The sequence below is a fragment of the Sus scrofa genome, chromosome X (genome assembly GCF_000003025.6).
Source record: "Sus scrofa isolate TJ Tabasco breed Duroc chromosome X, Sscrofa11.1, whole genome shotgun sequence".
Taxonomy (NCBI): Eukaryota; Metazoa; Chordata; class Mammalia; order Artiodactyla; family Suidae; genus Sus; species Sus scrofa.
The window spans coordinates 89,721,269-89,865,447 of record NC_010461.5 but is presented as its reverse complement, the minus strand read 5'-3'; the positions used below and the strand labels follow the sequence as shown (position 1 = coordinate 89,865,447).

Sequence of the window (144,179 nt, the reverse complement as noted above, 5' to 3'; positions counted from 1 at the left end):
ACAAAGGGAACTCCGGAACTTCCCTTCTTATTGGGAGAAAACCAGAAAAACAAATACAGGATGTCATGTGGATATAAGTGCTATAAAGAATAATAAAACAGAGTTCCCGTTGTGTTAATGAACCTGACTAGGATCCATGAGGACGAGGTTCCATCCCTGGCCTTGCTCATTAGGTTAAGGATCCGGTGTTGCCGTGAGCTGTGGTATATAGGTTGTAGATGCGGCTGGGATCCTGTTTTGCTGTGGCTGTGGTGTAGGCTGGCAGCTACAGCTCTGATTGGACCCCTAGCCTGGGAACCTCCATATACTGTGGGTGCAGCCCTAAAAAAATAATAACAGTAAAGCAAGGTAAGAGGAGGGAATGACAGACATGGATGATCAGTGTTAGGGATATGTGCTACTTTAGAGAGGGCAGTTAGGAACCCACTGAGACCTGAATGAAAGGAGGGGTGTCAGAGGGAACTCAAGAGTAGCAGCAAAGCGGAGGTCATGGGGCAAGACAGTGCTTGGATTATTCAAACAACAAGGACAGCATAGCTACAGGGCAAAGAGTGAGGGAAGGGGGATATAGCACGTGGGGAGGGTTGGAAACTAGATAACGGAAGGTCTAGTGGGCTCAGCTCATGCTCTGATAAAGACTAATCTTGGTTTTACTTTTTTTGGTTTGTTTTAGAGTTTCCATTGCAGACTGGACACTTGATTAATATAAATGGTTTATTTCGATCTTTTGATATTTAGTTGCAGTGGTAAAAGCAGCTAGCATGTATCTCAATCACTCAGAAATCTTTATTTTCAAAGGAAACATGATTTGGAAATAAGACCGACCAGAAATTGATACATGCGACGTGGAACGAAGTTGTGTCTTCTTTAAGACAGACTGGCTCCCATGGCTTACTTTTTGGCATGATAATGTCTGATAGTTTCAAAATGATTCCAGGGCTGTGATCTCATCAGACTCTCATGACAACCCCAAGAGATGGGGGGACAGGTGGTGGTGCTGATATGGAGACGGAGGGAGTTGATGTGGTTTACCCCAAGATCGTGCAGCGTATGAGTCAGTATCAGAGCGGGAGACTCCTGACTCTGAATACACCACCCCCCCATCGCCTGCTAAAAGGATTATTGAGTAACTTTTTGACTCAGAGGTCAGGATGTTGAATCAACCAGATTATTAGCTTGTTCCTCCCTTCTAGCTCCCAAGGGCATAAAAAAATATGCACTACAGAATTGAGTAAGAAGGCGAGGGATCGCTGTCTGTCTCTCCGTTTCTGTTTGTCTCTATCTTTCTGTTTCTCTCTTTCTCCCAGAGCAAAGTCATTGACCAGAAGCCTCTATACTTTAAAAGCATCGCCCTACTCCTAGAGAATGGTTGGGGATGCATCTTGAAGATCACAGTAATATAGGGGCTATCTTCTCCCCACCCTGCCAGAAACCACTCCGGAGAAGAGCACAGCAGCTCTCTCTGAGTCCCACGTGTCTACAAACAAGGCTCGGTACCTTAACAAGTTAAACTGAGGGCCATCATATTCTCAATTGAACAATATCCACATTTTTCTAGTTTTATTTAAAAGTATGAACAGTTATGTTTGCTAACATCTTCCTAAGGATACGTGGTTAAAAAGTAAAAGTACCCCCTCATCAAAAGAGCACAATCTCCTCCAACAAGTGGAATACTGATTTAAAGAGGGGAGAGTTATTTTTTGGACATCATCAAGAACCTGGAGTAGCAAAACAAAAGCAAGAATTCAGGATTTCCAGAGTGGAGAGAGAATGCACATATTGCCAGAGCTACCTTTTTATTACAAATGTTGCCTTTTCCTGAGGCTCAATCCTCAGGTGTCTCCCATCTCTATGCTCCCTCCCTTGGCTCACACGCTCACCCACATCTGCAGCTCAACTACCATGTGCACACAGATGAGCTCCCCAATGCCTTGTGCCAGCTCTGACCTCTCATCTGACCTTCAGGCTGATATATCCAAATGGCTACTGGACCACTCCTCTAGGATGTCCCAAAGCCCCCTCAAATTCAACTTGCTCCCTCAAACCTGTCCCCTTCCAGCCTTTCCCACCTCTGTGGATTGCCCTACCGTTCCATCCAGCTGTACTTAGGAAATCTCTTGATTTCTCCCCTTGTTCCTCCTCCACTTTGGAACATGCCTTGTTTGGGTCACATTTTTCTTATTTTACTTCCTAACATCTCCACAGTCCATCCAGTCCTTTCCATCTCCATTACCGCCATCCTACCATCACCTCTTTCTTAGACTACTGCAGTAGCTCCTTATCTACCCACAGTCACTCTGGCTCCCCTCTAATCTGTTCTCTTGATTAGAACCAGGATGGTCTTAGCATAAGGAACGCCATCTCATCCTCATGCTTAAAAGCCTAATGGCTTCCCATCCCTCTGACAATAAACACAAACCATACTCTTTCATGTAGCTTACAAGGCCCTGCATGACATGGCACATACTTCTTCAAGCTCATTGCAACCCCCTTCGCTCTCCTCACTCACGGCCACATTTATGTTCTTCATGTCACCATGCTCCCTCCTGCTGTGGGACCTTTGCATATTCAGATTTCTTGCTCCTTTCTCACCTCTTATTCATCCTTTAGATCCCATTTTGAGCGACTCCCCCAGGGTAGCCTCCCTTGATTCCCCTGACTAGGTCAACTCCAGCTGTTATCAAGTGTCTTTGCCTTGTGTGTGAGCTTTTGTAGGACTTCTTATAGTTCATGTTTGACATTTGTTATTATAGTTCCTTTTTGACAGTGTGATTACTTAATTATTGTCTGTTTCCCCATTAGATTGTTAGTTCCCTGAGAGCAAGAATTTAGCACAATAATCCTAGTGCCTAGCACACACTATATGCCTGGCGCATAGTAGGCATTTAATAAATAGGTTTTGCATAAATAAATATGTTTAAGTACATCGGGTCAGTACTTTTTTCTTTGGAGAACAAACACTGGGCCTTTTCCATTTTTTACATTCCTTAAAGCTACCGACTGGATTCCATAGCCATGCTCAAGTTTAAATAGTTGCCTAAGTTTTGTAACAGACCATTCAAGAATGGCAAAAAATAGACCTAGTTAGGGCTCCCATAAATTTAACTACCAGTGAAACAAAAGGAATAGAGTTTGCAACTGGAATTCCTGATGTAAACCATTGAAAAGAATGCCACCTTATTAGTGCCCTTAGAATGATTTAATTTTTAACATTTTGTCCATTGGGGTGTTTCTCCTTTTAAATCGACTTTATTTTGTAGAGCAACCTTAGGTTCACAGCAGAACTGAGCTGAAAGTACAGAGAGTTCTCATATACACTCTGTCCCTAGACACACACAGCCTCCCCTGCTATCAACATCCTGAACTGGAGTGGTACATTTGTCACAGTCGATGAACCTACATTGACAGGTTATAATCATCCAAAGTCCAGATTTACCTTAGGGTTTACTCTTGGTGTTGTACATTCTTTGGGTTTTGACAAATGTGTAATGACGTATATCCACCATTACAGTATCACACAGAATATTTCCACTGCCGGAAACATCCTGTGTTCTGCTTCTTCATTCCCCTCTCCCACCTTACCCCTTGGCAGCCACTGACTTTTTTTAGAGTGACCATAGTTTTGCCTTTTCCAAAATGTCATACAGCTGGAATCATACAGCATGTAGCCTTTTAAGATTAGCTCCTTTCACTTAGTCACATGCATTTAAGGTTCTTCCATATCTTTTCATGCCTTGATTTCTTTTTAGCATTGGGTAATATTGTGTTGTCTGGATGTGCCACAACTTATTTATCCATTCACCTATTAAAAGACGTCTTGGTTCCTGCCAGGCTTTAAGAATTCTGAATAAAGCTGCGATAAACATTCATCTGCAGGTTTTTGTATAGCTGAACGTTTTCAGCTCATTTGGATAAATACCAAAGAGTGCATCTACCAACCGCAAATTAGAATGGATAAGCAATGAGGTCCTACTGTATAGCACCGGGAACTATACCCAGTCTCTTGAGACAGACTATGATGGAAGATAATAAGAGAAAATGAATGTGTATATATACATACACTTATATATGACTGGGTCACTCTTTGTACAGCAGAAATTGACATTACACTGTAAATCAACTATTCTCTAATAAAAATAAAATTTAAAAGAATTTAAACATGTCAATATTTGCAAACAAATACAGAAAATATTCAGAAAAAAAAAAAGAGTGCAAATGCTCTATCGTATATTAAGAGCATGGTTAATTTTGTAAGAAACTGCCAAACTAGCTTCCAAAGTGGCTGTCATTTTGCATTCCCACCAATTACAAATGAAAGTTCCTGTTGCTCCACATCCTCACCAGCATTTGCTATTGTCAGTGTTCTGAATTTCGGCTATTCTAACAGGTGTATAGTAGTATCTTGTTGTTTTAATTTGCATTTCCCTAATAATATATGATGTGGAGAATCTTTTCATATACCATCTGTATATCTTCTTTGGTGAGGTTCAGTTCTTTTGTCCATTTTAAAAATTGAATTATTCATTTTCATATTGTGAAATTGTAAGAGTTCTTTGTATATTTTGAACAGTGGTCCATTATCAGATATGTTTTTTGCAAATTTTTTTTCCCAATCTATGGCTTGTCTTCTCATTTTCTCTCTCTTTTTTTCGTTTGCTTTTTAGGACTGCACCCATGGCATGCAGAAGTTCTCAGGCTAGGGGCTGAATCAGAGCTGCAGCTGCTGGCCTACACCACAGCCACAGCAACAGGGGATCAAAGGCACATCTGCAACCTACACCACAGCTGATGGCAACTCTGGATCCTTAACCCACTGAGTGAGGCCAGGGATTGAATGCACATCCTCATGGATACTAGTCAGGTTCATTACTACTGAGCCACATCAAGAACTCCTTTTTGTGTGTGTGTGTGTGTACTTGCAGGATGCTTAAGTTCTTGGGTCTGAGATAAAACACATGCCTCTGCAGTAACCAGAGCCACTGCAGTTTAGATAATGCTGGGCCCTTAACCTGATGAGCCACAAGGGAACTCCACATTGTCTTAACATTGTGTTTCACAGAACTGAAGCTTTTAATTTTAATGAAGTCTAGCTTATTATTATTATTTCTTTCAGGGATTTTGGTTTTGGTGTTGTACTTAAGAAATTGTCACCTTACCCGAGGTAATCTAAGTGTTCTTTTATGTTATCTTCTAGGGATTTTAGAATTTTGCATTTTACATTTAAGTCTATGATCCATTTTCAGTTAAATTTTATAAGAAATATAACTAGAAATTTCTCTTTTTTGTATATGGATGTCCAGTTGTCCAAGTACCATTTGTTTACAGGATTATCTTTGCTCCATTTTATTGCTTCTTCTCCTTTGTCAAGGATCCATTAACTATATTTTTGTGGATCTATTTCCAGGCTCTCTATTCTGTTCCATTGTTTTATTTGTTTATTCTTTCATTAATCCCACTTGGTCATGGTATATAATAATTTTTATACAATGTTGGATTTGATTTGCTATTATTTTGTTGATGCTTTCTGCTTATATATTCCTGAGAGATATTGATCTATGGTTTCCTTTTTTTGCCATGTCTTTCTCTAGTTTTGGTATTAGGGTAATGCTGGCCACATAGAATGAGCTTGGAAATATACCCTCTCTTTCTATCTTCTGAAGAGATTGCAGAGACTTGGCATAATGTCTTCTTTAAGCGCTTCATAGAATCCACCAATGAATCTATCTGGCCCTGGTGCTTTCTATTTTAGAAGGATATAAGTTATTAACTCAATTTCTTTAATAGATATTGGCCTATTCAGATTGTCTATTTCCTTTTGTGTGAGTTTTGGCAGATTGTGTCTTTTGAGGAATTCGTTAATTTCATCCATGTTAAGAAATATGTAGCCATGGCATTGTTTGTAATATTCCTTTATTATCCTTTAATGTCCATAGGATTTTAATAGTGCTCCTTATTTCATTTCTTTAAAAATTTTTTTATTAAAGGATTGCTGATTTACTATGTTATATCAATTTCTGCTGTACAGTGAAGTGATTCAGTTATATACATTTAAATATATATTATTTTTATATTATTTTCCATTATGGTTTATCTTGGGATATTGAATATAGTTCTCTGTACTATATAGTAGGATCTGGTTGTTTTCATTTATAATATTAGTAATTTGTATCATCTCTTTTCTTAGTTAGTCTGGCAAGAATATTGATTTTTTTTTTGATCTTTTCAAAGGACCAACTTTTGGTTTTGTTGATTTTCTCCAGTGATTTCCTGTTTTCAATTTCATTGATTTCCTCTCTAACTTTTATTGTTTTCTTCTCTGTGCTTGCTTTGGGTTTATTTTGCTTTTGACCTTTGGAAGTGTCTATTGACACATCCTCAAACTCAGAGATTCTTTCTTTGGCCATATGCAGTCTACTAATGAGCCCATCGAAGGCATTTCTCATTTCTGTTACAGTGTTTTTGATGTATAGTGTTTCTTTTGTATTCTTTTTTAGAATTTCCATCTCTGCTTATATTATGCAGATATGCATTAATGTTTTTTCTTTACAGCCCTTAGCATGTTAATCATAGTCTTAAAAACCTCCTGTTCATAACTCCAGTATCTCTGCCATACTGAGTCTGGTTCTGATGCTTATTTTGTCTCTTCAAACTATTTTTTTTGCCATTTAGTATGCCTCATAATTTGTTGTTGAAAGTAAGACGTGGTGCACTGAATGAGAAGATTCTTTAGTGATATGCTGCTAAGATTTAGAGAGGAGGGACAGTTTCCTATTAGTCATATGACTAGGTCTCAGTCTTTTAATAAGCCTATAAAATTTACCAGCATTTGTCAGTCCTCCCCCCATCATCGGAGGTGGGATAGGATGGCTGAAGGGAATTGGAGTTGGGTATTTCCCTTCTTCCCAAATCAGGCATTTCTCTTTCCCCATGTGGAAGGCTAGAGTAAGCTGAAATTGAGTATCTCATTTCCCCCATGTCAGTTAGGCTCCAATAAAACTCCAGTAGGTTAGGCTCTGGTAAAATAGATTCTCTTGAAGGTAAGTCTGGTTAAGAAGAACAGGATGCTCTGGACCATTTGAAAATGGCTACTTTCCTTCTCTTCCCACCAGAAGCCTAAGGGAATTTTCCTTTTTCCCTCACTATAAGAAGGTGGTAGAGCTCCAGGAGATAAAACTCATGAAAGTGTGGGGTCTCCCCTGGAGTTTCTGACTCACAGAATTGTCCACACTAGGCCTCCGGTAATTCATCAATTACAATTCAGGTTTTCCTGCCCCCGTACTGATTCCTGTGGAGGTTTCCGCTTATGTAAGCTGTGATTCTCTGTATCTGTCTGTCTTTCTCTCCAATTTTGAGGGCAGTATTTTACTGTGCGACCTAACTTCATTTGTGGATCTAAGAAGAGCTGTTGACTTTTCAGTTTATTTAGCTTTTTACTTTTTATCAGGATGGAGTGTGAACTTCGGAGCTCTTTACGTGCTGGACAGGAAACCAGCAGTTCCTGTTGCGTATTTAATGCCACCTTTCAATGTAGATGTTATCTCTGCAATGTTTAGATTAAAAACTTTAAAAACGGAAAAAGGAATCTGACCTGTGGTAAAGAGTGAATGCTTACTGAAACATTGGGGGGGCTAGAAAGATAATTGTCTGTTAACTCTACAATTGATCGACTAGTTATCATTCTCCCCTAGGCAAGGGTTACATTTTGGTAATCAAAGGACTTTGACCTCAATGGGTAGAACAATAATGGCTCACTTTCAGAAGACAGGGACTACACCTCAAGCCATTCTTATTTATTTCCACTTGCCTCCATTTCTGCATCCTCATCACCTTCTCTTATACTATTAAAAGATGCCACTGTTGGCAGAGTCCTCTGTGCGTGGAAGAGTGATTGGAGTCTCAAAAGTGAGAGTTTTCTCTACGCTCATGTGTGTAAGGAGATCTAGCTGCCATTTCTGTGGCCTTTCACAATTTACAGCTTTAAAGCTCTATTCCCATTTGCAGGCTGTCTCTCTCCAACTTCCTTCCAACTCTTCCCCAACACAAATCATCTGCTTCAACCAGGCCAGTCTTCAAACTCTCCTTGGCATGCCATGTTCATTCCCAGCTTCTGCCATTGTTCATATCGTCTGTTCTTCCAAGAAGCCCTCTGTTACCCTCTCCTGCCCTCCTTCAGTATCTGTCTGGCTTAAATCCAGACTTCTCTGTGAAACTCTCCAGTACCTTGGCCTTTTTGGACTTATTCTGACACTTCTAGTCAGCATCACAGCATTTAGCCTATTCGTTTTATTTTATAGCTTCCTCTGGTTTATGTATTGAAGTCTTGTCTTCACAATAAGAGATTATATCTTATGACTCTTTCACATGCCCCATGGCACCTAGTACAGTGGAAGGCACATCATTGTAACTTCTGCTTGTTGATGATTTGCTTGACTGTTATCTGGAGGATGTCTAAAGTTCCACTGTAATGGGAAAATTCTCAGAGCTCTGCTTTACTTTGACTTGATGGCATTTTCCAAGGGTCAAGGGGACTACGTGTTTATAGTTACCCAACTTGCACTTGCTATGTGGAAACTGTTAGAATGTGCATCAGATCTAGTATAATTCCACCTACCTTCATTCTAAGACCTCTTTTTTTGATGATCCTGGTTTTTCATTTGATTTTAAAGACAATGATGATAGAGTTTTTAAAGAAACCCTAGGAGTTCCCATCGCAGCTCAGCGGTAACAAACCCGACAAGCATCCATGAGGATGCGGGTTCAATCTGTGGACTCACTCAGTGGGTTAAATGATCTGGCGTTGCTGTGAGCTGTGGTATAGGTTGCAGACACGGCTCAGATCGTACGCTGCTGTGGCAGTGGTATAGGCTGGCAGCTACAGCTCCCATTCAACTCCTAGCCTAGGAACTTCCATATGCTGTGGGTGCAGCCCTAAAAAGGCAAAAATAAACAGAGAGAGAAAGAAAGAAAGAAAGAAACCCTAGACCCAATGCTGAAGTTCTTTGGACTGATCTAAAGACTTATGTTGCTTTAACACTATTCCTGCTTATTTAATCTCCTGAGACACTGATTTTTTTAAAAAAATATTTTATTTTATTTATTTTTATTTTTATTTTTTTTGTCTTTTGTCTTTTTGTTGTTGTTGTTGCTATTTCTTGGGCCGCTCCCGCGGCATATGGAGGTTCCCAGGCTAGGGGTTGAATCGGAGCTGTAGCCACCGGCCTACACCAGAGCCACAGCAACGTGGGATCCGAGCCGCATCTGCAACCTACACCACAGCTCACGGCAACGCCGGATCGTTAACCCACTGAGCAAGGGCAGGGACCGAACCCGCAACCTCATGGTTCCTAGTCGGATTCGTTAACCACTGCGCCACGACAGGAACTCCTAAAAAAATATTTTAAATCATTATTTTTAATTATAGTTGGTTTACAATGTTGTGCCAATTTCTACTGTACAGTAGGTGACCCAGTCACACATGATGTTATAATTTTGGTTTTCTGCTTTGTCTAGATAGCAGAATTTGTCACTCATTTTTGCTAGTTTGTCTCCATGATTATCCTAGGATGCTATGTAATGTTTCCATTGATATAGCTAGTATATGACTTCAGTAGTATTTGATTTATTTTCTTGATCATTTGCATGTTATTTTGTTAATGTTTTCCATGGCACATATTCAGACTACAGGAGCGCTTGGATCTTGTATGAATTGCATGTTAATTGAGATGCAGATTGGAAGCTTACTCCAAAGACAAGTTTCCAAATTTCTTGTTGGGTTATTAGTCTTGGCTGCCAAAGATAAAGATGAACTTACTGCACATTCTTTTTTTTTTACATCCTTAATGATAGAGGGGAATGGCCAGAATACCAATATCTACAATATAACTAATTGTATTACTATGGGATCTTAAATGGATCTCATCTGAATCCTAGCGATGAGACATGTGACTAAAGTATAGGAAATTTGTTCTAAATCTTTTGTCAGTTGATAATATGGTCTAGAAAGAAATCTTGGTGTTCACTGAAATTTTTCTGTATCTGTCACAATGCAAAAAGCAAGAAAGCCTGTTATTTCACATTAGCTAAACAGTTCAAAGCAAAAGAGACGAGGAGCAAAATAATGTTATATTTATCCAAGAATTGAAAAAGTCTGGAATTTCAGCAAAGCAATGATTTGAAGTGATCTACTTTCATAAAAAGAAACATTGGTCAATGAAAGAAGCAAGTGACTTGCTGTGAGAAGTGTTTATAAAGGATATTTAGGGCTTATCACGGGGGATAAAGCTAGATAACCCTTTCGAAGGAGGAGTGTCCTTATTGACTTAAGAGACTATCTGAGGAAGACTAACTCTTGGGAATTTACAGAGGATGAGAACTATAGCCAGTTAATATGACATTAGATAAGATAACTCGAAGGACTCTCAGTGGAAATTGCAGTAGAATTCCTTTAGATCTGGGGAATGATGGCTTAGGCCTGGAGCAGCAGCAGTATTCTACAATGGAGGTAGGCTTAAGAAGTGTCAGGTTTTTATCAGAAGTGAGACCTAGAAGACAGGAATTATGTAACACAAATAAGTCAGACTTTTCCAGCTGGTGAGATGAGATCACATGGACTCTACAATCCAAATTTCATCAGCTGCAAAGCCCCACCTGTTCACAGAGGAATTTAACCCCCTTCCTAAGACTCTCCAGGTATTTCTAGCCATCCTTAGCAGGAGGGTTTACCAAATGTGTTGAGACAATATCACTCATATTCATTTTTTTTTGTCTTTTATAGGGCCACACCCACAGCATATGGATGTTCCCAGGCTAGGGTCTAATTGGAGCTGCTGCCGCCAGCCTATGCCAGAGCCACAGCCACGCCAGATCCAAGCCTCATCTACGACCTACACCACAGCTCACGACAACGCCGGATCCTTAACCCACTGAGCGAGGCCAGGGATCGAACCCTCAGCCTCATGGTTCCTAGTTGGATTCCTTTCCGCCGCGCCACAATGGGAACTCCAATCACTCCTATTCTTATAGTCCACCAGACAAGTCACCTCATCACTGCCTCTGTTGCCCATACCTTTCATGCAAATAGCTCTGTGCTTCCAGTCCCGAGGTATTGCGATCTGGGGCCCTTACCTGACTTTATATTAATTTGATCGATTTGGCCCTAAATAGCAATATTTGAGCCCAGAACTAGTGAAGGTCCTTCAAGAAAATGGTTTATTCAGGTTTTGGCTCTATCTTCTCTATTGAGCTGGAATCCAAAGGACTAGCCTGAGCAACAATCCGACCTCTTTCTCTGTTCTTTCAAGCTCTCTCTCTGTCTTCTGTGTGCCCCAGGCAAAAAAATCACAAGCAAACCCCCAGCTTATCACTCCTTCTTCAGCCAAAACCCCAAAGTCTCCATGCATGGAGACTTATGCTAATAGGTAAAGGAAGGCATAGGGGAAAGTGTCAGCTGATTTCTTTCAAAGGTCTAGCACTAGCTTCAGCTTAGTCAAGATAGTCTGTTACACGTATACTAAAAACATAGGCTATGTTTCTTTTAGGGTAGAAATGGGAAGAGCGTATCTGAGGAAGGAAACAGTGGTATAAAAGGAACCACTACTTCAGAAAGAAAATTAAACCTTTAAAGAGTTAGTGACTCTTGGCCATTCTTTCGTACTGCTCTCTTTCATTTCTCTCAGGTTTAATTTCAATACTGAATTTAACTCTTTTGTTCCTTCATCTTTAGATCCAGAGAGGGATAGAAATTAATTAGTATTCATGACTGAACAACCATGAGTTAAGATGGGTTTTCATTGCAAAATGCTATCTATGGTGGCATTCCTATTGTGGCACAAGCGGAAATGAGCCCGACTAGTATCCATGAGGATGCAGGTTCGATCCCTGGCCTCGCTCAGTGGGTCGAGGATCTGGCATTGCCGTGAGCTGTGGTGTAGCTAGCAGACATGGCTTGGATCCCATGTTGCTGTGGCTCTGGTATAGGCCAGAAGCTGTAGCTGCAACTGGACCCCTAGCCTGGAAACTTCTATATGCCTCAGGTGTGGCCCTAAAAAAGCAAGCAAGCAAATGAACAAGCAAAAACTACAAAATGCTGGAGTTCCCGTTGTGGCACAGTGGTTAACGAATCTGACTAGGAACCATGAAGTTGCAGGTTCGACCCCTGGCCTCGCTCAGTGGGTTAAGGATCCGGTGTTGCCCTGAGCTGTGGTGTAGATTGCAGATGCGGCTCGGATCCTGCATTGCTACAGCTCCGATGGCTACAGCTCCGATTCGACCCCTAGCCTGGGAACCTCCATATGCAGCGAGAGCGGCCCAAGAAATGGCAAAAAGACAAAAAACAAAAACAAAAACCAAAAAACTACAAAATGCTATGGAAAGTGATTGATGACATTGAGTTTGGTAGACATCTTTGCCTTAAATTAATTGGATTTCATGTCTAAATCAGAAGACTTCTGTTCCAGAATTCAGTGGAATATCCTTTTAGGCAAAGCAGCCTTATTATGAAGATAATATCACTCTCAAACTACAGTTATTACAACAGTGAAGACATGCAAGTAATTGCCCCCTCCCCCACCATTCCTGAAGCAGAGAAAGGATTATTGCAGGGCCAAGCAGAGAGAACTGGTAGATCATGTTCAAAAGACCTGAACTCCACAAGTAACCCCTTTAAGTTAGTCACCTCACTATGAAGATTCTAAAATCGTAAACAAGAAACAAATAGCTGGACAATTACCCCATATATTGAAGTAGAAGAATTCACAGACTTGATTTGTTAGATATTGTTACCCCCGAAGGAATTGACAATGAACCCCACTTCAGTTAGTATGTTGCGAATTGCCAGGCAAAGTGGAGAGGAGGAATGTTCTGGAAGCTGTGGATGAGGACTCAGGAGATTTTACAATTATAAGAAAAATTCTTGAGCATCAAGAGTTGCTGACAATATACCAAAGAATCTGGATTTTAATTTAATATTTGGAAAAATATTAAAAAGAACGGAAAGTGCTATAACAGCAACAACAAAAATGGTTAGATTGATCTAGAACTGTGCTTCTCATTGGGGGAGATTTTGCCACCTAGGGGAATTTGACAATGTTTGCAGACATTTAAAAAATAACCTTTTAAACTTTGGTGAGGCTTTAGAGTTTAAAAAAATGTTGCAAACACAGTACAGAGACTTCCTGAACATCTCTTGTTAGTTTTCCCAATTGTTAACATCTCACATTAGTATAATATATTGTTACAACTAAAGAAACAATATTAGCAAATACAGTTTTTGTCCTATTCAGATTTCCTTAGTTGTTATCTAATGTCTTTTTTTTTGTTGTTGTTTCTGTTTCAATATTCTATGAAGGAAACCACATGGTGTTAATTGTCATGATCCTTAGCCTTCTCTAAGTGACAGTTTCTCAGACTTTCCTTGCTTTTGATGATCTTGGCAATTTTGATGCGTACAGCTCAGGTGTTTTGTAGAATGGCCCTACAGTTGTGCTTTGCCTGATGTTATTCTCATGATTAGACTGGATTTGGGGGGTTTTAAGGTATGCAGTGCCATTCTCTTCACATCGTATCTAAGGCTATCAACATGACTTATCACTAATGGTGTTTATCTTGACCACCTGTGTAAGATCGTATTTGTGAAGTTTCTTCACTATAAAGTTATTTTCCCCCTGCAACCCATAATCTATTCTTTGAAAGCAAGTTGCTTGCTTGTGTAACCCTCACTTGCAGGGTGAGTAGTTTTGCTTCATCTCATCGAAGAAAGAGTGTCTATGTAAATTACATGGAATTCTGTTTGGGAGGTTTGTGTCTTCTCCCACATTTATTAATTCACCATTCATTTACATTATTATGGACTCCTAGATATTTATTACAGACATTTAGAATTTTTTTTTTCCTTTTTAGGGCCATGGCATATGGAGGTTCCCAGGCTAGGGGTCGAATCGAAGCTACAGCTGCATTCCTTCACCAGAGCCACAGCAAAGCCAGATCTGAGCCGCATCTGAGACCCTACACCACAGCTCACGGCAACACCAGATCCTTAACCCACTGAGCGAGGCCAGGGATCAAACCCGCCACCTCATGGTTCCTAGTCGGATTCGTTTCCGCTGCACCAAGATGGGAACTCCAACATTTAGATTTTTATAATGGACTGGTTAAGGGTGCTTATGGCATCCAGTGGGAAGAAACCAACTGGTCCTATAATGAACAGGACAGATCTGAAAATCTTGGATGTTCTATGTTAGATATTGCCTATGGAAATGCAGGTCTAATTTTATAATTGAAGTCAGTGAATAAAAGTTCTGTTTGCAGTGAACTCTGTTGGAATGCATAAGGGGAATCATTCTTTTGGTGTTATATAGACATAAAGTAGGAGATTTAGTCTCTCTAAGGCTGTGTATAAACAAAATGAACTGGGAAGTTGAGGCAGCTACCCAGACTGTTCAAATCCAGTGGCATCCTCCACCTCCTGCCCTGCTATTGAAAATTTCTGACTCAGAGTCGTGGCGTGGTGGTTAACGAATCCCACTAGGAACCATGAGGTTTCGGGTTCAGTTCCTACCCTTGCTCAGTGGGTTAAGAATTGGGCGTTGCTGTGAGCTGTGGTGTAAGTCGTAGAACACGGCTTGGATCCTGCATTGCTGTGGCTGTGGTGTAGGCTGGCGGCTACAGCTCCAATTCGAACCCTAGGCTGGGAACCTCCATATGCCACTGGAGCGGCCCCAGAAAAGCCAAAAAGACAAAAATAATAATAATAATAATAATAATTAAAATTTTATTCCTGAGTATTTTTCCCATTTAAAAGAAATGGGAAAACCTTGAGGACAGATGAAAACATCAAGGCTTAAAATATTAGGGTTTTTTTTTTTTTTTTTGTCTTTTCTAAGGCCACACCCGTGGCATATAGAGGTTCCTAGGCTAGGGGTCTAATTGGAGCTGTAGCCACAGGCCTACACCACAGCCACAGCAACGTGGGATCCGAACCGCATCTTCGACTTACACCACCGCTTCATGGCAACGCCCGATCCTTAACCCACTGAGTGAGGCCAGGGATCCAACCCACAACCTCATGGTTCCTAGTCGGATTTGTTAACCACTGAGCCACGACGGGAACTCCAAATTAGTAGGTTTTAAGACTTAAGGTCTCTAGCAGAGATTGAAAACATTCACTCTTAGAAAACAAGCCAAAAGAAGTGAACAAGAAAAACACCTCACAACTCACTGAACATAGACTTTAACCCTGGGGGACACTGTCTATTCAGTTTTATTTTCTCAAATATTACTATCAGCATTGAAATACTACTGAGATATTATTGTTTTCTTTGATGCTTCATTTCATGGAAAACAAAGGTGTGTTTTAATTTTTAAATTTTATTGAAGTCGAGTTGATTTACACTGTTGTGATCATTTCTGCTGTACAACAAAGGGATTCAGTTATACATATACATACATTCATTCTTTTTCAGATTCTTTTCCCATATAGGTTATCACAGAATATTGGGTAAAGTTCCCTGTGCTATACCCTACTTTAATTTATTTTTTTCATTTATTGTTTTGGAAAACAGAAAATTTATAATCTTTTGCTTTGTTCTTTCAGTGCATATATTTTTTTTTTTGACAATGCTGGATCCTTAACCCACTGAGCAAGGCCAAGGATCAAACCTGCATCCTCATGGATACTAGTCAGATTCGTTTCCACTGAGCCACAACGGGAACTCATCAATGCAGATTTTTTATAATAGTTTAGTGAGGTAAAATTCACATTGTATAAAATCAACTATTTTAAAGTATGCGATTCAGTGGCATTTAGCCCATTCACAATGTTGTGCAACTGTCCCCTCTGCCTAGTTCCAAAACATTTCCAGAACTCCAAAGTAAAACCCTGTACCCATTAAGAAGTGTCCCCTCTTCCTTTGGCTCCTGATATCCAATTTTCCTCATTCTATCTCTGTGGATTTCTCTATTCTGGACATTCCATATAAGTGGAGTTAGACATTATGTAACGTCTTGTGTCTGGCCTTTTCACTTGACATTGTTAAGGTTCATCCATGTTGTCACACATATCAGTGTGTTGTCCATTTTTATGGCCAAATAATATTCCATTGTATGGTTATCCCACATTTTGTTTATCCATTCGTAAAATAATACACCTTTGGAATGTTTCCACTTTTTTGGCTATTGTGGATAATATTACTGTGAACATGGGTTGTACATGTATTTGTTCAATTACCTATTTTCAGTTATTTTGGGTATATGCCTAGGAGTGGAATTGTTGGAGAATATGGAAATTCTACATTTCCCTTTTTGAGGAACTGCTGAACTATTTTGCACAGCTGTACCATTTGGTACTCCCACTAATAATGTAGGAGGGTTCCAATTTCTCCATCTCCTTGTCAACGCTTGTTATTTTCCTTTTTTGTAATAGCCTCCCTAGTGGGAGAGCAGTGATACCTCATTGTGGTTTGGAGTTACAATTCTTAATGACAAATGATGTAGAGCATCTTTTCCTGTGTTTATTGTACGTTTTCCATGTAGATTATTTCTGACTTTAGAATATTTCTGAACTTTGACAGTTCCTTTTACATAATACAGAAGCTAGAAAGATCAGAGGTGAACAGGAATGAGAGATCTAGTGTTATAAAATGATATTTGGCAGATGCCCCAAATATCTTCTTGGCCTCAACTCCTGAGAATGTCACCTTTTCCATAACACTGGCAAGTTCCCTTCTGATATCAGGTCTTACTGGCCTTGAATATTTGCTGAGACAGTTAAATGGACTAGCAGGAATGTCATAGAGTGGCAGATAGGAAATACAGGAGGCGTGTAGATGGGGGCAAGCTGACCATCAACTCCATGGATCCATTGGGTAAGGAGGAGGTTGCAACCTGGATTAGACCTTTGTAGAGAAGATTGACCACATGTATTGGATTGACCAAGATCAACAAATGTGTTGGAAAAGTTTGCTATTTTTCCCTTAACAAATGAGATAATGGAGAAGAAATCATCTTTCCCTTCAAAATTTCCACTTGTTTTCTCAGACATATTCCACGTAAATTGAACAGGCCATATTGTCCTGTTTTTTTCCTAGATATCCCTGACTTTAAAAAAAAAAATTGAAGCAGGTCAGGGCACTTTAATAACTGTGGTTAGGGTAATTTTGCTTTATAGTTTGATTACCAAACCTTTGGGAAGTTGATATGAGGTAGGCAACGTAGCAAAATAGGATGAGCTTTGCGCCCAGTCAGGAGATCCGTGTCCTAGTCACCAGTTCTAAAATAACTAGCTTTGCAACCTTGGATAAGTGATTTAACCTCTCGAAGCCCCGATTTCCTCATTTGTAAATAGATGAATGTTTGGACTCTAGATAGTCTTTAAGAAGTTCACGTGTTGTGCTAGATTTCAAAGGCAACGAAGAGCTTTCTTTGTTTGCCTATATAAAAATTAAAGCTGTTGCTTCAGTTCAAACCTGTGTCAACAGGGTAAGCTAAAAAAGAAAAAAAAAAAAAAAAAAAGGCCCAGAGGCACAGACTTTCAAGTTCTGAAGCTTCACTGCTCCTCTTTGTGTACTGGCTAAGTGCCTCGGTACTTTCTACATGTGATGATCTGTTCTCTGCCCTGAGGTTTCTTAATCAACGTTTTGCAATGTGTGTTGTAGATGTTTGTTTATTAAACATAGTTAACTGGCTCAGACTCATAGCACTATTTCCTAGTCAGTGGCTAAAACATTTCTCATCTCCTGAACTTTCCGAGTCTTAAATTCCATAACTTCTGTGACCTCAAATGATGATACTATGACTTTCACTTAATCTGATGATGCATTTTATTTTCTGAAGGAAGATACTGGGTTTCGAAATGCCCTCCCCACCCCCCTTAACTTGTAGGAAAAGATTATACTAAATGGTAAGGGGATTCTGCCTTGTCACTGTGGAGTCTCTTTCCAGGCTTTCTAAACACAGGACCCAGGGAGCTCTGGGTCTTTTCATTGCCAGGAGAGTACAATTGGCAACTTTAGTCCCTGATGAAGTGTCAAGAGCTTACGATCTATCTGGGAAGTGTTATGTTACATTTAGATAAGGCATAGCCTAAGCTTGTTGGTAATCTTGGGATTAAAATACAAAGCCAATGGATGAGTCTAGTCATCTCAGATGAGAGGAGCTGACGTGGCATCTGCATTAGTATTTATTTCCAATTTTAGAGTTTTCTCACATGAAAAACTGTAGTAGATAAGATAAAGGCTCCATCAAAATTTATGGTCACAGGACTTTACCGGAAAACTGATCTCTTCTGCATTAGCTTAAGACCTGTTTTTGATATATTTATCACCCCTTGACTGTATCTTTTTTGTTCATTTACAAGTATAACTTTGCATCGTATTTTTCTTGGGTTTCTGAATTTCGTCTTTTTCGAAGTCCTAGGTCAGCTTGTTTATTTCCCCAAAAGCAGCAGCTTCTGCAGAATGCTGGGAAACAGGGTAGAGTATGGGGTGTGGGGGAGGGAGGTGTGATTAAAGCTGGGGGGACTTTTAAGATTAGTGTGTCCTGTTCATTTAAACTGCCTCTCTCAACGTTTGTTTTGTTTTTTTTTTTTTCCTACGACAGAATATTAAAATCTTGTACTCCTGCCAAAAAAATTCCCAAACTCAAATCCTAACAAAAGAAACAACCTCTCTACCCGGAGTCAAACACTATTTAGTTTGTTGGTGATTTCTTTCAAGAATCATTTAAAATCACCTTTGTGATTTTACAGCATAAGTACATGCATTTGTTTACTTATTGGCATCTATTTATAAATAAGACTCTTACTACAAAGTAGTATTTTCAATTTCTTTTGGAAATCAGAGGCAAAGTGTTTCGGTGATATGAGTCAATTCTGTTGAAATGTGTCATTTGATTCAGTAAGTCTAGAACTAGGAGTTTTTCTAAGAAAATAATTAGGGAGATACAAATCTATGTTCAAGAATGTGCACAGCAGCATCATTTATAGTACCAGAAAAATTTATGAACTGACCTAAATGTCTGGCAAGCAATAGGTGACTAGTTAAATAAATTATGTGACTTCCATATGCTGGAGTATTACGAGGCCCTAAACATTGGTTTTAAATAATTTTCAGTAACATGGGGAGACTCATGTTAAATGTCAAGTGATAAAAAGGACATGATATCTAATTTTGTTGTTCTTTGTATTTTATTTTATTTCATTTTTTGGTCTTTTTGTCTTTTCCAGGGCTGTACCCGTGACATACGGAGATTCCCAGGTTAGGGGTCCAATCGGTGCTGTAGCCGCCGGCCTACTCCACAGCCATGGCAATGCCAGATCTGAGCCGAGTCTGCAACCTACACCACAGCTCATGGCAACGCCAGATCCTCAACCTACTGATCGAGGCCGGGAATCAAACCCACAACCTCATGGTTCCTAGTCGGATTAACCACTGAGCCACGACAGGAACTCCCACAATATCTAATTTTGGAAGAAATATGCATAAGAAGAAACTGATAAAAATATATCAAAATATTAAGAGTGGTTCTCCCAATGCAGCAGAATTGCAGATTTGAAAACCATTCTTTAGGAAGTTCCCTGGTGGCCTGGTGGTTAAGGATCCAGCACTGTCACTGCTGTGGCTTGGGTTGCTGCTTTGGCATGGGTTCAGTCCCTGGCCAGGGAACTTCCACATGATGTGGTAGTATGCCCCCCCAAAAAAGCATTCTTTACACATTTTTGGTGTTTTCCATATTTTCTATAATGAGTAGTTATTACTTTTTTTAGAAAAATACAAACCAATGTCAAACATTTTAACAAAAGCAAGTTAACGAGATGGCATTGTTTGCCTATCAGATTGGCAAGATTTTTGAAGACTGATAATATTCAATGTTTTCAAGAATATAAGGAAGGTGGTGTTCATATACTCTAAGTAGGAGTGTTAATTTGGCCCTTTTAAAAGACAATTGGACAGTATCTTTTAAAATTTAAAACAGACAGGAGTTCCCGTCGTGGCTCAGTGGTTAACGAATCCAACTAGGAACCTTGAGATTGCGGGTTCGATCCCTGGCCTTGCTCAGTGGGTTAAGGATCCGGCGTTGCTGTGAGCTGTGGTGTAGGTTGCAGACGCAGCTCGGATCTCGAGATGCTGTGACTCTGGCGTAGGCCAGTGGCTACAGCTCTGATTCAACCCCTAGCCTGGGAACCTCCATAAGCCATGGGAGCGGCCCTAGAAATGTCAAAAAGACAAAAAGACCAAAAAAAAAAAATTTAAAACGGACATACTCTTTGACCCAGCATCATTTCCACTTATAGGGCTCCACTATAGAGATGCTTGAACAAATACACAAAGAGATATGCATAGGGATATCAACTGGAGTATGGTGAAAAATTAGGGAAAAACCCTGAATGTACATCAATAGGGATCTGATTAGTACATTGTGGTATATCCATACTGTAGAATACTGTGTAACAGGGAAAAAGGATGAGGTATAATTCTTTATTATCTATCTACATACAAACATAATGACATGGAATGATGTTTATGATATACTATTAAGTGAATAAAAGAAATTTGTAGAGCAATATGCATAATCTCATTTTGGAAAAATAAATGTATATATGTGCACAGCAAACATTTGGAAAGATAGATACCAGATTCTTCACAGTTACACCTGTGGAGAGAGATCAGAGATTCTTTACTTAATATACTTCTTTTTTTTTTTTTTTTTGGTCTTTTGTTTGTTGAGGTCCACGCCCATGGCATATGGAGGTTTGAAGACTAGGGGTCCAATCAGAGCTACAGCTGCCGGCCTACACCACAGCCACAGCAACGAGGGATCCAAGCCGCCTCTGTGACCTACACCACAGCTCACGGCAATGCCCGATCCTTAACTGCGAGGCCAGGGATCGAACCTGTGTCCTCATGGATACGCTTCGGGTTCCTTAACCACTGAGCCACGACGTGAACTCCCACATACTTCTACTGGGACAAAAGATGTGAACATGTACTTTGTTTGCAATAAAATGATAATAAAGAGACAATCAGTGGAATGTGGGGCTTACTGTGTGAAAGTCTCCTGTGTAAACAGCCCTTCAGGAATATATTAGTCCATGTACAGTGTTGTAGAGCTTCAGAGAGTTTGGCCACCTCCACATAGAATTTAATCTGTGCCGTGGCTCAATAAAGAAAAAGACTCACAGGCAGGAACTGATTCATAAACCGATCTAGACAGCCATACCAAAATTTTGCCCAGTGGCAACAAAATCAGATTTGTTCAACTCTTTCATAAATTCCATTTAAATGAGCTTGCAGAAACTTGAGGTTAGCCACCGATTCTGAAAGCTGCCTGTATAGATGGATTAGACATATATCATAGCTAAAAGTGACTCTCAAAATCTATGAGTTCACCTTCAAGGTATTTGCTTTAAACGTCCTTTTGTAGGAGAGATTTTCCCTAGGTCTAATATAGAGGTGGAATGTTCCAAAATGAGATTTTGCTTGTCTCTTAGATGGGTTTATGTGATAATGAGATGGATATGAAACACATTGCTTATTAAGCCATATGTATATTTCCTCTGGAATAATAACAGTATCTACCTCATAGGCTCATTGGGAGGGTAAAATGAAAATACCTGCAAAGAGTTTGGGGACGCACCTGGCACATACTAAGGACTCAAAATAATTGGTGGCCATCATTATCCAATCAGTGGGTAAATATTTTCCATTTAAATAACAATAACTTGACCTGTACCAGGTCCCATATATGGTTCAAGTGAAGAAGACAGTTTTCTTACAGTATTTAGTGAATTTGGTAAAGTCACAGGATACAAAATTAATACACAGAAATTGACTGCATTTCTATACACTAACAATGAAAGATCAGAAAGAGAAATTAGGGAAGCAATCCCATTTACCATTGCATCCAAAAGAATAAAATACTTAGGAGTTCCCAGTTGTGGTGCAGTGGTTAACGAATCCAACTAGGAACCATGAGGTTGCGGGTTTGGTCCCTGGCCTTGCTCAGTGGGTTAAGGATCCGGCGTTGCTGTGAGCTGTGGTGTAGGTCACAGATGCGGCTCGGATCTGGCGTTGCTGTGGCTCTGGTGTTGGCCGGTGGCTACAGCTCTGATTTGACCCCTAGTCTGGGAACCTCCATATACTTAGAAATGGGAGCAGCCCTAGAAATGGCAAAAAGACAAAAAAAAAAAAAGAATAAAATACTTAGGAATAAACCTACCTAAAGAGACAAAAGACCTGTACTCTGAAAACTATAAGACACTGATGAAAGAAATCAAAGATGACACAAAGAGATGGAAAGACATACCATGCTCTTGGATTGGAAGAGTCAATATTATCAAAATGACTATACTACCCAAGGCAATCTACAGATTCAATACAATCCCTATCAAATTACCAAGGACATTTTTCACAGAACTTGAACAAAATACTTAAGTTTGTTTGGAAGCACGAAAAACCCAGGATAGCCAAAGACATCCTGAAAAAGAAAAATGGAGCTGGAGGAATCAGGCGCCCTGACTTCAGACTACAGTACAAAGCAACAGTCATCAAAACCACATGGTACTGGCACAAAGACAGAAATATAGATCAGTGGAACAGGATAGAAAGCCCAGAATTAAACCCATGCACCTACAGCCAACTCATCTAGGACAAAGGAGGCAAGGATATACAATGGAGAAAGGACAGTTTGTTCAATAAGGTGCTGGGAAAACTGGACAGCCACATGGAAAAGAATGAAATTAGAACACTCCCTAACACCATACACAAACAGAAACTCAAAATGGATTAAAGATCTAGATATAAGACCAGATACTATAAAACTCTTAGGGGAAAACATAGGCCATACATTCTCCTACATAAACGACAGCAACATCTTCTCAGATCCACCTGTTTAGAGTAATGACAACAATAATAATTCCACTGCTGGGCATCTACCCAGAGAAAACCACGACTCACAAAGACGCATGTTCATTGCAGCACTATTTACAATAGCCAAGACATGGAAACAACCTAAATGCCCATCAACAGAGGAGTGGATCAAGAAGAGGTGGTACATATACACAATGGAATATGACTCAGCCATTAAAAAGAACGAAATACTGGCATTTTTTGCAACATGGATGGACCTAGAAACTATCAATGCTAAGTGAGGTCAGCCATACAATGAGACACCAACATCGAATGCTTTCACTGACATGTGGAATCTGAAAAAAGGACAGACTGAACTTCTTTGCAGAACATATGCTGACTCACAGGCACTGAAAAACTTATGATCTCCAGAGGAGACAGTTTGGGGGGTGGGGGGATGTGTCTGAGCTGTGTTATGGAAATCCTGTGAAATCAGATTGTGATAATCATTATACAACTACAGATGTGATAAATTCATTTGAGTAATAAAAAAAATTAAAATTAAAAAAAATAAACAAATGGGACTTAATTAAACTTAAAAGTTTCTGCACAGTAAAGGAAACCTTAAAAAAAATAAAAAGAAAACCCACAGAATGGGAGAAAATATTTGCAAATGAATCAACTGAAAAGGGATTAATCTCCAAAATTTATAAACACCACCTACAGCTCAATACCAAATCTTCTTATATGTAAAAAAGAAAGTAAAAAAAGAGAGATTTAAGGTGACTTATGATAGTCGATGACCTTTCCCCCTAACATTACTGTGCCTGAATCACTACAGAAAATGGGCAAAAATATACAAAGGTAACATTTTTGCAGATTTGATGACTACCACTGCCCATTTCACTTGCTTCAGGCCTTATGGATAATAGGAATATTTTTAGGAAGGTTGCTAAATTAATTTGCAAGGATACCGTGGAGGATTTTAATTAATTAATTAATTAACTAATTTTTGGCTGTGCTCTGTGGCAGGTGGCAGTTCCATGGGACAGAGGTTGAACCCATGCCACAGCAGTAACCTGAGCTACAGTAGTGGCAACACTGGATCCTTAACCCACTGAACCACCAGGGAACTCCAAGATTTTATTTAGAGGGGATAAGAATTTTTTTTTTTGTCTTTTTAGGGCCACACCCATGGCATATAGAAGTTCCTAGGTTAGGGGTCAAATCCAGCTACAGCTGCTGGCCTACGAAACAGCCACAGCAACCCGAGATCAGAGCTGCCTCTGCAAGCTACATCACAGCTCATGGCAACGCTGGATCCTTAACCCACTGAGCGGGGCCAGGGATCGAACCTGCAAACTCATGGTTACTAGTTGGATTTGTTTCCGTTGCGCCAAGACGGGAACTCCAGGAATTTGTTTTTTAAAAGATAAAGAATGAGTTAATGAGAGACAAGGAAGTCAAGTTTCATTAAAACCCTGTTGGGATTTTGATTTAGACCACACTGATTTTATGGATGAACTTGGGAAGAATCCAGTGTTTACTGTGTCTTCCCATTCAGACTCTTTAGATGTCATTTCATTTCTTTCAGTTTTTCAACTAATTTAAAGGACAGAGAAATATACTGGAATGAAAAGAAATAGTTATCTGAAAAAAGTCATTTCTCCAAGAATGATATTAAATCTAGCTACTATGGCTTTGACCATTTTTGAAAGGAGTAGCTTAGGTTATTATTTATGTTCACAGTGAGATCATCTTTTGTCTAGGTTTCTGATTTCACCAGTTGTTTCAGACACGCCATTGAAGACAATATTTGGCTTGGTTATTGGGTCTGAAAAAAAAATAAGGTCTTATGAATGACAAAGCATAACATCACTTGCCTATGCAAATATTATTATAAAGTCTTGCTGCTTGCAGTTGGACCAAGGGGGAAATTATTATTTTACAAACATGTGAAGTATGTTTAACATGCAAAGGCTTGTTACACAGTCAATGAAGAACAGTTGTTTTCTGCCCTTCCATAAATAACTAATGCCAAGAGCAGCCTGGCTATCTGTTTCGGCTTCTTGTTACAGGAGAGTAAAATGGGCAAGGCCTAAATATCAGTACCTGCTAATAGAGCTGCCCTGAAAAATTCTGTTTGCTTTCAGTTTAATTTCCATGCTTCCAGTGCTCTTTATGTTGTATTTTGAATTGGGCAGTTGCCCTGTACATTTTCCTAACTCTTCTGCATCTTCATATGTTTCTCTCTTCTATTTTGGATCAGACTTGTAGTTCTGGGAAGGCTTTATTACCTAGGAAGCCTGATGTAGTGGCAGGCACCCTGGTCTAGGAGTCAGGAGGACTGTGGTAGGAAATCCAGGCTCTGCTACTAGTTAGTCGTATGCCTAGACAAGTTGTTTTACCTGCATCTGTTTCTCTATCTGTGAAATAGTGATAATAATCCCCTGCCTTCCTGACTAGTAAACAATGGTGCAAATGTTCTTTCTGAAATGTCAGACAGCTGGCTGGGGAAATGTTTGGCTCCTGGGTAGTCGTTCTGGAGGGTTTCTGGCAACAAGAGATTAAGCAAGGTTTGTTTTGACCCTGAAAAAGTGAAAAAAGAGCAGCTAGAAATAGTGTGGAGACACTTGGTTTCCTTTTCGGAGATGGGCTCTTCTAGCCTCTTCACCCTGGGTGTAGTTAACTGGAGAGGAAAAGGTGAGTTATGGTGGGTGCGAGAGGTAGCCAGAATAACAGCATCCTAAGTGATAAAAATGGTGAAAATTCAACTAGTTTCTTGGTCTGATAAATATCTCTTTATATTTATACACATGCTTATACATAGGTATGTATGTAGACCTATTCATACATACAAACAAAAACTGAGAGCCTTAGGCTCTTTCCTTTATACCTTGTAAAGCTGGAGGAACTTTAATAATCCAGCACTGACTCAGTGTTCAGAGGAAACTACCTAATTGAGAAGGTCTGGGCTAAATGACTGCTAGTAAAGAAAAATGGACCAAAGTACTCTTTTATTACATGTTCTTTCTCATCTTAGTCTGATTTATGTGCTACACTGGGTCTGTTCTGTGTCTGTGTTTTATTTATTTATTTATTTATTTATTTATTTATTTATTTCTGTCATTTTTTTTTTTTAGGGCCACACCCATGGCATAGGGAGGTTCCCAGGCTAGGGGTCAAATTGGAAGCTGCAGCTGCCAGCCTATACCACAGCCACGGAAAGGCAGGATCCTAGCCGAATCTGCAACCTACACCACAGCTCAAGGCAATGCCCGGATCCTTAACCCACTGAGCGAGGCCAGTTGATCAAACCTGCGTCCTCTGATGCTAGTCAGATTCGTTTCTGCTGAGCCATGACGGCCCCGCCTGTGTCTGTGTTTTAATTCCACCGCTAGACACCAAGTCTGTTGAGAGCGGGGATGATCATTTTCTTGATTTCATTTGTATTAACCCTGCTGTACATGACAGGGCTCTGTGCACTGTAGGTACTCCGTGAATTACAGAGCTGACAAATGATTACTTATTTCTGGTACTACCACACGATCTCATAAAATAAACATGACAATTAAACTTGTTTGAAGTCCTGAACTTTCTAGGTCACTCTCGATAAAGGAAGTTATATGTCTGCCACAGCAATGTTCATAGGCATATTATATATAAATGGGTGGGCCTGTTGGAAATGGGATGAGTAATCCCACTCAAAGAAGTAACATATAAAGGCTGTAGATTTATGCTCTCCAGTTGTGGGCCTCCAACCACCTATAGTGTCACCTGAGATGCTTAGTGAAGATTCAGACTTCACAGCCCCACTCAGATCCAGGTATCAAAGAATAAGTCTAGCCTGTAATCTGAGGTGGTCTATCCACCCCCCACACATGCAAACACACGTATGTTGTTACCTCCAGTAATTCTATGGGAAAATGGAAAATAGCAAATGAAATGACATGTCCATTCCCAGCAAGAAGAGGAAGCTAGTCCTCCATTATGTATCAAGGAACTGGAAGAATACTGGCGTTTTCTTTCTTGCGGTGATACATTCTTGGCAGTTGGTCGTGGCTCCTTTGCAATTATGGTCTGCCCCTTTTGAAGTCCCAAGACAGTTCGCCAGCATTTTATTTTTAACAACAATTTCTTGAAGGTCTTGGGAACTGTATTTGCAGGACTGGCTCAGAAGCAACGATCAGGGCCAGTAAGATGCCACAGTGCTGCGGTGACTTGTCCTTATCAGTTGTGAGCTCTTTGGCCATTACACCACCGTGGAAATGCAAGGCATAAAGTGAAAAGCCTGCATTCTTGTGATATTTCATAAACGGGGGTGACGGCAGGGGTCTCAACGCAGTGAGAGGCGAGATAAAGCGAAGACAGGCGTGAGCGCGGGCTCGGAGGAGCAGGGTGTCTTAGGCAAAGAAGGTTAAGATCTCTCGCCGAAGGGAGAACAGTCAAGTCCGAAGATGCTTATCTTGAGAGGGCAGGCTGGAAGATGACCCGAGGGCAACTTTCATTACAGGGTGGAGCCCTAAGAAGCGAGCGCAGGTGCGGGCGTGGGCCCGTTCCGCACCTCGCTGAAATCAGATAGGCGCCCGAACCTCCCGAAAACACGCTCCATCACGTTGCCTCGGGACAGGAGCTGGACCCCGCGGCAGAGCCGTTAGCCGGCTCGGCTCCCCCGCCGCACCCCCCTCCATCGCCCCCCTCCATCTCCCCCCGGCAGCCGCTAGCGACCAGCTCGGGGCTCCTCCTTTTCGGCTGACGTCGGGGCGAGCGGAGGCGGGAGCGTGGGTGGGCCGAGCGGGCCGTCGCCCGCGATTCGGCCGGCTGTGCCACACCACCGCGCGCCCCCGCTCCGCCCGCCCCTCCGGGCGCGTCTTTTCCGGGCCCGCGCCTCGCCGCGCCTCGCCCCGCCTCCGCCGGCCCTCCGGGTGCGCGCGCGCCGCTGCGGCTTTTTCTCCGGCCTCCGCGGCGCGCCCCTCCTCGAACCAGCGCTAGCGGGCACGCGGCTCCTTTCCGCCAGCTTCCCGAGTGCCCAGCGCCTGCCGGCTGCGAAGACGCCGTGGGCAGCGCCTCTGGTGAGTAACTGCAGCCCGCGAGGCTCCGGCCCCGGCACCTCTGTCCTCTGGCTGTGGCGGGGCCCCCGCTCTGGCCGTGCCACCGTCCCACACCTGAGCCCAGAAGAGGTTGAGGGGACGTTCCTGTTCCCGGAATCCGCTGGCTTGCTTCTTGAGCCCGCCCCCCTCGTCCGGGAAGATCCCTAAGTCCCGGTATCATCTCCTTTGCTGAGGTCTGGGGTCCTCGAGACCCTGGCTTGCCTCTACCTGCCGATCGCTGCCCTTCGAGGGGCAAAAGCATCTTCCTGATCGGGGTGCTAGGCTTTGCCGTGACCCTTTCCGAAGGAGCACATCAGCGACTCGCCAGACCTCCAAACGACCTTTAGGGCGCCCCTGGACCTCAGCTCCATTTTGTCCCCTTCCAGTCGCTGTCTGTCTGGGAGCTAGGGGGTCTCTCTGGCCCTGGAAGCATCCGCCCTTTGAATTTGAGGGATGCCCTAGGTTCCGATATCCTCTCAGCTTCCGGATCTTTAGGTGTGTTAGAAAACGGCTGGTTTCTAGCAGAAGCGGGCTCTTATTTTTTCCTGTTCTACCTATCTACATCCCTGTCCTCCGTGGGTGCTGTATATTTAACATTAGCTTTATTCACTTCCTCTTCCTCTCATTCGAGGGCCCTACAGAAAGAACTGTGGGTGATGTCTATCGCACAGAGGAAAATCGAGGAGAATATGATTCATTGCCTAACCCCCATTAAGGGGTTACATATTTTAAATAAGACGTCATTTCTCCTCTTGACTCCAGCATCTCCTCCTTCAAAAGGCATTTTTTTTTCACCCTCTTGAAATGACTTTGCCCTAAATCGCTCTTCACCTTAAAAAAAAAAAAAATCAATCATCGCTCTGAGAAACAACGGGGAGATGGAGAATAAGGACGAAATGGCATTTAAATGAATCTCTTTGAAAAAGCAAGCCATCTGCTTCATTGGTTAATGGTTTAATCAGCGCCTCAGTTTCCTCATTTACAAAAATGAGGATGTTGGAATGAGGGTTCCTTCTTGGGTTCTGATTTTAGGACCTCTAAATTCGCTCTTAGTAACATGTTGCTGCATAACAGAGATTGAACCTGATGAAATCCTCGTGTCTTGGTAGTTGCTTGTCACTTTAGTTTTTCTTTTGTATTGCCTCTGACTAATAGTTTTAACTGTTATTGGTACAGAAGGCTGTAAGGGGAGATTCAATGTCTGTACTGTCAATGAGCATATCAAAGATTTTAATAGTCTAAGGCCTCTTCCTTGAATTGTAAAATAGCGATGAAACCCGCTAAAAGGTGAGACCTGTAAGACTCCTCTAAGAATTAACACTCTCTCTGCCATTCAGGTGGAGGATGAAACATTAAACTGTTGGTCTACTGGCAACATAGAATGAAGTACCTTATTGTTCTGGTAGGAGAAGTGATTTGACCCTTACAAATCCACGGAAGGTTTACGCAACAATGGAAATCTTGATTACATTGGTTCCCCCCCCCCAAAAAAAAAAACCCCTACTTTAAAAAGAAGTGATTCAGATTAAGATTTTTGTTGAAGTGTTTTTTGGGGGGTTGGGGTGGGATGGGTGGAGAAAGGAGAGGCTTGCCCAGTTGAGTGGAGAAGAGAAATGAATTGGGACCCTGGAGGGGCTCTGGTTCCAGTTCCAGCACTAATTCATTATATCACCTTGGACAAGTCACTTTTCCTCTCTTCAATTTAGCTTCTGTAAAAGAGTCTTGATGTTGGTAGAACGACCCATAAAAGTCCACCAATTTGAAATATATATAAAATGCAATTTGCATTTTAAGACTGTGCCATAAATCCTTAGTTGAAGTTAAGGCAAATCCTTAGTTGTTTAGGACGTTTTTCTCTAGCATAGATCTGCATGTACTAGTTCCAGTCTACATATGCAGAATTCTTAACTCATCCTTATCAAGTGAATTACTGTAGGTGGAAATCTAGAAATTGGGGAGCATTTTATAGAAGCCAGGTATTGTTAACCTAGGCTTGCAAGTGAATTGTGTACAATACCACGCTTTATTTATTTTTAAATGTTCAAGGCTTTTAAGAAATTTGTACAGAAATGTATACATACTATCTTGTGACTGTAATTGGCTAGGCATTTGAATATGCAGGCATCTCATTCACTCATTCATTTGTTCGTTCATTCAACTTAACTCCTTCCTCCATCTGTTGCTGATTTCGTGCCAGGCCACTCGGATATGATGGTTAAGAAGACAATCCTTACCCTACAGAGTTTAATTTCATAGTCCAGGATGGTGGTGATGGTGGTGGGGGTTGTGGAGAGACAGTTTGTATGTCAGTTTATTATTTTTTTTATTAGCAATGACAATCAAATCAGGGAAATAAAATCCTGGGGAAGTTAAATCTCCACAGGGGAGGAGGAGATGATTTTATTAATTATAGCCTGTAGACTGTCTTCTTGGCATTACCCCCCTTTTTTTTCTTTCCTTGACTTTCGGTTACTGAAGCTTTAGCAAAAAGAAAAGCTTTTATTTTTCACTCTTGCCACTGGCTGGTTTTATATCCTCTTTCTTTCTAACTGTTTAAGATAGTTTTAGATTCTCATAAAATTGTTATACACACACACACACACACACACACACACACCCTTTCCTTTTCTCTACTGGTAACATCTGGCATAATTGTAGCAGAATATCATGAGGAAATTGAAATACATTCCCTCCACCTGAATCAGACTTCCCCAGTTTTACATGCACTCATCTGTGTGTGTGTATGTAGTTCTAGGCAGTGTTATCACATGTGTAAATTCCTATAACCAGCACCATAGTCAACATACCGAACAGTTTCATGATGCCAAAGATCTCTAATGTTGCCCTTTTAGAGCCAAGACATCTCCCTCCCTCTCTGACCCCTGGCAGCCACTGACCTGTTTTCCATGCCTATAATTTTACCATTTCATGAACACTGTATACATGAAATCCTACCACATGCAATCATTCAAGATTGGCCTTTTTTTTTTTTTTCTTCACTCAGTGTAATTCCCTGGAGATTCATGCAGCGAATGTGTCTTGTATCAACAGTTAGTTCCTTTTCATTCCTGAGTAGTATTCCATGGTATGGATGTATCCCTGGAGATTCATGCAGCGAATGTGTCTTGTATCAACAGTTAGTTCCTTTTCATTCCTGAGTAGTATTCCATGGTATGGATGTATTATAGGCATCTGGCTATTTCCTGTAGTTTTTTTAACCTATTATGAATAAAGCCCCTATGAATAATTGTGTACTGGTTTTTATATGGACATAAATTTTCATTTCTCTGGGATAAATACCCAAGAGTGCAATTGCTGGTTGTATGGTAACTGCGTGTTTAGATTTATAAGGAACTGCTGAACTGTTTTCCAGAGTGGCTGTGCCTTTTGACATGCCCCCCAGCAGTGCATGAGTGGTCATCATCCTTGCCAACACTTAGTGTTATCACTGTTTTTTATTTTAGTCATCCTGATAGATGAGTGTGTAGTGTTAACTTGCCATAGTTTTAATTTGCATCTGCCTGATGGCTAGTGATGCTGAACACCTTTTCATGTGCTTATCTGCCTTCTCTGTATCCTTATCTGTGAAATGTGTTTGTTCACGTCTTTTGTCCATTTTATAGTTGGACTTTTTTTTTTTTTTTTTTTTTTTAACTGTCGAGTCCTGAGAAGTCTTTATTCTCAGTACTTGCACTTGGTTGGCCACGTGGTTTGTAGATATCTTCTCCTAGCCGGTAGCTTGTCTTTTTGTCCTCTTCTTACGTTTTGTTTCACAGAACAGAAGTCTTTAATTTTGATGTGGTCCAGTTTGTCAGTTTTTCCTTTCATGGGTCATGGCTTTCGTGTCAGGGGGTCTTATGGACCATTGTCATGTAATGTTACACCTTGCTGTTCTGTATAAGATCCAGTATTTCTGTAAGCAGGGTGAACATTTTTTTTTTTCCTTGAGCAGCTTTGGAGCTCAGGTGTAGTCTGGGAATAAGTGGCCTTGATGGCTTAGAGTGGGGATACATGCTCATATGTCCTCTCACCATGTGAAAATGGCTGCCATCCTTTTGTGCCTTAAAAAGTACCATTTCTGCCTTACCAGGCAGTCAAATGTAACATTAAAGTGAATATTTTAAAATTAAGAAGACACGTCATATGCCAAGGAGATTTTTGGTTTCACTTTCTAAATTTAAAATATGTTGGCAAAACTGTATAGTTTTAAATCAACATTTCTGGTAAGCAATCCAAAGGAAAAAAATTTGTGTTCTCATTTAAATGTTCTTTGAATTAGACTTACGCATTTGACGTAGTGAAGTTGCAAATATCATGATAGATTTTGTAGTTTTTTTCTGCTAAGAATAATGAGCACAAGACTTGAATCTGTCTGTCTAGACTGCATATTTTCCTTTTGTAATAGCTACTTAAATGTTCATTTTAATTATCTTTTAAAGTAAATGTTAGTTGTAAGGTGACTTACACTGTTATATTTTGAAAAATGTATGTGCCCAAATTATGAGAAGAACTTACAGGAAAAACTTAGTGATTGATTTTGAGAGTATTCATTTCTGTAAGGTGTTACTTAAATTATTACTCATTCCTTCAGTGTTAACCATATTTGCTCAAATAAGTGTAGAGCCAGGGTAGTGGTTTTTTATTTGAAAAAGATTAATCATTGGCATAAGACAAAGGCCAGTAAAATACTGCCGGTGGCCAAATCCTGCCCACCACCTGTTTTTGTAAATAAATTTCTATTGGAATACAGCCACATCCATTCATTTGTGTGTTGTCTGGTTGCATTCGAAATACAGTGTCAGAGGTGAAACAGAGAACTTATGGCCCTAGAAGTCAGTCTACTCTCTGGTCCTTTACACAAAAAGTTTGCCCAGAGATAAAGCAACCTTATAAATTATTGAGTCTCTAGGTTATAAAGGAAACTTAACAAACGTTACCTTGACTTTTCGTAACTCTTGGGTATATTTCCCTGGGAAACTGTAGTTTGGAAGAGTGTATTCATTTTCTATACAAAGTCTAAAGGCACTGTGGTCTAGGAGCAACATCAAGGAATGGATGGAGAGGTGGGAAGGTTGATTTTGTTGGGGCTGTTGTTAAATGAGGGCTATTTCAATGCGAATGTCAATTTACAAGTATGGCAGCTTAGTGAGATTCAGAAAGATGCCTATCCAGTCGTGATGTCCTTTGGAGACCCTGTTGTGAGCCAGACTGGTAAGGACCGAGCCAAGTATGACAGCATTGTGGCTCCTGCTCCCAAAACGACTGTGATCTGTGATCTGTAAACACATAGTAGTAGTTTGAGCCTGTCAGTTTGAGCCTCACAGCTTCCTTTGGTAAGTCAGAAGTTGTTACTTTAGTTCTTTTAAATTACCTGCCTACCAGTGATGTTGAAAATGGAAATTGAGTTAGGACTGTTGGGTGTATATTTGGAAAGAAATGGGTCCCTGCCTCACATCATACACAAAAATAAATTAAGGATGTATTTAAAAAATCTAAATATATATTTAAAAAATGTCTGGAAGGCATAAGACACCATAACAAAGTATAAAAGGCATATGTGACTGGGGAAAAATAGCTTCTACATACATGGCAGAAGCTTTAGTTGACTTCCATTTACCTGACTCACTATGTTAAATGATATTCCTCATTTCTTTTGTAAAATACACTGTGCACTGAACACTTGCTATTAGCAGGTTGGTCACCAGTTGGTGACAGTAGGCTTGTGGCCCCACCTGTAGAACAGATGCCCTTATTACTGAACCTATACATGCTCATTCTTGTTTTTGTAGATATGTAATGTCTCTTCTTTTCTTTTGTCTTTCTGGGCATACCCACGGCATATGGAAGGCCGGGGTCGAACTGGAGCTGCTGCTGCCAGCTTACGCCATAGCCACAGCAACGTCAGATCTGAGCCACGTCTGTGACCTACACCACAGTTCATGGCAGCACCAGATCCTTAACCCACTGAGCAAGGCCAGGGATTGAACCTGCATCCGTATGGATACTAGTCTGGTTCATTACTGCTGAGCCACGATAGGAACTCTAATTTATTTTCATATTTTATAACTTGATATGGTCTGAGTAGTGGGGAATAGAAGTTCTTACTGAATATTTACAGGTGAAACAATGTGATGTCTGAGATTTGCTTCAAATTAAATGAGGGTAGAGGTGCAGAGTGCCTAGAGATGTGAAAGAAATAAAATTTAGCACATACAGATAGTTGTTGAAGCTGGGGGATAGGTTCATTATACCAAAACAAATGGGATGTTTTGGAAAGAGTAACGAAAGCAAGTTATTACTGTCCATCTAGGTGTAGGTAAGACAATGCTAAGATTTGTATAAAATAAATATAGAAATCTGAAGTGTTCTTCACTCATAGTTCCTTGCAAGTGTCTTTTAAGTTCTTTGAAATCCTACATTTTCTAAGAATTCAGTTGAGATTTCCTTAGAGTCAGTAGGCCTGGAGTTAAAGAAATGTTTTGGCCTCTTGGCCCTTTATCAAAAGTTTGATGAATGAGTGTACATTTACCACTGATAAAATAAAATGAAGATAAAATGAAATGTTTGTCATGTGCCTATTTTTTTATGATTGTTCACCTTAATTGACATTTTCAATTTGCTAATCAACTGTTCCAAATAACATTAGATAAAAAGGTTTCTATTATGTAATATCTATGATATATAAAGAGCTCCTACGGATCAACAAGAAAAAGGAACCCATTAGAAAAAGTGGCAGAGGGTTTTGAATTGGCCTTTCTCAGACAAAGAAATTAAAATTACGATTAAAAAAGAAAAGATGCTCAAACTCACTCTGCTAATTAGGGAAATGAAAACCATTTTTCACCAAATACATTGGCAAAAACTTTAGTATCCACTTTTAGAAAGCAATGGGCACTGTCATACACTGTTAATGAGAGTGTGCATTGTGTAGCTTTTTGATAAAGAACATCAAAATCCTCTCATTTTAAAATGTACATGTATTTTGGGCCAGCCGTTCTGCAGAGCACTGTTCTGGGGAAATAGCTGCCCATTTGTATAAAGATAGGTACAAGATTTCACTGCAGTGAAACTGGTCATACCAGTGAGAACTTGGCAGCAACCTGAATGTCCAGCAGAAGGGGAATGATTTAAATAATAACATGTTTTATGGAATAACATGGGGTTATTAAAGGAAAGAAACCCCTCAGACCTATATAAACTGCCATAGGAGTTTCAAAGTAGGTTGTTACAAGGGGGACGCACAGGGGAGGAAGTTATAGAACAGTCCATAAACCATAATTCCGCTTACCCGGAAAAAACCCCCAAACCTTACCATGTGTGTGGATAACACAAGAAGGTGTGATTAACATACACCATGAATACTTCTCTCTAGGTGTTAGAGGAAGGCAGTATAGCGTTACTTTTACTTTTTACCCCATACAATTTCACGATGCATGTTAACTTATGATGACTATTTTATTTATTGTTTTCAGGTTTTTATTTTATTAATAAACTCTATTATACCTTTATTTTCTCTTCTGTACAAACTTTTAAAAGGCATCCTAATGGTGTTAATAGACTATTTTTTAGAGGCGTGCTCCTTTTTATTTATTTTTTTAAATGATTTTTACTTTTTCCATTATAGCTGGTTTACAGTGTTCTGTCACTTTTCTACTGTACAGCAAAGTGACCCAGTTATACATATATATACATTCTTTTTCTCACATTATCCTCCATCACGCTCCATCACAAGTGACTAGATATAATTCCCAGTGCTAGCCAGCAGGATCTCATTGTTTATCCACTCCAAAGGCAATAGTTTGCATCTATTAACCCCAGACTCCCAGTCCATCCCACTTCCTCCCCCTCGCCCTTTGATTACTGTTTTAATAGTAATTATACAGATTCCTCATGGGCAGCATTTACACACTGGAGGATACTTGCAGTGTAATTCCTTCATTGTGCCTTATAGAGTGACACTGTGCTAGAAATGGAGCGAGTGAGTGCCTGCTTAGTGAGTACTCAGGTAGTTTTCAAAACAATTTTCCTCCCTTTGTTAAAGTACTGTTTATATTTTCTAAATTTTCTGCACTGAAAATATTAAGTGTGAAGAAGAATAAAAAAAACATAATCTCATACCCAGAGAGATCTGTTGTCAACTTTGGGGTACATATGCACCCTTATGTTTGTGTACACACATGCATGGATGCTCACATGCACACGTGTGCACACACACGCACATGTGCAAACATACATGTGCAAATACATGTATCTCTTTTATACAAGAACGGGTTCTTGCTGTACATACCGATTTGTAACTTGCTTCTTTTAATTTGACTCTCTATTGTGAGCATCTTCCATGATCAGTAACTCTGAATAAGTGAAAAAGACACCTTAGTGGGAAAAAGAACAACACTGTGTCATGTAGATGCAGTGTTCTAGTTAAAGTAACTGATTTCCAGAACAAACTATAATCTTAAAATTATGGTCACCAAAAGTAAATAACCAAGGAATTTGAAAATGCTCAGGGTTAAACCAGTTCAGTTCTGTTTTGAATTTAACTATTATAATGATGTAAATGCAAGATATTAAAATGTTATCAGCATGGCTGTGGCTGTGGCGTAAGCCGGCAGCTACAGCTCCGATTCGACCCCTAGCCTGGGAACCTCCATAGGCGGTGGGTGTGGCCCTGAAAAGACTGAAATAAAATAAAATAAAAGTTTTTTAGGAATATTTTGGGTGGAGTTTGGTTTTAATGACAGTTTGAAAACTGAGCTTGGACAGTTATCTTGGTTCAAAGAAAAACCAACTGCTGTGACTAATTTTCAATAAAAGTGTGGGTGTAGTTGTGTTCTTTCATAACTTATAAAAGTAAAGAAAATCTGGCTCTCTGTAGCAACATGAAACTTGGTCAGTGGTATCTCAGTCCAGAGTGTGTCAAATGGAACATTAGGAGAAACGTGTTGCAGGACCCGGTTTGATTTGGGCAAGTATGTATGTATTCTGCTCGCACGTCCTCTAGAAGCGTTCATTTAGCACATCCACTGAAGGCTTATTATAATCATTTCTCGGTTTATGCTGTGGCACTTAGAGGTGAAAATACCTTACTTTACCATGAACTCCACAGAGTATTTCACAAAAGAAGAGTTGGCCTCGTAGCCAATGGTGTTAATGTGAGAGCCCAGCGTAGCTGCTCAGATTTTTGTCGTGGCCATTGGAACAGTGTCCCTGTTCTCCAAGGCCATGCATCCTGTGCATTTTGGCCTTTTTAGATTCGATTTTGCAGCCAGAGGATTTTTTTTTTCCTTTCATAAGTGCTGTGAAGCTAGCAGATTGTATGAGGGAGTCAGAAGAGAGGTTTGCCATTTCTCCCTTGATTCATGGCAGGGGCATGTGACATTAGACTATGACAGAGGTGTTGAAAACATTCCTGGTAGAGTCTAGTGATTGTTAGGAAGTTAAGGCATGGCGAAATACCTGTTTTCTCTTAGGTATTCTGTTTATTACCTTGAATGTATACCTAAAGCATTTTAATACTATAAACGAGTAATTACAGGATATTGAAGGACCACTCCCCTGGGGGTACCCAAGTAATGAGTCATCACAGAAAGCCTGGAGAAGTGGGCAGAGCTGCTCTCCCTGAGATGGCGGTCATTCATTTTTCTCAGAATATGTTAGTCATTTCTGCTTTTCAAATGAACTGAAAGCTGAAAACTTCCCGCAGACAGGAAACAGGAACTTGGTTGAATGAGCTTAAAGTTCAGTTATGGCTTTGGAAATAGAAGAGAAGACAGAGCTAGCACTGGTATCTCATGGGGCCAAATCCAAGGAAAAGATGCTGTGTTCCACATGACTACCAAAGATGCTAAGTTGAGAAGAAGCTGAAAAAAAGGGCACTGAGAACTCTACTCAGCATTCTGTGTTAGTCTACATGGCAAGAGAATCTGAACAAGAATGGATGTGTATATATATATATAACGGAAACACTTTGCTGTACACCTGAAACGAATACAACGTTATAAGTCAACTATACTTCGGTCAACTGTAAAGCTGTATTTTTAAAAAGTAGTTAAGAAGTCATAACTTGACTGAGGGGTGGAACCAGGGAGAAGTAGCTATAAACAACTGTCGAATGAATATGTTTCAGACAAACAGAGCAGCAGATGAGAAAAGCAGGCCAGGGATGGTGGTATTCTTGTACTTGGAAAAAACAGAAACCTTCAGGATTTGGTCAATTGCAAATAAGCCTTTGGTAAAATATTTGGGATTCCCTCTGCCCAGGCATTTCCTTGCAGGAGTAGGTTAGAATTTCTGTGAAGCAAGTGGTTTCCATACCCTGGAAACTAGAAAAGGCAGGGGGCAGGCTCACTGTTTGGTGAATTATAGCAACCTGCAGTTGGGAAGCTTTATCGTGTTTATTTCTCCACATAGAAAGAAATGTCAGCATTAGCATATTTCCTTAAATATAGTTACATGTTACACATTTCTAAACAAAATGACTGCACTTGTAAGGATGTTATACAACTCAAATTTTCCACCAGAAATTTTTGGATTCGTCTGCTTAGGGTTTTTTTCTGTCAAGTATAAAGGCCAGGGTTTTTATGAGGAAGCAGGTTTTTAATTTACGCCCATATTTACATTAATTTTAATATTCCCTTGATCACCAAGAGATGGTTGAGTATTAAAATGTTGGTAGGGGAATAGCTTTCTTTAGGAAGTATCCCCCAAAGAAATTTACTTCTTTACGAGTAATTTGTAAAAGACAACTGCAAAATGGAAACCTCGCTGGTGAATCTCTCGCCTTTTTTAAAGTATAGTTGATTCACAGCGTTGTGTTGATTTCTGCTGCACAGCAGAGTGACTCAGTTTTATATATATATACACACACATATATATACATATGTACATATATATAAACATTCTTTTTAAAAAAATATTCTTTTCCATTATGATTTAGCATAGGCAGTTGAATATAGTTCCCTGTGCTATCCAGTAGAACTTTGCTGTTTCTCACCTCCTTTTTTATGCCTGTTTTCCAAATGGAGTCCCCTAACCTCACTTATACAGCCTTTCTTCTGGGACAGAGTGGGTAGAACTGAATGAGGGATGATTCTTGACCTCAGATGTACAAAGTATTCAGTGGGGTTAAAAAGACACCTGCCCCAGCCATGCTGGCCGAATTGAATCCTAGCTCAGTAGGGTCACTCTACCAAAGTGGTGCCTCTGGCTCTTGGGAGAAGAATATTTCAGAGCTTAGATATAGCTTGCCAACCCCTGTCTTATCTCGGTGGTACCCCGCGTTTGAGCCATCTTTCTTGGGTTACATGAAATGTTTGCATGGCGTAATTGGCCTATGATGGCAATGATAGACGTGGTGCAATGGGAGAGTTCTTCCTAACTCAACTTTCAGACAACTGATCTTTTTCTCAAAAAGTCCCTAAGCCTAGAGATTGTAGTTTTTTTTTTTTAACCTCTTAGGGGGTAAACTGCTTGCTTACAATCTTGTTTCTAGTTGTCTGCAACTGAGGAGGACTCTTGACTACCTTCCTTCCTGCCTTTGATCAAAGGGTCATGTTGCTTAGGGCGCTGGCCACAGGAAAGAAGTGTTGGATGCTACACCAGGGCATGACCAAAGGAGTAGGAGGTGGCCATGAACATGTGGTCTGTAGCCAGAATGTACTTTGAGTTTTGAAAACTAGGACTCTCAACTCTAGTTTGTACTTTGGAGACATAGTTTAAAAACAAGTTGTAGCCTATCGAATCCCTAAGCTAAGAGTATATTGAGAGGCCCTGTGGTTGTTTAATTTGACGATGTCACAGTATGCAGTGGAAATCTGCTAAATCGAGTCAAAACTCTATTCATCTTTTTCAAAGACGGGATTGTTATAAAACACATATATGTTACTTTAATGACGTTGATGAGATGCAAGCAACTCATTCTGAAACAGTTAATCTTGTTTAAGATTTCTAGAATTACTTTTCAACCTAGAGTTAATTTCTTTAATTTTGCATCGTCCTTAGCTAATGTGACACTAAGGCCATTTTATTTGTCTGGTTTCTTACAGATGTCATAACATTTTGGCATGAGATCATGAGAAAATGTTTCTTCTGCTTTGAGAGGAGTGATTAGGGAATTTGTTTAGGAAGGAAAATCAGTTCTTAGATTTGTTGCTTCTGCTGCTGACCTCTATCTCCTCTGTGAAAGGAAATCAATGATGTTTCAAAGTCACACAGATACATATTCGAATTGCATAAAATTGTTCTGTGGAATGAGCTAAACCTTTAGAATGTGTGTTGAGTTTGGTACTTGGCCAGGTCTGGGGCCATGTCCTGCTATTGCCAGAGCCCTCCTTTAAAAAATTTTTTTTTCTTGCTTTTACTGCCCCATTGTTGATGAAAGATTAGGATGTTGCCTGGGCTTGGTACCAGGTGCTGAACCTCCATGTCTTTCTCTTCTGCTTTCAGACATAGCAGCCCTGGAAACCATAAGATGGAGGTGCCGGGAGCAGTTAGAGCATACTTTTTCTTATTCTTTAAAAATATGGCCTGTGGCTGTCACACAGCCATCAGACCTCAAGATGCATGGTCAACAGAGAACGTTTGTTTTCAAAACCCCTTCTGTGACCTTAGTTTTGCTTTCAAAGAAGAGTAAGCAACAGATTGTACATAGGAAAGCAGGCTACGTTCTTATCATGTGCAGATGCTTCAAGGAGGATGGAATTATAACCTAATTGAAAGATGATATATTTTCACTTAAATATTCACAGAAATAACTGAAAAGGGATGTTTTTTGCTTTTTAGGGCTGCTCCCGCGGCACATGGAGGTTCCCAGGCTAGGGGTCTCATCGGAGCTACAGCTGCCAGTCTACACCACAGCCGAGCTGCGTCTGCAAACTACACCAGAGCTCATGGGAACGCCAGATCCTTAACCCACTGAGCGAGGCCAGGGATTGAACAGGCAACCTCATAGTTACTAGTTGGATTTGTTTCCACTGTGCCACAACAGGAACTCCACAAAGGGATGTCTGAAAGGCAGATAACATTGAAGATGCAGCAGAAGTTCAGTGCTTTAGGGATTCATGGGTAATATCTGCTAGTAGGAAATATCAACACTGTTGAAACTGTAGCAAGCTTCTTGGCTGACCTCTGTGTGGGGATACATAATTCCCCTTCCTTAAACAGTGTTTCATTGAGATGAGAAAAAGACTCCTGCTCTGCTTGGGAGTTTTTAGTACACTGGTGCTTCTCTTTAAATCTGTTTTTGAAATTCTTGTTTTGGATCTCATCTTATGCAAAAGTGCCTTTTATTGACACATCTTCAATATTCAAGCAATGAAACTGTAAGTTTACCTCTGTTGAGTGTGTTCCAATAATGGAAGTAACCTATTCCAAGTTTCACACTTGCCAGAGTAGTTCTGTAACCAGAAGGTTATAACCTGTTTGCAATAGCTGGATAGTAGTCTGAAGATGAAAATGATCGAGGCCTTTTAGTTTTTGGTTGGTGTTTTTTATCACTGCATTTTTCCTTTCCATTATTCCTTTTCAGAACTTCACGTTCATCCTTTGGCTTTGTATAGCTTTCCTTGTCCCAATTTCTTCTTCTTCTTCTTTTTTTTTTTTTTTTTTTTTGCTTTTTAGGGCCCCATCTGTGGAATGTGGAGGTTCCCAGGCTAGGGATCCAATTGGAGCTACAGCTGCCGGCCTACGCCACAGCCACAGCAACATCAGATCTGAGCCACATCTGTGACCTACACCACAGCTCACAGGCAACATCGGATCCTTAACCCACTGAGCGAGGCCAGGCGTCAAACCCACAACCTCATGGTTACTAGTTGGATTTGTTTCCATTGCTCCACAACAGGAACTCCTCCTTGTCCCAATATTTCAAAGAAGTTTTTTTTTTTTTTTTTTTTTTAAAGAAAGAATCCATTTTGGGCAAGCCAGCTGGTACCTAAGGAGTCACAGGTATAACTGGATAATCCCAGAGGGTAGCTTTTATTGTTAGCTTTTTAAAAAGTATATAAGGGAGTTCCCGTCGTGGCGCAGTGGTTAACGAATCCGATTAGGAACCATGAGGTTGCGAGTTCGATCCCTGGCCTTGCTCAGTGGGTTAAGGATCCGGCATTGCCGTGAGCTGTGGTGTAGGTTGCAGATGCGGCTCGGATCGTGCATTGCTGCGATTGTGGTGTAGGCCGGCAGCTACAGCTCTGATTCGACCCCTAGCCTGGGAACCTCCATATGCTGCGAGAGCAGCCCAAGAAATGGCGAAAAGACAAAATAAAATTAAAATAAAAAGTATATAATCATCTGGTTGGGCTATTATTATAGGGTTGAGGTTGGCTCACAGGCGACCCTCCTTCCCTATTCTACATGTATGTCTGTTCTGTGTTAGTCTCATGTCCACTTGCAGTGTTAGCTATTGAATAGTAAGCTCCACAAGGACAGGGCCGAGTGAAGGCTCACTGAATTTTTCCTGAACGAATATATGTGCTCATACCTGTAGCTGCCCAGGACTTAGGAAACTCGATTTTTAAATACTACAAGAGAGTTGTTACTTGCTGTACTTATTTTTGATTCCTTCCCTCAAATGTTCTCGTGGTGGTTACGGTAACATCACTTTCCTCTTACGAAATTCTCTGCATGTGTCATTAAGTCTTTGTAATCCTCAGTTGTCATCCTAGAAGGCATAGTGACTTTCTACCAAAGAAGACTTATTCCACCATATTCTTGTTTAAATGTAGGGATCTCTTAACCAAATGGATTTTTTTTTTCTTCTAGATTTAAAGAAAAATGTGATCTTAGTACATGGCTTTTTAAAAAAAAAATGTTTCGTTTTGGAATAATTTTAGATTTATGGTGAATCTATAAAGATAGTTCAGAGGTCCTGATATCTTTCCCCAGCTCCTCCTAATGTTAGCATTTTTACATAACATTGGTGCAGTATTCTTAACTAAACTATAGAATTTATTTGGATTTCCTGAGTTTTTTTTTTTTTAAACAAAATATTTTTTTCCTGTTCCGGGATCCAAAATTGTTAAACACGTTTATTTTAAGAAACATGTATGGCTAAAAAGACCAAAAAAGGTATGGATAATCCCCCTACCCAGAGACAATTATTGGGATTTTTTTAGGATATATCCATCCATATTTTTTTCTGTAGATCAGTCCATTCCCCCCAAACTTTTTGGATTCTCCTAAAAAACAAAATGTGTGTGTTTAAAAAACATTTTATTTTATGGTTCTGCTTGTGGCATATGGAAGTTCCTGGGCAGCTGTGACCTACTACCATCCTGCGGCTATGCCGGATTCTTAACCCACTGTGCTGGGCTGGGGATCTAACTCTTGTCGCAGCAGAGACAATGCTGGATCCTTAGCATGCTGTGCTCCAGTGGGAACTCCACAAAATATGTTTTATTTACCATTTTGTAATTAGCTTTTTTACATTTAATATAGCATTTACTTTTTGGTGTACATCTTCCCATGTGTGTTATTTTTAATGTAGTTTAATCTAGACCCCATCCTTAGTTATTTTGTTGTTTCCATTTCTTCATGATTTAAGGCCAAACTGCATATTTTCCCAATCTTCCCCCTCAACAAACCTGAAAAATAGGACACTTTTATCAGTAACAATGGCTCATTAAGCCAGTGATTCTAAATATGTGTGTATTGGGTTGAATCATTTGAGATTGCTATTTTTTGTATGTAACAGCTTTTTGACTATCAGCGATTTGATGTGGTTCAACCTAAGAGTTTGTAAAAGCTTTCTTGGTTATTCTAATCCCTTTTCTCCCTTCTTACTTCACTGAGAATCCCTGGTCTCTTTACTAAGAATCACTGCATTTAGAATGGTGCGCTGGGAGTTCCCCTCATGGTGCAGTGGAAATGAATCCGACTAGGAACCATGAGGTTGCAGGGTCAATCCCCGGCCTTGCTCAGTGGGCTAAGGATCCGGCGTTGCCCTGAGCTGTGGTGTAGGTTACAGACGCGGCTCAGATCTGGCGTTGCTGTGGCTGTGATGTAGGCCAGCAGCTGCAGCTCCGATTCTACCCCTAGCCCGGGAACCTTCATCTGCCGCAGATTCGGCCCAAAAAAGCAAAAAAAAAAAAAAAAAAAAAAAAAAATGGTGAGCTGACTCTGAAACATTTCACCAGGCAAAAATGTTGACAAACCACCTTCCAGGTGTCTCTGGTAAACACAACATCCTTAAGACCTATGCCTGAGTTGATGACATATACAGAGAACTTGAACCCTGGTAAATTGCATCTGTCCATCAGTATGTTGAAAATAGACTTCTGAGTATTCAGCCTAAGCCCTGGGAGATACTGGCTGATTGATGGCTCTGTGGCCTGGTTCCTATCTGTATTGGCTAGCTAAGGGCACTGGTGCCACCCAGTGGTACTCTGTAGATGAGCAGCTGATGTTGCTCTACCACTACTTTCGCTTTTTTTCTTTCATATTCTTCCCCTTCATGGTCTCACCTTCCTTTTCATCTCTCCACCTGGGCCGGTTGCACTAACGAGTTTCATTTAGACCAGTTGATAATAATCAGAGAAATACACTAGCCATATCATTTTACTGGGATATCCTTATTTAAGTAAAGACTTTGGAATATGAGACATGAAATAAAAAGCGTAAACATACTGAACAGACTGTTGCTCTGCCTGTGAAATCATGATTCTTACCCCAAATGGGTGTAAAGTTTTGTACTCTGCCAGAATATGGTACATCTCACATTAAATTTCAAGCTTCTCAATATATGAGGAAGCACTCCTATGTATCTCAGACACAAAGAGGCCTACATTTCTGCCTAGAGTGAAAGATTAAACTTGGAAATCATTCTTTGGTTTCCTTTCTCTTTAGTATGACTTGTTGTTTCACTCAAGGACTATTTAGTAAGTACCTACTGTGTCCCTGTACGATGCTAGGTTCTGAGGATTATAGCAGCGATCCAAACAGACATGACCTCCGTTGTTAAGGAGCTTATAGCCCAGCGAGGGGACAGAAACTGGAACAAGTTTAGGTGCTATGCTGAATGGGCGCTTGGAGAGCAAATAGTAGAGTCCCCTGACATAACGTGCGTGCGGGTGGTCAAGGAAGGCTTTTTAGAAGTGTCATTTAAACTAAGCCCTAAAGGAAGCCAGGAAAAGGAAGAAGAGAATGTTCTTGGCAGAGAGAAGAGCATGTGCTAGACACAGAGGTGAGAGATTAAGCTTGGGGCTTTTGAGAACTTAGAAGAAGTTTATGATGGCTAGAGCTGTGAGATCAACTCATTCAAGCTAGTATTCCCCCCATTTTAGAGTTGTGGCGAATGAGGCACAGAGGGGGCATAACTTGCCCGAGGTCACCCAAGTTGCGTAGGTGGCACCTCCTGGAATTGGACCCAGGCCATCTGGCTCCAGCATATTGGCTCACGAGTGCCCTCTCAGTAGGGCAGTGTGTTATACTGCAGGGTCATTGTCAATCCTGTACCTTTCATAAAGTGCGTAGCACCATATGCTGTTAATCTCTGGTCTTTTTTTTTTTTTCCCCTGATGGGCCAAGTTAAATAACATCTTTCTTAATAAACTGAACGTTAGGCTATACTAGGCACAGACTCTTCTAAGAACTGGTGCTTTATAAATATGTGAAGAATTTCTTAAGCTTACAATAAATATCTTGGTTTGCCTGGAAGGTCTCCGGTTTGCTTTAGTCTTTCGTCATCTGCTGGGAGTCAGATACCTCGTTTGATATGCAGCTCTGTGGTTGCTAACCTGTACTTTCCAGAAAATCTTAGATAGGAAGTTATAATTGGTTGCATTTAAAAAAAAGACTATAAGATATTTGTTACCTGCAAGGCTAGAATTTTTGATTGCACGCTAAAGTTGCTTTGGCAATATCCTTTTCTCTGACTTAAACTAGGTTGAATGACTTAAAAGGTAAACACAACTTCTTAAATAGGACTATAGGCTTTAAAAGTCATATAAATTGAAAGCCTATATGTGGAGATATGTTCTTAATAGTGGACCTAATTTGTCATTTGTGTATTTAAAATACAAGTGTGTGCTCTGTGAGATGAAGAATTGCTTTCAGTTTGATGTTATCAATTAAGGTTTAACTCTAGATTCGATTTGATTTAATTTGATTTGGTTTTTTTATAGGGCCACACCTGGCATATGGAGGTTCCCAGGCTAGGGGTTGAATCAGAGCCACAGCTGCTGGCCTACCCCACAGTCACAGCAATGCCAGATCCGAGCCTCGTCTGCGACCTACACCGCAGGTCATGGCAGCACCGGACCCTTAACCCCTTGATTGAGGCTGGGGATTGAACCCGCAACCTCATGCTTCCTAGTCAGATTCGTTTCCACTGCACCACAACAGGAACTCCTAACTCTAGATTTTAGAAGTTGGATTATCAATATTCAGTTGTACAGAAACTATTTAAAATTGTTGTAATTTGATATTGTGGAAACACTTGGAGTAGTCATATATGTGTGTGTTTAATGACACAAAGCTGGCTCGTTCATTTACTTGCCCATTTGTATCTGATTGTGGGTTCGATCAGGAGTTAGTACTTGCAAGTGTCTTTCCAGTAGTGAAGGTTGGCTTCAGCTGATGCAGCCATGCGTTCTTGTCTTGTTCTCAGCGGGCCCAGAGTCAGGGTCATTATTAGGGTCATCACGAGGGATGATTTTGCTCCCCAAACCTGGGCACCTTGATAAAAATTACTCCGCGACAACATGTGTAAACCAGGGGACAATACCTTGGCAAGCTGGGAAAGGCGAACACGCCGGTCTTAACCGATTCACACAGGGATCAAATTTGTGAGCTTAGCTTCAGAGGCACTGGCTCAACCCACTTGAGTTACCAGCAGCCACAGATAGCTTCCCTTTTACTTTGGAGTGAAAACATTAATTTTCAAGTGTACGTATCATTGTGTATCGCAGCGGAGTTGTATGCCCAGCAGCTGGGATCCTTTTATAGTTTTGCGTATTGTGCACCCGGTGCCGCTAGGCCCTGTCGAGGTTATTGCAGGACACAGTCAGAGCTGTGTGGGCCTTACAGGAAGTGAGATTACTTAATGATACTTTACTGTTGCCCGAAACATTTTGAAATGAAAACTTTGAGGGAAAGAAATGATTCAGCCGTTTCTGCCTCCTACTGCTGTCTGAACTCAGCTAGTACCCATTCGTAACATGATATCAGTTGATTGGAACGGCTGAAGCAAGACAGCCTTGGGTAAGATGATATCCTCTCAAAGTCCCGTAGCTGGTCCCAGAGATTGGGCTGTAAACAACCCATGTAGGTACAGATGGAGAACTAACTTCTGAAATCTCCAGGCTTCCTCAGCCCTTGTGGAACAAAGAAGTGATAACCCACTGGGTGCCTTTTTCCTGTGACACCTTTCCTGGGGCTGGGCCCCAGTTCCCGTTAGGGGGCTGATTCTGGTTAGCTGACAAACCTTGTCCTTCCAGGGCAGAGGACTGCGAGCATGGCTCTTCTCAGACCTTTTAAGCCTATGCCACCATCAACCAGCATCTGAGTTCCTGTTGGTTTTAATAAGTGAGTAAAACTCTTGGCTTTAAGGAAATTATATATAGTTCTACCTGGGTGGAACCCCTCATGATTATCTGGCTTTTTGATAGTCTCTATTCGCAATCTCATCGTAGTTTTTTTTTTTTTTTAATCACATTTTGACACAGGGGACATGGGGATGCTTAGCTTTAGGAAACATTTAGCCTGGTAGGTAGAGCAAGAAGAAACTTCATTTTATTTCGCTTCATAGATTATATTACATGAGCAAAAGAAGTTTATTTTATTTCTGAGTCTAGATTTAAAAACCAAAGTCTCTAATCTTCTTTCTGTAGCGCAGTCCAAGTCAACTTTTGGCTCCTTTTGTGGTATCGTTTCACCACGCCTTATGGGCCATATTTATTGTCACTTATCAACACACACGTACTCACACAGCCACCCACTAGAGTTAATTGAAAGACTGGTGCTATATCTTCTACTTATCTATTAAATGATGAAAGTACTATGTCCACTGCAGAAGTTTTAGGAACTAGAGGAAAAAATAGAGGGACAAAACTCAGAGTCACCTAATTCTACAACCCAGCGATTAATATTCCAGCTTGTAGCCGCGTCTATTTGGTTAAGTTTCATCTTAAGCCAATTTCGCTTTGTGTATCTTGAGCGTTTTCTCACATCCTTAAATATCTTTGACAACATTGTGTTATGTCAGTCTTAAGGATACATCATTATTTTACCAATCTCCTTTTGGACATTTGAAGTTATTTGTAGTTTTTCTGTTATCTGTATCACAACAGTGACTGTTGTCTACATTTTGTGTGTGTGTGTGTGCCTCAGACTATTTTTTTTTTTTGTCTTTTTGTCTTTTTAGGGCAGCTTCCTGTGGCATATGGAGGTTCCCAGGCTAGGGGTCGAATCGGAGCTGCAGCTGCCGGCCTATGCCAGAGTCACAGCAACACAGGATCCGAGCTGCGTCTGCAACCTACACCACAGCTCACGGCAATGCCGGATCCTCAACCCACTGAGCGAGGCCAAGGATCGAACCCACAACCTCACGGTTCCTAGTCGGGTTCGTTAACCACTGCGCCACGACAGGAACTCCTGGACTATTTCCTTAAGGTATTCTTAGAAGTAGAGAGTGAAATTACTGGGTCATGAGGTTTGTATGACATAAGGCCTCTTGCTGCCTATTGCTAAATTGCTTTCTTTAAAGTTTGTACCAATGTACCCTTCTGTCAACAGGATATAAAGTACCTTTTAATATACATTTGGCAACACTGAATAATTTCTTTATTCTTAATTGGCACTACTTTCGATGGGACCCCAGTGCATCGCTATCTGTTTTAGCAAATAAAAATTATTCCTGGCAGAAATGAAAGTGAGGATGTAATATTATAAACAGTGGCCCCAGATACCTTGAGAACCAGCAAAACAGGCCATGTTTTCGCTCTAAGAGTGTGTTTCTAAAAATGTATTTTTCCTTTCTCAAGCAGTTTATCGATCTCATCTTTATGCAGAGAAAAGTGCTAATGTTTTTCTCCTAAAATTATCGCTTCATTAAGTACTTATTGTTCATTACGTTAGTGCTTTCTCTTCGTGTATGTATTGCCTCATATCTTTAAAAACACGATGTAACTTCTGGCAAAAATTGCCCAAGTTTTTGGAAAGTTTTGATTGTTACACAGCGGTAGTTTCTGGTCAAGATCTCTTAAAGTAACAAATACTTCTTTCAAATATAGTTCAGATCTTTAGTATTTTAATAAAAGCCTTATAAATTTGGAATCATTCATGTATTAACCCACTGCTTGAGTAAACTTGGGAGGAAGACATTTCGCAAATCCAGTGTTTGATATTATGCAATCTATTTGTCCAAGATTAAAAAAAAAATCAGTCTTGTAAGATTGTTGGTCCTGAGTCAAGAATTACCAGAGTGACAGAAATTTTCATCTATTAAAAGTTTTTTCCTCCAGTGTTTGTTTACTAATAGTCAAGCTATGTGTTAGGTGGATCTTACAAATAGGATTTTTGATGTTTGTGACTTTTAAAAAATTCTTATTTAGGAGTTCCCGTCATGGCTCAGTGGTTAACCAATCTGACTAGGAACCATGAGGTGGCTGGGTTCGATCCCTGGTCTCGCTCAGTGTGTTAAGGATCCGGTGTTGCCGTGAGCTGTGGTGTAGGTCGCAGACGCGGCTCGGATCCTGCATTGTTGTGGATGTGGCGTAGGCCAGCGGCTACAGCTCTGATTAGACCCCTAGTCTGGGAACCTCCATGTGCCATGGGTGTAGCCCAGGAGAAGACAAAAAAACCCAAAATTCTTTTTTTTTTTTTTTTTGCCTTTTTCTAGGGCCGCTTCCGAGGCACATGGAGGTTCCCAGGCTAGGGGTCCAATCGGAGCTGTAGCCGCCAGCCTACGCCAGAGCAATGTCAGGTCCGAGCCGCGTCTGCAACCTACACCACAGCTCAGGGCAACGCCGGATCCTTAACCCACTGAGCAAGGCCAGGGATCGAACCCGCAACCTCATGGTTCCTAGTTGGATTTGTTAACCACTGCGCCACGACGGGAACTCCCCAAAATTCTTTTTTTGTTTGTTTGTTTGTTTGTTTGTTTGTTTTTTGTCTTTTTGCCATTTTCTTGGGCCGCTCTCGCAGCATATGGAGGTTCCCAGGCTAGGGGTTGAATTGGAGCTGTAGCCACCAGCCTACGCCAGAGCCACAGCAACTCTGGATCCGAGCCGCGTCTGCAACCTACACCACAGCTCACGGCAACGCCGGATCGTTAACCCACTGAGCAAGGCCAGGGATCGAACCCGCAACCTCATGGTTCCTAGTCGGGTTCGTTAACCACTGTGCCACGATGGAAGCTCCCCAAAATTCTTATTTATATGCAGTTGACCTATTGAGAGCTTTTAGAAAAAAATGTGCTTTTCCCTCTTGATACTGTTGTTAATTTCATCTTAGGTAACCAAAAGGATAGGAGTAGTCCACTTTTTTGTTGTTTTCTAGTATTCTTGCATTCATCTTAAGAGTGAAACTAATGAATACTGATTAAAAAGAGATTCTTTTTTTTTTTTTTTTTGGTCTTTTGTCTCTTTTTAGGGCCACACCTGGGGCATATGGAGGTTCCCAGGCTAGGGGTCTAATCAGAGCTGTTGCTGCTGGCCCACACCACAGCCATAGCAACGCCAGATCCAAGCTGCATCTGCGACCTACACCACAGCTCACAGCAATGCTGGATCCTTAACCCACTGAGAAAGGCCAGGGATCGAACCCGCTGCCTCATGGTTCTTAGGTGGATTCATTTCTGCTGTGCCAAGACTCCTAGAAAGAGATTCTTTTTTTTTTTTTTTTTTTTTTTTTTTGTCTTTTTGCCATTTTCTTGGGTCACTCTCGCGGCATATGGAGGTTCCCAGGCCAGGGCTTGAATCAGAGCTGTAGCCACTGGTCTACACCAGAGCCACAGCGACGCGGGATCCGAGCCGCATCTGCAACCTACACTACATGGCAACGCCGGATCCTTAACCCACTGAGCGAGGGCAGGGATTGAACCTGCAACCTCATGGTTCCTAGTCGGATTCATTAACCACTGAGTCACGATGGGAACTCCGAGATTCTTAATTTTTGTGTATAGAGAAGCACATAAGATGCTTTCCTAATGTTCTAGAAAATAGATGCTATTTTAGCTCCTGTGGTCATTTGGAGGGGAGAGGGAGTAGAGTTTCTTTTTAGAGACTAGTTCATCACTCTCATTTTAAAGCCTGTTTCAGCTCTGAAAGTCTATAGCTTTGTAAGTAAGGAGTGGAATTTATATGCGTGTAGTTTATCTTCCTATCCCTGGTGAAGTCTCTGGTATTTGTAGGTTAGGTACTTGTTATTTTTACACACACACACAATTTGTATATGTGTGATATATAAATTGTGTGTATGTACATGTGAGTGTGTAATACATATATATATGTACACACACATGCATTTTATAACTATAAAAGTGGTAAAACTACGTGTGTGTGTATTTATATACATAATTTACCATATTGGTTATAGGAGGGAGAAATTATGTAACAGAATGGAGGATAACAGAATGGAAAAATCTTAGAGTTGAAGTATTTCCTTTAGCATTCAAACTAGACTCTGTCTCTGAGCTTGGGTAATGACAATGGGTGTAGGATAACAAACATTGCTTCAAAATTGAGAAAGTGAAACAAAGAACTTATCCCAGAATACCAAAGATTTAACTATTCAAAGAAATGCTCATTGTCGTCATGGATGTACAATGTATATGTTCTTCCTGCACTGGAACAAATTTTTGAGTTAGGAGTAAAGTGAAGGATTTTGTGTTTAGCTAAAATCGATGATCATCATTCTAAAATATAATGGTAGTTTTCCTTATAAGTACTTTCACTAAATATCTGCTGAAGATGATAAAGTAAAAAAAAAAACACCTAGTTTAAAAATAGTTACAAATGAAGTGAAAGTTGATATTAATTGTGAAGAAAAATTCACTTAGCGCCCCTTAATGTAAACATCCTACCTGGTGTATATAATATGTTGGTACAATACTATTAACTAAACTACACACTTTATTCAAATTTCATATGTTTCTACTAACATTTTTTTTTCCAGTCCAAGGTCTAATCCAGGAGCTCACGTTATATTTATTTATTTATTTATTACTTTTTAGGGCCACGCCTACACCATAGGGAAGTTCCCAGGCTAGGGGTCCAATTGGAGCTACAGTTGCCAGCGTATACCACAGCCACAGCAATGCAGGATCCAAGCCAGGTCTGTGACCTACACCACAGCTCATGATAAAGCTGGATCCATAACCCACTAAGCGAGGCCAGGGATCGAACCCTGCATCCTCATGGGTACCAGTCAGATATATTTCCACTGCGCCGCAATGGGAACTCCTCACGTTGTATTTAATTGTCATGTCTCCTTCGTCTTCTCCAGCCCACAACAGTTCCTCAGTCTTTTATGACCTTGACAACTTTGAAGGATTACCAGTTAATTTGTATTATGTTCCTAATTTGGGCTTATCTAATGTTTTCTCATGGTTAGGTTGAATTTATGCTATTTGAGCAAGAAGACCACAGAGGCTGTGCTGTGTCTTTGTCAAGTGCATTGTGTCAGGGGGCACATGATGTTGATGAGCCCTGTCACTCACTATGGTAACCTAGAACGCCTGGCTAAACTGTGTTTGTCCATAATAAAGTTATATTTTTTTCTCTGTAATTAATAAATACTAATACTCATACTATATTGTATTAATACACAGAGGCAATACTTTGAGGCTATACACATGCACACATATATATATTCAATTTCACCTTTAAACTTTCACCTACCAGTATTAGCATCCATTGATAGATTTTACCTGCAGCAATTGTTACTGTGGTGTTCTAATGGAGATTTTCTATTTCCTTTATTCCTTCCGCATTTGTTAATTAGAAATCTTCTGTAGGGAAGATTTCTCCCTTCTCTCTCCTTTATTTGTTTATTTGCTCAATCATTCATTTGTATCAATATGGGCTTAAGGATATTTATTTTATTCTTTGGAATATAATCTAATACTATTATGTGTTTTGCTAAAATTGTTCCTGCTTTGATCATTGGGAGCACTTTTGAGCTGGCCCCTATGTCCTTTCAATGTGTCTCTATCTTCTTGTTTTTCAAAGTACTTCCTTAGCTTTTGGCCCCAGAAGATACCAGAGCCAACTTGCAATTTTTTTCTGCCCTGGCTCTAGAACAACTGCTTCTCCAAAGTCTCCTGGTTCCTTTTACTGGAGAAAGGTTATTGGAAACCCAAGATCTGGATGCTGAGTATGATCATTACAGTTGTGGTGTCTCTGTTTTCAGACCTGAAAAACAGTTTTAATAACCTAAAATCTAAAATGGTCATACCCCTCTGGCCTACCAGTTTTGCAAGAAATATATCCGGCAGAAGGACTGGTATAAATATATAGTTAAGGATGTTCGTTGCTGTATTTCTAATGATGAGAAATTAGAAAATCCAAAATATCCATCAAAAGGGAAGGTTGGTGAGACCTAATTTTGATATGGTCATACAATGGAATACCACAGAACTGAGGTATTAAAAAGCATTATGTTAGATCTGTGTGTTCTGGCACAGAAAGACTTACAAGACTCATTTTTTTTACAAAGAAAAAAATAAGTTGTAAACCTGTATGTACAGTATGATTCAATTTTTTTAAAATTGTGTGTGTGTGTATTAGAACATGCTTAGAAAAAAAGTCCTCAAGGGTATCCACACCACCATTAAAAGCTGTGTTTCTAGAGGATTGACTAAACAGGATGACTTTCTCTTTGTATTTGATAATTTGTAATGTTCGCTTTTTCAAGCAGCTTTATTGCAATATCACAAATAGTTTATAAAATACTTTCTGGTTTGGGTTACCTAACTTTTCCATGAAGCAGCATTTTAATCCATGACTAGTCTGTGACTAGTCTAGAGTCTGGAATTATCTCCATACTCTTTACACTGTCCATGATAGATTTTGGGTAGTTTTACATAGGTTATACTGTTTCTTTAATGTTTAATGTTTATTTACGAAGCAAGTGACCCACAATCTTAGGAACATTTAAAGCTCCTGGACCACTTATAATCAAGTATATTCTTAAGGGGGAAAGAAAGTACTCTACTATAGCTTAGATTCTGATCAGTACTCTCCAGTAATTTGACTAGCTTACGACATTCATATAGGCCTGTTTTTGCCCCCCCCACCCCTGCACATGTGGCACGTGGAAGTTCCCAGGGTAGGGATTGAATCAGAACCACAGCTGCAACCTACGCCTAAGGTGTGGCAATGCCAGATCCTTAATCCATTGCAGTAGCAGGAACTTGCAGGTCTGTTTTAAATGAGTCATTTTCTTATTCCTTTAGGATTTTTAAAATTTAAATTTTTTTTTTTTTTTTTTTTTTTTTTGCTTTTTAGGGCAATACTCACGGCATATGGAGGTTCCCAGGCTAGGGATCGAATCAGAGATATAGTTGCCGGCCTACACCACAGCCACAGCAACACAGGATCCGAGCTGCATCTGTGACCTACACCACAGCTCACGGCAACGTCGGATCCCCAACCCACTGAGCGACGCCAGGGGTCGAACCCGCAACCTCATGGTTCCTAGTTGGATTCATTTCCACCATGCCACGACAGAAACTCCTAAAAATTAATTTTTAAGTAAATGGCTTATTTATGGAAACTTTGGAAGATACTAAATCAAAGAATACAAAAACATATAAAATACTAAAGCATGTAAAATTCACTCATAATTGTACCACACAACAATAACGAGCATTATTTGGTGCATATCTTGCTAATTTTTCTATGAATATGTACCCACTCAAATATATGTGTATACAATAGAGGCATACATTACTATTTTATACCCGTGTTATTTTTTGATTTCAACATTTCCAATCTTTGAACTATCATCTGTCTAGCATGGCAGTTTTTCTCCACTAGTTCTTGTCAGTGTATGTGTATATCTAGAGACCTATAAAAGACTATTACTTAGGGGACTGTTTCGTAAGGAACTTTCCAAAATTTGCTTTTAGATTTGGATGTAATGTGCTTAGGACTCTGTTACTATTTCCCTCTCTTAATATAAAAGATGGCACAAATGAATTATCTGTAGAACAGAATCAGACTCACAGACATGGAGAACAGACTTGTGATTGCCGAGGGGGAGGGAGTGGGATGGACTGGTAGCATGGGGTTGGTAGATGCAAACTATTACATTTAGAATGGATAAGCCATGAGGTCCTGCTGTACAGCATAGGGACCTATATCCAGTCTCTTGGGATAGACCGTGATGGAAGATAATATGAGAAAAAGAATGGTATTTATGTATGACTGGGGCACTTTATTGTACAGCGGAAATCGACACAATACTATAAATCAACTATACTTGAATCAAAAAATTAAAAATCTATTTTTCTGTCTAAAACATATTTCCCACTCTTTTCCGAAACATTCTTTTAAACTTATTAAGATTGGTCTTTGAGACATTAAGTATAGGAGGAGGATTCGTCATGCCTGAAACATTTCCAAACGTTGCTGTCACATTTTTAGTATTGATTTGACCTCTAGAAAAATGTTTCTAAAATATTGGTTAGCAGACGAATTCATTTGCAGAGAGGGCAGAAACGAAACACATTGATGGTTTGTTTTGAAGTCTGTCTCAAAACATGAGGTTGAACAACACTGCCTTGTATTTGTATTGCTTCTCCTTTAATCACTCTCTTGTTAGCTGCTCAGATACTGTTTTGCTCCCTGGTTTTTGGTGAGTAAGGCTTTCTCAGTGCTGCCTCATTCCCTAATTGAAAGATGATAAGCTGAAGATGCTGTATTATCCCCTTTTTTTTTTCAGGCCTTCAGGTGATTATTAAGTGGAAACAAACCATGTTATGTGCTTCAGTCTGTTTAAAAATTTGCTATGCTAAGGATTTCCAGCTTCCTTATGTTGCAAAAGCTTGCATATCCATGAAAGTGAAAAATATGATTAGAATTTGCATTATAATTTTAGCCAGATCATCCCTATTCCTGATCATCTGTACATAGAACCTGCATGGTGATAATCTGCTTAGTTTTTTTATATCACATTATTTCTTCAATTTATTTTCATAGAATGACTTTAAGAGGAGGATGCTATTTTATCGAGAGGGGGCCTGGAAAAGAGGCGCGTGCAGGGTCAGTTTTTGCTGTTGCATAGCGAAACTTAATTAGGCTAGGTTAGGAAATGTGATTTGGTTATGTTTTATCTACTGGGCAGCTGTTGCTTGCTTGCTTTTTTATGATGAAAGAAATGGCCTTTAAGGTTATAGGCACTGAGAAAAATTATGTCTGTCTTTTGTATTAAAGAATAACCGAGAGTTGCTTTGTCCTGCCCAATTGATTGAGGGCTCTGAGACTGCAGATGAGCCAAACATTGGTGCTGGGGCTCTCATCTAGTCGAGAGAGCCCTCACACGCTTCGAATTATCCGCTACAACATCTCCCTTCTTAGGACCAATGACCAAGCCTCAAGTCTCCTTTGCAAACATTCACTGGTGAAATTATTTGTCAAATTATGCAAACCACGGGATAGTTTTGTATCCCCTCCCCACCACCTATAGATAGTTACATGATGTCATAGAAGGTTGGTTTTTGTTTGTTAGTTTTCTGAATTAATCTGTGGGGGAAATACATACATTTGCTTAAGAAATAGGAAGTGTTTCTTCCCCAGCAATCTCTTTTTGAGCTCTCAGGACTTTTCTTTTAATATGTACATGCAGGGAGTTCCCGTTGTGGCTCAGTGGTAATGAACCCGACTAGTATCCATGAGGATGCAGGTTTGATTCCTGGCCTCGTTCAGTGAGTTAAGGACCCAGTGTTGCCATGAGCTGTGGTGTAGGTCACAGACGCTGCTCACATCCTGAGTTGCTGTGACTGTGGCGTAGGCTGGAAGCTGCAGCTCCAATTTGACCCCTAGCCTGGGAACTTCCCTATGTTGTGGGTGCGGCCCTAAAAAAAAAAAAATGCACATGCAAAGTTTTCTCCTCTTGGTGTTAATATCAAATGCTAGCCTTCAGAGGAAAAAGGAGAAAATGTTAAATAGCTGCACCTTCTGTTTATAAATAATCTTTTTTTTGTTTATAAATAATCTTAACCACTTGTATTCACATAGGTACTGATACTGTAGCCAACATCCCCCCCCCCCAAAGTAGATTATGGATATTAACTTCATGAAACAAGAGGCATACTGAGTTCATGATAGGTCTGGGTATAAACCATTCTTTCCTTCATCCTTTTAGTGGTAGCAAAGGAGAAAATTAACTGAGTTAATACTGGCTAGTATGTGTGGTGATATGGATGTTTGTTTTATAACTTCCATTGGGGTGTCTAGATTTAAAAATTTTTTGAATGTTATTCTCATAATCAATATGCAAATAGTACTGAGTACTACTGGATGGATATAAAATTGAAGCATAATATCATGCCCAGGGATGTTGAAATGTAAGTAAACAGTATCGAATTACTGAAGGATCTTATTTTAGTGTTTTGAGTATTCAGATGGTAGTTTTTTTCCTGCATCGACCAAAATAGGTACTGAACCTTCCATAGTGTATAGATCTTAAAGAACATCACAAGACTGATGAAAAATACCTCTCATTTCTCCTTAAACCAGTGCTGTATTCAAATTTGGAAAGAGCTTTGCATTGTTTAAAGGAAATTGTTCGTTTTTTGGTTTTCATGCGAAAATGGCTGGGTTCCTGCAGGCACGGAGGGCAGGGATGACTAGTCGGTCTCGTTGGCTCGTCTCCTGTAGTCAGACTTTGTCTCTGAACTTGGCTCCTCTCCTGACTGTGGGAGACTTAAGAAGGACAAATGAAACCATTAAGATCACGACTCCTGCTACTTGTCATTTTTAAAAGTTTTAATTATATATTTTTATTGAGCTATGATCAATATGTAACGTTGTATAAGCTTAAGGCACACAATGGGTTGATTTGGTATATTTTTGTATTTTACAGATTACCACCTTAGCATTAGCTAACACCTCTATCATGTCACCTAACTATCATGTCTGTCTTGTGCCGAGAACATTTAAGACCTAATCTTTTAGTGATTCTCAAGTGTACAACACAGTGTTGTTGACCGTAATTACTACGCTGTGCATTAGATCCCCAGAACTTATTCATCTTCTGGGTGGAACCTTGAACCCTTTAACAACATCTCCCCAATTCCTCTACCACCCCAACCAGTCTCTGGCAAGCAGCATTCTACTCTCTGTTTCTTTAAGTTCAGCTTTTTTGGATTCCACATATAAGTGATATCACACCCTATTTGTCTTTCTTTATCTGGCTTATCTCACTAACTGTAATGCTCTCAGGGTCCATCTATGCTGTTGCAGAGAGCAGAATTTCCTTTTTTCTCGTGGCCAAGTATGCGCCACTGGATATATACATCACATTGTCTCCATCCAGTCGCTCCTTGGCAGACACTTAGGCTGTTTTCATGTCTTGACTATTGCGAATAGTGCTTCAATAAACATACAAGTGCATTGAAGAGATCTTTAATATCCTGTTTCATTACCTTTGCATGTATAAGCAGAAGTGGGAGCGGGATTGCTGGATCCTATGATAGTTCTATTTTTAATTTTTTTGAGGAACCGCCATGCTATGTTTTATAGTGGCCCTACCAACTTATATTCCTACCAACAGTGTGGGAGGGCTCCCTTTTCTCCACATCCTCACCAACACTTGTTATCTCTTGTCTTTTTGATGACAGCCATTCTAACAGGTGTGAGGTGCTGTCTCATTGTCGTTCTGACTTGCATTTCCCTGATGATTAGTGAGATTGGGCACCTTTTCATGTACCTTTTGGCCATCTGTATGTCTCCTTTGGAAAAGTGTCTACTCAGCCTTCTGCTTATTTATTTATTTATTTATTTTGCTTTTTAGGGCCGTACTTGCAGCATATGGAGGTTCCCAGGCTAGGGGTCGAAACGGAGCTGTAGCCACCGGCCTACGCCACAGCCCCAGCAATGCAGGACCTGAGCCACATCTGCGACCTACGCCACAGCTCATGGCAATGCCGAATCCTTAACCCACTGAGCAAGGCTAGGGGTTGAACCTGCAACCTCATGGTTCCTAGTTGGTTTCGTTTCCACTGCACCACGACGGGTACTCCGAAAGTTTCTTTTTAAAGATCTGTTCTCATGTCACTGTACCCATACATGTTGTCTTTTATTGCAGATTGAAAGCACGAACAATAGACAGGTTCTTCTTAAGAGAAAAAGAAGAAATCTGTAAGTATTTGTCCTTTAAAAATTCTAAATTTGTAATCTTGTCCGCTTTTGGAGAAAATTAAGTGACCAAACTCATAGTCATCTTTCCTCTTTATTTTGGAAAAACCCTGCCAATATTTATGTTTGTGTTAAAAAGGCAATATTTGGGAAATTAAAATAGGAAAACCTTTTGCTCTGTGCAGCTTCTAAAATTTAAACCATCTGTCACTCGTTTATGAAAGGGGAAGTGATAATTCAAATCTCAATACAGTCTTTTCCTTTTGAGTATCATCAAAAATGGAGTCACAGGTTGGAGTTTCAGTTCTGACTATGGAGGCATATAGGCTGTGGGTTTTTGACAAGCTACTTAGCTTCCCTTTGCCTCTATTTCCTCATCTGTAAACATGAGCTTAGTAGGAAGTGTCCAGGGAACAGATGGAGTTTAATCTGTAGTAGTGTCTACTTTCTCCAATAAATTGAAGCTTATTCTAGGTACTATTTCTCAAACTGATTTAAAGATATTTCTGATCTTCCAGAATCTAAGCATTATAGTACTGTCCTTCACTGAGGCACCTACTCTAGACCATAATATAGAATGAAAGGATGTAACAGAGCACCTAAAATTAGAATTTTAGTGTTTGAGCCTTAGCTCTTGAAAATTGCCTAGTCCAGGGGTTCCCAAACATTGACTTTGAGACCCGTACCCTGGCCAGTGAAGAGTTTTTACTGGCCTATGATGAAGTGAGGAAAATAAGGACTGTAGGCCATGGTATTTTTTAAAGCTCAACTTTTTTCCATTTAAAGAATTGCTTCTTATTATAAGATATATACTTCTAATTTTGGGGAATTTGACATGTTCTATATTTTATGAAATGATAGTGGTAGTAAATGATAGGTTTGGGGGATTTTTTTTTTCTTTTTATGGCCACACCTCCAGCATATGGAAGTTTCCGGGCTAGGGGTCAAATCAGAGCTGCAGCTGCCAGCCTAACCACAGGCACAGCAACGCATATTCTGAGCTGCATCTGTAACCTACACCACAGCTCACAGCAATGCTGGATCCTGAACTCACTGAGTGAGGCCAGGGGTTGAACCCATATCCTCATGGATACTAGGGTTCTTAACCTGCAGAACTACAATGGGAACTCCTGTTTTTTGTTTTTAATGTCTATACCTGTCATTGCCCTCACTGTCCTTCATTTTTAAAACTTTTACTGCTCCACGATATCTTACAATCTGAATCCAACTTTCTCATTTTACAGATGAGGAAACAACCAAGAGGTTATTTAATTTATTCCAGATCCTACAGCTCAGCAAGCTGCTGAACCAGGACTAAAACCCTGTATAGAATGCTGCCTCTCTTGTATTTCTTGTCTTCCAAGGATTGCTTTCATTATAATAGGTTATGAAATTGAAACAGTCTAGTAGTTCTTATATGCTAATGAATATTTTTGAATTCCAAGTATAAAGAAATTCAAAAAGACTCAATGTTCTTATATGTCCAAGTGCTAAAGTCTACTGATTAGCCTGCATCAGAAAAATCTTAAACATGACCAAAGGCTTTAATCAACAGACCAGAATTAGCGCTCTTTCTCTGTCTCTCTCTCTCTCTCACACACACACACACACACACACACACACATACACCCTACACAGATAGATAAAAATTTACAGTAATTGGCCCTCAGCCCATCTAGATGTGTGAGAGAAAAAAACCACCAAGGTGGAGGATTAGGAGTTGCCAAAAGCATTAGTGAGAGCATCTGGCCAGTTGTGTATAGGAGTTTACAGATGCTTAGGAGATTCCACTTCAGTTAGCATAGCTCTGCCTTGGCCTTGGCTATCCCAGAAATACACTTCAAACCTAATCCCTTTATCTCCCTTGCTTCACTCACATTTGTGAAGCATGCATGGGCCAGGTAAACAGATGAACGTGGAGAGAGAACAGAATGGAAAGTATTCCCCTTGCCTAACACGGAGACATTAACTAAAGAGTCCTTTTCCGTGGCTTCTTGTATTTGGTCACGTGTGGCTTCCTTCTTTAGTTAAAAGTCCTTCAATTTCTCAAATGTCAGGCACACCCAAAAGGAAATGTTAAGAATAAAAACACAATCTGAATTTTCTGCTGTCCTTGGAATATCTGTGCCTTTCTCTTCTTTACTAACGCAAATAATTTAAGAGTTGACGGAATGGCTGTAAGAGTTCAGTCTTCCACAGAGTTATCAGCCTTTGCGTTCTCTTATTTGTCTCAGTTATAAAGTATATTTAATACTAAAGAGCAGAGTGAGGTTGTTTTGTTTTGTTTTGTTTCCTACCACAATGCAATTTCACATTATGGTGGCCAGGTAGCTGAATGCTAGTGACTGATTTGGCCATTTTGTAAAAAATGGTTTAAGACTACATTGTCCTATAATTTTTAACCGTGTGAAGTACAGGGAAATAACGTTAACAAAGAACTAACCTATTAGGCTGGCCCCACCTCCAGCTAATGCGGAGGATAGGTCACATGGCAAAAAAGCTATGTGTTGCAAAATTCTCCCTGGAACACAAAGACATTCCTGTGGGAAGTATCACTGCTGATTTCAGATTTTTTTTTTTTTTTGTCTTTTGTCTTTTTAGGGCCACACCCGAGGCATATGGAGGTTCCCAGGCAAGGGGTTGAATTGGAGCTACAAAGGCAGGCCTGCGCCACAGCCATAGCAATGCCAGATCCAAGCCGAGTCTGCGACCTACACCACAGCTCACAGCAACACTGGGTCCTCAACCCACGGGGAGAGGCCAGGGATCAAACCCGCATCTTCATGGATACTAGTCGGGTTCATTAACCAATGAACCACGACGGGAACTCTGGATTTTTTTTTTTTTTTTGAACCGGTGCTCATGGTTGGTAGCCTGTAGTTGTATTGTTTTATTATAATAAGAAGATTAGATAAGATAAGATGGTAGGAGATAGATGCATAATAAATAGGTTAGATGACAGGAGATGGGGTCTGTGTATTTCTCATTCAGATGAAACACATATAGCTGTGAGCTAATTTGAAAGTTTAGCTCAGAATCACTTGGTTTTGATTAAGTTCTGTTAAGATCATAGAGAAGGAAACTCCCGGTAAATGGAAGACATTACAGACAAAATTTAAGTCTACACCTTGCGTAATGGGCTGTCTAATTTAGCAGCGGGGTTTTGTATACAGGGTCCTGTAGCAGACCCTCTCTGGCAGCAGCTGCAAGATATTGGAATTGTCATTGTCATTGTCATTGTGCTGTCTGCTCCCTTTCTACAGCACTGAACCCTTTATATTCCTCCCCAAATATATGCTCCTAGGACTTAGTTTTTCTCCCCCTTTTCATGACGTCTGATCAAATTGGATTGTAACATGCTGCTTTGTCAGGTGGTGCCACCTCTAACATGATTTATCTTCAAAAATTCCTTACACGTAGGCTTTGGATTAAATGATACCCAACCCACTCCTGACTTTAGAAAGCTACATGTTTTAAAATGAAGTGTGTTGCGATCACTTAAAACGAAGAAGAGATATGTAATTAAGTGCAACATGTGTGAAGTGTGTAGGCGCAACATTGGCTCCTAGATCTCATTTCAACATATATAGATAGGATCCCAATTATACTATGCTATGACCTAGAAAAAAAGCATTATCTGATGCATACTGGGATGTTCTTGGCTTATGGGAGGGAACCTTTGCTAGAGCCTGAAAGGGCATATTCAGCATGGCAGCTTTTTCTTTGCTGGGGAAAGCCGGGAAGAGACTAGCAGGATGGCGACTTCAGGAGTTAATATCTCTCCAGGTGATGAAGGAAACAGTGCAGTGTGTGTGTGGGGGAAATAGTGCACCTATGTGTTCACCCTTGGTGTTTGTTTCTGTTTGTTCTTAGAGTTCAAATGCATTTATTACAATTACTGTATGCTGGCTTTAAAGTTTGACTGTATTTCATATCGATTAGTTACCAGCTTTGAGTCAGATGAGACTTGCAAGGGGCAGATGGATCTATATTTCACATGATTATTCTGTCCTGTTGATGGAGAGCAAACTACTTTTAATGCTTACTTTTAATGCCTTTTATTTTCTTAAAATATTAACATTTTAAAAGTTTTAATATGAAAATATAAAGTTCCTTATATTGTACTATAGATCCAAAGTTTGATTTCATTAAGCAAATGCAGCCACTTTTTTGAACACGTATGTGAGCTTTCTCCTATATATTTTAAAATCATTTGGAGCTTTTTAATAGTGTGTGAAAGAAAATAGGATTTTTTTCTTTTTTAAAAAAAGCACTCCAGCCCTTTACAGAAGGGCTGTAATATCTACGTAGAAATATGATCTTTTAGGAGTTCCTGTCGTAGCTCAGCAGTAACGAACCCAACTAATAGCCATGAGGATGTGGGTTTGAGCCCTGGCTTTGCTCAGGGGGTTAGGGATCCAGCATTGCCATGAGCTGTGGTGTGAGCTGCAGATGATGTGGCTCGGATCCCAGGTTGCTGTGGCTGTGGTGTAGACTGGCAGCTGTAGCTCTGATTCAACCCCCTAGCCCGGGAATCTCCATATGCTGCAAGTGCAGCCCTAAAAAGCAACAACAACAACAACAACAAAACAAAAAAAAAAAAAAGAAAAAAGAAAAGAAAAGATCTTTTAAAGTGCAGAGGTATGCTTCTCTGTTTAATCTCTTAGAATTTTTATAATTGCTTTTTTAGTGGATACAGCTTATCCTTTTCAGAAGGCAAATTACATCTTTATGTGGTATTTAAATTACCCTTAAGTGGTATGTGATTTGAAAGTGTGATTTCTTCAAGTGACATAGTTAATCACTGATTATCAAATTGATATTTTTTACATTTTAATGAGGTGTTATATCAAGGACAGATGATGTTCATTTGTCCCTACCACGTGTTTCAACTTGGTGGATGCATGGATACTTGCTTGGTTTAGTCCATTTTCTAAATCTTTTTAAGAAAAGGTGTTGGCATTAATTAACTTCAGTTTGTTTTTCTCTTTAATCCTTAAATGGGTGTTGTGTCACATGCTTCTGGGAGAGATGATTTCTTCTTTTAAATTCAGACTTTAATCAGTATGTAGTGTTTGTTTACTTTATGTAGTAACTAATGCTTTTTTGCGTTTAACCTAACTATCTCAGAGTGTTTGAAGTAACTGGACTGAAATACTTAACATTCAACCTGCCTTCAAGACAAAAAAAAAAATAAAGTAAAACTGCAGCTGATTTTCACTTAAACTTCTAGGACTTACTAGATTCCTAAAGGGCTTTTTTTTTTTTCCTCTATAAAAATACCTTAGGCTGTAGGACAGATCATTGCTCAAAGTGTCAACAGGATTCTTCATACACAAAGTTTGCCACTCTCACCATTTAGATTATATCACTCTGACCAAGGTTACAGACAGTAGGGCTTAAAGCATGGATTTTTAAATCAGCTAGACCTGGGTCAAAATCCCTACGTAGCTGTGTTACCTTGGGCAAAGAATCTCTCTGAACCTGTTGTATCATCGGTTATGTTATCAGGAGTTTTCTGAAGGGTTAAATGCAATAATGTGCCTAAAGGGCTCAGCGCAGTGACTAGCCCAGAGCACATGCTCAGTAGTGGTTATTAACCTGACTCCCATAAGGAATCTGGGCATCAACAGGAATGATTAGCTATTCCCCGACTGAAGCCGATGCCCTGCCCTTTTCCAGCTGAAATACAAGTGCACCACTTGATTTCAAGGAAGCTCAAACTCAGGGTTTATGTCCTGCTAATGGTGTGACAGCAGCATCCCTCTTCATACGTGGCCGGACAGCACACCTCTGTGGAAGGCATCACGAAGAGGCACTTAGTACAAATTCTCTAACCTTCAGGCTTTTCTAACACCAGTCTTTTCCCTCTGTGCAGCAGGCAGTTTTTCCAGTTTTGTATTTTCTATCAAGCCATTGACAGCATGTTCAAATTGAATCACCAGGGATTTTAAGAATATACCATTTCCCAGAGTGTTGGGGTGGACAAGGGATGTTTTAAAAAGATGACGGGCATTGGTTGTCTTCAGGCTATTGCACTTAACATCCCTTTTTACTTCCTAGTTTCAGAGCAATGGCCATGTCCATTCTCATTTCAGGCAACAAGTTTCTTGAACAACTAACACACGGAGATACTGTTGTAGGACGATTCAGCAGCAAACAGGAAACTCTCTGCCTTATGGAGCTTTTATGTTCTAATGGGGATCTTGATGACCAACACAAAAAATAAAGCCTATGACATAGTAGTGGTAAGGGCCAAGGAGAAAAATAAAGCGAGAAAAGGATGGGAAGCCCTGGAGGGGTCGGGTGGGGGTGTGATTTTTAGAGTGCCTAGAGAAGGTCTCCCTGAGAAGATGACAGTTGAGTAAAGAAAAAAGGAGGTGAGAGAATAAGCTATGCAGATAGATATCTCAGAAGGATGTTCAGGGCAGAGCAGATAGCATGCACAAGGGCCTTGAGGCAGTGTCATGCTTGGTATGTTCCACAAACAGCAAAGAGCAAGAAGAAGTGCAACACAATGAGCCAGGGGAAAGTGTCAGATATAAAGTGGGAAACCTAAGATCCTATGTCATAGGTTGGAGTGAGGAGCAACTTTTCTTCTGAATGGGTCTTATGGGAATTCTTTGAAAGGGTCTGAGCAGAGGCATGGCATGATCTGTCTTCCCCTTCAGCTCGAGCCCTCTGGCTGCTGACTTTAGAGTTTATTGTAAAGGTGGAAACAGGGAGATCAAGGTGGCTGTTGCATTTATCCAGGGGAGAGATGACAGCGGCTTGAACCAGGACGGTGGCAGTGGAAGTGGTGCGCAGTAATGGAATTTGATATCTGTTTTGTAAGTCGAGCTGGTAGGATTGCTGCCAGATGGAATGTGGCATGTGGGCAGAAGAGAGAGGAGCAAAAAGTGCACCTGATCGAAGGTTTTTGGTTCAAGCAACTGGAAGTACAGAGACGGGCAAGACTGGGTGGGATGGGTTTGTGGAAGGATGATCAATATTGACCATACGTATTAAGTTGGAGTACATACCTGATTGTAAATGGATTGGTCGAGGAAATGGTTGGGTCTACAGACCTAGTGTTTAAGAGAGGCCTCCAGACTAAGGGGAGAAGTTTGGGGAGTCAGCACCATTTATGTGCTATTGAAAAGTTGTGAGAGTAAGTGACATTGCCATGGGAGCGAGCGTAGATCAAAGAGAGCTTCAGGGACTGAGCAGTGTAGCATTTAGTGGTCAAAGTGATGTGAGGAAAAAGCAGTGCAGATGGAACTGGAATGGCCAGGCAAGTCATAAGAAAACCTGAAGAATGGGATCACTTGGAAGCCAGGTGAAGTTTCCAGGGAAAAGAGGGGTCACCAGGGATAAAGGCTGGTGGTGGGTCGAGCGGGATGAGCACTGAGCTTTGATTCACCTGGGTATCTGACAACATGGATGTCATCGGTGACCTTGATCAGAGCAATTTTATGGAGTGATGCGGGGAAAGCCCAGGCTGGGCAGGTTCAAGACAAAAGAGAAGAGAACGGGGTGGCAGAGCTGACACAGCTCCTTAAAAGTCCTGCAGAGAAGGAGAAGAAATGGGGCTGTAGCCGGAGAAGATGGTACAAGAGAGGGAATGGTTTTAAGATGAAAGAGGTAATAGCCTGTTAGGAGAAATTAACAAGGCAGGAGAGAGAGGGAAGAATTGGTAGAACAGGGCTGCCAGGTCTTCAAGGGTGTCTCACACGAGTGAAGGGGTCAGCCTTAGCTGGGAGCATCACTGGTCCATCTCTGGTCACGGGAGAGAAGAGAGCACATGGCCACAGATGCCACTAGATGGGGACACACTGGTGGGAGTCTGTGGAGGTTCTCTTCAAACCGTTGCCATTTTCTCAGCCAAATGTTAAGCCAGCCACTCGGCAGCTGAGGGTAAGGACAGCAGAGGAGCCTTGGTGATCTGAAGAGAGAGGACAAAGTATGAAACGCAGGAGAGCAAGCCTGTGAGGGGCCTAGTGCAGCGCATCATGGTTTCTGTGCACATTCGAGGGCGTGGTCCTGGATCTAAAGCACAGTTGTGTTTTTCTCCAGCCAAGTTCAGCTGCATGGGTACGGGGGTTTAACCAGGTTGTGGTTAGCCGAGTAAGTGGACCAGAGTGGGAGGCAGGCAAGGGGGTTGAGAGTATATTCCAGGGACTGATTATTAATGTGCAAAGAATTTTTTTTTGTCTTTCTCTCTTTTTAGGGCCGTACCTACAGCATATGGAAGTTCCCAGGCTAGGGGGTGAATCGGAGCTGTAGCTGCCAGCCTATGCCACAGCCACAGCAATGTCAGATCTGAGCCGCGTCTGTGACCTATACCACAGCTCATGGCAACGCCGGATCCTTAACCCACTGAGCAAGGGCAGGGATCGAACCCGCAACCTCATGGTTCCTAGTCGGATTTGTTAGCCACTGCGCCATGATGGGAACTCCTAATGTGCATAGAAATGAAGCTGGATAAGACAAATAATTCTGCCAGCAATGCCATGACATAGATGACACAAACATTCCTTCTAGATTATAAGCCCATCCAAAGCTGTCTTCTACTTCTGCAGGCCCAAGTCTGACAATTTCTCAGATGAGGGTGAGGTGGTTACTCCCCGCTTAGGGGCATTTTATCAATCTGAAGACTTTTGTCTTCTGGTATTGCCCTGACAATTTACATAGGGAAATACGTCTTATTTTATTTTGGATTGATTGCCTTTTGGTACTTCTTTATATTACCAGGAATAATTTTTTTTTTAAGAGCCGCACATGCAGCATAGAGAGGTTCACCAGGCTAGGGGTCAATCGGAGCTGTAGCTGCCGGCCTACGCCACAGCCACAGCAATGCGGGATCTGAGCGATATCTGCGACCTACACCACCGTTCACGGCAATACCAGATCCTTAACCCACTGAGCAAGGCCAGGGATCGAACCTGTATCTTCATGGATACTAGTCAGGTTCGTTACCACTGAGCCACAACAGGAACTCCAGGAAGGAATTATTTTTAAAAATATTGTGTGTATATAGACTATCATCTGTGACTATCCTTTAAGATTTATAATGGGGCATTATAAAATACTGTTCACAAGAAAGAGATGTTGGGTTTGATGGGGTTGAGAACTATTGGTCTGTGCTCTATACTTAGATGCTGAGATGTTTTAAAATGATGGTATAATCAAGGATCTGAATGATTGGCAGACATTTCAAGTGATGTGGAAAATCAGAAAAAGGAAAGATTATCATGGATTTAGGTGGTCATGGAACATCTGATGGAGAAGAGGGTCGTTAGAGGGGATCTTGCCTATTGAGACTCAGGCAGTATGGGAGACACTTGACGTACCTTATCTTAAAAAAAAAAAATGAATGACCAGACTTGTCAGACTGAGAAAAACAATTTCTAGGTGTAGTAAACCATAAAATGTAAAGTCAAAAGGGCCCCAGGGAATCATCTAGGCCAGAAAATCTTAGTGTAAGGATGGTCTTACCCTTTGGCCTTCATGGATGGATTCGAGGGAACTCGTGAATACCTTGAATTTGTGTCTATCATTTGCATATTTTTCTGAGGACAACTGGGTTCAGAGTTCTCATTGGATTCCCAAAGGGGCCCATCACCTCTAGGAAGTTCACGGCTACCGACTGATCTAGTCAGACCGTAAACTCAGAAGGATGGTTTTGCTCAAGGCTACACAGCCAGCTAGTGAGAGATACGGGGTCTGAAACCCAGATCTTTTCACTGTAACTTATCGCTTATTTCACCACACTCAGTCGAAGGGCATACACAAAAGCAGAGGCAGGACTGAGGAATAAGCTGCCGTTTTACAGCCCCTGGTATAAAAACAAACAGCTGTCTTGGGCTCAATAGCCTATTTCCACAAGAGTTGCAGAAGGATGGGCTTCAATTTGTCTCCTCAACGTAAACCAATATTTTAATATTTTAGAGTGGCAATACACAACTGCCCCTCACCAAAATAGCTTTCTCAGCTGAAGGCAAGCTCCCTGAGAGAGATTATTGTCCCTGAGGCGGTTCCTGCTGTTCCTTTCCAATTGGCACTGTTTTTCTGACCTGCAGTGGCCTCCAGTTTCCTGCCAAATCAAATCAGAACTCTTTTGCCTGATTTGTCAGTCCTGTGCTACTGTAGCCTGTTTAGCCAGCGAGTACTCTGTGCTCCAGTCAGAGTGTCCTTACCCTGGGCACTCTCTCCTCTCCCAAAGTCCTTGCATTCCTACCTCTCTATCTTTCTGCATGTGGTTCCCCAGCTGGGAATGACCTCCATTCCTTCTCCTTTGTTTCCAGATCCCCGACATAAGGGCCAGCTTAAATCTAATCTCCACAAAGCCTTCCTGTAGTTGCTGTTGGCCACGTTGCACTCGCTCTGAGCTCCTATCACGTGTGTTACTTGCACGGCCCACCACAGCACTTAGGGATTTCTGCAGACTTTTCATCAGAAAGGCTTCGGTGGTCACTTTGGGAGTAGGGTTCTAGGAAGTCCAGGGTGGGACTCTGGGCACCCCCCCAATCCCTGCTTCAGCCACTTTAGTGTCGTAAAGCACTTCCGCTTTAGTGTCGCTCTATGGGAAGTCTGCCTGAGCGTTTCTTCGAAGAAATGGTTTAGCCGCCACCCTCTCCAGCAGAAAAGTTTGAAAAAACACTGGATCTGTCTTGTGTGCTGATGGGCTCACAAGTATTAACTTGTAATGAGTAAAGATCAGGATTTACCTGCTCTAGACTTAATACTACCGCCCCCAGGCAACTGATGCAATTTTGTGCACAAAGTGGACCCGTAAGAAATGATTTTAGGAGTTTTCTTGTGACTCGGAGGCTTAAAGATCCGGTGTTGTCTGCAGCAGCTTGGGCTGCTGCTTTGGCATGGGTTCAGTCCCTGGGCCAGAAACTTCCCCGTGCCATGGGTGTGGCCGAAAAAAAAAAAAAAAGACATGATTTTATGATTGTATTGCTCCAATGTGAGGGATAGGAGATAGTTAAGAGCATGACTGAGAAATGTACTTTAATGAAGAACTCAGAACATTTTTGGGTGGATCTTTGAGAACGAGACCTAAATTGGAGGATTTCCCCCTCTTTTGGATATAGAAGCAACTCCTATTTAAAGCTGTCCAGTTTACCCTTACATGTTTAAAAGAACCCTAATTATTGGCATTCTTTATCTCCCAAAGTTTAGCCAAACATACGTACCATATGCATGCACTCCTATAAGCATTACAGTGTTACTCAGCTGACAGAAGGATGTGCAGAGTGTACCAGTATCCCTAAAACCCTACGAATATTCAGTTCCAAAATTTATGGCAATCATGATTAAAAATGAAAAATGCCAGTCTTTCAGACCAGTTATTTCCGCTTTCTTGTATCAGATCAATTATATAAACTAATAAAGACCTGAGTATTTAAATCAATGGTGCTATCAACTTGTTAATACTCTTTTGTTTTTGTTTTTTTGTGTTTTTTTTTTGTTTTTGTTTTTTTCCTGCTTTCTGCCTGGTTCATTGTCTTCACCTACAGGTGTACGTTATTGTCGGCTTCCAAAGATTACTAACTCTTCTCTGTATCATTAAAATTGAATTGCCTTGACTATTCTGCTCCTCTTACTGCTGCTTCCATTACTGCCTTCTTCAGCAAAATCAGGCTTTCCAAAGCCAAAGAATAACAAGAAATAAACACCATTTTAGAAGCCTTGCCACTATGAAACTTAAGCAAAATGTGCTCACCATTATTTTGCTGCCTATCCACTTGTTAATAACAATATACAGTGCCCTTATATTTATTCCATGGTATTTTCTTACCAATGCCAAGAAGAAAAACGCTATGGCAAAGAGAATAAAAGCTAAGCCCACTTCAGACAAACCTGGAAGTCCATATCGCTCTGTCACACACTTCGACTCGCTAGCTGTCATAGACATCCCTGGCGCAGACACCCTGGACAAATTATTTGATCATGCCGTAGCCAAGTTTGGCAAGAAGGACAGCCTTGGGACCAGGGAGGTCCTAAGCGAAGAAAACGAAATGCAGCCAAATGGAAAGGTGTTTAAGAAGGTAAAGCATTTTTGCATTTTCTATTCTTTGTAAAGGGGGAAGGTACACTTAACTTTTTAAAAAATCAAGTGCATTTAAACACACTGGTGGAAGTTCCCTTGTGGCGCGGCGGGTTAAGACTCCAGCGTTGCCGCAGCTGTGGCAGAGGCTGTAATGGCAGCGCGGGTTTGATCCCTGGCCCAGGAACTTCCACATGCCGCAGGCACGGCCAAGCAAACAAACACTGGCATTCGATCACAGTGCTGTGTAGCTAAACTCTCAGACGTTCCTGGCTTCTCCGGATTCACTTAAGAGCATTTTTATTTATTTTATTTTTTTCACAATACAAATATACTTTATTTATTTTTATTACTCAATAAATTTATCACATCTGTAGTTGTATGATGATCATCACAATCCAATCTCACAGGATTTCCATCCCACAGCCCACTAAGAGCATTTTTAAAGGTCTGCATGTTGAATCACGTTGTAATTGCTTGCTCGAGTACCTATGCTAATATTACAGTATGTCTCACTGTAACAGTTAATTCTTGGGAATTATAAATGGATGAACTATCTCGAAGTGAACCTCAGAGTGAATAACTTTGGTAGTGGACTCACTGCCCTGGGGCTAAAACCAAAGAGCACTATTGCCATTTTCTGTGAGACCAGGGCTGAATGGATGATTGCAGCACAGACCTGCTTCAAGTACAACTTTCCTCGTAAGTGCCTCATGTTTTTGGAGGGGAGGGAGTGGGCTTTACTTACACATGAAATCGTCCCGAGAGCCTCTTGTTTTCAAAGCATGTGTTTATTCAGAATCTATTGATCTTAAGAATCTTAAGTGACCAGTTTAAGAATCCTTTTGACCATTTGTGGCACTGTCAGTGTTTATGGGTTTCTGAGAATTTGTAAGAAAAATTTGTGGCTGCCAGGAAGTTTGAGGCAAGTTTGAAGGGTAATAGCAGAGACTATGAAATCAAATTAGATTATAAAATGTCTTTGCATCTGTGAGCGTATCTATCATTAAAAATTGACTTAAGGAGTTCCCATCGTGGCTTTAGTGGTTATCGAACCCGACTAGTATCCATGAGGATGCGAGTTCGATCCCTGGCCTCTCTCAGCAGGTTGAGGATCCTGCGTTGCTGTGGCTGTGGTGGAGGCCAGCAGCTACAGCTCTGATTCAACCCCTAGCCTGGGAACCTCCATGTGCTGTGGGTGCGGCCCTAAAAAGACAAAAAAAAAAGAAGACTTAAATAGTATATCTAATAAATGTTTATCATTTAACTTTTGTGTTTATTTTTTATTATATAGTTGTGACTTTATATGCCACACTTGGCAAAGAAGCTGTAGTTCATGGGTTAAATGAATCTGAGGCTACCTATCTGATTACTAGTGTTGAACTTCTGGAGAGTAAACTTAAGGTAAATATGAAATTTGCTTTGAATTCATGGTGGTATTTGACAGCATAGGAAAATATTCAGTAATTGAGTTCATTGCAGGCACAGGTTTAATAACTAGATTTTCTCTGCTCAACAGACCGCATTGGTAGATATTAACTGTGTGAAACATATCATTTATGTGGACAATAAGACCATCAATAAAACAGAATACCCTGAAGGATTTGAGATTCATAGCATGCAATCAGTAGAAGAGTTGGGATCCAAGCCAGAAAACTGTAAGTAAAGCAGTTAAAACAAACTTATTAATCTATTCAAGCCTTGTTATTCCAGTAGATTAGGAAAAGACATAAGGAAATGAAAATTATAAAGTTCTGTAATTTAAAAAATGTTTTTTATACCTCGATAAAGATAACGTTTAGAGTGTTTAAAAACTATGAAGATCATGTATGATTAAGGTTTTATCTCCCTTCCTCCTCAAAAAGGTAACCACTGTTTGAAAATTTCCTAAATGGTTGAGAAGTGTTCATTGGGACTTATGGCATTTGCTGCCAAACTTTCCTTTTTCTTTTCTTTTCTTTTTTTTCCCCAAAAAACCTAATGTGACCTTCCAATCTGGACCTCATGTAATGAAAAGATCTCAGGCATTCCATTCAGTCAACTTTCTCTTATTTTATTTTTTTGGCTGCGCCCGCAGAATGTGGAAGTAAGTTTACAGGGCAGGGATCAAACCTACACCATAGCAGCAACCAGAGCTGCTGCAGTGACAGCATCAGATCCCTAACCTGTTGTGCCACAGGGAACTCCATCTTTTTTTTTTTATAATGCTTAATGTTACTGATTTTAATCGTGTCTCAGAGGATGCAAAGCTGTTTGCCAAGGCCATACTCGGAATTATTCTACTACTGATATGGTATTTGCTATTTCATTTGAAACAAGTTAAATGTATCTCTTTTTTTAAATCTTTTTTTTGGTCTTTTTAGGGCCAGACCATGGCATATGGAGGTTCCCAGGCTATGGATCTAATCGGAGCTGTAGCTGCCAGCCTATGCCACAGCCACAGCAATGCCAGATCCAAGCCTCATCTGTGACCTACACCACAGCTCATGGCAACGCTGGATCCCCAACCCACTGAGCGAGGCCAGGGATCTTGAACCCACAACTTCATGGTTCCTAGTCGGATTCGTTTCCACTGCGCCATGATGGGAACTCCTGAAAGAAGTTAAATGTATCTTATAGCAAAATGTCAGTTGGTCATCAGGAATGAGAATTGAGAAAATGAAATACCCCATTTAAATAGTTTTCTGTCTCATGTTTAATGAGATCACAATGCTCTACTAGATGAGGAACCCACGTCTTTTATAACCGGCAATAAGTACGCCTGTCCTTTGCCCTGGAGAAAGCTATTTTCTTTATTGTACTGGACAGTGAGCATGCCTGCTCTTGCTCTGGAGGGAGACAATTTGCCTTCCCTGTTCACTGTGCAAACATCCTTGCAAAGGTAGTCCGAAACAAAGTCAGTGTCTCTGCTCACAAGATGTGCAAAAACTCAAGAGCCCCGTGGAGAATTGTCACTCAACACCAGGCTGACCCTGCAGGATTCAGGTATACCTGACTGAGAAGCCCCACTTGGTAGGGACCTATTGCCAGTTCTTTTGATTCACCCAAAGGTGGTGGCATAAAACTATGGGGGACATGGGCCTTATAATTTTGTGTGAACCACAGCGTGGTGGACCATATATTCCACCTAGTTCCACTCATTTCTGCAGTTGACAAGACACATATTTTTTGTGATACTTTACCTGTAGACAATTGTTGTGATGATGACAAAAAGTGAAGTGTTGCATTGTGTACTTAGCCTGAGAAGAGCTTAATATATCTACTGCTGCTGCATCCATTAGTTACCAGAAGAAGGATGCAGTTCCTGTTTGCTTGGTTTATAAACTATGACAGTAGAAGTCTTTACGGAGCATTAACAGAAGTTCCCGTTATAGCTCAGCAGGTTACAAACCCGCTAGCCTCCATGAGGATGTGGCTTCTATCCCTGGCCTGACTCAGTGGGTTAAGGATCCGGCATGGCCGTGAGCTATGGCGTAGGTCGAGGAGGCAGCTCAGATCTGGCGTTGCTGTGGCTGTGGCCTAGGTCGGCAGCTGCAGCTCCCATTCGTCCCCTAGCCTGGGAACTTCCATATGCAGCAGGTGTGGCCCTAAAAAGAGAAAAATAAAGGGGCATTGACTTATTTTTTAAAAGTTTATTTTGTAGAACAGGTAGAGATTCATAGCAAAACTGAGGGGAAGGGATGGGGATTTCCCATGTGTGTTTGTTACAGTTGATGACTCTACATGGTCACATCATTATCACCCCAAATCCATAGTTTACGTTGGGGATCTCTCTTGGTGTTGTACATCCTCTGGGTACATGTATAGTGACATGTATTACCATTCTAGTATTGTGCAGAATATAAACTCATTTTTTTTTCACAATCCAACAATCTTATTCAACTTTTACTTAATTCTGATAATATATCTGTTGATTCTTGGTCATTTTGGTATATTCTGGAAAAGAAAGGCAATTACTAGTTTGGCACATTACACTGCCTTGAAAGTAGAAGTCCTGATGTCCTGCTAATTTTTTTATTTTTTATTTTCATTTTTTGCTTTTTAGGGCCACACCCACGGCCTATGGAGCTTCCCAGGCTAGGGGTCAAATCGGAGCTGTCACTGCCCGCCTACACCACGGCCACAGCAACGCAGGATCCGAGCCACGTGGATCCTAGTCAGGTTTGTTAATCACTGAGCCACGAAGGGAACTCCCTGGTGTCCTTTTTAAAATTTAGCATGTAAGAATTTTAGAGAGTATGTCACCTTAAAGATCAAGTCAAAGACAGCAACAGCAACAACAAAAAGGAACTCAAGAAGCTTAGGGAACTGATAGATATGTCTAGTACCCTGATTGTGGTGGTGGTATCACGGATGTTTGTATCTGTTCAGTCATCAATTTGTACACATTAAAATATTCAGTTTTAGAGTTCCTGCTGTGGCACAGTGGGTTAATGATCTAGCTTGTCTCTGTGGAGGCATGGGTTTGATCCCTAGCCCAGCACAATGGGTTAAGGATCTGGTGTTGCTGCAGCTGTGGTGCAGCTTGCAGCTCTGGCTTGGATTCAGTCCCTGGCCTGGGAACGTCCATATGCTGAGGGTATGGCCAAAAAAAAAAAAAAAAATCATTATGCCAAAAGCTAAACATCTTATCTTTGTTTAGCATTTTCACTTTTTTGTTTTGTTTTGTTTTGTTTTGTTTTTTTAGGGCTGCACCCATGGCATAAGGAGGTTCCCAGGCTAGGGGTTAAATCGGAGCTGTAGCCGCCGGCCTACACCACAGCCACAGACACATAGGATCTGAGCCACATCTGCGACCTACACCACAGTTCAGGGCAACACTGGATCCTTAACCCACTGAGCAAGGCCACGGATCGAACCTGCGTCCTCATGGATGCTAGTCAGATTCGTTTCCGCTGAGCCCCGATGGGAACTCCTCAATGTAACTTTTAAACTAAAGAAAATGTGGTGCTTTTTCATTCATTTAGTGAGTGTTCCTCCAAGTAGACCTAATCCTTCAGACATGGCTATCGTCATGTATACCAGTGGCTCTACTGGCCGACCGAAGGGAGTGATGATGCATCATTGCAATTTGATAGCTGGAATGACTGGACAATGTGAGAGAATTCCTGGACTGGGGTAAGCGAGAAATATTGAACTTTATTCTTAGAAACCGGAGCTCATGTTTGGCATTCTCTATCTAAACTCAATCTGTATTAAAATGATAAGGTTATTGAGTTTTCTCATTTACAGTGTCTTTTTAAGAATGGCTAAAATGTTTCTCTTCCTTTGTTTTAGACCAAAGGACACATATATCGGATACCTGCCTTTGGCTCACGTCCTGGAATTGACAGCAGAGATATCTTGCTTTACCTATGGCTGTAGGATTGGATATTCTTCTCCACTGACACTCTCTGACCAGGTGACAAGCTTTTCAGTATATTGGCATGCTCATGTGAAGTTACAGTGTTTGGCTGAGAACATATTTCTAAAACATGAGATATTCTGATTCCGCTGGAACATTCTTCTTGGCTTCAAAAATAGCTCCCATATGCAATATGTACTGTGGTAAATAACCTTGTGGGTTTGTTAGCATTGCTTTATCTAAAATTTTTTAATTAGATAAATTTAAAAAAAATTATTTTTAGGCTAGCCATTGCTTTTATCTTGTTTTTCTCTATTAGGTTTTTATTTTGGAGAGCTAGGATAGAGACTATAAATACACTGAGCCTTTTTGACCTCTTACCCATGAACAGTGGTGGGCTTGGGGGCAGGAGATGTGGTGATAGGGCCATGGCCCAGTTTGGCTCCGAGTTTTCTTTAGAGCTGTGCTGTCCCACGCAGTAGTTACTAGCCTCATACTGAAATACAGATGAATTAAAATTAGATTAGAAAATTTTAGTTTCTCAGTTGCTCAAGCCACCTTTCAAGTTTCCAATAGCTATGTAGGACTAGTGGCTACCATATTGGAGAGCGCAGATACCAACCATTTTCATCTTTACGGAAATTTCTGTTGGACAGCGCTGCATCATGTCCAGAGGCAGCCTTCAGCTTTCCACCCAGAGTAAGGGTTCTCCCTTCTCCCTGTGGTTCATAGCAGGAAGCCCAAGGAGAGATTGGGCCACCTCATGTATTTAAACTCATTTGAAATCATACATCTAATCCTACTGTCTACAGTTCTGTATAATTTCTTTGGAATAGTTGCTATAGAAAAGCTTCAAGCAGACATTGGGGGGTGGTGTGAAGCTTCTGGGGGAGCTGTGGGGTTCAGGATGCTGAAAAATAAACTGAGTATAGGTGGGAATGACTTGACTCTCTGTGTGGCTTCTGCTGCTCCCATCCCTGGAGCCCAGCTGTTATATTTCACAACTCCAGGCTGTGCTACCTCTTATGTGGGAGCCTCACTGGAGCATGCATTCGGTAAAAAGATATGCCCTTGGTGCTCACAGTTAGAAGTTATAATGCTTTTCTTTCTTTCTTTCTTTCTTTCTTTCTTTCTTTCTTTCTTTCTTTCTTTCTTTCTTTCTTTCTTTCTTTTTTTGGTAGAAAGAATCATTTTAGGGAGAGGTTGGTAGGTTGTGTAACATTATTAAGACAAAAAAGTTAAATAGATTTTTGGAGGATTTATTTGAGATTTTAACCATCTTTTTGGGGGGGGTGTTTTGTTTTTGTTTTTGTTTTTTGGATAACTTAAAATGCACAAATCTTAAGTATAATGCTTGATTGAATGTGACATACATGTACATATATAGAACTCTGTGGCCATCGCCCTCTAGATCAAGAGAAAAAGAACATTTCTAGCACCCCAGAAAGTCCCTGTGACCCTTCCTAGTCATTACATCCCCACCCACAAAGATAATCCAACCACCTTTTTAAGGGGCTTTTCTATGAGAAAAATCTTCTGTGCTCTAAACAACCACCTAGTTGGTACTTAGGGAACACAACCGCTTTGTAAGATGGAGAGCTGCTGTGTTTAACCATCGCACTCAGCGGAAAGTTCACTTTTAAAATCCCCTAGATAGTAATGGAGAGAATAAGGGAACTATCAAGTGAGCTAATAAACTGGACTTCATTTAGCAGAGTCAAAACAGATCTATGAATAAGAGTGGGGCTTACGTTGTAAAGTTTTTAGAAAAATCTGTGATGATGACATTTTGATGCATTATAGTGGGTTTCTCTTAGGTTCAGAGACATTTTCGAAATGTGAAATGTGAACTTACTCTTTCAGTAAGTTTCAAGTAAGAATTTTTTTTTTTTTCCTGCTGGGTAAGGTCAGAAGCTGAAGATTTGTTTTCACTGCCTTTCTGAAAACAATAGCCTCAGTGTGGGGCAGGGTGGCAGTTGGAGTCTGTTGCTGGTCTGACTTCATTCTTGGTGTCTCTTAGGCCAAGCAGTACATTAGAAGCCAGTTACAAAAATGTCGGGGGCATTCATACCTACTTTGTTAATGAACTGTATGATAAAGAGTCTCAATCTAACTAGGAACCTAAAGCCCAGGCGTCTCCCTCACATAGGAAATCAGAAAAAGATGGGAGACCAGGGACACTGACCATATTGGAAGCTGGCAGATAGTAGCGATAGTGTCATAACTAGGGTTCCTGTGATCCTAATAAGATAGGATAACAGCTAACATTACTAAGAATAATAAAGAAACTGAGGGCCAGCTCCTTGTGGCTACTGCTGCCCTGGAACCATTCCCTGTAGCAAAAACTAGTCAGTAGCATGTGGAAGGCAGCTCTGCCTTGAAGGGCATCAGAGCCCATCTTTCTCTGCAGAATAGGTCTCCTGTATGTGGTGTGCATATGAAGGTATGGGTTTCTGCTTGCGGATGGGCACATACTTGTACATACATTTGAGGAGTTCCTGTCGTGGCTCAGTGGTTAAGGAACCTGACTAGGATCCATGAGGATGCGGGTTCGATCCCTGGCCTCACTCAGTAGGTTAAGGATCCAGCGTTGCCGTGAGCTGTGGTGTAGGTCGCAGATGTGACCCAGATTGGCGTTGCTGTGGCTCTGGTGTAGGCTGGCAGCTGTAGCTCTGATTGGACCCCTAGCCTAGGAACCTCCATGTGCTGCAGGTGCAACCCTAAAAAGCAAAAAAAAAAAAAAAAAAAAAAAAAAAAAGGTGTTTGATTTCCTTTATCCATCTTAAAGAAAAGTAGGATAAAAGCAGTTTTCTGGCAACAGAACCTTCTCTATGGCAAAGCTGGTGGTGCTGGTGGCTCACACTGCTTCTTCAGAGCTGGTTTTCTTTTGCCTGCATTAGCCCTGGCTAACATGTGATACATCTAAACTTACAGACTAATGAACTACATTATAGCAGGTTCTTGTTTTTATCTAACTGTTTCAGTGGATTTCTACCTACTAATCTGATATTTGAAATCCCAAATAGTGTTTATGTGTATAAGAAAGAAAGGGAAGGGAAGAAAGAAGAAATATATACTCATTTACACATATATGTGCAGATCCCCACATGGCCACTGGCAGTGTCTTAAGGTATCAAATTAGCAATTCTGGATAAGGTTAGTAGATGTTGGTAGTGGTGTCTTTGAGATGGCTTTGCCTTTCAATTAAAGAAATTAAATCAAAGAAAATTAAATTATCTTTAGTTTTGATTCGGGTGTTTGATATACCTTACCTTAGTTGAGGTTTTTTGCTTTTCGTGTGTGTGTGTGTGTGTGTGTGTGTGTGTGTGTGTGTGTGTTTTGAAAATGGATGGTCTTTGCTATGTGTACTGATATATTATTAATAAGAATACTAAGTTTACCAAAATATCCCATTTTCCTTTATTCTGGACCAGCATTTTCTCCTCCAAGGAAAGGTGAAATGTGCTAGCAGAAAACATCTACAGAATAAAACACTAAAGCACTCATACCTCTCAGACTTGTAGGTTATGACAGTTGGAGCACATAACTCAGCGAGCAGTAGAAGATCAAATTCCGTGTGTAAAAGTCTGTCTTTGCCCTGTAAATATTTGAATTACAACCTTTTTTTTGCCAAGGGCGGTTTCCTTGATCCTATTTCCTTTTTCTTTACTCTAGTCCAGCAAAATTAAAAAGGGAAGCAAAGGAGACTGTACTGTACTGAAGCCTACACTCATGGCAGCTGTCCCGGTGAGTACAGAATGTCAATATCATTCATTGCCTGCACTTGGACTTTTTTTTTTAATTACTCAAATGAATTTATCACATCTGTAGTTGTATAATGATCATCACAATCCAGTTTCACAGGATTTCCATCCCATAACCCAAGCACATCCCCCCACCCCTGAAACTGTCTCCTCCGGAGACCAAAAGTTTTTCAGTGTCTGTGAGTCAGCATCTGTTCTGCAAAGAAGTTCAGTCTGTCCTTTTTTCAGATTCCACGTGTCAGTGAAAGCATGTGATGTTGGTGTCTCATTGTCTGACTGACTTCACTTAGCATGATCATTTCTAGATCCATCCATGTTGCCAAAAATGCCATTATTTCGTTCCTTTTAGTGGCTGAGTAATATTCCTTTGTGTATATGTACCACTTCTTCTTGATCCACTCCTCTGTCGATGGACATTTAGGTTGTTTCCATGTCTTGGACTTTTAAAAAAGTAACCCTCTTAGGTATTCATCTACATTTTAAAATAATTTTACTTTGTGGAACTTGTGGCAAAATGGGTCCCTTAAAATCTTAGGTAAGCGTTACGGAAAGATGGAATGGCAAACTTCTGACGTAGCTGCCATATCGTTTCCCTTAGGGCTTAATTCTTAAAATGGAGATAGAGTTGATGTACAATATTGAGTTGATGTACAATATCAGGTGTACTACATGATTTAACATTTGCATGCCATACTTTTTTTTTTTTTTTTTTTTGGCCACACCTGTGACATGTGGAAGTTTCCAGGCCAGGCATTGAACTTGTCTTGCAGCAGTGACATGCGGCACAGCTGTGGCGATGCTGGATCCTCAACCTTCTGTGCCACAGGGAACTTTCATATACTTTTTAATTTTTATTTTATTTTATTTTTTTGCTTTTTTTTTTTAGGGCCACACCTGTGGCATATGGAGGTTCCCAGGCTAGGAGTCAAATCAGAGCTGTAGCTACGGACCTATGCCACAGCCATAGCAACACGGGATCAGAGCCGTGTCTGCAGCCTCCATCACAGTTCACAGCAATGCTGGATCCTTAACCCACTGAGCGGGGCCAGGGATTGAACCTGCATCCTTATGGGTACTAGTAAGATCCGTTTCCATTGAGCCACAACAGGAGCTCCCCCATACACTTTTTAAAAGACGGATAGTTAGAGATGCTCAAGTCCTTTTAGAGAACTTTTGGGATTTCTCAATCACAAATATGAACAAAGATTTCAGTTGTACAGTAATGATTCCTTTTATGGAAATGGAGAAAACAACATTGTACTATGCTTGAATGCTGTGCCCCCTCCCCACCCCCCGCCCCGGTTTTATTGAGATATAATTGACACGTAGGATTGTGTCAGTTTAAGGTATACAATATGATGACTTGATATGCATATATATTGTGAAATGATTACCACAATAAGGTTAATGTTATTACCACTTATCACCTCACATAGTTACCGTTTGTGTGTTTATGATGAGAACATTTAAGATCTTTTACCAACTTTCAGGCATGCAATACAGCCTTGTTAACTAGTTACCATACTGTACATTGGATATCTAGGTTTTTTTTTTTTTTTTTTTTTTTTTTTTTGTCTTTTTAGGGCCGTACCCGTGCCTTTTGGAGGTTCCCAGGCGAGGGGTCAAATCAGAGCTGTTGCTGCCAGCCACAGCCACAGCCACAGCAACGCCAGATCCAAGCCGTGTCTGTGACCTACACCACAGCTCACGGCAATGCCAGGTCCTTAACCCACTGAGCGAGGCCGGGGATTGAACCCACAACCTCATGGTCCTAGTCGGATTCATTTCTACTGCACCAAGACGGGAACTCCTGGATCTCTAGACTTTTTCAAATGGAAGTTTGTACCCTTTGACCAACATCTCCCCATTTCTTCCACTCCCAGACCCTGGCAACCACCAGTTTACTCTGTTGCTATGGGTTTGGCTTTTTTAGGTTCCACATAGAAATGAGATCATGCAGTATTTGTCTTTTTCGGTCTCACTTTTTTGACTTAACATAATGCAAGGGATGGCTCTGCTGTCCTCATTTGTGAATGGTTCTATTCTAATATTGAAAGGGCATCCATAGAGTTCTTCATTGTAACACAACTGAGTTTACATTAATTGCTATTTTAAATATTTAAAACTAGCTATTTATAAATAGGTATGCTATACTTAACAAATCTTGTTAATTTGTGCTAAGCAATGCCAAGAAAACATTTAGTCATGGTCAGGGCTGTTTTGCTTTGTTTATTTAGTTTTTTTTTCTGTTTTGTATATATTAGCTTGGGAGTCAGTATATCCCAAACCTAGTCCTACATCTAATTTTCCAAGGAGCTGTGAGCAAGAATCCTATTTTTTGTTATCTTAGCTTCTTTTAAAATGGAATAGAAATGACTAAATTATAGGGACAAAAGAATTTTAAGAATCTGTAAAACTCTGCCATGCTGTAAGAGTTACAAGGTAGTAGTAAAAAACCATCAGGATTAGATTAACACAGTTGAATGCTTGGTTCTATTTGAGAATAACTGAAAATATTTGAGAGAAAAGAATTTTTAGGGAGTTCCCATCGTGGCTCAGTGGGTTAAGGATCTGGCGTTGCCATGAGCTGTGGTGTAGGCTGCAGACGCAGCTCGGATCCTGTGTTGCTGTGGCTGTGGTGTAGGCCGGTGGCTACTGCTCTGATTCGACCCCTAGCCTGGGAACCTCCCCGCGGCCCAAGACATGGCAAAAAGACAAAAAAATAAAAATAAATAAAATAAAAAAATAAAAAGTTATCTTTATATGACAGATGAATGAATTTTTTACACTCTAGTTAATGTTTTTAGTGTACAGAACTGAAGAAGCCTCTGTGTTTGTCCTTAGTATTTTTAAGGGAAATTAATGATATAATAAAGTAAATATCTCCATTATACTAAAGACTTTTACCTAAGATATTATAAACAGGGTATTTTCAACTAAAGACCGTCTCAGTGTTGGTGCGGTTCCTTTCTGATTATTTAATATGTTGCTTCTTACCTTTTAGGAAATCATGGATAGAATTTATAAGAATGTTATGAGCAAAGTCCAAGAGATGAATTATATTCAGAAAACTCTGTTCAAGATAGGGTATGATTACAAATTGGAACAGATCAAAAAGGGATATGATGCCCCACTTTGCAATCTGTAAGTATATCTTATAGATTCTATAGTTTGAGCCTTTAGATCTTTTCGTGTTTTTACATTTGGAAGATGAATAAGCACATGGCAAGGTAATTACCACCAGCGTTGAATTTCTCTTTTTTTCACTTCTAAGCCTCATTGCTTGTGTAGCAGGCACAGGACCTTGAACTCTGATCTTGGCAATTTAACACATTTTAATAATTGAGAATGTTTTAAAAATTTAATTAAAAAATTTGGTCTCATGAAGAAAAACTACAACGGACTCTTGTGTCAAGACAATTGAGTTTTAAAAAGTGATTTTTCAAGATTTATTTTGCACAAAGCTTTCTGACTTATTGTAGTCACAAAATAACATATTAGGGGTATGAATATAAGTTATTTTAAATGTGGTGCTGGAGAGTCAGGATGGGGAAGTGTTTTCATTGGATGGGAAATAAGATAGATGACTAAATGTTCCAAGGATAACTACAGTTTTTCCATTGACATCATCATTTTCTTTCATCTCCTGTGTGTCAAAGTAGTTTCCCAACACGGCATTTTTCTTTTTGCATTTTTAAGAGTTTTCCTGACTTTTCTCCTAAGGTGTTACTAGTGGTCTCTTTGTTAACCTCTCATTATCGCAATGGTCCTAAAGTGTAGATGTTTGACCCAAGTTGAGAAATCTTTTCCAGAGCCTGTAAATTAGTATGTCACCAAAAATAATCTATGCATATATTCAAATCATTTATTTCCCCCCCCTTTTATCAAGGCTACTGTTTAAAAAGGTGAAGGCTTTGCTAGGAGGGAATGTCCGTATGATGCTGTCTGGTGGAGCACCCCTGTCTCCGCAGACACACCGATTCATGAATGTCTGCTTCTGCTGCCCGGTTGGTCAAGGCTATGGATTGACAGAATCGTGTGGCGCTGGCACGGTTACTGAAGGTAAGCATTTTTAACAGGGCAAATACTTCTATATTAGTTGCTACTGGCAAAGCCAATTTGCTTTGCCTTTGGGAACCATGGTAACTTTCTACCTCTTAAGTTACATCAGAGTCAATGCAAATCTGCGTAGTTTTAGTTTTGGAAATGTTTACTTGATTGTGTGTACCTTTTATTTTTTATTTTTTGCTTTTTTATTTATTTATTTTTTTTAGGGCCGCATCTGCGGCATATGGAGGTTCCCAAGTTAGGGGTTGAATCGGAGCTGTGACTGTTGGCCTACACCACAGCCATAGCAACGCAGGATCCGAGCCATGTCTGTGACCTACACTGCAGTTCACGGCAATGCCAGATCCTTAACCCACTGAGCGAGGCCCGAGATCGAACCTGCGTCCTCATGGATCCTAGTCAGATTCATTTCCACTGAGCCACAATGGGAACTCCGTGTACTTTTTATTTTTAAGCCTCGTAAATATTTATGCCAAATTGTCAGTCCTCAGAGTTCTGTCACCCTGGTCTTTTAATCTTCTCTAAGTGATCACTTCTGTGGAGAACTGAACTCTTAGAATAAAGTATCACTTTTGTCCTCCTTCTCAAATCTATATTCCTGCCCTAAGTTCTTGTTTGCTTTCTCTTCTGTTGTTTTCAACAGTCTATAGCAGGGTTTCTCAATGCTGACACTCTTGAAATTTTGAGCCAGATAATCCTTGATTGTTGGGTCTTTCTGGCACACTGTAGGATGCTTAGCCACAAGATAGCAGCTAGATAATGTGGCAATGAAATATATCTCCAGACATTGCCAAATATGTCCTCAAGGGCAAATCACCCTGGATTGTGAAACAGTGGGGTATAAAGTAATTTTCATTTCATCATCTCACTTTTACTTTAACCTCATGTACAAAGTCAAGGCCATTATCCAAAAACCGTCTCTCCATTGCCAAATTGTTTGTGACAGTGTTATTACCATTCCTCAAGTCATTCAAGGCATTGACTTTGAAGTCATCTGATTTTTTAATAGCTTTAACTTTCATCAGATCCTCCCATTTTTTCGTTGGCTTTCTCCCTCCCCTGCCTGCCACCTTTGGCATCTGACATTTTACTACTTCACACTGCTCTGAGGTAACAGCCTTTCAACTGCTTAGGATTCATCGATGTCACTTAGGATTCATCCTGTATTCTTCTCTTAGACAACAGCCACCTCAAACACGGCTCCATACCTGATGAACCTAGCTTTCAAGAGGTCTCTAACCTGGCACCATTGTGTCTGTTCTTCATAATTTCCCTCCTGTGTACACAGCTGGGTTCTTCTCTCCAGACAAGCCAATCTTCTTGCTCTTGTATTTTCTTTCTTTCTTTTTCCTTTTTCTTTTTTTTTTTTTTTTTTTTTTTTTGTCTTTTTGCCTTATTCTAGGGCCGCTCCCGTGGCATAGGGAGGTTCCCAGGCTAGGGGTCGAATCGGAGCTGTAGTCACTGGCCTACGCCAGAGCCCCAGCAATGCGGGATCCGAGCCTCGTCTGCAACCCACACCACAGCTCATGGCAACGCCGAATCCTCAACCCACTGAGCAAGGCCAGGGATCGAACCTGCAACCTCATGGTTCCTAGTCGGATTCGTTAACCACTGTGCCATAAGGGGAACTCTGCTCTTGCATTTTCTGTTTCTTTCTTTTGGAAGGTCCTTTTGGCTGTCCAATCACGGCCATCTTCTTGTGTGCAACTCTTCAATTAGGTCTTTCTCAGCTATTTCATTTTACATTGTTCTTTCTAGTCTTTAAGGGGCTACTGTGCTCACCAGCAGTACCATGCAGGTTAGAATTTAAATGTGCTCTAAATTATTGCACATACTTTTCTCTCCAGGTTGTTTCTTTCCAGCTCATGGAGGGCAGTGTCTCCTTACCTTTAATGTGTTTTCCTCACAATGTTTAATGTAATGCTAGGTACAGAATAGGTTGTCCGTAGATATTTGCTCATTGCTGGCAATCACCACAAACTACAAAAGGATGATATCAGCACCATTGTCCTGTTTGATAACAGCCACTAACATTTTTTTTAATTTTTATTACTCAAATGAATTTATCACATCTGTAGTTGTATAATGATCATCACAATCTGATTTCACAGGATTTCCATCCCACAGCCCAAGCACATCCCTCCACCCCCCCAAACTGTCTCCTCCAGAGACCATAAGTTTTTCAATGTCTGTGAGTCAGCATCTGTTCTGCAAAGAAGTTCAGTCTGTCCTTTTTTCAGATTCCACGTGTCAGTGAAAGCATGTGATGTTGGTGTCTCATTGTCTGACTGACTTCACTTAGCATGATCGTTTCTAGGTTCATCCATGTTGCTATAAATGCTGGTATTTCGTTCTTTTTAATGGCTGAGTCATATTCCATTGTGTATATGTACCACATCTTCTTGATCCACTCCTCTGTTGATGGGCATTTAGGTTGTTTCCTTGTTTTGGCTATTGTAAACAGTAACAGCCACTAACATTTATGGAACACTTTGTTTTTGCCAAGAAGTATTAAGCACTGTCCACAGATGATCTCATTTAGCCCTCACAGCATGCCCCTAAAAGAAATTGGTTCTGTTATTACCCCCATTTAGCTAGATTAGGAAATGGAGGCTTAGAGAAATTAAGTAACTTGTCCAGCCAATGAGTTGTAGCAGAGGAATTCCAATCGAAATCTGTCTTACCAGAATCCTAGGTAGAGAACGGTGGATCCAGCTCTCTTCCTTTGACAGAGATTTTTGTGCTTAATTATCCAAAATATAGCCGTGAGAAGCCAAAATGATGTACCAACATTGGAAGCAATTGCACTGTTCAAATGAAGCTGACTATTGAAAAACGATCACGCTTTGCACTCCTCTCTCTATGGCCTCTTCTTTTGTCATCTTTCAGAATCTGGCTCTAACTCCAGGATTCCTGTTAACGCCCTCGTGCAGGTCTGAAACATGATATACTAACTGATATCTTTGTTGCTCTTCTCCCTGTAGTTACTGACTATACCACTGGCAGAGTTGGAGCCCCTCTTATTTGCTGTGAAATTAAGCTAAAAGACTGGCAAGAAGGTAAGCATTTTATGTCAAGCTCTAGTGTTTCTAGATATGCTAAAAAGCACTGTGAGCCTCTAGACTTACTTTTTTTTTTTTGAACGTGTTAGGTTGTCTGCGGTAGCAAGCACATCTTTGCTGTTGCTTGTTCCTTGTGCTTTCTTTTTTCATTGGAACATCATTAGGTTCCTAAAAGGAAAAGAACGTCTTTAGAATCGAGGCATGATGATTCTGAATTTGGGAATACTTGATGGTGAAAAGGAAAAAAATTCTTAGTGGGGCATTGCCTGCGTTTGGAGAAGGATATACATCCTATCCTTTGAAGCTCAGATTTCCCAGTGAGGAGGTTTGGTCTGGGAAGTGAAGTCCCAGATTTTCGGGGGACAGAATGACTAATCTCTCTCTCTCTCTCCTTCCCATACACACACACCCTGACTTCTTAGCTCTTGACCCCAGCAAACATTTTATGGTTGAGAATCAACTGTCCATCTATTCGTATAGTTTAATCAATTGTCTAGCTATTCGTATAGTTTAATCAATTGTCCACCTATTTGTGTAGTTTAATCAGTTGTTCAGCTATTTGTATAGTGTCTCAAAAGGTGAGCCACTGAGAGGAAATTTCTGCTTTCTAGACATTGATAATCCTTTTTATAAATCAGCTGGAGACAAAAGTAAAGCAATCTTCTTAGGATGAAGTTGTGAAAAATATTAAACATACTCATGAACTGCAAAATAGATAATTCCTAGCCATGCCAGATAAAGGGAGAGTAATTTAAAAGCCTAAGATTTTATTTTATTTTTCAAGTTAATATATTTGACATATAACATTGTATAAATTTGAGGTATACAACATGTTAAGTTGATATATGTATATATTGTAATATAATTGCCACCATAGTGATATTTAGCATCTCTATTACATTACATAATTGCCTTTTCTTTTTAGTGGGTAGGATAATTAAGTTTTAGTCTCTAAGCAGGTTGATGAATATACTACAGTACTATTGTCTGTAAAAAAAAAAAAAAGTTTAAGATTTTTAGAGAGAGTATTCACCTTGGAATGGAGCCATAGACTGAAACTTTAAAGAACCAGTTACCTTGTAAGACACAAGGTTGTTCAAACCCACAGCAACTTGGGATCTGAGCCGCGTCTGCGACCTACATCATAGCTCACGGCAACACTGGATCCTTAACCCCCTGAGCAAGGCCAGTGATTGAACCCACAACCTCATGGTTCCTAGTCGAATTCGTTAACCACTGAGCCACGACGGGAACTCCTCAAAAGTGTTTCTTATGTGACATTTTTATTATGTGCATCATTGTTGATGCTCTATGAGCAAACAGCTGTTCCTTTTAAAATACCACAGGGAAAAGCCAATTTCATTCCCAAGTGTTTTTTACATCTTGGAAATAAGTGCTCCTGCTTTCCTCCATGGTAACGCTCTTCCAATTTTCTTTTTCTTTTTCTTTTAATGTAATGATTTTTTTTTCCCATTGTAGCTGGTTTACAGTGTTCTCTCAATTTTCTACTGTGTAGCATGGTGACGCAGTCACACATACATGTATACATTCTTTTTTTCTCACATTGTCAGGCTCCATCATAAGGGACTGCTCTTCCAATTTTAGATCGAAAATTTGAGAAAATATAGGGAGTGTGTGCCTATGTATATTTGGCATTGGTGTCAAAATTGCTTTATTAAATGGGTTATTTGTTAAGTAGTGGAGTCCAAGAAATAAGGTATATGGTGAAACCTAGTAAGGAGAATTTTGCCTTCAGTTTTTATTTTCTGATTTTCTGGTAATGCATATTAAAGTCAGTTTTGGGAATTGGGTCCATATTTGGAGTTTCCCTTACTGTGAAAGAACTTTTGCTTTATGTAATAAGAATGATTTTAATGTTATTCATACAGTGGGTTTTGTCTTATTGAAATATTGAATAGCTTTAAATTTATGAGGAATAGCTAACAGCTGGAAGGAACTCTACTTTTAAATCTTTTATCACAAAATCTAACCAAGATCTCGGTTTATGAATTCAGATCTTTGTATCTTTTCCTTAAAGTAAGCTGTATTCTGTAATAAACAAATATTTTCATAGCCGTTGTTAATTATTTCAGTTAATTATTTCATATTTTCATAGCCATTGTTAATTGTTTCAATTATTATTGTTATTTTTTGGCCACACCTGTGACATGCGGAAGTTCCCAGGCCAGGAATTGAACCTGTGCCACAGCAGCAACCCAGGCTGCTGCAGTGACGATACCAGCTACTTAACTCACTGTGCTACAGGGGAACTCCAATGGCTTCCATTTTGAAAGTCATGACTGGCCACGGGCAGAGCTGAGAAATAAAACTCCCTCCCACTTAATCGTGTTGCCTTTGATGGGTACTTACTACTCACTCTCTTGATTAAAACCTCCTTGGAATATAACATATTAATAATTTACTTATAACAGCTTCAAGTGTTAACCCTTCTTGGGAGTAATTTTATCTTAACGTAGCTCTATGAACTCTAAGCTTTAATGAGGTTCCAAGTGTGAAATTTTATGGTCCTGGGAAGGTTCGGGGATGGCTCGTGGTTGGTGACTCTCATTGAGCCGTCCCTGGTCCTCCTGAAGTCACAGTCACTCACTATCCACACACAAATCTGAGTAAATATAAATTAATATGCTCCTGGAAAGTGAACTAAAGTTTGATCAGCAGAAAAATACTAGCGAAGGGTCTTTAAGGATTAACGCAAGTAAATTTCGTTTTGAAACAAGAACTCATTTGCTTCTGTGACTTCCAGGCGGTTATACAGTTCACGACAAGCCAAACCCCAGAGGTGAAATTGTAATCGGTGGACAGAATATCTCCATGGGATATTTCAAAAATGAAGAGAAAACGGCTGAAGATTATTCTGTGGATGAAAATGGCCAAAGGTGGTTTTGTACTGGTGACATTGGAGAGTTCCATCCCGATGGGTGTTTACAGATTATAGGTCAGTGTGTTTACTTTTTGTGCTTTTCTTTAGTATTTGCAACTTCAACATATATAAAAGGTAATATTGGTCAAGTCACTAATAGGGTTGATGATTTCATTGGTTTAAACTTTACACAAGGTCTTTAACTTACGTCTGCACTTCTCCATCTGTTTTGGGGTTAAATGAGTTGAGATATATATATATATATATATAGATAAATATATATATTTATCCATATATATTTGTATTTATCTCTCTCCCTATATATAGATGTATATATATCTCAACTCATATATATACATCTATATATATATAGATGTATATATATGAGTTAAATGAGTTTATATATATATTAAATGTTTAGAAGAAGGCAGTGCCCACACCTGAGTAAGTGGTAGCAGAAGCAGCATCGGTGGGGAGGATGGGCAGGACAATAGCAGTTTGTATTGAAAAAACAGAAATTACTCAGAAGAGATTATTTTTGTCAATCGCGTGTGGTTCTGTATAACCATCGACTGTAACATGCCCTATTCTAGGCTTTCCTCCCCATTTACCTCCCCACCCAGTAGGCATTATGGACACATTCTTTTCCCCAGTGGCCCTTTATAGGACTCTAACTAGCCTAGACACTTAGGAAATTATCATATCCGTCCTCAGAACAGATCTGCATGTTGTAATATCTGTTCTTCTGAGAATGTCAGTTGGCTCGGCGTTGCTCTTATTGAGCCTACCGAAATAGACTTTTTAAGTTCAAAGCTACTCCAAAATAGCCCTTACGCTCTTCCCTTTAACTAGGCAAAAGTTAAAAATCTGCCTAGCTGGTTAGGACCCAGCTGATTGGGCTGGGTCCCCTTCAGGTCCTTGTCAAGCCATAAAATTTCCTCAGTCATATCTCTAGTGGTCCATTTAAATCTGTTTCTAGACCCAAGTGTGACCTCAATATAGTTAGAGATTTCCTGGGAAAAATTGGTTCTTCGCCTAGGAGTTTGATCTGCCAGGGAAATTCCCAGGAAGCATGACTCAATCTCTAGACTAAATAACCTAACCCCCTCCTGCTTCGTCCCCTCGATCCTTAATTGTGCTGGAGTCCAAGGCTGGCTCTGGTGGCATATGGAATGGGTTCCTAGCCTATGGGCAGGCAAGTCAGCACTCACACAAAGAATGTCAGGCAGCTTGATGATTCTCTAGGCTGTGCCATCCTGTGCCAACGTGTTATTAGAGCACTTCCATTTTAACAAGATACTGTCAACTCCAGAAAATGGGGAATTAACATTTATTCTCTGTGCTCCATATGCCAGACATTGTGCTACATGCCTCTATGAGGCAGATATCGTTATCCTGGATAAAGTTGAGGATTGGAACAGTCAACTGATGTGCCCAGGGTCACATAGCTAGTAACAGGCAGAACTTCCATTCTAATGCTCCAAAGTCTTTGTTCCTTCTATGACATTTATGATAATAAAGATTATAATAAGATATTAAAAGCTTTCAGTGTAGGATGGAACATTTTAGCCAGTACTTCTTTAACTTGGCATTTCCTTTTTTTTTTTTAATCTTTTTAAGGCTGCACCCACGGCATATGGAGGTTCCCAGGCTAGGGGCTGAATCAGAGCTGAAGCCGCTGGCCTACACCACAGCCACAGCAACGCCAGATCCGAGCCACTTCTACAACCTATATACCACAGCTCACGGCAACGCTGGATCCTTAACCCACTGAGTAACACCAGGGATAAAAACTGCATCCTCAAAGATGCTAGTCAGATTCATTATCACTGAGCCATGCAGGAACTCCTGCATTTTCTTTTTAATTGATGTGTATGGGCAAGCATTATATATAAAAAGATTTTAGAAGTACCTTTATAAATAAGGATTGAGGCAATGAGATTGTAAGAAAATCAGAATTGTGCCTACCTTCATAAAAGCACTATGGATAATTTAACATGCTTCATGACTTACAGATCGTAAGAAAGATCTGGTGAAGTTACAAGCAGGAGAATATGTTTCTCTTGGGAAAGTAGAAGCTGCACTGAAGAACTGTCCACTTATCGATAACATCTGTGCTTTTGCCAAGAGGTAATTTTATTTATTTTTTTCAAATTAAAGTATAAAGAAAATGAATTTTAGTTGCTTTACAATGTTGTGCCAGTTCAAAAGGGAAATTTTAAAGTTGCATTTGTGTTTCGTATTCTTATAATAAAAGGATAATTGGGAAAGCCTGACATAATCATGAGAAAAACATCAAACTTGCAGAGTTGGGGAAAAATATTCTCAATAATGTATGACAATACATTTATGAAAGTTCTTGAATTTAACAGTTTAAAGGTCATTTGAGATAATCCAGACATTTAAACTATTTATTAGACCATCTACTATGTCTTTCTAAGTAATTATTCCACAATAGTTATTTCATTTAACATCCATAACAACTGAAGCTTAGCCTAAGCAATTCTCCCAAGAACGTCACACAGCTAGTACAAGTTTTCTAAATCAAAAACCTGAGAAATTGAACCATTTTCTTTCTTTATATGTTAATATGGCTTATCTTTCTGAGCTTTATTACTCCCTTAAAACTTTAATTGTAAAAATCGCAAAACCTAACTTTAGCATCGTAACTATTTCTAAGTGTACAGTTCACTATGTTAAGTATATTCACATTGTGGTACAGCCAATCTCCAGAACTTTTCATCTTGCAGAAATGAAACTCTTTATCCATTAAACAACTCCCCATTTCCTCTTCCCCCAGCCCCCAGCCACCACTACTGTACTTTCTGTTTCTGTGAATGTGACTATTCTAGGTACCTGGAGTAAATAGAATCACACAGTATTTGTCTTCCTGTAAGTGGTTCTTTTCACTTAGCACAGTGTTCTTCAAGGTTTACCTATGTTGTAGCATGTGTCAGAATTTCCTTCCTTTTAAAGGCTGAATAATATTCCATTTGTATAGCCCACATTTGGTTTATCCGTTCATCCATCGATGGACAACTTGGGTTGCTTCCACCACTTGACTATTGTGAATGATACTGCTATGAACATGGATATTCAAATATCTCCTTACGGTCCTGCTTTCAGTTCTTTTGGACATATGCCCAGATGTGAGATTGCTGGATCATATTGTAGTTCTATTTTTATTTTTTGAGGAACTGCCATACCCTTTTCCGTAACAGCAGCACTGTTTTTTTGTTTTCTGTTTTTTTAATTCTCATCGACAGTGTACAAAGGTTTTAATTTCTCCACATCCTTACCAATACTTATTTCTATTTTTTTGTCTTTTTAGGGCCGCACCCACGGCATATGGAGGTTCCCAGGCTAGGGGTCCAGTCGGAGCTGTAGCTGCTGGCCTACACCACAGCCACAGAAACGTGGAATCCGAACCGCGTCTGTGACCTACAGCACAGCTCATGGCAACGCCGGATCCTTAACCCACTAAGCAAGGCCAGGGATCGAACCCGCAACCTCATTGTTCTTAGTTGGATTCATTAACCACTGCGCCACGATGGGAACTCCTGACTTTTTTTTTTCTTTTCTTTTTTTTTTTTTTAAGATTCTACATTTAAGCAGTATCATGCAATTTTTGCCTTTCTCCGTCTGGTTATTTCGCTTAGCATAATGCCCTCCGGGTTCATCCATGCTGTCTAAAATGGCAGAATCTCCTTCTTTCTCATGGCTAAGTAATATCCCACTGTATGTATACGCCACATCTTCCTTATCCACTCATCCGTTGATAGACACTTGGGTGTTTCTATATCTTGGCTATTGTGAACTAATGCAGCAATGACCATGAACCAGATTATCTCTTTATAACCTATTTTGATTTCCTTTGAATTTATACCTAGAAGTTGGATTGCTGGATCATAGGGTAGTTCCATTTTTAATTTTTTGAGGAGTCTTCATAACCGCTTTCCGTAGTACGTGCACCAATTTACATTCCAGCAGTGTACAAAGTTTCCTGTTTATTCACATTTTCACCAAAACTTGTTATTTCTTGGTTTTTTTGATAATAGTCATTTGAACACATGTGAAGTGCTAGCTCATTGTGGTTTTGATGTGCATTTCCCTGATAATTAGTGATACTGAGCACTTTTTCATGTACCTGTTGGCCATCTGTAGGTCTTCTTTGGAGAAATGTCTATTTGGTTCCCCTGCCTATATTTTATTTTATTATATTTTTTTATCTTTTTGCATTTTCTAGGGTCGTGCCCACAGCATATGGAGGTTCCCAGGCTAGGGGTCAAATCGGAGCTGTAGCCGCTGGCCTACACCACAGCCACAACAATGCGGGATCTGAACTGCGTCTGCGACCTACACCACAGCTCATGGCAAGGCCAGATCCTTAACCCACTGAGTGAGGCCAGGGATCAAACCTGCAACCTCATGGTTCCCAGTCGGATTTGTTAACCACTGAGTCACAACGGGAACTCCCCCTGCCTATATTTTAATTGAATTTTTTGGCTATTGAGTATATGAGTTTTTAATGTATTTTGGATACTAACCCATCATCAGATATGATTTTCCAATATTTTCTCCCATTTTGTAGACTGCTTTTCATTTTATTGATGGTTTCCTTTGCTGTGCAGAAGCTTTTTAGTTTTATATACTCCTACTTGTTTATTTTTGATTTTGTTATCTTTGCTTTGGTTTCAAATGAAAAAAAAGAAAAACATTGGCACAAACTATGTCAAAGAGCTTCCTCCTGTGTTTTCTTCTAGGAGTCTTGTGGTTTCAGGCCTTTGCCCATTTTTTAATGGGGTTATTTTGTTGGTGGTGGTGGTGTTATTGAGTTGTAGGAGTTCTTTATACATTCTCCATATTAACCCCTTATCAGACATATGATTCGCAATTATTTTGTCCAGTTCCAGGGATTGCCTTTTTACACTCTGTTGTGTCTTTTGATACACAGAAAAGATTTTATTTTTGTTGTACTCTTCATCTATTTTTTTCTTTTGTGGCCTACATTTTTGGGGTCAAATCTAAGACAGCATTGCCAAATCCAGTGTCATGAATCTTTTCCCCTATGTTTTCTTCTTGGTGTTTTATAATTTTAGCTCTTATGTCTTTAGGGCTTTGATCTATTTTGAGATCGTTCGGGTATGTGCTATAAGTTAAGAGTCCAACTTCATTCCTTTGTATGTGGATATCCAGTTCTCTCAACACAGTTTGTTGAAAAGACTTTCCATTTCCCACTGAGTGGTCGTGGCACCCTTGTTGAAGATCATTTAACCATATCTGCAAGCAAGGGTTTATTCTGGACTCTCTATCCCACTGGCCTGTGTATAGTATATGTCTATCTCTATGGCAGTACTATGGACTTTATTACTTCTTTGTGAAGGTCTAACAAATAAGAGAAATATATATATATATTTGGAATTATGTGTACTATTTCATTGAATAATTTTCATATAATTGCTCTTAATGTTTTAATTTCTATTTTGTCTTATTTTCTAATTTTTTAGTGACCAGTCCTATGTGATAAGCTTTGTGGTTCCTAATCAGCAAAGGTTGACACTTTTGGCCCAACAGAAAGGGGTGGAAGGAACTTGGGTTGATATCTGCAATAACCCTGCCATGGAAGCTGAAATACTGAAAGAGATTAGAGAAGCTGCAAATACCAGTAAGTAAATTGCTGTCCATTGAAGTCCCTAAAAGTCATTTAATGATATCCTGCACATTAGGCCTTTCAACATGTCTATTTGTTTTGTTTTAATTATAAAATACAGGTTTTTAGGAGTTCCTGTTGGGGCTCAGCGGTAAGGAACCAGACTAGTATCCCATGAGGGTGTGGCTTCGATCCCTGGCCTCCCTCGGTGGATTAAGGATCTGGTGTTGCCGTGAGCTGTGGTGTAGGGTTGCAGATGCAGCTTGGATTCGGCGTTGCTGTGGCTGTGGCATACGCTGACAGCTGCATCTCGATTTGACCCCTGGCCTGGGAAGTGCCATATGCTGTGGGTGCAGTCCTAAAAAGCAAAAAAAAAAAATCCCGAAAAACAAAAACAGAGGTTTTTAAAAAAACTGCCTCTTAAATATATATAATAAATGTCCCTGTTGGAAGGATCTTTAAATGTTATATAGTAGAATAACCTAACTAGTTCTTTATGACCTGTCACAGCATCCCTGCCAGGTAGTCACCTAGCCTGTTTTTGGAATGTTCCATCTTTGTTCTGATAGTTCATAAGGATGTGTCCTGGTGTAAATCTTTTATCATTTACCTTTGGGTATAACTTACTTGATGTGGGCCCTATTAATCTAGAGATTTCTGCCCTTCAGTTCTGGGAAATATCCATTTGCCATTTTGTGTTTGCTTTTCTTTCATAGCGTTTCCCCTCCAAGTTTTATGTTCATGTTTTTACCTGGACTATTTTTATATGGCTGTTGACCTTCTGCTTTCCTCCTCTGATTTTATTATCTTTTTGCTTTTGTGTTTTATCTTGTTCTTTTTGTTTTGTGTCCTGGAAGATTCCTCAACTCTATCATTGCTTCTGTCTCTGGAATTTCTAGTTGGCAATATCAGTATTTTTCTTTTTTTTTCCAGTGTCCTTTTAATAGCATGCTGTTGCTCTTTCATGGGTGTAGTCCTCCTCTGAAGTTGTCAAAGGGATTCCTTTTATGAAGTTTTCTTCTCCTGTTATTGTCTCACTTTCCTCCAAGTTTCACTTTCTGCTTGCTTTTTGGTCATAGCCTCTCACAGATCTGCTGATCCTTTTTGTCCATTCATATTTGAGAACGAGGTCCTAAAAAGCTGTTTGGAAAGCTTAGTGGGCTTCACTGAAAAGTTATTCAAATGTAATTGTCCTGGGTCATTCCATTTCTCCAAAGAAGCCTTCTCCAGTCTCTTATCTGGGGGCTGTTAGCCTGACTACAGGTATTCTGATAGCCACCCCCCGCTTCCTCTGTTGTACCTGGTGTCCTTGAGTCCAGGGTCTCTCTAGTTCCGTTTTTCCAAGCTGTCCTATCGATCTCTAGCCTGGTTGGGGAAGAGCAGGATGAGAGAGAACCGTCCTCTGAACCGTGGGGGCCAGTCCTCCCGTTTTCAGCGGGCCCCTCCTCTCTGTCCTCTACCCCTCAGCTTCCTCTGTGGGCCTGGGAGGTCGTTTGCCTCTTGTTGGCGTCCCTCAATGTTGGCACTTAGCTCGTAGAGCTCCCTTGGCTCTCAGTCAGCCGCTGCTAGTCCATTTGCTTTTGGTCTTCTAAGATTTTGTTGAGCCTCTCATCCAGCGTCCTCTCTGTCTCGTTTCATTTTTTTTTTTCCTTTGTGGTTAATACCTTTTTAATTTAAAAATTATTTGGAACTGCTTATTTTCCATGGGAGCGCAGGTAAACCCTGTACTCTTCCTGTTTAACTGAAAGCTATGAACTCAGTTATAACCTGTTGCCTTCCCTCCTAAAAAGTGAAAACATCATCTTTCTGATTATTGGTCACCTATATTTGTTGTAAAATACTGGACAATACAGAAAACATAAAAGAGGAAGTAAAAAAAAATCACTAGATGGTAGTTACCTTTGGGTAGTGACATTACATTCTGGTTTATATATTTAACCGATCAACGTCATTAACTGTTTTCTAAGTCAGTAAGATATAGAATTGCATTACCAGGTGTTCCCATTGTGGCTTAGCAGGCTAAGAATCTGACTAGTATCCATGAGGATGTAGGTTCGATCCCCGGCCTTGCTCAGTGGGTTAAGGATCTGGTGTTGCCATCAGCTGTGGTGTAGGTCACAAGACGCAGCTCCTCAGATCTGGCGTTGCCGTGGCTGTGGTGTAGGCCGGCAGCTATAGCTCGGATTGGACCCCTACCCTGGGAACTTCCATATGCCACAGGTGTGGCTCTAAAAAGAAGAAGGGAAAAAGAATCATATTACCATTTTTAACAGCTAAATAGTGTTCTAGCATAGGGATATCCACTTAAGTCCTTGTTAGAGTTTTTCCATCCACTGTAAACAAACAGAATATCTGTCTTGTATACTCATTATTTTCTTAGTATGGATCCTTAGAAATGGAATCTGTGAATCAAAGAGAATATATATTTTAAAGGCTCCTTTTCCCTTATGTTGCCAGATAACCTCCTCTCCTCCCAGGAAAACTGGACCAGTTTATACTCCTAACTAGGCTACTATTATTATTATTATTATTATTTTTTGTCTTTTTAGGGCCACACCCGCAGCATATGGAGTTCCCAAGCTAGGGGTCGAATTGGAGCTGTAGCCACCGGTCTACACCACAGCCACAGCAATGCCAGATCTGAGCCACATCTTCGACCTACACCACAGCTCATGGCAACACTGGATCCTCAACTCACTGAGCGAGGCCAGGGATCGAACCCGCAATCTCATGGTTCCTAGACATATTCGTTTCCGCTGAGCCACGACAGGAACTCCTATTACTTGTTTTTTAAATGAAGTACTTGGGTTCTATTTTGATTTAAAAAAAAAAACATTTGTTGTTAGCAAGTTGAAATTGAAAAAAATATTTCCAAGAGGAACATTCTTACAGTTAACTCCGGACACTGTAAAGTTTTAAATAACAGTTGCCTATTAACATAATCTGAAAAGTAAGTTACTGTATTAATATAGTACCTTCCTTTTTTCTTAAAGTTGGTTTAGTTTAGTATTATCGAAATATCACACTTTTCATGTCACCAGACTACCAGAATTTTCTTTGGTACAAATCCTGATTTTTTTCTTTAAATATAGTTTTTTTTTTTAAAAAAGTATTTAAGTCAAATTTGAACGTACTAATGAGGTAGAATGTGACCTGAATAAGTTGTCATTGTATATTTAACTGTGTAAACGCAGTAATGGGCGAAGTTAGGCTGGATCACAGTCAGGTGGAAAATAGAATAAAATTCTAGGATCTGCTAGGCCTCTGTAACTTTCCTGTGCTTGGATTGAGGCATGAAATCAAACAATTCATCATTTGGATAATGAGCAGTAATCATGAGCTCAATGTATGTAACTCATAGGCTTGTCTATGCCACAAAAGATTTATTTTGCCAACCTTTTGCTTCAAGTTACAATTTCAGAGGCTTAGGCAAAAAAATATAAAATGATTTTGATTGTATTCAGTTAAATCTGCCTGAAGTCAAACATTGTTCACAGCAGGCCTCTTCATGTTTTAGATGTAAGTACAGGGTAGAGGTAATATATAAGAACACAAAACAATTTGGGGTGGTGATTTGACAACTACCAATGGCTAGAAAAATTGACACTTGCTGCCACCTGCAGGTCACATTTCACAATGTTCTAGTTAATTCTGACAAAATGCCACGTGTAAAAAATTTTTTTTCTTCCCCTAATCTTTTTCACTTGTTGGCAATTTATCCTGTTAATAGGAAACTGGGATTGCCCATTGCTCTCTTTAGCTTATGGTACTAGATAATGTTTAGGAGTTTCTAAAACTATGAAACCTCTGTTGCTACCTTAAAATATGTGTGTGTGTGTGTGTGTGTGTGTGTGTGTGTGTGTGTGTGTGTGTGTTATATATGTGTTTAACTAGTTTATGTGCAATTGTGTGCCTGCTTTATCCCATTGTTGTCAGTGCTTCTGGAATAGGACCTATGTAAGGAGGGAAAGTAGTATGAAATAAAATGTGTTGGAGCCAGATCAATATTACAGAATTTAACTGTTCCCTTGAAATCCAAAAGTGACCTTAGGAGCGGATGGGCTTATTTCAGGTACCTCTGCATAACTGGGCTGTAATCTATCATTAGAGCAGATATGGTTAATTTTTTTTTTTTTTTGCTTTTTTTTCTTTTAGGGCTGCACCCAGGGCATATGGAGGTTCCCAGGCTAGGGGTCGAATCGGAGCTGTAGCTGCCGACCACAGCCACAGCCACAACCACAGCAACGCAGGATCCAAGCCGTGTCTGCGACCTACACCACAGCTCATGGCAACGCCGGATCCTTAACCCACTGAGCAAGACCAGGGGATCAAACCCACAACCTCATGGTCACTAGTCAGGTTCGTTAACCACTGAGCCATGACGGGAACTCCCAATATGGTTAATTTGAACAAGTTTTATATTCCTTTGTTAACTTTTCAGGCATTACTTTTGGGAAGTTGGTCCTAAGTAATTTGAAAGATTATTTTCCACACTCAGCTTTATTTTTTTCTCCTATTTTAATGAGAAACTCACCAATTTGACCAAGCTTTCATAAAACCCAGACTAGCATGAGAACAAAAAACTTCATTGAATTTGAGTTCTTTGTGCTTATTGCTGAAACCAAATTGTTTCTAAAGTTACTTGACTGTTTAGCAGTAGTTTTTAAACATGCAGATGTTTGCTGCTTCGAAATTGCTATTTTAAATAATTGCATAGAAAATAAAACTCATCTATAGGTTAGCATTACCGTTAGTGGGCCTTCAGAATTTTAAGGATGACCTTGTAGTAATAATAAGTAACTTGATGAAATACAATGTATTAAATTTAAAATTATCACTAGCATCCATGTTCTTATTTGCACCATTTTTCTTACATTTCTTTCAACATGTGGTGCATTGTCTAACTCAAATACAATATACGCTGCATCAATTCTTCTATCACTTAAGAGTATGAAATTTACAACCCCCCCTTTTGATTCTTATTTGAATTAAAATAAAGCTTATGAAGAACAGTTGTCTAGAGGCTCATTTTCTGTACAATGAAATACATATGTGTTTATCGAGGGCTCAATGTAGCCTATGGATGGCAGTGAATAGAACAAGGCCCTTGCTTTCACGGCGCTTCCATTCTAGTAGGTGAGACAGATGTATTATATGTTGGGTGGTGATAAGTATTTGAGGAAAACCCAGTGTAAGAGGATCCGGAGAGACAAAGGGACTTCTGTTTTGTTAGGAGTTATCAGGGAAGTCCTCTCTGAGGAGGTGGCATCTGAACAGACACACCTGGATGAAGTAAGGAAGTGAACCATGCAACCACAATGGGAAAGGCCATCCTGGGGCAGCGGGAGCAGCAGATAGAAAGACTCTGAAAAGGAAGCTCTCTCTACATCTAAATTAGGGGGAAAAATGCGTAGACCAGAGCCATCCAACTGAAATAATTAACGTGTACTTCGAGACATATGAAATGCTCTTTTCAGGTAGTGGTATCATTAATTAACCATACCATTAAGTAAGTTTGTCTCAACACCTGCATCATCTAGGTAAATTCTGCAAAATTCATGTTTTATTAATTGTTTCTCTCTCTCCCACCTCCCCCATTTTTCCAACCATCATCACACTTCCCCCTCTTCTCTTTCTCTTTCTCTCTCTCTCCCCGCCCTTATCATTTCAGTGAAATTGGAGCGATTTGAAATTCCAATCAAGGTTCGCTTAAGCCCAGAGCCCTGGACCCCTGAAACTGGTTTGGTCACTGATGCTTTCAAACTGAAAAGGAAGGAACTGAAGAACCATTACCTCAAAGACATTGAGCGAATGTATGGGGGCAAATAAAGTGCCACTCTCTTATTTATGGTTATGCAGGAGGTGGCCTGGTGGTTTATCGGTTCTAGAGTTTTAAGCCTTGTTGAGCTGTCTGTTAGAATGTAAGGTGTATCATTCTAAAGACATGATAATTTAAAAAAAAACCAAAAGTGATTAAAATAGTCATTGAGCCTACTTTAACTTAGTTTTACATAGTCCTAGTGAAGCTGAAATTGAAAAGTTATTTCCCTGTAGCTGTGTTATTCGTTTCGGAGCAAAATTTCTGTTTTAAAAAATTAGCCTAAGACATATTGGTTTTGTTAAAGAAAAATATTTAATGTTGAACAAAAACCTTGGAGTTGGAGTAGAATGTAGCTCGAGGAAATTTGCAACTTCCAATATCTATTGTCTTCCTAGTTCAGAAGATGCTTAAATATTAAGCATGACAAAAAATTGTATTAACACTACTCAAAGCAGAAGTGCTGCAGGGCTTTAAAAATCTCTTCCAACCAATTATTTTGAATCATACTTATAATATACAGAATCAAATAGTACTTTGGAAACCATTTTAGGATTCATAATTGTTGTGTAGGTTAGACATAGAATCACTATAATATTGTGAAAAATTACAGTGCCTGGAGTAAGAATAAAACAATATAAACACACCAAAAAAATACCTAGTAATATATTTAAAGGGGAATTGAACTGCTTTTTTGAAACTTGGAAATCTAAAATCAGTAACTGTAATTATTTGAATGACTTAAAAGTATATCTTAAAAAAATGCTGAAAATAGCCTTTCTATGATTATTGAAAATAAGACTGAAACCAAGAGTTAAAATGATAGAAAGTTAACCAAATTTTAACAGGAAACATTTTCTCTGTTAGAAAAGGTGATGAAATCCTAAGTATTTAGAATTCCCACCCTGGCACAGCACTGAACCTGGGAAAGGATTTAGACTTTGAATTTATCTTTGATAACAGGGATTGATTTTTAAAGAGTATTAAATCACACATGAATTTAAGATCTGTTCGCTGTTGCTGATTTGATTCTTGATCAATAATTTGTATTTCAGAAAGCATTTCACCTTGCTTTAATTTTAGCAAAACGGGTTATGACGAATGACTTTCCCAATATTTTGTTTGAACTGATGAATGATTAATTAACTTGGATGAGTTTGGGGAAGTTAAAGGGAAGAACATACTGTTACCACTTTTTTTTTTCTTGTTTGTGAGAAGAGCTTAGAAACTGGAAATGCTGGGTTTGGGAGAAGGGAAATTACTCAATAAGGGACTGATATCTGTACAGTAACTTGGTGTGCGGGCTTCTTCTTGAATCTTTAATTAAAATCTGGGATGATGTATCCCTGCTAGATAGTCACACTTGAACTATAGTTACTGTAAAAAAAAATTCTTAATACTGTTATTCTTTGCACTTTTTTCTTAATCATTGTGTGTGTGTGTGTGTGTATGCCTATATATACATACACACCTATATATATATGTTGCTTCCATTGCTTTGTACAGATGTGGGCCACCACTGCAACAAAACACATTCTTTTTGCTCTAGAGTATTTATAAAGAAAATATTTAAATGTTATGTATATGGTGGTAAACAGGAAAAATCATCTGGTGTTATTATAAGCAAGAATGAAGGTTTTTGTAAAGAATGTTCAGTGTTTCGCAATGTACACTTTGAAGCAAGGTCTCCCTGAAGTTGTGTGTATGTGAGTGTTCTCATTCTTCCCAACTTGCCTTCGAAGAGTAAAAAACTGTTCTTATCAAGTAGACTACTGTTCAGCTTCTGCTGGTCCTGGCCCGCTGTTGATCCTCTAAGGATGTGCCCTTAGACTTTTTCAATATGTGATCTTTCCCCTCCTTTTGGAATGATGATTTTCAATGTGTGAGTGCATGTATACTCAGATATTTGCACCCCCACCCACTCCCATCTCCCGGAAGCTAGAACACTGCCAACTAATCTGTCGTTTAGGTCCTTTAGAAACACGTAATTAACACTTAAGGTTGGGTGCTGCTAATTCTTTGCGAAAATCCAAATATTGTTAAGGGACCAGGGAGATGCCACTACCCCCTGATTTTTCATCACAAAATATACATGTTTATGTAAACAGATCTTTCCATATTCATAGTGACTTTTCAAGTATTTGAGCCTAAAGATTTTGATCCTACATTTTTATACCTGTTGAAATTGTTCAACTGTTATTATTACATGTCGGCCATCAAATAAAGTTGTACTTTAAAAATTTCCTACAATTACGTACATTTCTAAGTCAGACACTTGTGATTTTTGCTTTAATTACATGGAAGTATCTTGCCTCCTTGATATTTGTACTGATTCTTTTTTTTCTGGAGTGGAGGTATAATTGTATTACATCTTGGAGCTGAGATACAGATGAATGGTGCAAAAAGTCAGAAGTTAAGGGAATAATATTTCTTTGGTCATAAAGACTGATTGATAATCCTTGCCTATATTTTCCTGATAGCATGTGGCAAATGCTTCTGGAATAACAAGATGAGAACAGATAAAGGATTGTGTAGTATTTGGGATTTAGAGAGAAATATTTTAATTTTCAAATGTAGTTGCAAATTAGAGTATATTCATATTTGTACTTTCTGTTAAAATGCACGATTGCAGGATTGTTACTTAGATTTTTGTGTTTATTCTTGATGAAGAGCTTTGTTTGTTACGGTTTTTAAGTTTGCACTCAGATCTTAAGAAATAAATCCACCCATGTTATCAAGTCAATTTGTGCTTAATTATGCGCCGAGATAAAATCTACAAGTTTGAAGAACATTAGCCAAACTTTTAACCCATATTCCAAAAGTTGCCATCTCTAGGTTTATAAAATTGCATTAAGCAGTTAAGCTGGTTTGTATAAATCACATCCATTAGTTTGGAGATCTGAACCCAAAGCTACCACTTTTCAGACAGTATAATAGAGTAACACCTCTTTGTAGCACTGATATTGTAGGACAAAACATAGTCATGTTGTGTGGATCATTAGTATCTGCTAATAAATGATAACTCTTAATCTTTAAGCTAATTAAATTTTAGGGCAAAATTAATGTATATAAAATTATGTTAGAGGAGTCCCCATCGTGGCTCAGTGGTTAACGAATCTGAGTAGGAACCATGAGGTTGCAGGTTCGATCCCTGGCCTTGTTCAGTGGGTTAAGGATCCAGCATTGCCGTGAGCTGTGGTGTTGATTGCAGACGCGGCTTGGACCCCATGTTTCTGTGGCTGTAGTGTAGGCCGGTGGCTACAGCTCCGATTCGACCTCTAGCCTGGCAACCTCCATATGCCGCGGGAGCGGCCCTAGAATAAGGCAAAAAGACAAAAAAAAAAAAAAAATTAAAATAAAAGTATGTCAGAGCTCTGGAACCATTGCCTCAATCTGTTTCCTGGCTCTGCCACTCACTAGCTGTTTGACTTTGGGCAAATTCATTAACATCCTTCCGCTGCATTTCTCCTTCCTGAAAAAATGAGGTTGCTTGATGATAGGATCTACTTCATAGGATGGTTGCGAGGGTAAAAATGAGTTAATCCATATAAAGTGTTTAGAACATAGTCAGCCTATGTTAGCTGTTATCATTACTGTATCCAGGCAACATTATCAGTCAAGTTGTCGAGTGTATTGCCTAGCACACTCGGGGCCTTAAAGGATTGCTTGCTGCTGAAGACTTTGTAGGAGGAGCTCTAGATTTACAGGTGAGGAGACCTGGGCTCATTCTGTCACTAGTTTTGTAGCCATGGACAAATCTCCGGATACCTTCTTAGTTTCTTCTTCCTGTATAGAACGAGCGAAAGGAAGAAGGAAGGAAGGGAGGAATGGAGGAAGAAAGAAAAAAGGGAAAGACTGGAGTTCAGAAAAAGATGCTCTTTGTAAAAAGGGAAAGATGATTGCCAGAAGAAATAGGGAGTGTAATTGTCCCTAAGGTCCAGCACATCTAGCTTTCATACTGCAATCTTGTTGTCCCAAGGTGGTTTTTGTTAGTTTTTTAATGATGCCCTAGGTCCCAAGTTTCCTATACAGGTATGAAGCTGTGGATGATGCCACCACAAGAAGTGAGGATTCTACTAGGTTTCAAGGAGTTTCTGTCACCCTCATGCTTTAAAAATCAGAGTTGTGCACACGTAATTTAAAGCAGTGCTTTCAGTTTTTTTTTGTTTTTTTGCTGTGATCCACGATCACATGCGTGCTTGTGTGTGTATAAAATAATATTTTATGACAGTATTTATGTGAAAGAACCGTACTAATGAGATGTGCACTGACTTTCGTTTATTTAAATGCTGATCGTGACCCTCTTAATTGATTGTATGACCCTGCAAAATAGTGCTGTCCAATGGAACTGTTGGAAATGTTCAGTATCCATTACACTACCATTAGTCACGTGTGGCCATTGAACATTTGAGATGTGGTTAATGTGACTGAAGAATTCAACTTTTAATTTCATTTCCATGTTGGTCAGCATGCCTCTAGATAGTGTGCAAGCTACAGTGTGGCGAGCACAGATTGGAAGTCCACTGTCCTGTGAAGTCCATGAAAGAAAGCTATCCCTCGGAATTCCCGTCGTGGCTCAGTGGTTAATGAATCCGACTAGGAACGACGAGGTTTCGGGTTCGATCCCTGCCCTTGCTCAGTGGCTTGGGGATCTGGCGTTGCCATGAGCTGTGGTGTAGGTTGCAGACGCGGCTCGGATCCCACATTGCTGTGGCTCTGGCGTAGGCCAGTGGCTACAGCTCCAATTGGACTCCTAGCCTGGGAACCTCCATATGCCGTGGGAGTGGCTCAAGAAAAGGCAAAAAAAAAAAAGACAAAAAGACACACACAAAAGAAAGAAAGCTATCTCGTTCCCTCATCCTCTCACCTCCTCTGACTCAGAGGCAACCACTTTCAACTTAATGAACGGTCTTGGATCTAAATAATGGGTTTGTATTGCCACTTCTCGGCTTTGTCATTATTTATTGACCTCTCACTATACAGAGGCACACTTCCCATCCTCCCCGTATAGATGCGTAAAGTCGCTAAGGGTTTAAATTATGAGAACTATGCTATTCAGAGCTGAAGTGTGTAATAGGAAACCTATGACTGAATTTCTGTTCCTGCACTTTTAACCCCATGGCACTATAATAGTCTCTCTTACATTTGTTTACTTTTTTATGTCCTTGTCATTAAGAATTCAGCCCCAGGCTCTCCACCAATTTGTCCATATCGAATAGCAAGATTTGCAGATAACAAGAATTCTAACAATTTCATCTTCTGGAAGAAATCTCTCCTAGAGCCTTCTGACCTCCTTCAGTCTCTAGATCATTCACTCTCCTTTACCTGCTGCAGGGCCATTTGGATCTACCTTCACTATCATCCTGAGAGTTCCCTTCGCCTTTATCAGATGTTGGATCCCCTATTTCCTATATCCCATGTCTCTTGCTTGCTTGCTTGCTTGCTTGGTTTTGCTTTTTTCAGGGCCACATCCACGGCATATGGAAGTTCCCAGGCTAGGGGTTGAATTGGAACTGTAGCTGCCAGTCTAAACCACAGCCACAGCAACTCCAATCCAAGCCTCATCTGTGACCTACACCACAGCTCACAGTAACGCCGGATCCTTAACTCACTGAGTGAGGCCAGGAATTGAACCTGAATTCTCATGGATCCTAGTCAGATTCGTTTCCAATTCACCACAACGGGAACTCTGAGCTGGGATTTTTTTGTCTTCTATGTGTTCCTTTTTTTTTTTTTTTTTTTTTTGCAGCTTTATGTTCTTGTTTAATGGTAGTTTTCAAGTTTTTTATTTATTTTTTTTGTCTTGGGCCGCTGCCACGGCATATGGAGGTTCCCAGGCTAGGGGTCCAATTGGAGCTGTAGCCACCCCCCTATGCCAGAGCCACAGCAACGTGGAATCCGAGCCATGTCTGCAACCTACACCACAGCTCACGGCAACGCCGGATCCCCAACCCACTGAGCAAGGCCAGGGACCGAACCCGCAACCTCATGGTTCCTAGTCGGAATCGTTAACCACTGCACCGCGACGGGAACTTCCTCAAGTTTTTTAAAGCTTTCTTTACAGAACCAATTTACCCCAATTTGCTTTTTTTCTCCTTGCTTTTATCTCTAGTCTTCAAAGTAATCCTTGCCTCCTCATTTCAGAAGAAAGTATTAGAAAGCTGACCGGAAGGTTTAAAAATGTGGGTGGAGCTTGCTAAAAGTTCTTTGCTAGGAGGAGCTCCCGTTATGGCTCAGTGGTTAATGAATCCGACTAGGAGCCATGAAGTTGTGGGTTCGATCCCTGGCCTTGCTCAGTGGGTTAAGGATCTGACATTGCCGTGAGCTGTGGTGTAGGTTGCAGACGTGGTTCGGATCCCGTGATGCTGTGGCTCAGGCATAGGCTGGCGACTATAGCTCCGATTGGACCCCTAGCCTGGGAACCTCCATATGCCTCGGGAGCAGCCCTAGAAAAAGGCAAAAAGACCAAAAAAAAAAAAAATTCTTTGCTAGGAATTACCTGGTGGCACAGTGAGTTGAGGATCCAGCCTTGTCACTGCTCTGGCTTGGGTTCAGTCACTGGCTCAAGAACTTCCGAATGCCATGGGTGAGGCCAAAAACAAGAAAAAAACAAAACAAAAAAACAAAACAAAAAAAAAACAAAAAACTGTTGCTATAAGGTGATTTTGGCTGGGCCTTATGGCAAACCCCATGTTTTAGATTTTCCTTCTAGGGCTGATCAGATTCCTCTGAAGAGTCTCTTCCAATCTTTTGTATGGAGGGTAAACTTTGAACTATCAGTGTTCTGGGGGATCATGTACAAGATGAAGATGGCTACATGGTGGTTTTTATATTCATCAGTCACACAATTGCCTAATTACCATTTTCTGTATGGTATCCCGGTCCTGTGCCCAATATCCCCTCAGCTTTTCTTCTTTCAATCTGCTGGGGTGAGAGGAGAGGCAGTTATCACCCAAGAGGAAAGGATTGAGGCAAGTGGATTTGTAGATTTTTTAAAATAGCCATCTCAGGAGTTCCCATTGTGGCTCAGTGGTTAATGAGTCCGACTAGAAACCATGAGGTTGTGGGTTCGATCCTTGGCCTTGCTCAGTGGGTTGTGGATCCAGCGTTGCCGTGAGCTGTGGTGTGGGTTGCAGATGCGGCTCGGATCCCGCGTTGCTGTGGCTGTGGCCTAGGCCAGCGGCTACAGCTCCGATTCGACCCCTAGCCTGGGAACCTCCATATGCTGAAGGAGCAGACCTAGAAATGGCAAAAAGACAAAAAAAAAAAAAAAAGCCATCTTTTATTTTTTCTTTCTTTTTTTTTAGGGCTGCACCTGCAGTATATGGAAATTCTCAGGCTAGGGGTTGAATTGGGGCTGCTGCTGCCAGCTTATGCCGCAGTCACAGTAACGTCAGATCCAAGCCACGTTTGCCACCTATACCGCAGCTCATGGCAATGCCAGATCCTTAACCCACTGAGTGCGGCTAGGGGATTGAACCCACATCCGCATGGGTACTAATCAGTTTTGTTTCCACAGAGCCACAATGGGAACTCCAAGCATCTATTTCTCACAATTCTGGAGGTTGGAAGTACAAGATCAGGGTGCCAATCTTGTCAGGTTCTTGGGGAGGGCCCCCTTTCTGGTTTATAGACAGCCTATCACCTGCTGTATCCTCATGAGTCAGAGAACAGAGGTCTTGAGTCTCTTCTTAAAAGGGCGCTGATCCCTTTCATGATGGCACCACCCTCGTGACCTAAGTACCTCCCAAGGCCCCAACTCCTAATACTATGACATTGGGAGTTAGGATTTCAACGTATGAATTTTGTGAGGGATACAAACATGTGGTCCATAGCAACAATTTCCCACCAGTTCTTATTTTGCCTTTTTTTCCCCTTTACCTCCACTTTGAGGAAGTACCTGGTACTGCCATTTTCAGAGGCTTTGGGGCATTCTACTGAATATGCCTCAGTCCGTTCTGGTTTTCCCATTGGTCTGCTCAAGATTCTGTTAAGATTTAATTTTCCATTGGCCTTCTGACTTCCAAAATACTACTGTTGTCATTTCTATTTCCCCTGTCCTTGTGGGTTTACACCTTAACAGATTTTTTACTGTGGTTTTAGTGGGTTTCCTCCAACGCCCATGTTCAGTTTGAGATGGCGAATTGTACGCATCCACATAGGAAAGCAGCAATGCAGCCCCCTGAGAGTGGGAGAGGGACAGGGCCAGAGAGGGAAATCGGGAAGCCTCCCAGTCTCGTCACTTTTTGAATCATGAACTGTTTGAGGAAGCAATGGGCAAGATGAGTTAAAATGTGTCAAATCGGATCCCCAGCCTTCCTTGAGGTTGCATCATTTCTAACCCAGATCTGCATTTCATTAACCATCAGGATACCCGATGGTGAGAGAATGAACCTTTCTCAGGAAATCCAAGTGCAGAAAAGGATGTGGACTCTTCAGTTTCATTTCAGCGGGAGTCTTTGTTTTCTCTGTAAGACGCCCCTTGGGCTCTCTTTGCTTGTGAATTCTTCCCTTTTGCTTATGAAATAAACAATCTCTCTCGACCCCATCTCCTGGGGTTGTGGGATATCTTGGTTGGCCTTTGGTTGTGCTCAGAGAGAAAAAACTCCAAGCTGGCCCCGGAGCTGTGGGGATTCAGCATCCTGTCTCCAGGAGGAAGGCTGGATGACTTCATTCTCTTACAATTTGGGGACTTTCTCTCTGAAGTTTTAAAAGATGGCTTGGGCGCTGGACTTTTCTTAGGTAGCAAAGCCATTTCTATTTGAAAGCCCTCTTCAGTTCCGATAAGATTTCTTTGGTCTTGAAACATGACACTTAAGAAGTACTTCTGAGTCCTCTCTTGTGTGGTGTTGCTAGGTGCCATGGTGGAGATAAAAGATGGTTTTGTGTAGTTAACACACAATATCAGACTATGGGGCCGTGAATTAGAGGCTGAACTGTGAGCCGAAGACTCTTAAGTATGTAGAAATTTGAGAATTCCCATTGTGGTGCAGTGGAAAGGAATCCGACTAGGAATCATGAGGTTGTGGGTTCAATCCCTGCCCTTGCCAAGTGGATTGGGGATCCAGCATTGCCATGAGCTGTGGTGTAGGTCTCAGACATGGCTCGGATCCCGTGTTGCTGTGGCTGCGGCGATTTGACTCCTAGCCTGGGAACTTCCATATGCCACGGGTGTGGCCCTAAAAAGACAAAAAAGTATGCAGAAATTTGGAAGAGACAGAGATCATTTTAGGCTTCAGCTGGGAAGGTTTAGGCTTCTGTCTGGTAAGGTTTCCTTGGAGCCTCTGCTCTGAGCCTAATGCTGAAGAGGTAAGAGTGACTCACCAACTTCCAGCTAATTTCAAAGAGTGTGTATTCATCTGCAGCAGCTTCCTTTGTGTGCCTGCAAAGACAAAGTGGGGTGAGAGCAACAGCAATGCTATGGGCCATAGCTTGAGCTTCTCCACCAGAGATCTCCCAGTCATGCTAGGTGTGCCTGAGATATTGATGCCCTCTGCCCTTAAGGTGACCAGGGCTCCCTGGCAGGCTGCTTTCTCACCCATTTATCCTAGGGGATCATATATGTTATCTCTGTGGGCCATGCGGTGAAAACAAGCAGAAAGCACTATTCTAGATATAGCTCTCCTCTGGGAAAGCACTGCTAACACACGGTCACAATGCTTTGTTTTTATGTCTGTAGTTCCAGGCAGACTGTATCTTTCCTGTTCGCTGCTGCATGCTAGTGCCTGCTGCTATGCCTGGCACAGAGCACATTCTCAGAAGATATTTCATGCAAGTCAAAACCACAGCGCACTCTTACCTCACACCTGTTAGGATGGCTATTGCAAAAAGACAAGAAATAGCAAGTGTTGACAAGAATGTAGAGAAAAGGGAACCTTCGTGCCCTATTGGCAGCAATGTAAATTGGTGTAGCCACTATGAAAAACCATTATGGGAGTTCCCGTCATGGCGCAGTGGTTAACGAATCCGACTAGGAACCATGAGGTTGCGGTTTCAATCCCTGGCCTTGCTCAGTGGGTTAAGGATCCGGCATTGCCGTGAGCTGTGGTGTAGGTTGCAGACGCGGCTCGGATCCCGCGTTGCTGTGGCTCTGGTGTAGGCTGGCAGCTACAGCTCTGATTGGACCCCTAGCCTGGGAACATCCATATGCCGAGGGAGTGGCCCAAGAAATGGCAAAAAGACAAACAAAACAAAAACCATTATGGAGGTTCCTCAGTAAATGAAAAGAAGAGCTACCATATGATCCAGCCGGTCCACTTCTGGGTATCTATCTGAAGAAAATGAAAACACTAACTCGAAAGGATGGATGCCTCTTCCTGTTCACTGTAGCATTATTATTATTTTTACTTATTTACTTATTCTTTTACTTAATGGATCTTTATTACATGTATAGGTGTCCAACAATGATCACAACCAAATTTTACAGCATGTCCATCCCAAAACCTCAGTGCATCCCCCCAGTGCTGTAGCATTATTGACAATAGCCAAGCTATGGAAACAACCTAAGTGCCTGTTGATGAAAGAATGAGTAAAGAAAAGGTTATACACATATAACAACATATATTGTTTATATATATTATATATAATATAGCATTTTCTTTTTTTCATTCTCTTCATTCATTATATATTGTTTATATATTATATATAATACAGTATTTTCTTTTTTCATTCTCTTCATTCATTATATATATGTAAATGTTATATGCACATACATATAAAAACACACACAGTGAGACGTTTATTCAGCCATTGAAAAAGGCATCTTGCTACCTGCAACATCAGCAGGACATTGTGTTATGTGAAATAAGTCAGACAGAGAAAGACAAATACTGTAGAATCTCACCTATATGTGGAATCTAAAAAACATCCCGCTCAGAGACATAGAACACACTGGTGGTTGTTGAGAGGAGTGTAGGAGAAAGGGGTGAAGGGGGTTAAAGGCACACATTTCAAAGTTATAAAATAAATAAGTCATGGATGTCAGGTACAGTGTGGTGACTACAGTTAATAACACTGCAGCACGTATTTGTAAGTTGCTAAGGGAAGACATCACAAGATTTTTCATCACAAGAAAAAAAATTGTAACTATGTTTGGTGATGGATGTTAACTGACCTTATTGTGATGATCATTTCACAATATATACAAATACTGAAGCATTATGTTGTACACCTATAACTAACAAATGCTATATGTCCATTACACTTCAATTTAAAAAAGAAAATGTTTCATGAACGAGTGAACAAATGAGAAAGACTAGACTTGGAAGGATAAGTAAAATCTGGATAACGTGGAAGGGTTAAGTGTTTGCAGGAAAAAACCACACGAATAGAATCAGATGTGGTCATCGTGTGTGCCAGACATAATTTGGGGAAGCAGCTGAGAGGCCCGGAACGGTTCATGTTTTGAGACAGTGGGGAATTAGCAGGCCCCATCATGCCTACTGAACGCAATGTTGGAAGAATAAAGAGGCACTGGAGCATTATTGCCCCTAAACAAAGTCAAAATTAAAACAAACACGTGTTAGTTGACACAACTGGTCTTGATTTTTCTCTTCGCATCTAATTTCAAGTCAAGCTTTGCCTACCCACGGTGGGAACGAATTTCTCACTTAGCTAGTCTGGGTCCCGATTCCAATCATTCCTAAATGTTCCCACATCATCTTCCAGCTCAGAGGTCCCCACCGAAACCCCAGGCACCCCTAAAGCCAGGATGCTGTGCCATCCTTCATGATGCAGGGGGAGGGGAGGTGAACGCTATTGTTTTTCCTTACCCATATGTTGTGGATATTGCTTTCTACGTGGAGAAAAGGTCCCAGTGACAACATTCCATTCAAAGCATCTCAAGTGTCACATCCGTGGCGACATCTGCTCTGAGCTCTCTGAGGTTGTTAGATGCCCCTCTTCTGGGCCCCACAGCACCACACACTTATTTTTTAGCAATGAAGTAACCACAGCTAACATTATTGAGCATTTAATATGTTTAAGGCATTATATATAGTAAGGGCTTTCCGAGCATTATTTAATCAGTCCTTGTCACAGATCGCATAGTGAGCTCTGTTATTATCATCTCCATTTCATAGAAGAGGAAACTGGAGCAGAGATGTTACGTGACTTTGCTCAAGCTAACAGCTGGTAGGTGGCCAAGCCAGAATGAAAAGGCAGATTTGTCTTATTTGCCTCTAATAGGGCCTCTAGCACACGCTGTTGTAAGGGTCTGGGTAGTCCCTGTCCCCTAGAATGTTAGCTCTATCACAGGAGGCGGGAAGCAAGTCTCATCCGGACTTCCAGCTCCTAAAGCCCCGGGTCTGGCACAAAAACAGGGCAATAAAACGTTTGAGCTGAAAAACACTCTGAAGGAAGAAAACGAAAACCCCAGGTATCCACCAGATGGCGCTGTGGGAAAAGTGCCCTGAGGCGTCTTTCTTTCCCACTCCAAATTTCCCACAGGAGACCCCAAGTCTTCACATTGTTTTCTTTCCCTTTCCAGAGAAGACTGAGTGGGCGGGAGAAACATCTTTTTCCCCAAGATAATGTTTAGGCATGAATTGACACAAATTTGACAATTTAACTTATGACCTTATGTTTTGGCCTCAAAGGGAAGGTTGACCTTAGTTAGATGCATGCACTTCTTTCAAAGATCTCAAAGTGGTTTGCAGACCCTTGTCATCATTAAACCACTGGCAATAAAATCCTAAATACCCAAAGCATTGAAGGAGGCCGTGCCCTGGCATGGAAAGGTTTCCTGACTGGGAGGCAGGAGACCACTCTAATGGCTCTGCTATTAACAAATGGGGGACTCCAGGCAAGTTCTTTCTCCTCGCTGGACCTCCATCTCCTCAGCTGAAAAATAAGGGGTTTAGAAGAATGAACACAGAAGCTCTTCTTTCCTGCTAGCCTCTGAACAAAAGCCATTAGACAGCCGCAGGATAGCATGATGGTAAGAGACTACCGAGTCTGGTTCGAGTCTCAGCTTCGCCACCTACAAGCTATGTGACTTTGAGCAAGTTAACCTCTCTGGACCTCAGCTGCCTCATCTGATAAAGGGAATGAATGATACTGTACCAACCTCACAGGGTTCCTGAAAGGATTAAGGGAGATAACGCATACAAAGTTCTTAACCCAGTGCTCAGAAGATGTAAGCTTTTAGTAAAAGCCATTACCACATTTTAGCAACTCCATTTAGAGCTTGGATATACATTTAGTAGGCAGCAAGATGGGGAGGGGGCTTTTGGTAATAACCCACAAACAGCCAGGCTGGGCCCTATTGTAAGAATAAATGCATGAGTACAAGACAAAGCTAAGTATGCGATTGAAGCAGAGCGATGCAAAAGTAAACACAAACCACTGGAATCCTCATACGTTATTGGTGGGAGTGTGAAAAAATGCAAACTTTTTGGGAAAAGGACTGGCAGTTTCTCATAAAATGAACTCCATCTTCCCTATGATGCAGGATTTCTCTTCCTAGGTATTGATCCAAGAAAAAGGAAAACACGTGACCACAAAAAGATTTGTATGAGAACATGCAGGGCAAACTTTACCTTTCATAGACAGAAACTGGAAACCCGAGGGTCCATCAGTAGGAGAATCGATAAACGATAAATGGATAATCTATAAACAAACTGTAGTATTGTCACACGATGGAATACTACTCAGCAGTAAAAAGGATGAACTACAGGTCCATGCGACAACACCGGTGATTCTCAACAACATCAGGCTGAGTAGAAGTCTTAGACAAAAGGGTTCACATCCATTTCTATGAAGTTCTGTAACAGGCAAAACTAATCAGTGACGGAAAAAGTCAAAACAGTGGTTGCCTCTGGGGGTAAAGGGAGGAGATTGCCTGGGAAGGGGCAAGAGGAAACTGGTTTTTTCTTTCTTCAGCTGAGCCCATGGCATGTGGCCTATGGACGTTCCCAGGCCAGGGATCGAATCCAAGCCACAGCTGCGACCTATGCCACAGCTGCAGCAAAGCCACATCCTTAACCCACTGCATCACGGGGGGAACTCCACGAGGAAACTTTGAGTGGTGGTAATGGTCTATGTCTTAGTAGGGGGCTAAGTTACAGTTACATTTGTCAAAACCCAGCAAATGCACAATTAATGTTTGTGTGTTTCATCGAACCTATATTTTACCTCAAAAGGAAAACAAAAGAATAAGAAACTATTGAAGTTTAGTAAGGGATAGGTATGTGGAAAGTGCTTAGAGGGAAGTGTACTGATGTTGGTGACTTCAAAAGGAAAAAAGACAATAGATGGACAGACAGATGGATAAGTGAGGGATAGAGAAAGCCAGTATAGGAACACATTACTGGTAGAACCGGGCAGGTAACAAAGCACCACTGCAAAGTTCTTTCAACTTTGCCGTATGTTTGAAATTTTGCCTAATACTTTTTTGGGAAAAAAATGGAGCCATAAAGTTCCATATCCTAAATGGAGCCAATTTTTTTTTTCCCCAAACTCAAAAGGCTTCATTGGAGGAAGGCAGACCTCAGACCTAGGTAAATATTTCCTGATCACCTACTAAATGCCCGAGTCTGTGCCAGTCTAGGTGAGGAATACAAAAGAGGAAGAATATATAGCACTTGCCCTCAAAAGGATTGTCGGGCTATCTGACAAGCCCACCTGTCACTGCTATCCTATGCCGTGGGGTTGCTAAGGACAGTGAGATTTCATCTAGTTGGGAAAGTGCCTTAATGGGAGTTCCCACTGTCACTCAGCAGTAATGAACCTGACTAGGATCCATGAGGATGCAGGTTTGAGCCCTGGCCTCCCTCAGTGGGTTAAGGATCCGGCATTGCTGTGAGCTGTGGTGTAGGTCGCAGACGCAGCTTGGATCTGGCGTGGCTGTGGCTGTGGCTGTGGTGTAGACTGCAGCTCTGATTCAACCCCTAGCCTGGGAACTTCCCTATGCCACAGGTGCAGCCCTAAAAAGAAAAAAAAAAGTGTCTTAAAAGTTCTCCCCACAAAAAAGAGAAGTGATCATTATGTGATGTGATAGAGGGGTTAGCTAACACTACGGTGGTAAGCACATTGCAATATAAATGTATCAGATCAATACATTTGACACTTCAAACTCACACAATGTTATATGTCAATTATATCTCAATAAAAATAATTTGTACAAAAGAGAAAAGTTTTCCGGGATTAGAGGCATGTTGGGTAGTTACTTCTGCAAATACAATCGGAAGGCATCTTCAAGCCAGAGCAGAGAGTCTTGAGAGCCACGCTAAGGTGATAACTTGTCAATCCAAGGGGGCTCATTTAAGAATTTTGAGCCAACGAGTGGCATCCTTAGAAAATTCCTGGAAGAAAGGCTGCAGTAGATATCATTGCATTGGAGGAGTCGGCAGGCGAGAGTGCTCTTTTCATGTACCTGCTATGAACCCAGAGGGCAGCGGAACCATCCATAGGGACGAAGGAGGTTCAGACCCAGGACAGCTCTGAAGCCCATGGAGATGAAACCTTTCATCTTCTAGGAAACTGGAGCTGTTTAGTCTGTGCCTCCTCTCCTACTTCTTTGCCCTATGATGTCATGACTCTGTAAGGCTACGCTGGTTGTTTTTCCCCAGTCCATTCTAACTGGTCACTGCCCAAGACATTGTGCTATTAAATATTTTTCTTTCTTTTTTTTTTTTTAGGGCTGCGCCCATGGCATATGGAGGTTCCCAGGCTAGGGGCTGAATCAGAGCTATAGCCGCTGGCCTGTGCCACAGCCATAACAATGCCAGATCTGAGCCACATCTATAACCTACACCACAACTCACGGCAACGCCGGATCCTTAATCCACTGATCGAGGCCAGGAATCGACCTGCATCCTCACGGATACTAGTTGGATGCATTAGCGCTGAGCCACAACAGGAACTCCTAAATATTTTTAATAGCAACCCTACCCACCTCATAGGGTCATTGTAAGGTTAATTAATATAACGTATGTAACACACCCAGCACATGCTAGGCACTGGATGAAAGAGATCAGAGACCATGGTTAATGCTTCAGTATGTGGCCTGGATGTGGGTGACCTCAGCACAAGCCCACCAAGACCCGGAGAAGTCTCTAAAGTAGACACTTGAAGCCCCTGAGGTCCATTCCCACCCACAAATATTCATCACTAGCAAACCTCAGTGCCCTCTCCTCCAAATACTGCACATAATTCCACGGAGCAACTGAGAAACCCCAGGTGGAGCCAGGAATTGTCTGTTCCATTTATTCTCCTCCTCTTTTGAGAATGGACCCACTGTAGTGGCTTCTGGCAGGTCACACCCTCAAGAAGGCTCTGCTAGGAGCAGGTAGGGCAGGTTGCAACAAGAGCGAGCTCATGCCACCTGGAATCCTCCTTTTTCAGACAAGGCTTTGAACTCCAGTGCTTAAAACTTGGGTCCAGAGTCAAAATTCTCTTCAAATCAGGATTCTGGCTGGCTTTCATGCCCACTGCTCATCCCGCTCCAGGTCCTGACACTCCCTGCTTTCCCCCAGTTCACATAGACGTGGCTCTGAGCATTCAAAGACACAGACAGTTCACCAATGTGACTGGTTCGCTGATGAATGTCAGACCTGACACAGTGCCTTGCACAGTATCACACACAGTAAATATTTGTTGAAGAAATGAATGAATGAATGATTCTTTCTCGGTCTCTAGTTGGTGCTCCATGAAGCCTTCTTTCCTCCCCTCCCTCAGAGCCCATTGTAGCTCTGCCAGCCACCCAGACTCCAACAGTGCTTACCATCTGTGCCCGTCCTTTGGCAACTAGCCAAACTCAACTCAGTTCAATTCAACCAACTTGCATGGAGCTGCACTATTGGCAGGAAGCACTCACAGTCTCCAGGAATGGCGAAAGCATTTCCTAGCCCATGGCGCCTCAATTGTACTTTAAAACAACCTTGGCAGGGAACAGAACCTTTCCCAAGACTTTGAAAGTCTAAATACATGAGTATAAATGACTTCCCTTTGTCAACACACTTGATTACCCTCCAGGAAATAAGTGAGTTCGGGACCATGGGTAAACAGATGATTATGTGATAGGTAGGGGGCAGGTGTAGACCTGTGTGTGTGTGTGTGTGTGTGTGTGTGTGTGTGTGTGTGTGGAAGGCTGGGGAGGAATGAGACTCAGTCCTTGTCTGATGGACTTGCAGTTTCATTAAGTGTGCTGGGGAAAAGGGGGTTGGCATCTCAGCCATTCAGGGCTGGGATGGAAGGGATATCCAGCAGCCCCTTGAGAGAAAAGAAAGCCAGAATTCCCCTACGCACACCTGTTGTTTTTTTCTGAGGGTTGGGCCTTTTTAAAATTTTATGACTATTCTCCATTCCTGTTTCCACCCCCTTCTGTAATCTCTCGCTCCCTACGCCAGTCTTCTGTAAATCTGTCGCTTGCTTTCTCTCCAGTAATTATTTCTTTTCATGGAATTAGAACTAGCCTGGGCCGTGTTCACTAGAACATTATTTTTAATAGCAAGAACCCTGGAAATAACCAGAAATCTTACAATAAGAGCTAATTGAAATGTATAGTGGCTGATCCAGAGTTTGGAAAACTGGGTAAACAAGAAAATGATGTTATAAAAACTAATAATTGACAGAGGGGAAAATGCCAGTGTCTTAAGTGAAAAAGATAGGCAACGAAATAATGTGTGTGCACGCACGTGTGCATGTGTGTGCGCGCGCGCGTGTGTGTGTCCACGTGCAACACGTGTGCACTATGGGTAATTTTTCTTGCTGTTCTGCATTTTCCAAATTTTCTGCCTTCAATGCTGCAGTTGGAGTTGGGACATGATCAGGAGGGGTGCATTGTAAGGAATCTGAGCGCATAAATAGGGGTATCGAGCGAGGCTTCTTTCTGTCTGTATTCCGAGGAAAGTGAAAGGCCCAGCGTATTGGAGGGGAACTCTGGGAATATGCTGTTTTTCAAGTGCAAGGGCAAGGAGATGGTATCTATTGGTGGCGAGGACTTTGGGCCCACCACAAAGGATTGGTCTCCACTAAAGGAGCAGTGGCGCGCGACTCCGTGTTTCCAACCACAGGGGCGAAGGGATGGGAGTGGTGTTGGTGGAGAATTTTTCCAGCCATAGCAGGGTGGACTGAGTTGTAGGCAGGGCGATCTGCCAGGAGACTCTCAGTTTGCATATTTGACCTGAGGTAATGAGAGCCTGGATTTAAGCTTGTGGCAATAAAACCAGAAAGGAAGGAGCCGATGGATCTGAGAGATGTTACCAAGAAAGAATCAGAGCTAGAGATTCGACTTTGGGTAAATACTTGTCAGGTGGTAGGTGAAACCATGTAAGGAGACCCTTTGCAAGGAAGTGGATGTTAAGAGAGAGTAACCGTGGATCGAGTCTTCAGGAATTCCAATGGTTAATGGAAGGAGGAAAGAAGAGGAGCCAGCAAAGGAGACAGAGGAGGATGTGGCAGAGAGATAAGGAGAGCAACTTGAGAATGCAATGCCCGAAAGCCAAGGATAGGACAGTCACAGGAAGGAGTGGGTGGTTGATGGTATCAGATTCATCCTTGAGGTCAAAGATACAAACTGAGCAGAGACCCTTGAATTTGGCCTGGAGGTTGCTGGTGAACTTACTTGCAGAGAGCGGTTTTGGCAGAAAGTGCTGGTCGCTAGAAGGTTCTGGGGAAGGTTCCAGGGTGGGGAAATGGAGGTAGCTCGTGGACAAGGTAATGTGTTACGATGGAAAGGAACAATGTCAAACTTTATTATTCTAATCCTGCTACGTAACCCCTTGGATCTATTGGCTCTTAGGGCTGTAGAAAGTATAACACAAGTTTAAATGCTTATTTTTATGCTACAGTGGATTGCTTCTTCCTCCCACTCCCCCAAACAAAAAAAGCCCTAGAGAGTCTGGGCATATTGTAAGAGATCAGAGGAGACTTTGAGCTTGCCCGTCCTGTCCCCAGGTTGGTCCTGCTTTGAGAGTTCCCTAAGTTGTGTCTTCAGGCATTCGTCATGCCAACTCACTTGAACAATTCTTCTCTGAACCCCACTGAGGTGAGGACATTGAGGCAAGGTGCTGAGGAGGGAGCCCATGGTCAGGGTCAGGTGGAATGTCTCTAAGATGTATGGAGAGGCTGTTAGGCAAGGCCCTGCTTGAGCCCCTGGATATAATTTGGTGCCAACCTCACCCCAACACACAGAAAGCCACAGCCCTGGAGTGGATGGTGGGCTGAAGGGTGGCTGGGGCAGAGGCATCAGAAAACTTTTTTTTTGGGAGGGGGTCTTTTTAGGGCTGCACCCATGGCACATGGAAGTTCCCAGGCTAGGGGTCAAATTGGAGCTACAGCTGTCGGCCTATGCCCCAGCCATAGCAACCCCTGATCTGAGCTGCATCTGCGACCTACACCAACAGCTCACAGCAATGCTGGATCCATGACCCACTGAGCGAGGCCAGGGATTGAACCCGCATCCTCATGGATACTAGTCAGGTTCATTACTGCTGAGCCCCCATGGGAACTCCCCAAACCTTCTTTTTGTAACCCATGGCACCTGAAGATGGAATGGCCCACGGACCGAATGATCTTGAACAGGCAGCTTGATTTTCAAGGGGTGCATAAAGGCATGCACTTTTCTCTAATTCCTTCTATTCTTACTTGGCAATTGTCTACAGTCAGATTTGACCAGCACTCCCTCATTTTTTCCCCTGCTTGCTGTCTACAAATCAATCCTTTGAGCATTTCCCTTTGTGAATCCCAGTCTGTTTCCCGTTTGACCTACTATGGATTGGCCCCTGTCTTAGTGCCTTGTTTTCCCCTAAAAGAAGATACCCTCTGAGAAAAACTGGCTGCCCCACGAGCCAGCAGGGCCTAGACCTGCTACCAAGCCCTGGAGAGGCACAGAGCTGGGTATCTGGCTAAGTGGATGTAGAGGTAAGCATATTTTCTAGAACTGGCACTTTGCAGATCCTGAGACTGCAAAGAGAGTGTAGCCAAGGGGCCTTTTACAAGCCTCTGTTTTTTTGTTTTTTGTCTTTTCAGGGCTGCATCCATAGCATATGGAGGTTCCCAGGCTAGGGGTCGAATCGGAGCTGTAGCCGCTGGCCTAGGCCACAGCCACAGCCACGCCAGATCTGAGCCACTTCGGCAACCTACACCACAGCTCATCGCAATGCAGGATCCTTAACCGACTGAAAGAGGCCCGGGATCGAACCGGCAATCTCATGGTTTCTAGTTGGATTCGTTTCCAATGCGACACGATGGGAACTCCCTCTGTTCCTTTTAATGGAAGAACTTGGTTGCATTTCTGGGAAGACGGCTTTTGCTGCTCAGGGGAAACAGGCTCACATCATGGATGGTATCCTCACACCATAACAGGTATAGGCTCCTCTAAAATGTGAAAGGACTTCAGAGCAGAAACCTTTATGGAGGCCCAGGGCATCCCACTTGGCTTCAGTCACCACATTTGTCCTCAGCATCTTCTCAATAAGATGCTCATCTCGGTCCACGGCAAGCAGTGAGGGCTGGAAAGATAGACCGGGCTCCTTGTCGATGCGAGGCCCCACCAGCCGTGAGGTGCGGTCCAGCGGTCTCGGCAGCCACGTTCCGTGAGAGCTGACGGGGCCCCTGAGTAGCGCCCGCCTTGGGGCGCCAGATGCTGTATCAGGGCCAAAGCCGGGCCTGCAGGGCAGGTGGCCAGAACTTGGAAGGAATTCTCTTCCGCAGCCCGGGGTCCAGGCTTGGCCCCAGCGAGCCGCCCTGCCAGCCTCTGCCGCCCGGGGCCTCGCGCATTCCGCGCCCCCGCCCCCTCCGCCCTTCCCCCTGCCTCGCCCCCTCCCTCGTCCCCTTCTCCTCCCCCCACCAGCTGTCCCCTTTCCCCGGGGCGGTGAGACAGCCGGAGCCTGGGAAGAGGCGGCCTCGGGCCGGAGGGGGCGTGGTGGGGAAGGGAGGAGGCGCGGGGGTGAGGGGATAAGGAGGCCCGGGCGGCGGGGCCCCCCCAGCCACTGCGTCGCCCGCCCGGGAGCCGGGTGCCGCCGCCGCCGCTCGCCAGCAGCCCCTCGGCCCGGGCCGGGGGCAAGATCCGCCGCGATCTGGAGGCTCCGTGTCACTCCCCGACAGCCATGAACTGCAGCGAGAGCCAGCGGCTGCGGACCCTGCTGAGCCGCCTGCTGCTGGAGCTGCACCACCAGGGCAACGCCAGCGGCTTGGGCGCCGGCCCCGGGCCGAGCGTGGGCATGGGGGTCGTGCCGGACCCCTTCGTGGGCCGCGAGGTGACCAGCGCCAAGGGCGACGACGCCTATCTCTACATCCTGCTCATCATGATCTTCTACGCCTGCCTGGCCGGGGGACTCATCCTGGCCTACACCCGCTCCCGCAAGCTCGTCGAGGCCAAGGACGAGCCGTCCCCGGCCTGCGCCCAGCACGAGTGGGTCTCGGGAGGCGCCCCGGCCGCTGCCGACGCCGAGACTGCCGCCGGCTCGCCCGCCGAGGGCTGCCGCCTGCTCGCCCCCGCCGGGCTACCCGCCCCGGCTCTGGCCCGGGCCCCCGAGGGGGTCTAGAACCGTCACCCCAGCTCGCTGACTCGCTCGCGCCCTCCTCAACTCGCTCATCCCTGGGCGCAGCATCCGCCTGCCTTGCCGCCTTTTCCTCTTCTCTCCTTCCAGGGTTCACCTGAGGCCCCGACAACGCCGAGAAGCCAGGAGACCTGGCCTGGAAGGCCCTGGAAGAAGCACCACCCTATCCACTCCGGGGCAGCCTCTCCCAGCTCTTCCCCGCACCCCAGACCCCCCAGCCCCTCCCCGCACACCCTACTGCACTAAACTGCCTCTGCTCTCTTGTCTTCAGACAGCCCTGACACCACGCTCCAGCCCTTTGGGAACTGAATCCAACACGTCCAACACTTGGCAGTGAACTGAGGCAGCGAAGTCTATCCCAACTCTGGGCCGTCTAACTGGCAGCTGCTCCCGGGGCTGCCAGGGACTGCTCACTCTGCAGAGCCAACAGGCTTGCCATCACTGCCAGGCCGGCTGCGGCAGCTCCGGCTTCCTGTTGCCTTAGGGACAGAGACAAAGCAAATGAAGAGACCTCAAACATCTTTTCCCTCCCTCCCTCCCTCCCTCCTTCAGCAGGGAGCTAGCAGGACGCTAGGACCAGTCTGGGGCATAGAATGGACTTAATGGGGACTGGAGGGGGAGGGGGGCTTCAAGGGAAAGGGGAAGACCTAGGACCCCCAACTGTGCAGCTTTTCGTGCATCCAGTTGTCATCCCAAAGGTAACTTGCCTGATTTGGGGTTGCTTTGCCATCTTCTGCCCTGGCTAAACACGGCTGGGCGTATCACCCCAATACTTCCAAATGCCTCTCCTGTATTGATTCAGTTGTTATAGCAGCTGTCGGCTTCATCCGTGGAACGCGAGGCTCAGGCATCTCTTGCTCTGTATCCTGGGGATTGTCAGAGGCAGGTAATAAAGGTCGTTTAAACAATAACCTAAGACTCTTTTCTTCTCAAAGATCCCAACTTTGAGACCGCCATACTATAGAGAGAAGGAATCCTTTTTTGCTTGCGGAAATGATGTTTAGATTTGGGAGTTGGGCTCTTGTGATACCTATGTATAATCCCGTTCCCATGCAATAGATGTCATTGTGGATGAGGAAAAAGGTTTATATGTGGCTAAATTGGTTGATTTTTTTCAAGTGTTTCCAAGTTATAACTGCTTTGTTACTTCTCAGCTCCTTTCCCCTTAATTCTGAAGCGGTTTCAAATATCATACTGCTAAGTAAGGAGTGTCGCCTTTCCTTTTGCAGCTTTTGGGGATACATTTAAAAACAACCTCTCATACCCATTGCTATTAGCTATCATCAAAGTTAAGTTTTAGAAGCCACTGTCGTACTGCTCTCAACGAAATGGCTTATTAAAAGAGAAAAAGCCACCAAACAGTGTAAATCGTAAGTCAGATAGGAGATGCTTGAACTAAAGCTATCTTAACCAATGATGGGTTAAGTTAGAGGTGTAGGTTTATTGATTTATTCTCCTTCCCTGAAGGTCATTGGAAATTTGCCTTAGAAGCTTAAATGCTTATACCTGATGATGGCTGTTTGGGCTCCATCAAACGCACATAAAATCACCTAGCATTAAGCCAACTTGCTACAAGACAGCTGGTTTCTCAGGAATAGCAGGACAAAGATATTATGGATTACTTAAATGCACTGATAATGCACAAGCCTCATTCAAAGCATTGGTTTTGACCTTGCAGCCCATCTGGTGGTTTCCTGGTGCCATTAATAAATTAAATGAACTTACTTTCATTCCCAGGATTCACTCCTTGAAGATATACTGGCCTTGCCCTGTTGGCTCCTCTCCAGTCCTAGTTCCAGCCCTAAGGTTGCCCCCTCTCCTTGCAGGTGGGGGCCAAGGATTGGGCAGCAGTCCGAGACAGTGAAGGGAAGAGAGGCGATGCTGGGAGAGCCATCTCAGGGCTGGGCAGGGAGACCTGGGCGGGATGCAGGAGGAGGACACAGATACCCAGCCATGCCAGGGGCATGTGGGCGGCGAGTGGCAGTCCTCAACCTTGTATTTCAGGTGCAACAATGTCCCTCATTTATCTGGCATAACTGGGGACACAGGTGGTTTGATAATGAAGCATGATCACGGCTTGTTGAAATTCTGTAGACATTTGTGCTATTTTTCGTAGACATTAAAAAAACTGCCCCCCAAAAGGCAGCTGGGAGTAGTTGGGATAATACCCATAATAAGCATGAATGTGCCAGCTGTGGGAAGCAAATCCCATTGCCGAAACAGTCCTGCTTTTAAATCCATTTTAACCTTTTTATAATGATGAGGCTCCTTGTTAAGCACAGGGAGTTGGGAGGGGGGCAGCCACAGCGTTCTCCTGGAGAGAAAAGCGAGCTGGCCTGGCGAGAGCAATTTGCTTTATTGCCCAGTCGCTTTTCTCAAACACTTTCAGGGTTGCAACTGTGTCCCAGATAATGAAGTTTCCCAGAAGTCTGGACACTCGACTCTCTACCAACCGGTGGGGGTGTCAACAGCACTGAAGCCGTCGTCCTGTGGTCGGCAAAAGAGAGAAGAAGGGAAAACTTAAGGGCCTGGCCAACCCGGACTTTTAAGAATATATTCCTGAATAGCACGAGCTGACTGTACAAATGGGGAAAATTTTAACCTTCTCCTTAAGGTGATTTTAATCAATGAGAGTGATTTTTTTTCCCACTCCTCTTCCCCCCCGCCCCCGCCCTGCCTCCGGTCCATTTCCCCCTTCTGTGTAAGCAGGTCCCATTTCGGTTCAGGTTCAGAGCTTTGCTCCATCACCACAATGAAGAAGATGACCCACACGTCTTTACTTGTAACTTGAGGCTTTCCACAAAGTGGGGCGAGGGGATGTTTTGAGTTCCAATGTCTGGAAGTGCTCATCAACAGTGCAGACATAAACAGAAGTTTTCCTCCCATTACAGACATCATTTTGTGTTGTCAGTTCACCTTTCCAGAGGGATGCAAATGGGGTCTTTCCTTTGCTTGCAGTTACCTTCTTCTGCTTTTCAATTTGCCTTCTCCTTTCGAAACCAAAGATCTGCGTGTGATTTGTAGCGACAGAAAAGGGACTGGGCTGCTTTCCAAACACGCTCGCCTGACGGCCGAAGCAAGTGCACTGTGGTGTCGTGGAGGGAGCACAACACGAGAATCAGGAGAACTGTGGTCCAGCCCCGGCTTTGCCATGTAAGGGCTTTGTCTCTCAAGGGGGAGCCGCTTAACCTCTCCGGGCCCATCTCCGCAACTGTGGGGGTTTGTGAAGCAAGTGAGACAACAGAAAGCAGAAGTACAGCAGCTATAGAAGTATACGGTGTTCTGGTTATCTTTTCCTTCCTTGGGGAGTGCCCTTGGGTCGTTGTGTGGGGGAAGCGAGGAAGGGAAAATTCTCTACTGTGCAGTCTACTCGTGTTGTTCAAAGAAGAAGACTGCAGAGACTTGGCCAGTAGCTCCCAGATTTCTGAGCCTATTTTCTCCATTCTCAGAATCTTTGGACAACTAGAAATCTCTGCATAACCGTCTCCCCGTCTTACTCTACTCCCTTTGACCTGCAGGCCTGTAAGTGTCCTTTAAAAAACACAATAGGAGTTCCCGACGTGGCTCAGAGGAAATGTCCATGAGGACGCAGGTTCGATCCCTGGCCTCGCTCAGTGGGTTAAGGATCCAGTGTTGCGGGAGCTGTGGTGTAGGTTGCAGACGCAGCTCGGATCTGCTGTGGCTGTGGCTGTGGCTGTGGCGTAGGCCGGCAGCTGCAGTTCCAATTTGGCCCCTAGCCTGGGAACCTTCCTATGCCGTGGGTGTGGCCCTAAAAAGACAAAAAAAAAAAAAAAAAAAGACAATAAATACTGTATTTTCAGGCTCCCTCACGACCGGTGTCTAGACTTTGAAGACACAAGTCAGAGATTGAGAGAGGGCATAAGAGAAGAGAATGAACAGGATGAATCGCAGGCTGTGGGCTTCCTGTGGGAGGTAGGAGGAAGAGCAATCTAGAACATTCTGTGAAGGTAAGGGAGCATGAATGAGGACCCCCAAGGATGACTAGATTAGACTGGTCAACAGCCAAGCCTAGGTGAACTTGAACCATCCATTAGAACGGCTTTGGGGGACATTAAACGGAAAGTTACCTTTCAGCCTTTTTCGTTACGTAGCCTACACTACAGCCTATCCAGGAGGACAAATGATGTGATGAAGGCAATTCTTCTTTCTGTGCTAGGTCTTAGAACATGGAACCCAAGTGACCCCACCAGTTCCTCATCAGTTATATTTTTGTTATTGAATGATTCTTTAAAATCTCCCATGCTTTACGAGCGTCAGAAATTTCACACACATGATTCCATATCATGTCACAATAACCCTTTTTCTCCCCCACCCCTGTCTTGCGCCTCCCCCTTTCCCTCTCCCCACTGGTATCCACTGGTTTGTTCTCTATATCTGTGAGTCCTATCAGCTGTGTTTTCAGGGGTGCAGGGTCATGGTAAAAGCTGTGGCCTGAGCCTCTTCCTTTGAAGAGAGTATATAGTCAGAACAACAGGGGGATAGTTCAGATACATTTTTTTTTAAAAAAAAATTGTGGTACAACACACATAGCATAAAATTCACCAGCTTAGCCATTTCAAAATGTGTAGAGTTCAGTAGTATTAAGTAGCCATATTGTTTCTGTCACAGTGCCCTTGAAGTCAGAGAAAAAAGCAAGCAGCTAAATTATATAGAAGAGGCAGGGCCTGGAGTTCCCATCGTGGCTCAGTGGTTAATGAATCCGACTAGGCACCATGAGGTGGTGGGTTTCATCCCTGGCCTCGCTCAGTGGGTTAAGGATCCAGCGTTGCTGTGAGCTGTGGTGTGGGTCGCAGATGAGGCTCGGATCCCTTGTTGCTGTGGCTGTAGTGTAGGCTGGCAGCTACAGCTCCGATTCGACCCCTGGCCTGGGAACCTCCATATGCCGCGGGAGCGGCTCAAAAGGCAAAAAAAAAAAAAAGAAGAAGAGGCAGGACCTTATCATTGCTTCAGATGACTCCTCCTCTAGGGCATTCACATTTTATGAGACCTCTCAGGGCAATGCAAAGGTGAAACCCAAGGAGAGAAACCCGAGTTGTGAATTTCAATGGAATCCGGACAGAGAGCTATCTGGAGATGTCTCTGCACGTTGGGGAAGAGCGGTACTGAACTTCCCACAATTCCTCACAGAACACCCACCTCAGACCAGCCTAATGACAAGATGGAACATGTTTCTGTGACCATGATGGAAGGAGACAAAACACGACCATTTTACAATGTTATCTAACCACAGACAAAAACGAAGTTACTGTGAAACTCACAAAGTACCAAACATTCTCATGATCTAGAGCCCATACCCTATGCACTATCCTATGTAGAAAGTCGGAAGGCTGGGCGCTTTTTTTTGGCTGAGCCCTCCCACACACGGAAGTTCCTGGGCCAGGGATCGAACCTATGCCACAGAGGTGATAATGCCACATCCTTAACCTGCTGATCCACCAGGGACCTCCACATGGTGAGGGCTTTTAAACTGACCAGCCCGCTGGACTTGCTAGAGGGAAAGCCCAATCCTCCGAGGGATGGCGCCAGTTCCTTGGGACTGGGATGGAGCTGATTCTAGAGCAGCCTCCTCCAAGCGGGGCTTGTCACTTGACTATAGCCTTGGCTTGGCACAGATGTATAGGGAGACAGCAGAAAAATAATGGGAATCCCATCCTTACGGTTCTCAAGGGATCCATCCTAATATTTCTTTTCTCACTCACCTCGGCCATTCCTCTCTGGTGTCCTGTTTGCTAAGTTAGCCTCCCAGTGCACAGAGGCCTAACTGGGGAGCAGGTCAAAGGTTTCGCACCCTTCTGCCTGTCCCAGTTATGCCCATTCCCACCCTTATCCCACCCCACCCCCACCCCGGAGACTCTTCTGGAAGTACAGTTGCCCTCCTAGATGGCTAAAGGTTGCAACCTTCTCAACACCTCCAGAAGGAGTGGAGAGAAAGAAAGAGCCAAAGTTCTGTTCCTTTTTTTTTTTTTTTTTTGTCTTTTTGCCTTTTCTTGAGCTGCTCCCCCAGCATATGGAGGTTCCCAGGCTAGGGGTCATATCGGAGCTACAGCTGCTGGCCTACACCACAGCCACAGCAACACCAGATCCGAGCCGCATCTGTGACCAACACCATAGCTCATGGCAACACTGGATCCTTAACCCACTGAGCGAGGCCAGGGATCGAACCTGCAACCTCATGGTTCCTAGTCGGATTCGTTAACCACTCTGTTCTTGAACTTACCGCCATGATGCGACTGTCAGGACGGCCTTACCTAAATCGGATTTGAGAGTCCTTGGACAAGTCTCCCTCGATACCTCTCTCCCTCACCCAGGGTCTGAAAGCCACCATCAAAGATACATTCTTTGACTCATCACTGGGATGAATAGTAGATGAGATGTAAATGAGTAAGACCCTTAGACCTTGACCGTAGGGAAGATACAGTTTGGGGGGATGGGGACTGGGACTGGCAAGGGGGAGCTTGGAATAGGAACAGAGGAAATGAGATAAACACCAATCCCATAGTTTTGTCAAGGGCTGGTCCTGACGACCGTGCCCCCAGAGGAGTGGCCCCACGAGAAGAGGCGCAAAATAATTGATGTGCTCCCCCCCACCCCATTTCCATTCTTTCTCTTCTAGGCCTACTAGAGCTGCAACCTCTGCCAAATATATTTAGATTCTAAAAAGAACCAAGGGGTGGCCCCTTGTCCTTCCAGGGACCTGAAGTGTTTTCATGGTCGAACATCTTTGGTATGTAGGGTTCAGCAAATTCATACTGAAATCCAATCATTCATGGCCACTGCCGTCTTCACCAGGGTTCTAAGAGAATTTGGCAGTAGGTGTGGGATGTGTGACTCCTAGAGCATCCAATCCAGAGTAAACACTTGCCTGCTTGGACCCTTCCTATAAACACCTAACATAAGCTCCAACCCACGAAGTCCTAACACTTCTTACACTTCTTACTGAGGTACCCATGGTTCGCCATGCTGTGCATTCTTCCTTCCTGCCATGATTGATGAAGCCAAACTTCTTCAATTGCAGGTTTGTTCCTGGTGGTCAATGGCCGGAGGGCAGTAACACCTTAGCCTCCCCCGCTTCTTTAACTAGTTAGGCCAAAACAGGAGTCATATTGATTCTGCCCTTTTCCTCACCCTTCCACATTCAATTTAGGAGCCAAGTCCTTGCAACTCCACTTCCAAAAGGGATTCTACATATGACCACTTCGCATAATCTCCTCTTCTACCTTCCTACTCTACCCGCTTATCATTTCTTTTCTCTCTCTTTTGATGCGTATGCCTGCATCTGCGGCATATGGAAGTTCCCGGGTCAGGGATCGAATCCAAGCCGCAGCTGTGGCAACACTCGATCCTTTTACCCACTGTAAAAGGGTGAAAGGGATGCAGACTGCAGATTGCCAGGGTGCAGAAGGAACCCTCACCTCTGAAGTGACCCAAGCCACTGCAGTCGGACTCTTAACCTACTGCGCCACAGCAGGAACTCCCTTTTAATTTTTATTTATTTATTTTTTCCCTATCGTTAAGAAATATAACGGTTTCTAACTGGTCCTCTCGCCTTTACCCTTGTCCTCCTGCAGTCTGTTCTTTCCACAACAGCCAGAACAATATCAAAGCATACAGCAGATCCTGTTCCACCTCTACTCCAATCAGAACACAATCCCAACCCCTTACCATGGTTGGCAAGACCCCATGCAATCCGACCCTTGCCAACTTCTCAAAACCTCATCTTCTGATGCTCTTCCCTCTTGCTCACTAACCTCACGTTCCACTAGTCTTCTTGCTGTTCCTTGAACACAAGAAGCTCATTCCAGCCTCAGGGCCTTTGCATGTTCTGTTTCCTCTGCCTGGAAAATTCTTCCTCCACATCGTCTCAAGGCTCTTTCCTTCTCCTTCTTCCATCTCAGCTCAAATGTCATTTTCCCAGAGGCCTTTCTTGACCATCCTATGTACAGTTGCTCCTTTTCCCCTGCCTCACCCCATTCTCGATTCCATTACCCTATTTATTTTAACGTTACAGCGCAAAGCACGGTCTAAAAATATCGCATTTGTTTACTTACTTGTTTAATGTCACTCTTTCCCATGTAGGCGGTAAGTGCCATGAAGGCAGGGAATTTTTTTAAGTCAATAAAAATTTTTAAATCTCTTTCTGAAACTTTTCTGAGATATAATAAATGTTCAAAAATGCACTCAAAAATAACAGTACTAACAATTTAAAAGGTGGTTGATTTTGACATATGTATACACCCGGGAAATCATTATCAAGATCAAGTTTATGAAGATATGCATCACCACCAAAAGTTTCCTTGTGGTCCTTTCTGCCTTCTTCCTACTGGTCCAGACCATCAGTGATCTGCTTTTTGGTGCTATTAATGAATTTGCATTTCCTAGAATTCTGTATAAATGGAATCCTGCAGTATGCACTTCTTTTGCTCAGCATCCTGATTTTGAGATTCACCCATACTGTTGCATGTATCAAGAATTTGTTTCTTCTTACTACCGAGGAATCGTAGCAATGTACCACAGTTTGTTTACCCATTCCCCTGTTGAAGGATATCTAGGTTGCTTCCAGTTTTTCACAGTGATGGACGAAGCTTCTACAAACATTTGCAGAACATGTCTTTGTGTGGATATACGTTATATGCAAGGCTTTTGCGTGTCTGCTTCTTTGTGACAGCTCCCATGCCCGGGCACCTGTATAATATTTAAACAGCATATGGTAGTTAAATATACGTTCAATGAATAAGCGAGCCTTCCTTTTTAGCCCAGGTTTGTGGATAGTTGTGCTTTTCCTGTGCCCACCCTAGAATCCTTCACCGTAACTTTTGTCCTCTTCTTGCCTTTCCAATCCGTAGCCCTGGGTGACCCCTGGAGTGGAAGGTAAGTGTTTCCACTCTTGGCTTGTTGGAGAGATCCTGCTCGTTGGGTTCGCTGCCAACGCATGCTCTCTACCCTAAGCTGGCCCCTCGGGCTGTTCAACAATCCGTTCATTCCTCGCTTGCTGACTCCCTATCACATTCCCTACAGCAGCTGCTCCAAACTTCCTGCCCTCTCCTCAAGCCCCCAGCCCCAGCCGTCCCCCTCATTCTCAGGAGATGACTTCACCGCCTTCATTACTGAGAAAATCAAGGCCACCCGACAGGAGCTTCTTGGGCTTCCATCGGAGCCGTGTCCACACAGCCCTCTCAAACGCTTCCGGCACTCAGGGAACCACGCTCCTTCACCTTGCCAAGGTTAAACTCTCTGCTGATGTGCTTGATCCCAGGCCCAGTTTTAATGATATTAATAATAACAACAGCCACACAAAAAATGTATTGAGCGCTGGATATGGACCATACCCGAGGCTAAATACTGATAAAACAATCCTGATTGTCCTTGAAAAACTATGTTCCACGTATCATTCCTTTTTCTCCCCCCCGTAAGTTAAAAAATGCATTTTTAAAACAAAAGTATCGCAGTCGGCATAGGTTATCTAACTGAATGTTCACAGTCAGATTGTAGTGTGGTACCATTTAGAAAAAAACAAGTGAGGGAGTTCCCATTGTGGCTTGGTGGGTTAAGAACCCGACTAGTATCCATGAGGATGCAGGTTTCGATTCCTGGCCCTGCTCAGTGGGTTAAGGATCCGGAGTTGCGGCGAGCTGGGGTATAGGTCGCCGATGCGGCTTGGATCCCAAATTGCTGTGGCTGTGGCGTAGGCTGGCAGCTGTAGCTCTGATTCGATCCCTAGCCTGGGTGTGTGCAGCAGGTGTGGCCCTAAAAAGTAATAAACAAATAAACAAATAAAATTAAAAAAAACAAGTAAGAAGACTCAGGATCAGAAAGGTTAAGGAACTTTGGGTCATAGAGTTAGTAAATGGTCATAGAGTTAGTTAGAAATGAGATTTAAGCTGAGACCTAAATCCTGAGCCCTCTCTTTCCTTCTTTCCTCTTCATCTCCCTCTCTTTCCTTGAAGTTCAGAGGGTTCTCCTAATCCTACTCCTCAGTTTGTGGCCAGTTATCATCCTTAGCCAAAATATAAAGCAGCTATAGGAAAAAGTAAAATAAAGGAGAAGAGAGGCACACTAAATGAAGACATGAAGGGAGTTCCCGTCGTGGCTCAGTGGTTAATGAACCCGACTAGGAACCATGAGGTTGAGGGTTCGATCCCTGGCCTTGCTCAGTGGGTTAAGGATCCGGTATTGCCGTGAGCTGTGGTGTAGGTTGCAGACGTGGCTCGGATCCTGCGTTGCTGTGGCTTTGGCCTAGGCCAGTGGCTACAGCTCCAATTAGACCCCTAGCCTGGGGATCTCCATATGCCGCGGGAACAGCTCTAGAAAACGCAAAAAAAAAAAAAAAAAGGTACAGAGTAAATTTACTAGCATGTGATGGGGGGGGGATTGGGGCTCAAGCAGGCTGATTTTAGGGTCAGTGCTCACAGCCATTATACTGTGCTGCCTTCCACAGGGAGGTGATAATATTTGGATCTAGGACAATAGAGACAAGGCTGAAGGCACAGCCTCAAGAAATACCTACATCTGTGGGGAGGGAAAAGCGTAAGAGGGATCCATTGAAGAAGGCAGAGAAGAAGAGATAGGAAGGTAATAGGAAAATGGGGGAATTGTAGAAGCCAAAAGAGAGTAGACCTTTTTTTTTTTTTTTTTTTTTTAACTTTTTAGGGCCGCGCCACGGCATATGGAGGTTCCCAGGCTAGGGGTCAAGTCGGAGCTGTAGCTGCCGGCCTACACCACAGCCACAGCAACGCAGGATCCGAGCTGCTTCTGCCACCTACACCACAGCTCATGGCAACGCTGGATCCTTAACCCACTGAGAGAGGCCAGGGATCGAACCCGCATCCTCATGGGTCCTAGTTAGAATTGTTAACTGCTGAGCCACAACGGGAACTCCAAGAGAGGAGACTTTTAAGAAGGAAGGAGTGTCTGATCCTGGAGATATGTTGCAATGGAAGGGCTGAAAAGAAGCCATTTGATCTGCTGGTGATCATCACTGGTCACCTTCCAGATGGCTACTTAATGGGGCACAGGGAAAACCCGAGGGAAAGGGTTAAGGAGTGAGCTGGGTGGTAGTATGGACTATTCTTTGGGGAATGTTGGAAATGGAGGGAAAGGGAATGATAATCTATTGATAGAGTTTTGGAAGGAATCAGCAGAGCATCTTGGATCATGCAGACAGATCAGACTTCCTGTTCTGCCACTTACTTGCTCAGTGACCTTGGGTAAGTAAGCGATTCAACTTCTTGGAGCTTCTGTTTCCTCATAATAATAACAGAGCCTCCCTGTTAGAACAGGGTTAGGGAGTTCCCATCGTGGCTCAGCGGAAACACATCTGACTAGGAACTATGAGATTGTGGGTTCGGTCCCAGGCTTCGAGCAGTGGGTTAAGGATCCAGTGTTGAGGTGAGCTGTGGTGTGGTCACAGACTTGGCTTGGATTTGGCGTTGCTGTGGCTGTGATGTAGGCCAGCAACTGTAGCTCCGATTTGACCTCTAGCCTGGGGAACTTGCAAAGGCGCAGGTGTGGAACTAAAGAGCAAAATAAAATAAAATAAAATAAAATAAAAGCGAGAGAGAGAGAGAATAGAATGTAATAAATGCAATGCCCAAACTCTCTTAAACATTACTGAGTTTTTCTTTCAGGATTCTGAATGCACTTAAGGATCTTGCAAGACCTCAGAGGTCAGACGTGTCGACTGTGCAAGTCTGTATCTCTATGAGCTGTAGAAGTATTTCCCGACTCTGGCTCAACCTCAAGTCATTCTTTGAAATTTGCTTTTATTAACCAAAAAAAAAAAAAAAATCTCTCCTGCTATATTCTCCTCAAACTTTGGTGCATAAGGACCCAAAGGCAGACTTCTGATTATTATTATTATTATTATTATTTTGTCTTTTTGCCATTTCTTGGGCCGCTCCTTCGGCATATGTGAGGTTCCCAGGCTAGGGGTCTAATCGGAGCTGTAGCTGCCAGCCTACGCCAGAGCTACAGCAATGTGGGATCCGCCCAGCCGCGTCTGCGACCTACACCACAGCTCATGGCAACGCCGGATCCTTAACCCACTGAGCAAGGGCAGGGATCGAACCTGCAACCTCATGGTTCCTAGTTGGATTCGTTAACCACTGTACCACGACGGGAACTCCCCTTGTGATTATTTGAGATCGCCAAGTTTAGGCTCCACAGGCGTTCATCAGAGACATGCCTTCCCCAGGGAGAATTGTGCCAGTGCTCAGGGCATGCCGTGGCACTCATGAAGTTCATCTCCTGGCACTGGCCACTACCGTCAGTGCTCACCTCATAGAGACACAGAGAACAAGTGCTGACCCAATGTGCTCTGAGCAACGTGCAGGCCCTGGCTCCCTGTAGCCACTAACATGGAAAGGGGTGTTTGTTAGGCTTCTCCCCTGCATCTTCCCTCTCTACGCTGCCCCAGTTTCTTTCTTTCTTTCTTTTGGTCTTTTGTCTTTTTTTTTTTTTTTTTTTTTTTTTTTTTTTTTAGGGCTGCACCTGCAGCATATGGAGGTTTCCAGGCTAGGGGTCGAATCAGAGCTACAGCTTCTGGCCTACACCACAGCCACAGCAACACGGGATCTGAGCCGCATCTTCGACCTACACCACAGCTCACGGCAATACTGGATCCTTAACCCACTGAGCGAGGCCAGGGATCGAACCCACGTCCTCATGGATGCTGGTGGGTTCGTTAACCCATTGAGCCATGACGGGAACTCCCGTCCCAGGTTCCTTTAGCTCCCTGGTCTTGTTCTTCTGCTCCTTTCCATTGAGTCTTTGGAGTGACCACCCACAATGACAGCCCTTCCTGCTCTCTCCCCTAGGTCAGTCTCAGATGTTTCCAGTGGGAAAGCCCTTTTCCCCTTGGCTCCTGTTGCTGCCTTTGCACATCCAGTGCCGCTGACTAGAGCTTTCCTAAAGCGGGAGTCTGTTTTGGCAAAGAACTGGATATCAAGCGAGATGCCTGGAAGGGGAGATGTAGGGGTGAGAGGTTTCTGTAGCAGATGCGGAGAAGCCTGCCCCGAGCCCCATCAGCTGATCAGAAGGGAGTCCCAGGCTTTGGTGAAAGAAACCTGCCCTCATCTAGCTAGAGAAAAGCGGTATTTTCCCTCCAAGCCCAGGCCCAATCCAAATACAATATGCAGAGCCTGCTCCTCCTTTGGGAGCAAAATGGTCCATCCGCAGTCTACTGAGAGCCTGTCCTGGTCACCTTTTGGGAAAGAAGAAAGGATTTTGGAGAGGTAGAGCCTTAGACTCTGAATGGAACGTCAGTTCTGCATTTGGAGAGTCTCTGAGCGCTTGAGCATAGTCCTGTGACTCAAAGGCTTCCCAGCCCCTCCACCTGTGACTCTGGGTCACGTTTAGGGTGATGCTCAAGTTTCTATACTTCCCCATTCCTCAGCTGTTCCAGGTAAGAGGTTGGTCCTCTCACAAGATCCCCAATGTATGCAGTGGGTTAAGAATATGACTGCAGGGAGTTCCTGTCGTGGAGCAGCGGAAACGAGTCCGACTAGGAGCCATGAGGTTGCGGGTTCGATCCCTAGCCTTGCTCGGTGGGTTAAGGATCTGGTGTTGCCGTGAGCTGTGGTGTAGGTTGCAGGCATGGCTCGGATCTGGCGTTGCTATGGCTGTGGCGTGGACCGGCCAGCAGCTGTAGCTCTGATTCGACCCCTAGCCCGGAAACCTCCATATGCCATGGGTTGCGTCCGTAACAAGCAAAAAAAAAAAAAAAAGAATATGACTGCGGCGGCAGCCTGGGTTGCTATGGAAGTGTGGGCTCAATCCCCAGCCTAGCACCAGGGATTAAAAGATCCTGCATTTCTGCAGCTGTGGCTTGGGTTGCAACTGCACCCCAGATTCAGTCCTGGCTCTGGGAACTTCCATATGCCACAGGTGGGTGTGGCCATAAAAATCAAGGGGTGTGGGAAGGGGAGGGAGGGAAGGGGGCAGAGGAAGAGAATACTGGAAAGAGACAGTGGAGCTTAGTATATCTAGAAAGGAAAAATAAATGGGGAGCTCCTGCTGTGGTGCAGTGGGTTAGGAATCCACCACAGCAGCTCAATTTGCTGTGGAAGTGCCGCCCAGCACAGTGGCTTAAAGGGTCTATTGTTGCCATTGCTGATGCTGTGAACAACTGTACCAAATTCATGAAGAATTTGCATTTAGGAGTGGATTACATTATTTATGATAGTTGAGAAAATTATTAATACCTCCAAGACATTTTCTCAAAAATAACTTTCCTAGTTGTGTTCATAATATTTTATAAGTTAATACAGTAATGTGACCCACTGTGATGACTGGTTTCCTGTCATTAGACAACTAAAGATCTGCTTTAATGTCTTTTTCAATCGAGAGATTAAAATCCATGTTCAACAGACTTGTGGTTGCCAAGGGGGAGCGGGAGGGAGTGGGATGGACTGGGAATCTGGGGTTAATAGATGTAAACTACTGCATTTGGAGTGGATAAGCAATGGGATATGCTGTATAGCACAGGGAATATATCTAGTCACCTTTTTTTTTTTTTACATTTACATTACTCAATGAATTTATTACATTTGTAGTTGTACAATGATCATCACAACCCAATTTTGTAGCATTTCCATCCCAAACTCCAATGGGGCATGATGGAGGATAATGTGATAAAAAGAATATATATATATATATATGGGTGACTGGGTCACTTTGCTGTACAGTAGAAAGTTGACAGAGCACTGTAAAGCGACTATAATGGAAAAAAATAGAAATCATTAATGAAAAATAAATAAATAAAATCCAAGTTCAAATTTTTTAAAAAAGAAAAAGAAACGATGCTCAGCCTCAGTAATATAACAATTTAAATGAAAACAATTTCTTCTATTTTTTTTTACCTATCAGATTTACACGAATTAAAATGAATCATTAATAATTAGTGTTGATAGAGGTGTGGGGGCCCAGGAATTCTCATACACTGTTGGTGGGAGTGCAGATGGCACAATAATTTCTGAGCCAGGAATTCCATTTCTAGCAATTTATGCTACAGATATATTCACACAAATACACAAAGGTATATGTGTAAAGATATCCATTTCTTCAAAGTTTGCACCAGTAAAAAAAAAAAAAAAAACAAAAAAACAAACAAACAAAAAAAAAACAAGCCAAGAGACAGACATTCTAGTGCACAACTAAAATTTCCCTCAAAAAATTAATTATGTAACATATGATAGAATATTATGCAGCCACATTAAGAAGAATGCCATGGGAAAATACCCCAGATAAATGATTAGATGAAAATAGTGAAAGCAGAGCAGTATATGTATAGTTGTTTCCCTTTAAAAATATGTAGAGGGGAGCTCCCATCGTGGCTCAGTGGAAACGAATCTGACTAGGAACCATGAGGTTTTGGGTTCGATCCCTAGCCTCGCTCAGTGGATTAAGGATCCATCATTGCCATGAGCTGTGGTGTAGGTCACAGATGCGGCTCGCATCCAGTGTTGCTGTGGCTGTGGCAAAGGCTGGCAGCTGTAGCTCCGATTCGACTGCTAACCTGGGAACCTCCATGTGCCCCGAGTGCGGCCCTAAAAAAAAAGACAAAAAAAATTTATGTGGAGGAATCCACAACATACTTAACAGTGGTTACTTCTGGGAGGGGGGGATTATAAAGACTTTCTACTTTATATCCTCTGCAATTTTTCCCAGCATTGCATTAAGAAAAAAAATTAACCGTACAGAAAATCTGACTTGTACAATGAACACCTGTTTTCTCACTGCCTAGGTTCTGCTATGAACATTTTACTTTAGTTGCTTTATCGCATATGCCTCTAATACCATCTATTTTAAACTCACTGGAAGTGGAAAGTAAGTTGCTGACATCAGTATATTTTCCCCCAAATACTTTGACATGCATATTACTTACTGGATTTATATTTATTTACAATTTTTTTTCCTTTTGTGAGAAAATTTATATGCAGTGAACTGCACACATCTTAAGTGATTCAGCAGGTGTGACAAATGACTATAGCTACGTAGCCCAAATTTCTATCAGGACAAAGAATGTTATCATCACCCCCAGAAAGTTCTCTTACGCCCTTTCCAATCTCCACCTCACACCTTCAGAAACATTGAAAGAAAATATTTAAACTTTTACTTTTAGAATATTTACCAATTTACAGAAAAATTACAAAGATCATACAGAATTTTCATATACCTCCACACCCAGTTTCCTCTATTGTTAAACCATCTTATATCACTATGGTATATGCATCATAACTAATGAACCAGTGTCCAATACATTATTATTAACCAAAGCCCACACTTTATTCATATTTTACTAGCTTTTCCCTAATGCCCTTTTTCTGTTCCAGGATGTCATCCAAGATACCACATTATATTTAGCTGCCATATCTCTTTTGGCTCCTCTGGGCTGTGACAGTTTCACAGGCTTCCCTGGCTTTTGATGACCTTGATAGCTCTGAGGGACATCAGTCAACTATTTTAACAGAATGTCCCTCGATTTCAGTTTGTCTGATTATTTCTCACTGTGAGGTTGTGGTTTTGTAACTTTTCCATATTTATAATAATCATGTTTAACTTTGGTAATCAGACAATAAAGATATCTATTCTAAAGACATGGTGGTGGGTGGTGACGATGGAGAGTGAGGTGGTTAACGATAAGTAATTAAAAGAAGCATGTGGAGTTCCCGTCGTGGCGCAGTGGTTAATTAACAAATCCGACTAGGAACCATGAGGTTGTGGGTTCAGTTCCTACCCTTGCTCAGTGGGTTAAGGATCCGGTGTTGCCGTGAGCTTCGGTGTAGGTTGCAGACGCGGCTCGGATCCTGCGTTGCTGTGGCTCTGGTGTAGGCCGGTGGCTACAGCTCCGATTTGACCCCTAGCCTGGGAATCTCCATATGCCGAGGGAGCGGCCCTGGAAATGGCAAAAAGACAAATAAATAAATAAATAAATAATAAAATAAAATAAAAGAAGCATGTTTATCCTGAGTAACTTGGAGAAAAGAAAAGGGGATGTGGGAAGTTATGGTTGCCGAGAGTGGTCCAGGCTGACCAAAGGCAGGCACATCCTTGCAGTGGCTATAACCTGCCTGCGAAGAGGCTGGGGTGGGAGTTGGAGGGAGGAGATTCCCCAGAGGGGACTGAGATCTTTCCATAACAAATGTCTCCTAAATCAAGAAGCTTTTCTAATCTTGAAGGATTGACTATTCAGCGCCACATCAAGTGAGAATTCCTCACCACCTTCTGCGCAGATAGCGACTTGAAGCTGGAGAGTGAAACCAGTGCTGGGAACGCCCAGGCATGAGCACCAGCCTCAGCCCTGGGTCTATTTTGGGATCATTTGGACATATTCTGCAGCATCATATTTATACGTTGGCAAAACAAGCGAAGGTTCAAAGACATAATTCCTGGCTGCCTCTGTACACCCCACATTTTGGTCTATAGAATGGCATATTCCGAGCGGAGATGGGGAGCGCGGAACGGCGCTTAACCATTATGAACACTTGGCCGTCTGCGGGGGGTCGAGCTGGATTTGAAGGAGCAAGTGCCTACGATGCCATGCCGGGTTAATCGGGGCAAGAGGGATCAAGTCAGTGAAATGTGAGAGAATCAATACGCGGAATGCTTGACGAGAGAGCGCATTCACACATTTCGCAGAGGAAGGAGGCTAGGGTTACACCCAGCAACTGCAGATGCTTGATGAAAAAATCCAACCTTAAGCGTCTGCTATTTGCTGGCTTCCTGGAGCACCGCGAAAGGCCTCACCAGCGGGGCTAGGTATCCTTTCTCGGTTTTTCTCTGCGTGTCTGTCAGCGGCTTGTCTTCCCCAACAGTTCAACTCCCCATAGGTTCCACAGGGGAGTGTGTGTGTGTGTGTGTGTATGTTTCACTCTCTGAGTGAAGGTGTGCCCGGAGGGGATGTGTGCGGGGGCCCCACGGCGAGCTGGTGGAAAATGAGCAAACAGCTGGAGACGCTCCAAGGCAAGAGAGAATTTTAGATCCGGCCTTGGTGGGGGCAGGAAGAAGAGATGGGGAGGGGCTGGAGATGGTAGAAGGAGATGGAATCTAGGAGCCTCCAGGGCTATTAAAACTCAGCACCTGGTCCAGGGCGCTGCCCACAAATGACACATTAATTAATGTGCTAATAATAACTAAGATGTATCGAGCACTTACATTTTCCCAGGCGCTATACTTCATACGCGTTATCATCATTCATCTCTCTTTTCCTCTTTCTTTCCTCCTTCCTCAATACCCTGGCGGCGGGGGTCGGGGGGGAGGTCATAATATTATTCTCTCGATTTTACGTGTTAAAACACTCACTCCCAGAGCGGTTACGCAACTTGCCCAAGGTCACCATTAGCAAGTGGCAGAGTTGGGATTTGAATCCGGGGCCTGAGACTCAACTTCTTGTCTTGTGTGAAAGGCTTTGGCGTGGATGGTCAGGGCTGGCAGTTTCCAAGTGATGTCTCCAGCTCCACGCTCTTTCTTCTCAGAGTCGGGTCACTCCATCAGCTCCCAGTAGCAGCCCTCCCTGCCAGGGCCTGGCCACGGCCAAGTGCGGAAAGAAGCCTTCCTTCCACCAACTTCTCTCTAAAGGGCCGGGCGCAGTGGTGGGAGGCGGAGCGGAAAGAGCTGGCTTATCTCGGTCCTGCTCTGGTCCTCTGTGATCCTCTGAGCTTCTTCACCTCCTCCTCCAGATTCTCACCCTCTTGTGACAAGAGGTACTTGCCCCATCTGTGCTTAATGGCTCAAGGGGTGGGTGGCAGGATGGGGCGCATCCTGCCATCGTTTTTATTCTGCTTTCTGCAGCAGCCGCTCCCATCTGCCTGCATCCAGAGGCTTGCTCGCTTTCCCTTCAGAAAATGACTACGTGAGGTCCCGCTTCTTCCCACATTACTGGAGCGCCCGCCAGTGCCGGCAGCTGGCCTCAGACGCGTGGGGATTAGCGGCGCCCAGGCTGCCGCTGACCTCTCGCTTCCGCTCCGCACCGCGCGCCGCAAGCCGGCCTCCTGCACGCCGGCCTCCGCGCGCCTGGCCCGCTTGTGGTTCCTTCCTCCCTCACCTTTCTTTCTTTCTTTCTTTCTTTCTTTCTTTCTTTCTTTCTTTCTTTCTTTCTTTCTTTCTTTCTTTCTTTCTTTCTTTCTTTCTTCTTCCTTCCTTCCTTCCTTCCTTCCTTCCTTCCTTCCTTCCTTCCTTCATCTATTTCTTTCTCTTCTTTGTCTCCTTTCTCTCGTTTCTTTCTTTCTCTTCTTTCTTTTTTCTTTCTCTCCTTTTTTTCTCTTTCCTTTCTTTCTCTTCTTTCTTTCCTCTCTCTATTATTTATTTATTTATTTATTTTCTTTGTTTTTTTTTAGGGCCACACCCGCGGTAAATGGAGGTTCCCAGGCTAGGGGTCGAATCGGAGCTGTAGCCACCGGCCTGCACCACAGCCACAGCCACGCCAGATCCGAGCCGCATCTGCAACCTACACCACAGCTCATGGCAACGCCAGATCCTTAACCCACTGAGAGAGGCCAGGGATTGAACCCGCAACCTCATGGGTCCTAGTCGGATTCGTTTCCTCTGCGCCACGACGGGAACTCTCTCTCTTTATTTCTTTTTCTTCTTTTTTCATTCTCTCCTTTTTTCTTTTCTTTCTCTTTCTTTCTTTCTTTCTTCCTTTCCTTGGATCCTATTTTTCTTCTTTCTTCACCTTCCTTTCTTTTTCTTTCTTCTCTTTCTTTTTTCTCTTTTCTGTCTCTTTCATGCTGGCTCTGCCTTGCTTTCTCTCTTTCTCACCTTCCTGAATTTCCTTTCGCCAAGTGTTTTTTAGATGACATGCTTATTCTCAAGCAACTCAAAGATGTACTTGAAAAAAGCTTCCTCTTCCTTTACAATCTCTGGAGTGCAATCAGCATTAACAGTTTGTTGTGTGTCCTTTCACACTTTTCTATACACACAACCCCCCTCCACCCAAATTTAGGTTTTGACACAGACTTTCTTTAGATTTGAAGACGTTACCAAAATTGTCGATGTTCTCCGTTATTCAAAAACTTCTGGCTTACTGCATATTCCTTTAATAAATATAGTGAGACACCCACACTATCACAAACTCGTGAGAAAAGTGAAGCATTTTAGTTTGATAGACAAGGGCATGGTTCCCACACAGCTGTTCAGTTGTTGCTTGAACTGTGTTGAGTCGAATTCAGAAAAGGATCTGGGACTGTATGCGAGTGTAGACAGAGCCTCCCCTGAGTTCAGCTCAATCCAGTTGTATGAGCCCACAGATACATGGCCTCTTCCCCCATCTATTGTAAAATAAAAGTGGCATCACACTATGCTCCATACTCTGCATCTAAAAAAAAAACCAAAAAAAAAAAAACAAAACAAAAAAAAACGGTAACAACAATACATCATAAATACCTCTCCTGGCCCTCAGACATAGAGCTAGCACTCGATTTCAGCATTTCAGTGTTCCTACAACTTAATCAACCATTACCCTTCTGATGGGCCTTCAGATTGTTTTCCTTTATGCATTTTGCCACTGCCAACTGTAGTGAACATCTTTGGGCATAGGTGTCTGCTCACTTACGAAAATAACATATTGGGTTACATTTCTGTAAGAGGTATTACCAGATCAAAGGTTTGCACATTAAAATTTTTGATAGTTGCTACCAGATTATCTTCCCAAATGGTTGTAGCAACACCCTCTTCTACTAAAGATAGATGTGAGAGATTTGCTGTTTCCCCCTATTCTTGCAGTACTGAACATTATCAACATTCTTAAATGGAGCCAGTGGGAAGGGTAAAATTATATTATCTCATCACTTATAAGATTTTATTTTTCAATTT

General features: G+C 41.9%; 2 protein-coding genes across 9 annotated transcripts; both read left to right on the top strand.

Annotated features, from left to right (window-relative positions):
• ACSL4 (acyl-CoA synthetase long-chain family member 4) lies at positions 27,345-104,585 on the top strand. 8 transcript variants are annotated; one of them, XM_005673821.3, is made up of 17 exons: positions 27,740-27,910; positions 47,359-47,446; positions 59,174-59,226; positions 71,022-71,261; positions 71,785-71,962; positions 72,555-72,664; positions 72,780-72,918; positions 76,228-76,378; positions 76,538-76,661; positions 80,280-80,351; positions 83,373-83,512; positions 84,258-84,430; positions 87,421-87,495; positions 90,263-90,454; positions 92,395-92,509; positions 95,887-96,044; positions 101,701-104,583. In XM_005673821.3, the coding sequence occupies exons 4-17, from the start codon at positions 71,034-71,036 to the stop codon at positions 101,856-101,858; spliced, it is 2,013 nt and encodes a 670-aa protein (XP_005673878.1). In that variant the 5' UTR covers positions 27,740-27,910; positions 47,359-47,446; positions 59,174-59,226; positions 71,022-71,033; the 3' UTR covers positions 101,859-104,583.
• On the top strand, positions 122,716-124,261 carry KCNE5 (potassium voltage-gated channel subfamily E regulatory subunit 5). The gene has a single exon (XM_005673826.3). It carries the CDS (start codon positions 122,898-122,900, stop codon positions 123,333-123,335), a length of 438 nt encoding a protein of 145 aa, XP_005673883.1. The 5' UTR covers positions 122,716-122,897; the 3' UTR covers positions 123,336-124,261.

Bases quoted from the DNA above. Each gene is read 5' to 3' on its own strand.
- ACSL4 (XM_005673819.3), top strand. From the start codon at position 70,911: ATGAAACTTAAGCAAAATGTGCTCACCATTATTTTGCTGCCTATCCAC. The intron at 71,262-71,784 runs GTAAAGCATTTT...TCACTGTAACAG, and splicing joins ATGGAAAGGTGTTTAAGAAG to TTAATTCTTGGGAATTATAA. The intron at 76,662-80,279 runs GTGACAAGCTTT...TCTTTACTCTAG, and splicing joins CACTGACACTCTCTGACCAG to TCCAGCAAAATTAAAAAGGG.
- KCNE5 (XM_005673826.3), top strand. From the start codon at position 122,898: ATGAACTGCAGCGAGAGCCAGCGGCTGCGGACCCTGCTGAGCCGCCTG.